Raw genomic sequence first — 144,179 nt, 5'->3', positions numbered from 1 at the left:
ACTTTGTAAGTAAATGCTTTCTGTCATTTTTGTAGCAATGGTGGGAAGTAATTGTGAAGCGAAATAATTCATCTCTTGCAAATTTTACCTCTTAAACTCGTTTCATGATCATTCCTCGTATGCTAAGTTCACAAATGTAAAACACATTTACTGTTTACAATAATTTAATATATACCTCTTCAAGTTTTAGTTTTCGCGTTCATTGTTTATGACTTTAATAATCATTTTGTCATTTTTTGTACAATTGCATCATCCAAGCTACGTTTAGATTCAAAAATCCTATTTTCTAATATCTTGTAGTTTATACAAATCAAAGCTATTATTTAAAAAATCTTAAAAAGCTTCTGATTCAATATAATGCTTGTTTGTTTGTTTTTTGAATTTCGCGCAAAGCTACTGGAGAGCTATCTGTGCTAGCCGTCCCTAATTTAGTAGTGTAAGACTAGAGGGAAGGCAGCTAGTCATCACCACCCACCGCCAACTCTAGGGCTACTCTTTTACCAACAAATAGTGGAATTGACCGTCACGTTATAACGTTCCTACGGCTGAAAGGGCGAGCATGTATGGCGCGACCGGGATGTGAACCCGCGACCCTCAGATTACGAGTCGCATGCCTTAACACGCTTGGCCATGCCAGGCCCAATATAATGCTATTATATGGTAAAAACTATAACACTCTCTCTTTCCTTTCCTATAATACCTAAATTTCTCTTTTGAAATAAACTTGATGGTAGTAAACAATTCAACGTTTTTATACCTGACGCAATTTCTTCTTTTTACGCTAAATTTTTGATTGATTGAACATCTACATATGCTCAAATAACCATATATATCTGGCATTTCTTCGCTTCTCATTATGCCATATTATATTAGGATTACGATATATACATTCTCAACTATAAATGTAACGAAGTTCTAGGAAATAAAGTGAATTAGCCCATACGCAACTTTTCTTGACCAAACCATCCTCAGACCGTTTACTTGCATGAGCAGTTGTGGTGGGTGTTGTTTCGTGATCAGAGGTCATCGAAAATGAGCTGTTATACGTTATTTTTCGCTTCCATGGGAGCTGTATTATTTGACATAGTTCCTTGTGACTCTAACCTTCAATAGTTAAGGTAAATATATGCCTGTTTAGTTCAAATCGCATATGTGGTGACACTTCCCAACAATAGCAATAATTGAACATTATTACAAAGTGTAATAAAACCCATGTACAATATATAAATGTCTAAATTTGATTAGGTAAGTATCATAAATTTCTTCTTTATTTAGCATTAAAAAAATTCTCTTAAAAATAATTGATGCTGGAAAGGCAATAATTTTGAGAATTAATTAAAGATATTCAAAATATATATTGATTGTTTCTGGCATTAAAAACAGTACATATAACCCCGAAGTATTGTTGCAAAATGTATTTAAAAACGAATAATAAATACACGTTTCACACTGGCAAGATCTAAAGTATGATAAAATAAATTCTCTATTATCTAGATTGTCATACGTATTACTGTTTTTCAACATTTGTTAAAACTATAAACTACTGCCATTATTCGTGGGGACATGTTTGTTGCTGTAATCACGCTATAGTTACGACTGTAGAGGTGAGAACAGTTGTTTTCAAAACATCTTATCACATAGAATTACTTACAAATGAGATAAATGATAGTCTGTCTTAAATATTTAATTTTATCTTACAATCTTTTATTGTTTAACTATTGAATTTCAACAGTTATAAACATCATTGACATATTTTAAAGTGTTTCTCTTTTGTATCTGATTGTGGAAAGTGTCGATAGTGAAATTCTTCTGATTGAGATGATTATGTACCAAGAATTACCAGGAGAGTCAAACTACGTCAGAAGAACTCAATTAAGAAAACGATTACAGATTATATTTTAGACTGCTAATTAAATTCATATCATACCATCTCAATAAGTATGAATTGTTTACTTGTACCACTTTTTGTTAAAGCGAGCAAGGTTTATGTTATTGTGAACACACGCTGAATCACTACCAAATATTAAAACTTTGGAGATATGCCTTCTTAATGTTGGCCTATTCTAAAAAACTGCATTATTTCATTGCTTAATCTTTTACCATCTTCTCGGTTGAACAATCAAGAAACACATAGATAATTGATAAACCCATAAATATGCCTAAAAAGAAAGATAATTAATTCATCATTATACCAACAGATGACAGTAAAGTTCATCCTATGTTTGGTTTTATCTTGTTTGAACATTTCACAATACCTGTCGATATTTTTGCGAATGAGCATAGGAATTCCGTTAAATAATGGTAAGTAACATGAAATACGTGTTTTAGATACGCTTTTTAATAATACGTATCATGCTGCTTCTTCTCCAAAATTACGAATACTTTTAGTAATTAGTGTTGCGTTACTTTACTGTTTGGAAGAAATCTTGACTTCTCAGGATACACTCTTACACATTGTGAGACACAGCTACGAAGACAGATATTTATAGAAACACTGACGAAATTATAAACATTTCATCCAATGAAGCTTATGAATGGTTTAATGTAAACTAGTTGCAGTGTTTTGTAAGAAAATAGCGTTGGTTGAATGACTGATTAGTCAGGTAATTGTCCCTCACTGGTACAGCGGTAAATCTATGGATTAACAACGCTAAAATCAGGAGTTCGATTCCCCTCAGTAAGCTCAGCAGATAGCCCTATGTGCTTTTGCTATAAGAAAAAATACACACACTTCTAACATAGGAAGAAATAAAATCCAACTACAATGTTTGAAACGTCAAGAGATTTTGTAACAAATAACTTAGTGGACGAATTTCGAAAGACCAAAGCTGTAGATTGTTTTGTTTTGTTTTTTAAAAAATCACTCAAAACTACACGACGACTATCAAAAATAGCCATCTCTAATTTAGCAGTGTAAGACTAGAGGGAAGGTAGCTAGTCATCACCACCCACCGCCAACTCCTGTGTTACTCTTTTACCAATGAATAGAGGAATTGACCGTCACATTGTAACGTCCCAACGGATGAAATGATGAGCAAGTTTGATGTGACGGGGATCCAAACAGACGACCTGTCGAGTGTCTTAACCACCTGGCCATGCCGGGCCTCAAAATCTAATACAGGATAAGAAGTATCAACACCGAGACCGTGTTGAGAATAAGAAAGTTCTTTTATGTCTGAGAAACACATTCTTATTGTTTTCCAGACTTTTATATACGTTTGTGTCAACGAATGATTGTGGGTTTAATTAAGGACAAAACATCTCACATGATAAGAATGTGTAAAGTGAAGCGACTGAACTTGTTATTAGTAATTAATAAATAATATTTATTTTTCAAATTTTAAACATTTTATGTGCAAATGTAAAAAAATAGCCTTCACTTTTAATAGTAACTTGACAATAAACTTTTCTCTACAAAGATGCATTAGTTAAAAATGTTTAAAATCAATTTATAAAGTGTTGGGAAATAGATGTCTTTATGGTTCAGTGGTAAATTAGAGGGCATACAGTGATGTATTTCGGGTCCTAATACCACTCGGTGGAATAAAATAGGCCACTCATTGTATTGCATATAAATCGAATATACAGTGGGTGAACAAAAGAGTGCCCCCTTGAAAATGTTGTTAATTTGTTATATCGTTTTTATTAGATAACAGAAAAATATATAAAACTATATGTTTTTGAACGTAATCGACGTGACCTGTTCAAACATGATCTCAAATCCTGGGTTATGTAAATACCTGAACCTTAAATGATTCTAGTTATATTTTCTCATAGAAAGTGTTGTGCACCTGCTGCAGTTTCTTAGATCTTCTTATTCCAAATGTCCTAACAATGATCAAACAACTTTCTCTCCAAAAATCAAACGTAAAAAGGAAACTCAAAGTGACATAAACCAGTTTTAGAAGTTTAATTTCAGTACTACTTGACATCAATGTGACATTCTTTCAATGAGTGTGTGCAGATATTCCTGAGTGACTGACTGCCATCCTTCTTAAAGTACTTCAAAAAAATTCATCTTTCGTGTTTAACTTGTGATCCTTAGCTAATCGATTTATCTCAGATCATTAATTTTCAATCAAATTGATATCAGGTGATTGACTTGACCCTTCCAAAACATTAATTCTCTTCTTTCTAAGATATATTTTAACGATTCCTCTGTGTGCACACTAAAGATTCTTCTGTATACCCGAGCAATATACATATTTTATATGTGACGTCAAGTTATACAACCGTAACAATAAAACCGACACATTATTTCAAAGCTGTTGTGTTAAGTCAGAGAAAATTATCTCATGATTTAATATATTTTTACTTTTAAAAAATTATATATATATATATTTATACATTTTGAAATAGGAAAATTCTTAGATTTTAACTTCTATTATTCTGAAGTTTCAATCATCAACAAAATGTAAATAAATGTCTTATTCACGACTCTACTGGAAAAACTTACTTTTATATGTATAAAACTGTTGAAATTTGAAACATTCAAAGCAAGAAAATGTTTTATATTACTTGCATTCCTGCTGAACTAATGACCTTTGGTATTGAGTGAAACACTTTGTCAGTGATGGAAATGCTTAACATAATATGAATACAATACTATTATACACGTTTCTTCTTTGATAAAACTCAAGAAAGAAAAGAAAAACAAAAGAAGTATTAAAGTTATACTAAGCTAATATTGTTGTACTGTGACAAATATAATTAAAATTTGATTGAATTACATAACGAATGTCAGTGTATATAAACAATAAGTTTTATTCAGCATGATATACATTAATTATATAGTATAAATTATGTAACAATTAATATAAATTTTGTTTTTTGTGAAGATAAAAACATTAAAATATTATTCTGATATATATATGTTTCTTTTTTTCCTGACGACACTTGTGACTATACTTTTACCTAAAATCCATTATACACAACCTTAAATATCAAGTACATATGATAGAGACAAGAAATGAACTCGTTAAAGAACTCTTGAACATTAGAATTGAATTTCTTCCGTTTATCTTTTCTCATCATGATCTGTCTAGAATGTAGATATTTTTTTTGTTGAGACTGGACTTAAAGTTTCTACTTTTTAGAAAAAGTAAACATTTGAGTTGTATGGTCAACATGCATATCGTATTAAATCTGTTGGCACAGAATACAAGTAAGGTATTATTTGTTTGAAGTGTTTACTCAAAATGGAACAAGAAAGAATAGTGAAAATCACTTAAAGTGAAATAAAATGTTCAGATTACATTCAGGATACATGATAATGATCATAGAATATTTGAATTTGATTTTTGTACTTCCTAGGATTTGTACAATCGTTCACTTCCGCATCCTTTAACAGTGTCTTTCTTTACAATTAAACTGCATAATGAGCTATCTATATTATACTTTCCACGGGTACCAAAACTCGGTTTTTAGCGTTATAAGCACTTACATGTGCTGCTCAGCCACTGAAGTGTCACCAAGTATGAAACAAAAGCATCTCGCAGTTCTTATTGGAAAAAGTTGGGTGTTTACATATCTGACACAGGCAAAATTTCTCTAAGATAATGGGTTGTACAGATAATGTGATCATAGTTTCTCGTACAGATTTTGTAAGCATAAAGTCTATGGTTGTTTCAGATTCCATTAAAAGAATGTTGATCTATGTGTTTCACTGTGGACAGTCTTGTTCATTTAATGTAGAATTCCATACAGTGACATAATTTAAAATCTGACACTGATCTCCCTTTAGTGATACCAATGAATACAAATAGTATTAAAAGTAAACATTCATGATCTAAAGAATGAAAAGTAAAAATTTCTTCGTTGAAACCAACATCCATGTATATAATATTATGTTAAAAATCTATCAAAACTTTAATGGAGGCTAAAATATATTTCAGTGCTAACAGTTTTTCACTTGTAATGTCACAACCAGTCAGGTTATTTTCGAGGGTAAAATTAGGCAAGTTCTACACTAAACTGTTCATTAAGTTTGTGAGCAGAAAATATATGTAACGGATCTTGAATTCTATGAAAGACAAATATTGAAAAGTTTTGGTAAGGGAAGCCTGTACATACTCTGACATGAGCATATGATGAGGGCTGATGTTAAAATGGTCCTTTCCTTCATTTCTTACTTGCTACAAAAACATAAAAAGCTTTCAGCTATTCTCAAGACAGCTGGTGTGGGTATTAAAACTTTTATTAAAATAAAGTACGGAACAACGTTTCGATCTTCTTAGGTCATCTTCTGGTTAGCAAAGAGAGTTTAAAACTGACCATTGCTAGGCCTATATCTTGTTTGTTTATTTCTTTTTGAAGTTCGTGCAAAGCTACACGAGGGCTGTTTGCGCTAGCCGTCCCTGATTTACAGTGTAAGACTAGAGGTAAGGCAGCTAGATATCACCACCCACTGCCAACTCTTGGGCTACTCTTTTACCAATGAATAATGTGAGTATCCATCAAATTACAATGTCCCTACGGTTGAAACGGTAAGCATGCTTGTTGCGACGGGTATTCGAATTCGCAACCTTCGGATTACGAGTAGAGTGCTTTAACCACCGGGCCATCCTTGGCCAAGGCACGTATCTTAGGAACGAAAGTGTAATCGAGTACGAGATCGTAAGGTTATTAATTCGTTTAAAGGTGTTCCTTTATATATGTTTACTTTTGGTTTGAGCTGTTGTATAAATAGGAATTCTTTGATATTAGGTTTGTTCATATTTGTTTTCCTACTTAGTATCTTGTTGTTTTCATGGTTATGTTGTGTATATTTGATATGCAGTGTTCAAAAAAGCGTAAAAGTGTTGTTGCGTTCTTCGAATCTGACTTTTCTTTTTATGCTTGTTTCACCAACATTGAAGTCATGACAGTTATTGCATTATATTTTTATAAATAATGGTGTTGCGTTTGTCAGTGTAGTTTTTACATAGTAAGGACTTTAGTTTTTTACCTGGTTTTTTGCAAAAAAAATTGTGTTTACTGGAATTTTGTGATTTGTTATAAGTTTTTATCCAATTCTTGGTCATTTTCTCACTGATATCGGAAATATATGATATACAGCAGTATAATGTTTTGTAGCTTGTTTTTTCTTGAATTTATTATTGTTTGTTTGTCGTTGATCTAAGTGTGTGCGTATAATTAGTTTAACAGTTTTTGGAGGAAATTTGTTGATGCTGATTAAGAGCTTTATTTTGTTCATTTCCTTGTTAATTTTATCGGTTGAACATAAGTTTGTTGCTTCGTTTATTTGGTTCCTTATTATGTTGAGTTTTTGTTTTATTCAATATTCTCAGTCTCAGTGAATGTATAGTCTAGTATGGATGATTTTTCTGTGAATTTTTGTTTTGAATTGTATAACGGTTCTTGTAATATCAAGTTAAGAAGTGCTATATAGTTAGTTTTCCTGTTCACAGGTAAACTTAATATTAGAGTATATAGACGTAAGGTGGTTAAAAAACTAAGTGTGGTTCTTTATTTGTGAATCCATCAATCGTATCGTCAGCATATTTGTACCAGTATAGTGTTGGGTGTAAGGCGGAATTGATCGCCTGGAATTCAATCTATGTCATGTAAGTGATGGCTGGAATTGGTAAGAAGGGATTGTCCATACTTGGGCCATTTATTTGTAGATAGTTATGGTCATTGTTCATAAAGTTAGTTTCAGTGGTACTGAATTCTATAACGGATGCTAATTGATTACTGTTAATGTGTATCAATTAGCTGAGGGTTTGGATATAAAGTCCAACGAAATGTTGCAGACTTCGGTAGTTGGGACTTCTGTGAAGAGAAAGATTGCATAAAAACTGACCATTAAACTTCTAGACGTTTACTTTTCAGCTTCAATACAGGCTTACTCTTACTATTTCTCGAATTCGATACGAACATGTTCTTTCTCAGTCTTGATACAGGCATTTTCAGGAGAGATTTTTTGAGTTTTAGCTGAATTTATAACTTTTGTTTATCACCCATCTCTGATTAGTAGCTGAAGACACTGTGGTGTTCCCTTAATGCTTCCCCACGTTACAAGTCATCATTGACTAGTATTTGAATGATACACTTTTAGTTCATTTTTTCTCATCGATTTCGTAATATCTAATTATAAAATTTTGCTGTTTCGAGCACTTCACTTTTGTTATACATTTCTAGTTATTCGAGTGAAGATGATTAAAAAGATCTTTATAATCATACATGTTCAAATGTTGTTGGCACTGATAAAAATAAATTGAGTTAAAATTTGTATTTCAATTTAGATCGAATGTTATTTCTGACTTTAGTGTAAGTATATTTAGTATATCCATTACACAATGTAGGGCACAACTTCAGTTGTATTGTATTGTAATGTGTTGACGTCAACATAGCTCATTGTTGTAGACTTAAGAAACACCACATTATAATTGGACTGCCTGAGGACACTATAGATCTGGAGTATCTTTCTTGAATTGATTCTTAGTATTTCAACAGACAAGGCAATCAACATTAAGAATACTATTCTATATGATTTTCTGTCTTGGTGCGACATTGTGAAAAATAGTCGAGTAAATATTCACAATATCAGCCGATGTCTGATGATGCCCTGAAAACTGTAAGCTAAAAGTTTCATATTGTTAAATGACGAAATATCCATGGTTACGGTTTAATGTATATACACCATCGCCTTAGCGTGCTTTTTCAAACTGAAGAAGTTGCAGATGAATGATATGGTTGAAGAAACTAATTATGTTTAGCTTTTACAGCTATCACTATATTTTGTTTGTTTGTTTTGGGATTTCGCACAAAGCTACTCGAGGGCTATCTGTGCTAGCCGTCCCTAATTTAGCAGTGTAAGACTAGAGGGAAGGCAGCTAGTCATCACCACCCACCGCCAACTCTTGGGCTACTCTTTTACCAACGAATAGTGGTATTGATCGTCACATTATAACGCCCCACGGCTGGGAGGGCGAGCATATTTGGCGCGACCCTCAGATTACGAGTCGCACGCCTTAACGCGCTTGGCCATGCCGGGCCACTATCACTAGAAGTTGAAGGTCTAACATATACTCCTCTCATACCAGAAGTGTAAGTACCGGTAACCTGTAGAAAATTTCATTCTCCTACGATGACTTGTTAATAAATGCACAACAAAAAATTCAAGTTTTTTTTTCATATGCTATCAAGAAATTGTCTTGTTCATGTCACTATTTATTATCTCTATTGTTATAAACAAATACAAAACAGGAATACTTCAGTTCATGATGCTCAAAAGGAGCATAACAATTTGCTATAGAGTAGAGAGAGCAAGATAGTATCTTATGTAACAATTGTAACACACTATTGAAAATGCACGGTTCACTGGGTTGTGTATGTTTGTTCGCTTGTTTTTTTTATATGTCGCGGAAAGCGACACGACAACTAGCGAAGATAGCCGTTCCTAAATTAGCAGCATAAGACTATATATAGGGAAGGCAGCTATACATCACCAACAATTGCCAACTCTTGCCTATTGCCACGAATTGTAGGATTGACCATCACATTATAACGCAACTACGGCTGAAAGGACGAGCGTGTTTGACGAGCCAAGAAATCAATCTCGCGACCCTCAGCTTAGGAGTTAAGCGCCCTAACCACCTGACCACGATTGGTAGTGTTGAATGGTAAATTCAGTTTGAGCTTGATGACAGGTAGTGTATGTTAGAGGAAAGAGTAGTATCACATCTGTGCGAAGTACAGTAAAACCTGTAAAATCGCACGGGACCGAGTGAAATTGCCAGCTTAAACAGTGAACATGCATTTTCTCAATTATATATGATTTTTGAGCGAAACGTTATATTTGCTTGACCTAAAGAAAGTAAAGCGTTTTTGAATAAAGTTATTATACTGTTTATGCAATATTTATTAGAATAAGAACAAAATTAGACATTTAAAATATACATAAGTACACAAAATCTTAATAAAATTTATTTGACGAAAGTGTCCAGTTTCAACTGTTTTGTTTTTTTTAATGGTCTGTCTCATGTGATTAATATACAACATCAATTCTACAGCCTTTTCATGAAGTTTTTCCCCCCCTTCATTTTTGCATACAATTTGATAGCGTTAATATAAATTTCATCAGTTTCTGTTAAAACACTCTTGTCAACATTCACAAAACATTCTGCGTTCACAGAATCATCTGCATCAATCTTCTCAATCAGAATTTGGATTTCACCAAAATTGTCATAACAAACAACTTCTCCAAAATCTCCACCATTATGAAGAATAAATCCACAGTTTCGAACGCACTTTATTACGCATTTTAAAATGTAATTGCATCTAACACGTCAATTTTCATGATCATTTTAGATGCTTTTTTACAGTCGTCCATGTTTGCAATAATATTCTAAAGCATCAATTTTCTGTATTTCAATTTTATACACTGTACAATTCCATTATCTAGTGGCTGTAGAACTAATGTTGTACATAAAGATAGAAACACTAAACGAACATTTGAAAATTGAACTTTTTGGTGACAAGTTGCATTATCTAAGAAAAGTAGAATATTCTTATTTTCTTGTTCCATTCTTTTGTTTAATTAGTTCAAAAATTCCTCGAATATAACACTTGTCATTCACGCTTTATTATTCGCTTTCTATTCCACAGGAAGTTGATTCTTCCTTACATTTTTCAAACAGGGCGATTTTCACTTTTACCTATTACCCATGGTTTCTCCAGATTTCATTCAGCAAATGCGACAAAGAGTACAGTCACTCATATCTTTCGAATAACGACCTCCGGAATAAAAACAGCAGAAAAAAGAATAGAATATATTTAACCAATATTTACTGTAACAAAATACCTGATAATTTATTTATAGTTAAACAAATTATTAATTAAACAAGAATTTATTAATATTTGAAGAGATTATTAATTAAATAAAAAATTAGTATTTAAACAAAAACATTTTTTCCGCCTTACTCAAGTTCTAAACCTACTTGTTGGTAGATAAGGTAGGTGAAAGATAGTTTTCCTCCGTATTACACAGATTCTGCCATATAGAGGACCTTTTATAAGAGAAATTTTAAGATTATGCTGCAAAATTTTGATATTTTTTACTTTAATAGGTTTCCGCTCCATGCAGTTTTCGACTTACACAGGTTTTACTGCAGTTGAATTAGGGTACGTAACACGCAATTTAAAATAAAATCATGTGTGTACTACAGACAAACTAAGAGAGCTGATGTTGATTATACAAGTTTCATTGCAGTGAATGTGAAAATGTATTTACTGTAATAATCAAACTTTAACAACTGTATCTTGGTCAAAAATATAAAAGACCTGTACACGGTATTTTCTGAAAGTATATCTAGCACTGGGAAGAACTCATTATCAGTGACCAGTGATGCTGTAATGTCGGTTAGTTGCAAAATAAAAAATGCAAATTGCAAAATTAAATGTGGAAAAGAAGGCACTCATAAAACGAATAGTTGCCAAAAGGATTTGTTAACCTTACTCAATGTATTAAGAAAGCATAAACTAAGATAATATCTGATGTTGTTACTTTTAAAGCAAAATACTCTTTGGATATGAAGTGTGAGGATAAATCTAAAGCAACTGAAACCACTACATTAAGTGCTACCAGTGCTATGGTCAGATTCACAGCTTAAGTCGATGCAACAAATGGCAGTTGATGGGATGAAGGACACTGATTTTGAGATGTCTCTATCAACGCATCTATTGAATAAAGTTGTGTACTCTTACAAGTGTAGAGAATAATGGATTACATATTTTTCTTGGAGCTCGCAAGACTCCTTCCCAATGGTGCAGCGATATGTCTGCAAACTTATGATGCTAGAAAGCGGGTTTCGATGCCCGTAGTAGGCAGGGCACAAACAGTCCAATGTGCAGCTTTGTGCTTAACTCCAAAAAACAAAATTTACAGGACTATTAGAGTAAATGTACATTCAAATCAAATGTTCATATATTACACAGTTGTAGTTACAAAACATGTTTTCTTTGTTTTTCTGCTGTTATGTTTTTACTGTATTTTATAGCATATATGACGAACTAATTTTACTGAAAAAAAATTAATTAGTTTCAAAGTTCATTTTTTGCTTCTATTTTTTGCATTGTTTCATGGATTGTCCATATTGTTTAGTGCTATTTTTTTCGTAATTTATCAACTTCCAAAGGTTTAAAATACATTGTGTGCCTGTTACCTACTTAATCTTATTATTTAAGAAATTTCTAGGTGTATGGTTATTATATTTATATTAGACACACAGTGTAATCTAAACTGTAGTTCTCTATCAAAAAGATATAATATTCAAACCAAAATCACCTTATCTGAAAAAAAAACTGCCAAGAATAAAATAAATTTATTGTACAAGCAGTGATTAAAAGAATTAGTTTCAGATTGTTTGATGTAACATTTACAGAAAACGACTTTCTTAAATCAAATTTATACGTTACTCCCACCTTTCCTTTAGTGTGAACCTGGCTTGCCAATTCCTTGGTAGGTATTTGGGTTAAATTATTGTTTCGTTCCCCCAAAGAGGGACGAAAAATAACCTGAGGCGGTCAGAAACTCTCGTTTCTCTTCACCCCACACGCGGCTGAAGTTAGTTTAGCACATAATTTGAAACTTATTACTTGAACAGGAGCGAAACTTAATAACTAAACTGAAGTGGTAGAAGTAAAAATTACCTTGGTTATCGTTGACAGGTTTATGTTCTTTTTCATACAAGTCGGTTGAAGCTGTGAAAAGAGCTCAGCGAGCCAGGTGAGAAGCTACAGTATCCATTCTCTCGACAACATCTGTTGGCGTATTTGTGGTCACGACGGAAAAAGGAGGGAGATACAAAACGAGTACGCCGGCACAGTTAACGAGCATGACTGTATTTTACGTGAAATTACATTCTTAAACACCGGCATCTTTTCAGGGCTGGGATCAATAGATCCAATGAAACTGAAATTTTGCTGTGGAGGGAAACGGGGGTACCCCGAGAAAACCCACTTTCACAGCGTGAGCGCCGAATAAAAATGTTCTTATCGTGCTCAGATTCAACTTGTAGAGAGAAGGATACAAGGATTAACAAATATTAGCATAAATCAACTGGGATGCATGTCAAACGCCAAAGACTAGTGTTAAAAGACACTGGACAGATGTAAATAGTCGGTGAGGCTAGCTTCAACAAGAATGGACTTGGCATGACCACGTGGGTTAAGGCGTTTGACTCGTAATCTGAGGGTCGCGAGTTTGAATCCCCGTTGCACCAAACATGCTCACCCTTTCAGCCATGGGAGCGTTATAATGTGACGGTCAATCCCACTATTCGTGGTAAAAGAGTAGCCCAAGAGTTGGCAATGGGTGGTGATGACTACCTTCCTTCTCTCTAGTCATGGGTGGTGATGACTAGCTTCCTTCTCTCTAGTCTTACACTGCTAAATTAGGGACGGCTAGTGCAGATAGCCTTTGAGTAGCTTTGCGCGAAATTAAAAAACAAACAAACAAATAACAGGAACGTCTCTAGTAGCGCTTTTTGGTGAGACCATTATCAACCTCTTGTTGGAGAATGGTCTAAAGTTTCTGGGAGAATGTGTGAATGTTGTAACTAGTAGAGTTAACTGGGTTTCTTGTGGAAGTTTACTAGAGGCACTGGTGAGTCACTTATTAACTCCTTCAGTCTGAATTGCTTGGTGATTGTTGGCGATATTGGCTTGCGTGTCTTCGCTTATTGTACGGAAATAGTGGGTAGAAGTTAAGGTGTTGTACGTATTGGTATCTAGCCTTGTAGTCTGAGTGCTCTGTGATATATTGCTGTAGGTGTCGGTTTGGGTACTTTTGCTAGTTGATTGTTTGTTGAGTGGAGAATCGGTGAATGACTATGGTGAGTTGTCAGTTGATGGAGTATTTTGTGGTTGACTGGGGGATTTGGGTGTCCTTGGCTTGTTTAAGCGACGGCGAGGGCTCTCAGTACTGACATGGAATATCTGATAATAGCATCCGTTGCGTAAAATGGTGTAGGCACTATGCTTGGTGGTTGTAACTATTTTGATGAAACTGGTGGCTTGATTGGTGTATTTCGAAAAATTTCGTTGAACGGCGTATATCTCGAATTTAGTTTGGTTTTCAATGGCATACTTGATTTCTTTCGGGTGATAGAAGGGTCGACGCCTCTAAGGAAAACAGAGAAATCGTTGGTAGGGATCTTGGTGAGAAAACAACTGACTTTCATTTCTGATTTCCAAGGCTTACATAAGTATGATAGGTCTAATGGTGTTGAAAGCTGAAGGAGAATTCCGCCTCGGCGTAGTATTCGCGTTCTAGAAGGGTCAATGGTTGCACTAGGCTTAGCCTGGGTGAAAACGTGGCGACTGTGACGGCGCGAGATGTGGCGATATTCCGTCGATAAAATTTTGATTTCAAATCTTTCCATAAGGAGAACTTTTCACCTCACTTAAAAGAGCCGAACAACCAGAGGAGGAGGAGCGTCAAAAGAACCATCCGAGACGGAATCTTCTCATTAAAGGCCGAAGTAATAGATGAGATAGGAGTATTTGTTGGACTATACTCTTAAGATTGTCGCTGTTTAAAACTACACACTGACATAGTTCATCGTCTAGATACATTATCGAAAACAAAATAAAACAAATACGTTATGTTCATTGCTGGTTGGGAACAGAGATTGATAAAGTGGAAAAATAAATAACACTATTTCTGAATGAACATACGCAATTCTTTGAAAGCTAAAAGTTACAGATTCAAATAACGGTTAAATTGTAGTGATAACACTTTTACCACAAGTACAGCATCAAAAATAGAATGTGATTGTCTACTATATCACTGTAATGAATGCCGCAGAAAGCTACTGTTTATGTTTGAAAGAGCTATTAATTCTTTTACGAGACACAAATCATTTAATTTATACGGAAAAATTCATATTACAGTCAGATCATGCAACATTGAATTGGTTTGCAAATTTTCTCATTTCACAAAACTGGATAGAAAGATTGTTCAATAACATAACTAGAGTTTAATTACCATTGCAAATCGATCTAGATAGGAGATTGGAAATTCAGGTGAATTATCTGGAAAAACGTTGGTGAATAAAGAATGCAATTACTGTAAAGAGAGTACAAGATCAAACAGATTTATTGTTGCGGGGAAACGTACATGACTGAATACCCTAAAACATCCCAATCAACGACTGAAGAAGTAACAACAGCTTCACTTAACAAGAAAAAAGGAAATAGTGCAAAAGAGAAATATCATATATATTGGTACTGAGTACAAAAAATTAAGCTCTGTGTTGCTGTAACTGGAGAAGAAACATGATTATACTGTATAAATAAAGAAACAACGAAAGTGATATAATTGAACAGTAGAGATGGGAATGTTGACTTTTCAGTTAATTTATTTTCTGATATATCAGCGACAGCTCTATACCTAATTTTGTGTTAATTTGTGTAATGTATTGTAACTTTCGTGTTTCTTCCTCAAAAGAGTGTGGCGTTTTATTCCAGTAATAATAAAAAAACAATATTTTTATCTATTAGCTTTGGAATAGTAGTGGCATACTAGAGTATACAACATAGCTGTATAACTATCATAATCACTTACGGAGTGGTTGATACTTTGGGTTTTGAATGTTGCTTTGGTCATCTGGTAGTCACTGCTATAGAGGTGGTACAATTGTTTTGAAAATTTGACATTACAGAAATATATTTACGAAAAATAAAGTCCCTTATAAATGTTTAATTTTCAATCCTGTAAAAATATCACTTAACAATTTTAAAACATCACATACATGGGACATATATCTGAGAATCTAGATACATATATCACTAGTGTTGTGACGCGGTTTCATTTTCTTTCCCTAATCTTTTGTATAATTTATGTATATCTATGACACACTAAATGTGGTTGCTGATACAAAATTTGACCTTTTTCAGTAATTACCACATACTGTATAGTTCATATAATTTTATTTCCAAGCTTATATTATGACATAGCATTTAAATTTTGTGCTCAAATATGTATTTCTTGTAATAACTACCGTACCATTTCACAGTGGTTTCCCACTAAGAAAGACTTCGTGACAGGAATAGTTGCATCTGGATTTGCTTTAACCCCCCTCTTTATGAATAGTGTACAGACATTCTTTGTGAATCCTCGTAATCTCAAACCTGCTGCTCATGGGTAAGTTACAAATTTTTGTAAACATTTGTGACACTTTTTGAAGTAAATCGCAAATTGTTAGTTTCAATTTTTTCGTACTTTATTTTGATTAAAAACTTTGCAATTTTTCTATTTTATGTAATATGTTTTCGTTGTGCTAGTCACAAATTTTGGAATATCTTAGGAAGAGTCTAGATTTTCTCATCATTTTTAATTCACAAGATACTGTACATTATTATTAAAAATTAGTGTTACTTATTTTTGGAGTACATGAAAAAGTATTTAACTTGCTTAAATTAAAGTCCCTAGAAAGCATCGTTAAGGTCTAAAGTCATGATTATGAATAATTAGTTCTTAGGTTTTAGTTTTTTCACACAAATATTTTATAGCTCTTAAGTGTGTAAAATAGCTTTACATTGGGGTTATACATAATACATTGTTTTTTATTAGATTCATAGAATTTGCAAATATTAAATGCTACTTGTTGAAAGTTGCTGAATGATATTTTGGCTACCAAACTGGAGGAAGGTATTATAAGTATCATATAACAGAGGAAATTAAAGCTGTTATTTACCAATTTCTCTTTGTTTTTTCTTTATTTCTTTATTTGAAGTTAACCACAAAGCTACACAATGAGCTGTCTATGTAGTGCCTACTATTGGTAGGAGAACCCAGTTTATGGCATTATACTAAGTCTGCGTACTTATAGTTGTGCCACTACAAGGCTTAATATCGTCATCTACATTGTATTTTAATTGTTCATAAACCAATTTCCTTTTTCAGTAACGAGAAAACTTTCAACATTACTCAGGTTATTCTACAACGATAGAAAAAAGTGGTTCCTTAAGTAACAACTTCTTTTATATAGAAAGACTATGCGTTTCGATGACAATGTGTTCCCACAATGGTTTTTATAGCATGTTCTTTAGCATTAAAAGTATAACCTGATACTGTTGCTGGTCTACGTGCTTAAAGTTTAAAAGGAAATGTATAAACTACAAAATTGAAAAAGAAAATATTTCTTGTTGTCTGAGTTAGTCTTTACCGATTAACAAAATTTGTTTTTATTTAAAGTGTCCGTAATATAACACAAAGTACCTTAATTCTTAAGCGATTTAAACTAAAATATATCGACATAATAACCCATGCGAAGCCCTGTACGCTTGCTGGTAGAAAATAAATGCCATGATTGCATTTAGACACTCTTACTAGAGCGGGTAAAGAAAATTGAATTTTTTTCTACTTAAAAATACTTTTTTATTGATTTTCAGACATATGGTCAGACGTTTATAGAAGACGACACGTATCTGGCCACCACTGGTTCTGTAGCTGCAGCTGTTCATGCCCTCCTCCAAGTGATTGTTGGCTTAATTCAGGACAAACTATCTTACAAGGTGGGTATGTGTAAAGTGGAGTGACTTGCGTTGTTATTATAATTATTAATATAATATTTGATGTGTAACGAGTATAAAATATTTATAGCTCAGCGATGAACTAGAGAACTTATAACAATAAAATTTAGGTCTTGATCCCTACTCTTGTGACAACATACTTATTTTTTTTTATGTATAAAGCGAAAGTAAATCTTTATAATAATAGTTTGTTTGTTTTGTAAATTAAAATCCAGTGTTTTTGGAGACTGTTTAAAATAATTCAGTGTAAGACATTGAAAACAATTTTCCAAACAATTTCATCAAGCATACGTATCCAGTTGATATGAAAAGTATTCAGTATAGTTATTCTTACAGAATTAAATGTAATTTAAACAACATAAAATCAGAACGAAATAATATGTGCATGTAGTGAAAACCTATTTTTCATTTATGCAGAATATAAACTATTAATATTTATCTACTTGCTGTTTCACCTTTCTTTTTTATGTTTTTTTGGCCTTAATCTCGTGTAAGTAATAATATATATATGAATAAATATTTAGTTGACGATTCTTCTCTTGCTGGGAAAAAGAGACAATATGCAGTTCACTCTGGTGGCGACACCTTATGGAGGACAAGTAATGTACTTCATCAGTATGTGTGGGCTCTTTGCTGCGCTTCCTCTCATCTTTACCTGTATTCCTGCTGCTGTTGCTGAGGTTTTTGGAACGAAATACACTTCTGAAAATTTTGGGATGGTGTTCTTTTTATCAGTAAGGGTCCACTGATTAATGTTTATCTATGTGTATGTGTTCTCTAACAAGGAATACCTAAAACTTGAAAAAACGTCATAATATCAATCTCTTACAACACAATCATGGCGAATATCTAGATGTTCCGCTGAAGAAATGATTGATTTATGTAGATACGTTTGTTTTTATACAAAAACTATTAGTGAACGCTTATCATACATTTGAAAAAATATCGTCTAGATTTGAAAATATGAAAAATAAAGCTGTTGTTGTTGTTTTGAACTAAGCACGAAGCTACACAATGGGCTATCTGTGCTCTGCCCACCACAGATATCGAAACCCGAAGTTTAGCGTTGTAAGTCCGCAGACATACCGCTGAGCCACTGGGGGCAAAATAAATAAAGCTGATAGCTTGCTAGAAAACGTAATATTCAGTCTTTGTATTTTTGCCAATTATTCATTGCTTTTTATTCCAGACATCTTATTCCTTCCTCTTTCCTATGGTTTTTTATCATATTATTCCTTTAGGGTGATGCGCTACATTTTATGTGACAGTGACTCTTTCATTAATAGGTAAAATGGATCAGAATCAGCTCATTTTATTCCAGTAATAAAGTGTGTTCTCATCTTATATCAGTATCTCCGTTATCTAACAATCCTAATTCACTACGCTAATCTCAATCATACTTTGTTAGGTGATAATTTTAAACAAAAGGCCCGTCTAAATTTGAAAATATAAAACATAAAGGCACTCAGTTTCCCCCCACAACAACATTCTCCCGGAAATTAAACCCAAAGGTCCCAGTCTCCATGAAAAGTGCTTATTTTTCGATTTATTTTTAATTAATTGATTAATAATAATCAAATTTGTCAAGGCAATCTTTAAATGTTAAACACACTGAAACTGAATATTGTGATCAGAGTCTGTGTCTCTCCATGTCGCTCAGCCATATTCTCTACTGGTAACAAACCACTAACCATCTTTTGGTGCTAAGATCCTTGTATCTTCTTCACACTTCTTCAGCACTTTCTACAAATAAGATTGAAACGCGGACTGAAAGCCAGGCCTTCTTGCTCGACAACAGTACCCTACCTCACTAATGCTCTAGTGATTGAATAGGAGCGAATCCCCGCAGCCATGTTCCAAAATCTAGTGAAAAGCCTTCCCAGAAGAGTGGACGCTATTACAGCAGCAAAGAGGGGACCAACTCCATAATAATGCTCACGGTTTTGGAATGAGATGCTCAACAAGCATATATGGGTATGATGGTCTGGTGTCCACATATAAGTAGTGTATATACTGTTATATCGGTAATATAATCGGTAATATAATAAGAGAAATATCGGTAATTTAAAATAAGAGTATGTTTGGCGAGAAACTTACTCAACTAAACAATTATTTAAAAATACAATAATAACAGCTTTTACAGTGAGAATTTTTTTATTTTAACAATAATAGCATTTGAACCCATAGCACTGAGTCATTATCAGGCATGAGTTACATTCCAAAACATGTTTTCAGTCCTAACATTTGCTATCTAAAATCAAATTTTGAGCTTTCCTACCCAATGGTGTTTTCACTCTCTTTTGTGCAATTGTGTTTAAATCTCTAAGTTAATGTAATACTGCATGATACAAAGAAACCATATGATCAGTTAACACCGGACACTTTATTCAGCGATGTTCGACTTGGAGAGGATTAGAGATACGCAGGCTTATTGCGCGAGATGGTGTTTGATTAGTTTCTCAAAAACATTGATTGATTTAAAGAAGAGAAAGTTTTTCTCACATTAAATTGATATTAAGAGTTGAGTGTCTTTTGGACTTTCACGATTGAGCCTTTTTAAGGGGGCTGGAATAAAATTATCCAATATACATTTGATGCAAGGAATAAAAGGAGGGTCAGGATAAAACTTGCTTTCACGAATCATGAGCTGAATAACCTATCTGATCCATACTGAAAATATTAGACTGGAAAAAAAGAAATCATTGAAATATAGTTTGAACAACTACACTACTGTATATTGGCTTTTGATTTTATGAAATTAATGGATAATATGTAAGTTAGTCGGAAATTGCTTCATCTCGATATTTACCTTCAACCTACACTTTGATCAAAATGTTTTATGGCGTTATACTAATTTGATATAATATGAAAGATTAGACAGTGGAATTTCAGTATGTTCAGAATCATTAGGTGGAAAGAAATGAGCGTAGAGGTTCAACAGATCTTACGTTGGAGTGGAGACGCATAGAGAATGGTAAAAAGGATTCTCAAGTGCAACAGCAAAGAGAAAATTTTCAGTATGAAATCAGTATTGGACACAACGAATCCGAAGATTCCTGAAGTGAACAAGAAATGGAGAAATAGTAATTCGAGCATAAAAGTCTCAAGTGGGACTTAGCACCTTGAAATGAAAGTCCAAACGTAGATCATGTCGTTGATAAACCTGCTAACAATCATAAAAGGAGAGAGACTCAGAACAACAAGCATTATGGTTATAAGTGAGACAAGGCCGTAAAAAGGTTTTGTAAGTGTAAAGAAAACGTGAATGGTTTAAACTCCAGAATGTACCAGACATGGAATGAAGAAGCTGCACCTGGGAATTGAAATTACTTCAGAGGGAATCAAATGTGCATTCCTGATAAGATACTTATAGAAAGGGATCCTAAGATATTTCACAGTGTTCAATAGTGTGAGTAGGACATTCTCCACTTGGACATTAAAAATAGATAGATAACAACGGAGACGAAGTTTGCAATGGGTAGGATCAAACAACAGCTGGGACTTTAAGTGCATTGACAAAAAGATTCCAACGATAAGTGCAATGAACTAATTTATTAAGAGTAGCCTGAAATAAATCTGTTAACAGTAACAGAAGACATGTTGGAAATAGAAAGACTCAGAGAAGTCAGAGATGAGAAAGAACTAGAAAGTTCACCCAGAACAGAGTGAATATGGTATAACTTTAAAAAACAGAACGGCTTTGGATATTAAGGTCGGCAGGAATGATATGGCCAGGTGATTAAAGCACTCAAATCGTAATCTGAGGTTCGCACCAAACATGCTCACCTTTTTAGCCGTGTGGGCGTTATAATGTAAAGGTCATTTCCACTATTCATTGGTAAAAAAGTAGCCAAAGAGTTGGCAGTGGATGGTGATGACCAGTCTCACACTGCTAACTTATGGACGGCTAGAGCAGATAGCTCTCTTGTAGCTTAGTGCTAAATGAAAAACAAACAAACATGAACGATATAACTGCATAAAAGGTTATCCAAAGTGCAAAAAATGTCAGAAGGCAAAGGATGACCGGGATGAATAAATAGGGTGACCAGTGTGAGAATTCTAGCTGTAAAGTACACTGTCACGAGAAGATTCTCAGAAAATTATCAGGAAAGGAAAGTAAATTCCATAACACACAGCAACATCACCTATGCCGATGCTGGAAGGATGATCACAGCAAAGAAAGGAGTAACAAAACTGCTTTGCCATTGGTGTGAACTTTAGAAAAGTTTCATTGAGAATAATGAATTGTTGTCTGTAGTAGAGCAAAAAGCTATAAAATGGGCTATCTGTGCTCTGCCAACGACGAGTATTAAAACCTGGTTTCTTGCGGATTAACAACGCAAGAAACTGGGGGGACGAGAATAATGCAGTAATAGGCCACATAATGTAGAAGCAACTCCAACAGAAGAAGATGCTGAATGAAAGAATAAATGTTAACAAATAGGAAGTTTAACTCACAGTCTCGATGTCAAATACGATTGGTTCCCAAATCAGGTTTTCTGGAGGCCATTGCAACATTTGAATGACTCCAGCAGCTTTGTTTCCTAGATAAATAATTTTCATCCGTTCATAACACCCTTTTCCAATCATCAACATTCTCAGGTTTTGTACATTTTATTAAATGTCAGTATTTTGACAATATTTGAAGATCGACATGAAATTTTTCTTAACTATTGATTTGGTTTATGTTTCGTTGTATAAGTCCGTAAATCTCTGGTTTAATGCAGCATGCCAGTTGATGGTCTAGGTTCATTTTTTGGTTTTTGTAAGTCATGTAGTTCTTTGTATTTTGTGTTCAACATGGCTTTAAGTAGTTTTTTCTGTAAATTTTGGATAATGTTTGTGTATGTATTAAAATTTTTTGAAAGTTTTACCTTTACAAAATTAGGGGTTAGTTGTTCCTTTCTACATTGTTGAATAAAATAAATGTCATTTCTTCTATTAATAATTCGTTGGTTTAAATTTCTTAGTTTCTTAACGATCGTGTGAGTGTGTGCTGTTAATAGTGGTGTGCGGTATGCTAGTTCAGACATAATGGTAACAGGTAAGTACAAATACACTGAAAAAAAAAACACAAAAACTTACACTTACAATCGCCGTGATGAAATAGTAATTAGTGATGTCGAGAAGCCCACTTGTTGAGAATTATTTAGAAACTGCTGTTTCTCTTCACCCCATACATGGCAAAACGGCTCGTTTGGGTTGATGACCGCGAGTAAATATTTTACATAGAAGAGCGAACAACGTTTCGACCTTCTTCTGTCATCGTCAGGTTCACAAAGAAAGAGGTAACTGACCGGAAGCTGACCACATGTTTGAAAGGGGTTGGTTAACTGAGTGTCGGAATGTAGAGGGCGTTATTAGATGTTTGAATATATAATTTTATTTATTTTATTATATTAATATAGGTATAAAGGCGTTCCTTTATATTGGTTTATTTTGGGTTTAAGTTGTTGTATAAGTAAGGCTTCTTTAAGTTTGCGTTTATTTATGTTTGTTTCTTTATTTAGTATTTGAGTGTTTTCTATGGTTATGTTGTGTTTATTTGACTTGCAGTGTTCGAAAACGTGTGAAGGTGACTTTTAATGTTCTTTGAATCTGGTTTTCATTTTTCTACTTGTTTCTCCAATATAGAAGTCGTGACAGTTATCACATTGTATTTGGTAAATAATGTTGGTGTGGTGTTTGTCAGTGTAGTTTTTACATAGTATAGACCTCAGTTTTGTGCCTGGTTTTTGAATAAATTTGGTATTAACTGGAATGTCATATTTTGTTACTAATTTTTGCCAAATGTTGGTTATTTGTTTGCTGATGTCAGGAATATATGGTATACAGCAGTATATGGTTTCGTGATTTTTTGATTCGTGAGATATATTTACTTTAGTTGGTTGATTTTGCTTTCTGTCTAGGTGTGTGCGTATAATGTTTTCTACGGTTTGTGGAGGAAACTTATTGATGTTGATGAAGTATTGTTTTATTTTGTCTAATTCATCGTTAATTTTATCTGGTGAGCATAGTTTTATGGCTGTGTTTATTTGGTTTCTTAGTATGTTGAGTTTTTGTTTTGTTTCATGTGCTGATTCCCAAGGAATGTATAGTCCAGTATAGGTGATTTTTCGGTGGACTTCTGTTTTGAATTGTGTGTCGGTTCTTGTAATTTTGAGGTTAAGAAATGATATTTGATTGCTTTTTTCCTCTTCACATGTGAAGTTAATGTTGGGATGTATAGAGTTAATGTGATTGAAAAAAATTAAGTATGTGTTCTGTAGATTTGAATCCCGCAAGCGTGTCATCTATATATCTGTACCAGTATAGTGGTGGATGTAATGCTGTGTTAACTGCTTGTGTTTCAACTTGTGCCATAAAAATATTGGCTAGAACTGGTGATACTGGTTTGCCCATGCTTAGGCTATTTGTTTGTATATAGTTTTGGTTGTTGAACATGAAGTTTGTCTTTATCGTGGTGAATTCTATTAGGGTTGCTAACTGGTTACTGGGAATTTCTATGGTTGGGTTAGGGTCTCGGATATAGAGTTCTAAGGCTATCTTGCAGGCTTCAGTGGTTGGAACTTCTGTAAAGAGGGATATAACATCGAAACTGGCCATTAAGGCTTTATGATTAAGTTGATTTAGATTAGACTTGAAATTAAAAGAGTCTTTGATGAATGAGCTGGCTGATGTTACATATTTGGAGAATGCCCATGCTATGTATTTACCAAGATTGTAATTAAACGATTCATATGTGGACATTATTGGTCGTAATGGACAATCTGGTTTATGAAGTTTGGGGATGCCGTATATTTGTGGTGTGCGTGAGTCGGTTTTACGTAGGTAGGAATAAAGTGTTTGTGAAATTGTGTTGGCTTTTTTCATTTGTAGTAGCAATTTGTTCAGTTGCGTCTCGTGTGTCTGTGTTGGATTTGTGTGTATTGGTTTAAATTTGTTCGTGTCTGATAGGATGTTATTCATTTTTTGAATATATTCATTCGTGTTCATTATGACTATTGCGTTACCTTTATCTGCTTTTAGAATTTTTATGTTTTTGTCTTGTTTTAGGTTTTTAATGGAATTAATGTCTCTTTTTGTAAGGTTGTTTTTTAGATTTCTGTTTTGTGAAATTATGTTGATGGTTTTGTGAAAAAATTCTTTGAAAAAATCGTTTATGATGTTGTTTTTAGGTGTTTCTGGAAAATATAAATTTGTAATTTTACCTGGGAATTTTGGCTGTTGGATGTCAATAAAATTATCTAAGTTGTCTTCTTTCTGTTGGTTGTTTTCGGTTGTTTCCTTGTTGTTGTTCTCTGTAGAAAGTATCACAAGTCTCCTGGCTAGGTCTTCTAAACATGTTTTGATTTCTATGGTTGGAATGTAACTAGGTGCTATTGCGAAGTTGAGTCCTTTGTTAAGTAGATGTATCTCGTCTGTGTTTAATTGTCGGTCGGATCTGTTAATTATGAGGTTAGTCAACGGTTTGTCGTTTTGGTGTCTTTTCTGTTGTTTGCATCTTAGTTTTTCTTGTTTTTTTGTTATGGCAGATCTTTTTGTCTCTGTCGTTCTTAGTATTGATTTGGTTTATGTTTCGTTGTATAAGTCCGTAAATCTCTGGTTTAATGCAGCATGCCAGTTGATGGTCTAGGTTCATTTTTTGTTTTTGTAAGTCATGTAGTTCTTTGTATTTTGTGTTCAACATGGCTTTAAGTAGTTTTTTCTGTAAATTTTGGATAATGTTTGTGTTTGTATTAAATTTTTTTGAAAGTTTTACCTTTACAAAATTAGGGGTTAGATGTTCCTTTCTACATTGTTGAATAAAATAAATGTCATTTCTTCTATTAATAATTCGTTGGTTTAAATTTCTTAGTTTCTTAACGATCGTGTGAGTGTGTACTGTTAATAGTGGTGTGCGGTATGTCGCATTGGGTTGCATTTTTTTTTTTTTTTTTGGTAGCATAATTAATAATAAGTGTTGGATTTATTCACAGCAAATGCATCACCCATGTGAAAACTCATTCTTATTCATAGTATAGGAAATCATAACCTTTAAACAAGTGGTACAGCTCTTTCTTCATCACACTGTAATGTCAATATTTCTTTCTAATAGATCACAAATATCTGTCAAGTTAGTGGCTATCTTTAGAAGTGTCTATTTTGTGAACTGGACTGTCAATAGTTCAGTTAACTGTATTGGAAGCTTCATCCCCAGTTCTCTCTCCATGCTTGGTTGTGGAATCTCTAGTTGCTGGTTCATTATACCACTGGTCTTGATTATCGTCAGTCCTTCCATCACCGCCAATGCCTTCTTGTTTACTAGATACATTTGTCATGGTGATGATGCCCGTAATTCACAATCAATCTGATGTGTCTGTATAACCATGATTACAATTTTAGACCAGCTGATTAGAACAGTTGGTATTGTCCAGAATCACATTCTGCATCAACATTCTCAAAAAATATTCAACCAATAATATTTTTTTCTGACAAAACTATGTCCAGATGGCTAACAAGTTGGATGATTGTGTGCCGTAAGTGTTTACTTTTTTCTGTCAGTTGACAATCGGAAATTTACTAATCATTGTTATGTTTATTAGTTTGTACAATCACCTAATTCTAGCAAAATATATTTTTATTATTAGTTCAAAATATAATATTTCTCCAAAATCAGATTGGTGTGTAAAAATACTTACTCTTTCAGTTTAGTTTCAAGTTCTGAACTGGCAGCTTTGAAGAATGATGCGTTTTCATTTTAGAGATGGAAAAGTAAGCATTATTTGGTTGAGCTTTAACGTTTATGCAATGTTTGTATCAGTGAACTATAGGTTTAGTTTTTACAATTTATAAGAATTAAATTTATTAAAATTATTCAGTTTTAATAGTTTTAATAAATACATTTCTTAGCTTGCATTATGAAATCTCTACAATATAAATTCTTTAATGGTGAACAATTTTTACAAAATCACCAAGTTCAGAAATTTTTTAAAATTATTTTAGATTCTCATAATATATTTTATGTAGATAATTTTTGAAGTGAATGACAGAATGGTTGCTATTTTAAGTTTTGCAAAAGTCCACATACACAAATAGAAGCTTAACTTACACAAATAAATTGTTTTCATACAATTGTGGAAAATGGCTTATTTACATTTATTCTGTATTAATTAACTTTTAGAATATAAATATTAATTTTCCAGGGTTTATTTTTTAGTGATTTTCTTTATTGTGGTTTTTATCAGGAGTGGGCACAAGAAGGACTTTTACTTTCAACTACTAGTGACCAAGCATGTAAACTGTTTGATTCAGCACTCACTCAGGTATATTCTGTTTTATTCAAATAATATAATATTTATTTTTCTGTTGCTTTGAGAGAAATTACTTTTATCACATAAAACTTGTAAATATCACATTTCTTTTCTTCGTTATTTTGTTTATGGTTCCTCTTATTTGTAAGTCCTGTATTCTTAATAACAGTCCATAAGTGTTTAATAAGGACTGCATTTTTTTTAAGAGATTACATATGTAGAGACATTAAGTATTGGCTAAAGAATGTGAGAGCCATTTGTGAAGAAACATGCTGTTTGATTCCACTAATTCATTTCTGTCTTGATTTTTTTAATAACATATTTGATAATGACTTATTGAAAAAGCATTATTTTCTTCTGCTTTTTCGTATTAAAGTTTCTCATGGGCATACCAAAAACCTTCAGAAAATTTCATTGTAATCAGGGTTTGGAAAATTGGTAAGTTGTGAAATTTTTAATGTTTTTCAAGGACAGATAGCCAGACACAAATCACTTGAGAATAGTTAAAGAACAATTTATCAATGTAGTATTGATGAAAAAATACTGTATGGTATAACTGTCTTATGATGGTGTTTAAGATATATAACAAATATAAAAAATCTTACAAAATGCTATAATAAATAAACTTAGTATTATAAAAATATTTAATTTTAAAGTGTAATTTAAAGAGAGGTTCAGTTCAATCTACATTTAAATCTACTTGTGTTATTAGGTTATTATATCTGCTATTGTGTGGCTATATAATGTGAAGAACTGAATAGTGGTCATTGAAACTTTTTGTCTTCATTTCACCTATCCAGTGTATAGACTTTTCTCATAATGATGACAATGCATATTTGCATCAACAGTATATTTGGCACTAAAGACTAGTCTGGCATAAATTTAATGTTAGTAGAAACACAGTAACTGGTTGTTATAGCCTAGTAGGGCAAGGCATTGTCGAAACTTATGTACCTCAGTTTGGGGACTTTTGAGCATTTGTAAACCATTTAAAATTGTTTCTTGTTTATTAAATTTGTAGCTCTCAAATTTATAATATTAATGTTGGTTGGCACTTCATATATAACAGATTTGTAGAACACCCAATGATTATTATAACAAGCTAAACAGAAACCACTTCTTGTGGCCAGTAATGGCTTGGAGATCATGGTTAATGCATGTCTTTTGGTTCTTTGAATCAAACAACCTCTTCTCACTGACCCAGTGTTAATTTTATTGAAATACTCCACATGGACTACCTGATCAGGGGAAGCCTTCCTGAAGAGAAAGCATCTTGCTTTTGTCTTATTTGATTTTGAGAAGGCTAATGACATACACATGGAGGTTGGGCATTTTGCAGGACCTTTACTCTTATGGGTTGCATGTCCATTTACACATTTTTGTTAATAATTTTTTTTACTTGATAGGTGTTGTTAACACAGACTTGATAAGTCTGTGTTGGTTCAACCCTTTCTAAATATTTAACACAAGAGCTTGGAATCCCTCATAGCTGTGTGTTTTGTGTCACTGTTCAGCATCAAGACCAATGCTATCACTAATCTACCTTGTTTTTGAACACTTCATGTTTCTTCCTTAATATAGGAAAATGATTATTAATTTTAAAATTGAGCATTGTTATGTAAATCGTGTATAAAATTTTTAAAAAATAATGTTTGAAAATGTTTCATTTTGAAATATTAATATTAGTCAAAGTTTTTTTTTTTTAAAAATAGAGAATTGCATACTATTTTTTATGCATAGGCCTGTACTACATATGTACTCTCTTTATTCTGGTGCATAATTGCATGTCTGTTTAAGGTTATTGAGATACACTTTCGAGAAATTACTAACCATGTATAACAACTGTGTATCCTCTTCTTGGGAAGGATCAACTGTAGTTTCAAATTGTTTAGGAAAACTTATTTATTTTACTGGATTGACATGTTTGTTAATAGAAAAAGAGCTTAAAGATCACTTTTATACCACTTTTATCTTAGTATATAATTGTTTTTCAAACACTTTCTGTAAGAATCATGTCCACACTGCCTCCTCCACCTTCTCAGTGTGGGATTTTGGCTATATTATCAGCGAATAGTATGTTTTGGAAGAGAACATTTTTGTCAACTGAAAATGTGTTTCAGATAATATTTACCACTTCTGACACTCTCCTGCTGTTACTACACACAGAGCCAGTGAGATGCAAAAAAGTGATTCCATTATCTAAGTGAGGCATGAGATGTTTTGTCCTTTGGAAGTGAACAGAATTGTGGCATTAGAGGTAACAGGAATGAACTACCATTGTCACTAGAAGCTTCAGTTCCAACTAGGATGGAGAAGGTCTATGTTCAAACCTACTTGATTTGGGAAATCAACTAAACAAAAATACTTCATACACATTAAACTCTTATTTAAAAAGAAAATATGTTTAGATGAGATGTACTGTGACTGATAAATTTTTAATAACTTCTGACAAATTCAATTCAAATACATCATTCTTCAGGAGACAAAAACAAGAAAGATGTTTCATGTGAGACTGTGACATAGTGAGGTGCAAGTGAGTTAGGGCAGAAAACAATCTTTCAGCCATTCTTAAACACAGGATTTTTATTTATTACTTCAGAAAAGTAATGTGTAGAAATCTTTGATAAATCTGAAAAATTTTTGATGAAGACACTGTCCATTTGTTCATTTTCATGTTTTACACAATCAATTGATTTCAAGAGCAACAGGTCATCATGATGAATGTCATACATATCATCAATATCAGTTGCAGATTATTTGCATAGAGATTTCTCTATCGCTGCAAGACAGCAGTAAGGTTTTGGATTTACAACACTAAAATTGGATTTGATTCCCTTTGGTGGACACAGCAGATAGCCTGATGTGGCTTTGATATAAGAAAACAAACACATAATCTTTCACTGCTATTTTATGCAAATCATCTGTAGGATATCTGATTCAACAGCAGCTGCAAACTATATGATATATACACTCAAATTCAGCTTCTACAGTTTGTACCTCTGTGCAGTGCAGGCTCTTCAATACCTATAGAATTAGAAGTAAATAAAATGAATTTGTAAAACCATGTTGCAGTGTTAGCATCATTAGCATGCATTCATTTTCTGAGAGAATAAACTACATTGAAATTTTACATATCTTAGACTATCAAGTCCAGTCCATGACAAGAACAGTAGCTGGAGGGTGCATTTTGGATGTTCATTTAAAATTTGTGTTGCTGCTTTACTTTTTCAAACTTTTTTTGTATTGACTCCATCACACCTCTGCACATGATCTTTACTAATATCTAATCCATATGATAATAAGTTTTATGTGATTATATTTGTAGCATTTTCAACTGTTGCATTAGTAGAAATAAAGAATGCTATCCATTTCTCAGATACATTTAAATCACCATCTTAAGCATAATTGGTCCTGATATTCAGTATCACAGACTTCATCACAAATGACAACAAAAAAATGGTTGTTAGCAGTTTCCACAACATTATAGATTACATTATGAGCTGTGAGATCTATTATTTCATTCTCTGAGACTCAGGTGCAGTATTTATTATAGACATGTGAAGAAAAATATGTATTATACATATATAAATTGGAAGTTGTGCTTTGATACAAGCTTCAACAATTCCATAAATCTACCTTCATGGGCCTCAGTGCCCCTGTATGCCAAATATAAGACAGCATCTAAAATCACCTCAAGTTCTTTCCTGTTTCTGTCTTTCAACTTCTTTACTACTAAGATACTTTACTTTTGCATCTTGTGTTTTAATATTGAATTTTTTTGTAATTCATTCTTTTTAACTCTGACTTCTTCTTTCATGCTTTTGTAGACTATCTTTGTCCCTTCTAAAATCATTCTGTCATATTACCCATGGAGATATGGAAACTGAGGAATGCTATGATGAAAGTAAGTGATTACTTTGTGTGGCCCACATGCATACAAAGCAAATTTCTTAACATACATAAAATACTGTTTTAAAAGAATTCTTTGACTGGAAAAGCACTTTTAAAAGTATTTAGGAGTATAAAATTACTATGTGTGGCCATGTTGTTGTTTAATAGGAAGTTAAATAAGTATGCTTACAACATCATACTATTTAACCAGTTGTATCTATTACCGAGTTGCTTTCCTTTATTGAGTTCATAGGCACAGCCTTGAAACATTACTGGTTTATTGTATATGCATGCGTGCCATTTCTCCGCTGAAACGCAGATTTCCGTGGTTTTCAAACAGCCAACGATCACCCACGAGATTCGTGTAAATTCGAGGAGAAAATATGAGCGATTTGGGGGCCGGGTAGGTGGTTTTTGAGGAGAAATCATATTTTTTCAATGTTTATTGCAGAAAAAAAAAATCTGACCGCCATCTTGGAGGCAGTCTTGTTTCATCTCGTTGCAGGTCTCGTGGTCTGGTATTGTGTGCATACCAGACGATAAAATATTCTCTACACTCCAAAGAAACAACAGCGATTGAAATGTTTAAAAGGAAAGATGTTCATTTTGATCCTGTAGACAAGAGAATGTGTAAGGACATTAGATCAGCAGCTTCAAAGTATACCTCAAAGCTGAGGGAGGATCAGCAGAAAAGGGCAGAAAGGCTTGAGGCCTATGGTTCTGTGTAATCTGGCGCAGCCACCTTGGCTAAAGAAAAGTCCAGAAAGCCACAGTGGCACAGAGAGCTGCCCATTCAGAGAAGGAGAGAAAAAAGCTCGGAAGAGAGCACTGGAAACCCTTGTCTCGAAAAAGAGGAAAGTAGCCAAGATTGATTAAAGGAAATTAAGTGATTTGAAATTTGACTGTAATTTATGCAGCAGAGCAGATGTTGATATCAGTGACTGAAAAACATTTTATTATTATCTGCAGCATAAAGTGCCAGTTGTTTATTTTAAAGCATATCATTAATTTTATTTTGAAGCAATGTCAAAGCTTTCCTTGATTTGCTGTTTCAGTTTGTATTGTGAAAGAATGAAAAATATACTGATATTGAGATACCAGTAATTTACTCACAAGATTGTATAAATGAACAAGTTTTACTGTAGGTAGTCATGTAGAGTAATTTTAAGTAATTTGAAATTTTAATGGAATACATGCAGCAGAATAGTAGTTGTTGATGTCAGTGACTGTACAAAATTTAATTTCTGAGGCATATCACTGATATCAGTAGTTTAATATTGAACCATATCAGTAGTTGAATTTTTTAAGCAATGTCATAGCTTTTCTTCATATGCTGTTTTAGTTTGTATTGTCAATTTGTGAAAGAATGGAAAATTCACTGACATTAAGGTACCAGTAGTATAATGACAAGATTGCACAGATGAACAATTTGAACTGTTGGTAGTCATGATTAGTCAAAAGAGTAATTTTATGTGATTTGAAAATTGTATGGAATATATGCAGCAGAGAAGTAGTTATTGGCAATGACTGTGAAACCTTTAATTGGCAGCATACCAGTAGTTGATGATGATGATGTTATTGATGAAAAGGATAATAATGAAATGATTTGTATTTGAAATATTTACTAAGTTATTTTGGCTTTATTAACTCATATTACTAATATATTTTGATTTAGAAAAAAATTAAACTGAATAAATAACAAATAAACAATCTTAAATTTCATTTATTTACTTTTTATTTTATTTGTTAATTTTAGATATTTTGATATATCTTCTAAAAAATGAATGCAAATTAAAAGAATAAATCTATCTGCTAAAAACTGTAAATGAGTGTTATAGTTTTTATTAGTTTGATTTAGTCTTTTAATTTCCTTTTTGTTATTTTATATGATATATATTGTGTACTTTTCCAACATTGCAATGTCAAAAAACATGAAGAAATTATGTCCCAGATTGCACCAAATCACACCAAATAGTATCCATTTTTTAAAAATTTCCCGGGGGGGCATACCCCGGACCCCTAGTCAGGGCTGCTGCTACTGCGCTATTGCCCTCGGCCAGGCTATATACTTTTCCTCTTTTTTTCATAAATGTCATTGACATGCCTGTATATGGTTAAAGTGTATATATATCAGTGAGGCTATCATGCCCTTTTTTTTTATTTATTTATTTATTTACTACTGTAATTGCCATACTTCCATTCCAAACAGTTTTCTTTATGAAATCCACATTATTCTGTTTATATAGTTTTTGGTTTGGTTTTTTTTTGTCATTTTGTCTGTTCTTCTGCTTTATGCAGGACTGCAACAGTTTGTCTATTTAAAAATAATATCTGCTAGTTCCTACATCGTATGCAACCTTGCAAATCTGTAATTTCAGTCAAGTGAGAGAAGTCTGTAGTTTTGAAAACACTAATATTGTCTACTTTTGTTTTCTTTGCAAGTCTTTTGTTCTAGTGATACATCTTTCTATTAACTATTGAAACTTGTATATGTCTTTCATAAAGAGTTTATACAAGTTTTATCAACTGACATTTTGATTAAGCTTGCTGTGTTAATTAACTGTTACTTAAACCAAGGCACTTCTGTATTTGATTATGATTTTATAACAGCTGTTTGGTCATTTTATTTAAGTGATGTCTTTTGGGGGGCTCATTTTCCATCCTGTAACTATCTTTTGGCTTATTGTGTTTTTAACTAACTTTGTTTATGTGAATATTGTTACTGTGTTATGTCTTGAAAGTTACAATATTTTAAAATAATTGTAATGGAAATTGAATGTAAATAATAGCTGAGCAGGTTCAGGTTTCAAATTTTATTGGTAAAGGTTATTTAATTCATTTTTTGTTTTGTTTTGAATAAGTATGATTGTTTTAAAATTCAGAAATCTCAACACAAAATCTTGAGACATTGAATAATTATCATTTAAGTGAAAAACTAATGGGAACCTTGTATCTAATATGTTTTGTTTTGAAAATATATACTTTTAGTACATAGGATGGTATGATGATGATGCATTTGGTGGTTTGGAGAAGACATTAAAAGATATAAAAGTGGCTGATCCAGAATTTGGTAAGATAATTACACCCAAATTATTGTAGCATAAAGATGCATACTTCTTTTTAAATCATATTTTTTCATTGAGTCTAATCTAATTACAGATACAGTTTATTTATTTGTTTTTAATTTAATAAGTATTGTAAATTTTAGAATATTCTGACCATTATTCATGTATTGACTGATTTTCTTGAAATTAGGGATAATTAATCTCTCTTTCATTCAAAGGTTTAAAACCAGTTCAGTTCCATCAAGAACTTCAGTTTCAACATTTTCTGCATACAAAAAAAAAGAAGATAAAAATTGATCTTATTTCTAAGATTCTATATGATAGTTCAAACACATTTATGAAGTGAATATGCTTTAGTTAATCTATGGTTTATTGTTCATAGTAATGTATTTTATCAGCCTTCATTGTATATAGTATACATATGTATTACAGTATCTGAAGATTTGACTAATATCACAGTTTGTTTCCATAGTCATGGGTCACGTGATGTCTATAGGCTTGGATCTGATTGGCACTGGAAGGACACCACGATTAGATAATACATTTAAACTAGAAATAGAAAATGTTGAATCATTATCCAAAAACCAAGCCAGTTTTTTAACTTCAAGGGAACAAAGTCATGTTAAGGCTGTCTTCTTGTGGGCTGATGGGTAAGAATGATCTTGTTAAGTAAGAAATTAGTATCTCCTATGTGCAAATAAATGTATAAAACTATTAAAGTCGTAAACTGTGCCTTTCATGTTTTTTATGATGACTGTAAGTAAAGAATGATTAATGAATTAGAAAATATAATACTGAAAACAAATCAAGTGTGATAATGAGGTAATAAATTGTGGGCTATTGATTAGTGCCTTTCATATGTTGGTTGGCTGTTGATTATAGTTACACATAAGCAGTATTTGGCTTATTGTTATGTTCGGGTATACTGTTTTCTTAGAACTATTATGTTCCACCCTAAAGAGTAGATTCACAGAATGGTAAGAAACTGCACATATATAAAAAAACAAATATAGACACAAATGAATGTGTAAATTCAAAATCTTTGTTCTCACACAAAGTCATGTTGTTATCTGTAAAACCTGACTGTCTAGCTCCTAAGCTCGTTACAGACCAATTGAAGTTAGTTGCAGATTCAGGTAGGAAGCATTTCTCAGCAAGACATGTACAAAAAGATAAATCATAATGCATCACATTGTATAACAACATATAATGCTCCAAGCAAGATATCCCATAATTCTTGGCTCTTTATGTCAGTGATCATTCCCATTGTATTTATAAGGAAGACAAAGATGTTACTTGTACTAAAATATATACGTCTCCCACCACCTATCAACTTCAGTATGATCCATACATCTGTGGAGTAGTGATCCACAAACGAGGGTCAAGCAACTAATAGGACTTATAAACTGACCATTGGCTGTTACATAGGAAATTAAAACATGTTTTTCATTTGACATCCTGTTTAGGAAGTAATTAACTAAATAGTACATCTGTATGAAATATTTTAAAAACTAACCATTATATACCTGAAAAAAGATGTACTTTTTTAGTTATATAAGAGTGAAACATAAAAGTTCTTTCTACTGTGATATAGCAAATATAAACTGATAAACGTATTGTGTTGAACTTTGTATTTTTGATGGGAACTGACTGATAGGATCTGATTTAGCCTGTGAACAGTTGCTTCTAATATCAACATATTAATCCTGCCATGACTGTTGAGCATCTTGAAGCAATTTAGGGCACATCCTGTATATCAGGTTCCAGTATTTCAGAAAAATAATAATTCTTTTTCTGTTTAAACAAGTTTTAAATTTTAAAGTATTTTAGAATAGTTATCTTGATATTTTATAAAGTTAACATTAATAATGATATCATCCTGAGAGTGGTAATGTTAGATAAGTAGGCTTACCTGAATGCGTGATTAGTAAGCATGTAAGGTTTAATGTCAATAATACAGCCTAACCCAGACTTCTTGGACTAGATCTGGCAGTATTTTAATATAAGTCTCCATCATAATTCTATTATTTCTGTAGTGTCAAGTGGTATTTATTACTGTTGTTAGCTAATTTTTACCTGTAAAATTTCAGCTTTCTTTATGGCTGAACAAACACAAAAATATGAAAGTAAGTTGATATCACTTCTAGAAAGACAGTATTAAAATAGTACAAGGATATTGTGGTAATTGTTCTTCATTTGGATTTAGAAAACAGAGCATTGAAAGTTGAGTTTCAGTTCTGTTTATTACACCTCACGAGCCAAAGTATTACTTTTTTCATGACCTATCTGATGTATATGATCTTTTAAGAACAAAAGTTTATTCTGAGTTCAGATAATGGTTCTTACTGCATTTCAGAGAATAAAAGTTGTTCACTGGGGCACATTTCCCTTTATTTCCTCCCTAGACATTTTCAATCAGTTGAGCTTCTCGCTTCTGCTATCCTTTAATCTAGCCTAATAAATAATGCATGTATTAATTTTCTGTCCATTTCATAGCTATAGTTTAGCTTTTGGCAAAATCCAAACAAATTTGTCTCAAAAGAGGAATATACTTGCTAAAAAAACTATCATCTCTTGAGAATATAATACACCTAAACTTTAATTTTTCGGTATCTCGTGGTACGTTGAATACAGCACTGGATGTATTAATTAGGAATTCAAATTACCAATACTAATAAGTTAGAATCTAAAATAAAAACCTTTTGTCTTTTCTATTTGCTGAACTGTTACTATATTTAGTGAATCAAACACAATGGTAACCAGTTATCTTGTTTGACATTTGGAAACAGTGCCTTATATACACTTACTTCTATATGTGACATAAATAACCAGTCAGAAACTCAGAATACCCCCTTAGTGAATTTATCAGCCATATCCAAATATAATGGCATCCATTCTTTCAAAACAAACCTTCGAGCTACTAAATCTAGTCTTTAGTCTGTCTGTGATTTGATATTTTTAAATACAAATATGGCATAGCTACTAAACTTCATAAATTATAATGGAATTCTATTTGTATTGATGAAGTAATTTATTGTTTTGTGGTTATTCAACTGTATGTGTAAAACCTAAAAGTAATTATTCCATTTCACATCTTCTTCATGCAAAATTTCTTAAGGCTCAGCAAGCTGAGACAAGTAACAGCTAAGTACAAAAGTCATAACTAGAAAAGATAATTGTATTTTTTATTTCTTTATTTACTGTTCTATGATTTGAGAAAAGTGAGTGTAAGAACTTGTTTGTAAATAGTAATAAGCTATATATGTATTCTTTTTGTAATAAATGAAAAATGTAACCATGTTTTATCAATTACTGGAACTCTAAAATATAGCCAAGAAGGTTACTTTGTAAAAAAAAACTATAGTTCACTTTTATATTGTTATATATGGTAACATGAGTGCATGTGCACCACATCATTGTGACTTTTGTACTGTTAGCCAGATATTCCTGAAAGATTAGTATAATAAAGCTACTAAATCTACGTAAATGTATAATGTTATGAGATATAACATATTTAGTCTAATCATTTATGTTTTTGTTTTATTGTTTGCTGTTATTCTAGAATGAAAAAGGCATAATTTATATTAATTTCCTAATTTTATATAGTGGTTACAAGATCAGTCAAATCGACTGAACCCATACAGAGATTTGCTAGTGAAAATAGTACAAAATGTAAAGTTTTTTCTTAAGAAACATTTGATAAAACTATTTGGACAATTTAAAAAAATTGCATGTGAAATTTAAAACATTCAGATGCATAAAATTATTTTTAATCATAAAATGAAAATTGCTTTCATGTTGATAGGCAACATGTGAAAATGAAAAAGGTATGAGAAAAACATTCCTTAACAAACCTTAACAGTTGATAAAACAAAAATCTGATACTTTGCATATGAAAGCCTTGTAATGTTTACTGATAATATGCCAAATTTGTGAACATATGCTTACTAATTTGAATGTAATAGCATAAAAACTAGAACAAGCATAAAATGGTTACAAGGTTGGTCCCAGGGACCAAGCCTGTACTGAAAGAGTTAAACAAGAATTGTATATGTTTTAAAAAGTTCATGCCAAGTTTCATGCAGTTTGTTAAAAGCATTTTTGTTGTGAGAAGGAAAAGATCAAGTGATATAAATGACACCTCACCAGTTCATAAAGGTTTTAATAAAGAAAATATTAGATGATGAATATTTGCATCCAAACATGGATTGATGGATAAGGTGGTTTTATCCAAGAAAATTCTGTTTTATAGGTATGGTAATTGATAAATGATATTTTGAATAGATTTAAATCATGTCTTATGTTGTGGTTTGTAAATATTTTTTGTATCTTTTACCACTTTAATCTAACTGCTTTAACTATTTTATTTTAAGGTTTTTGGATGAAGCTATTAATGTGTGGGAAGATATACTTGTGAATTATCCAACTGATATTTTTGCTCTTAAAATGGCTCATGACACTTACTTTTATCTGGGCTACCAATCCCAAATACGAGACTCAATTGCCAGAGTTCTACCACACTGGAAACCAACCATTCCACTTTACAGGTTTGTTAAGTAGTTGTAATATATCTTGTTAGATTTATTTGTCTACTCATACCTTTGGTTATATCAATGTTGGCCTACTTTCATAGACTTAAGAAGTAGAACAAATAAGGAGCATATTCTCCAGCTCTTACATTCTATGTAAGAAGTTTCAATTTACACCTTGAGTGTGTAGCAAACTATTTTTTCTATATATTACGGTTTAAAACCTTGAAGCAAAGCATAACTCTGTTATCATGCTTGACTGTGGATCTAAGGTCTATTGTTTATGCCCCTATTCTTGCAATAAAAAGTTTCATTCCACACATTGATGCCATAGGTGCACTTTCAGAGTAATGGCCCATTTAGGCTACTCAGTTAGAGTAGATCAGATGGTGGTGGGTAATGTTTTATCCAGTTTTATCACTTCAAAATTAGGGATAGCTATCATGAGTTTTGTAGTAGTTTTGCATGAAATTCAACAAATTCACAGAGAAGTTTTAAACAAATGGTTTATTTTGTGATCCAAGAGAAACATATTGAAATACGTGCTTACAACTAACCTACTTTTCTGGGATCATTAACTGTTAAAGCAGTATTTAACAATTAAGTGAAAAATGTGTGGTTGGAAGGGGGGTCATGAAAAATCTTAAGAACCTAAATTAGTGCTCAGAGAAACATAATGTGAAATGACTAGTTTGTAGTAATGTTGAGGATGTTAGAAGGTGCACTAAAGTAGAATTTTTAATATTTTTTTCCAAAAATTTTATTGAGAACATACATGCCTTTGTACTTTTTTTTACAGTTACCTTTATGGTATGTATGCCTTTGGATTGGAAGAAACCAACTTTTATTCTAAAGCTGAAGAGATTTCTCAAAAGGTCTTTTTTTAAGTTTCAGTAGCATTTTACAATTTTTAGTTATCTTGTGTCAAGTTATTTTTCAGCAAATGTATGAAAATATCAATTATCTTTTGGAATAACAGGTTGATCAAGAAAGTGTATTTAATAAAATGAAGTGTTTAACAAATAAACTGCCACTTGTGGCTAAAGTGTATTGAAAATGTGGCAAGAAATAGCTCTTTTTATCAAATGTCTTTCATGTACCTAACATTTTATATGCATTTGTCATATCCAAAAACTTCTTAAATGTATGATTTTGTGTTTCTAATAATTGCTTGTTTATGTATCTTATTCATGTTGCATTGATTTCTTAACATGTGTTTGTTATTTCATTCACTATTAAAGAAATATCAAAATTATATTCTTTTGTTTGTTTAAAATTTTTATTAAACTTGTCAACAAGGAAGGCTTATGATAATGGAGTATTAATTAATTTTAGTTACTGGACTTACACAATAGTTAGAAGTGCTGTTGTTAACGTCACAGTTAAAATAACCATAATTAAAGCACTTTTTAATTTTAAAATTATTTTAATACTACTATTAAATTAAAATCTAATATAACAACTAAAGCTTTCATTTAAAATGGCATCAGTGATGTAAAAATAGTAAAATGTTCAGGTACAGTTTGCTGATGATTACATATATATGTATTATAAGTCTAACTTCTGAAAATATTGTATTGGTTTCAGGGGTTGGAACTTAATCCCAGAGATGCTTGGGCCACTCATGCTCTTGCTCATGTGTTTGAAATGGAAGGTCGTGCCAATGAAGGAATTGCTTTCCTAAGTTCAACAGTGAAGAACTGGGAGGTTACATAAATACTTGAAATTGTCTTATATTTATCATGTTGTGTGAATATATATTTTTAAAATATCAAAAGTAAATTTGTGCTTGAAAGGATTTCGGAGGATGCTAATATTGTTTCTCTATGTTTGTTTTTATTCAGCAAAGTAAACACATTACTCAAAGATATAGATTATTCAGAGAACCAAAGTTCTTAGCAAGTTCTCCCAGAAATTAATACCAGCTATTCAAGAACTTTGTAGATCTCTTGTTTTGAATAATCATTTACATTGTTGTTTTTCAATTTCATGTAATCAATTCAAATTACCAAAAACTATTAAACTGAATGATCATTTGAATGTTATAACAAATTTTAAAGTAAAATATGTGTAGCAAACCTTGTGATCAATCCCCAAACTCTCTCAATTCACTGTTAAGGGGAATATTCCTTTGTGATCTCTCCAAGTAAATTTTCACTTAAACAAATTATTTTGGTATGATAGCTCTCAAAACATCTATGACTCTCTTAATCTGATATTATCAGGTAAAAACTCATGATAGTTCAACAAGTATCAGACAAATAAGTCCTCAGATAACAACATAATCATTCAGGAATTGGAAGTATTTCTGATCAGTTAACTGAATCTTCCTAGTGTGGGTGTGTAAAATAATGAGATTGAACAATAGTTGGTAAAAATTGTTATTCTGTGTTATTGAACAAAAGAAAAGAAAACAAGCCTATGCATGAAAAGACTATCACTTTTGTTAGGCTGTGCTTAATCCCAGATCTTTCTTTCTGTTGGAATAGACTTCCATCAAACTAAATATTATGATCTTAAAGTTAGGTCTTCACTCTGTAATGCCCTGGTTCAACAGCACAAAGCACAGAAAGTTCAATTTGATTTTTTTTTTATCAAGTTGCAGTATCCCTGTTGGCTTGTGTTCTCTCATAATAGTGGTCAACTATTACATTGAGTCAATCATGCTAGGCAAGAAAAGGATGCTACAGTGTCAGTCTTTTTAACACAGATGATGATCTTTGTCACTTCAGGATTTTTTGAGGAGATTAGATATTATCGTCACTGGAGAACAAAACCACGTATTCTTAAGTTTCTGAACCATACTATTGCCAGTAGTAAAGCACTAAAAGTAAATAACTAATAATTTTAAAGCACTTTTTTTTTTGCTAAAGCAGATAGAATACACATGGTGTACCCACATATCACACTTTTTCTCGCTTCTCCTTTACAGGCTTGTCTCAAGCTTACAATTAAGCTTAATTTTAAAACCAGTCATTCTTAAAGTAATGTTATAGGCAGTAGACATGGGCATTTGTATCCAAGTGCAGCTGAGTGAATTGGATCTGTCATTGAATGGTATTGCCATGTCTGATGATCAACCCATTCCACCTTGACTCATTATCATCTCCACCTGAGACCTTTCATCGTATTATTTGAGGAAAGCAAATATTCCCAGTTAAAAGTACCATCTTTTCTTTATCAAACGTCTTTTGAATCATTCTTCTGTTGCTATTTTCATTGATGGTTCAAAATCAGATGATTCTGCCATGATTTTTGTTTGGTTCAGTGATTGCTCACAGGATCCCCTCAATAGTTTTGTGTTCACTGCCATGTTGTATACTATTCTTTTTGCTTTGGATCATATAGAAGCTATGTGGTACACTAACTATATTATTTACATCAACTCTCTCAGCTCTCTGCTGACCTTGTAATCAATTAACATTAGTTCTAACCCTATTCTTTCAGATATTGTGAAATCACTGGCTCAGATACCTCTATCGTCCATTTCTATCCAGTGTTTCTGCATACCTGGTCATGTTAGTATTCTAGGTGACAATAATGCTGACCCTGCATCTATGTCTATCTGTCTGCTCTGTGATTAAGGACCAGCTTTTTGCCAGTTGGAAGTCAATTTGGAATGAGCAACTTTACAACAGTCTTTTTCAGATTAAACCTACAGTTTTTCTTTGGCTGTCTGGTTTCTGTATGGGTTGATGAGAAGAGTTGTTTTGGTTAAACTATGCATTGATTAGTCACAATTTTTAACCATCATTTTCTTTTATGTGGGACTGATTTATCAATGTATGGCCTTTGTGTCCCTGAGATCACAATTGCCTACATTTTGTTTTTGGTCCACCATTATGAATGTGTGAGGCAGCACCATTTTAGATGTATTTTTTAAGATTTTTTACCCATGACATGGGAGAATGTCATTGATGATGGTTACACTGTCCAACTTGATTGTATTTTTAATGTTTTAAGAGCCAGTGATCTTTTTCCAATATATTAAAGTATTTTATCTACCTTTTGGCATTGTCTCATTTTTATTTTATTTTATTTATTTTTATATTTTGTTGAATGTTACTTGGAGCATTCTTTGCTGATTGTTTGGCATATATAGACTAATTTCTTGCACCATAAACTTCCAAACAAACAATCAAACCAATTATTTTTTTCACTGTGTACATCAGTACAATCCACTCTTTCTGAGCTCAACTTGAGTAAAATTAGATAACTTTCTCATGGAACATAAGTTCACTTGTTGCACAATCAAATTGAATGATAAACTGCAGTTATCCATCCTACAGATACTGTTTCAAATTCAAGGTTGGAGACAAATACTATTATTCTGTAAATGAAACTTTTTAGAATTAGCTAGATATTTAAATTTCCTCTGTTCCCCGTTAGTACAGCGGTATGTCTCTGGATTTACAATGCTAAAATCAGGGGTTCAATTCCCCTCGATGGGCTCAGCAGATAGCCCAATGTGGCTTTGCTATAAGATAACACACAAACACACAGATTTCCTCTAATGCCTAATCAGTTGTTATTTGCAAGAACAAAAGCAGTATTAGCTAGTCACAATGGTGGTTTCAAACAAAGGGATTACAATATTGCAAAGTTCACTAGAGCCTTCACCACTCCTGTTTGGACTAGGAGAGTAGCATCTTGCCCAAGGATTTTTATCGTCACATACAAGCTCCACCCCACCTTGACAGACCTTGTATTGTTAGGGTAGAGAAAATAACAGACAAAATATAAAGTCTCACTGAAAACAAAATCTGAAATGTGTTTAGTATGATAAAGCACAATTTTTTTTTTACAGCAAGTTTGTGTTCATTCATACAGCATTTTACCTTACAAATTGTGTGATCTATATAGACACTGCTGCATTCACACATCATTTTATAAATTACATTTTGGTCAGAGGTTATCTTCCAATAAAGGAAGGTCACAAATTTTGTTATGAAGTCTGTAAGTAGTTTGTCAGTCCATATAGCTAGAAAAGATTTCCTGTTTGCATTCAGATCTTTTGAAAAGAACATAAGGAAATAACTTTTTGTGTAAATACTTGAAAATGACATGAGATCAGGCAATTTCATTTTATAGTTTATTTTGTTAAAAGAAGTATCAGTGACTATTGGAACACTTATGTATCTATGGTCACATTTAAAATAGTTGATTTCATTAAAAATGTGATCAACAATGTACAGAACTTGAAGTGCCTTGTAAGTTAAATTATTGAGCAACATTTTGAGAAGGGTGAAAGTAGCTGCAAAAGGTTTCCATAAAATTCAACTTTTTTAGGGAAAAGAATTTCTAGCTATTAAACGATCTTACAAAAGACTGCTGATTATTTATTTTCAGTTATAAATTTAGTGTTATCATGTGTATTGTTTAAGTGTTATAAACATTCTTGTAATTTTACCATGATTGAGAATAATGTGAATCTGTCATTCACATATCTCAACCAAATTTTTTGACAGTTGGGTATTTGTAATAGTTTGAAAACTATCCATGAAAATATTACAATGTAATGTGAAGAAAGGACATCTTTTAGACAATTCTTGAATTTCAAAATAGAAATTCTTCATAACTTGATAAAAGAAGGATTATAATACAGTTTTTGTCCAGTTTATTATATTGTTTATTTCAAATGAAATTTTATTCTGAATTTACCTGTCTTCAAAACAGCTAATGGGTTCATTTACATGGAAGTGAATATGGATTAAATATCTGAATAAATCATAATATCTTTATGAGATAGGTTTAAATACTGAATCTGCTTAATAAAGTTTGTTGAATTTTTCATGCAGTGTTTATGTGAATAATGAAAAAACGTATCAGCTGTATATTTGGCAGTAAATGAATGTGTTACTATCAGAAAGAGCTAGGCAATAAAGAACAATGTATTTATATGTTTTAGTTAGTGTATGAAACTTGAACAAAACTAGATAGTGGTAATTAAGAAGTTTGATTAGAGGTTAAGGTAATGCATTATTTCAATTTCTTTGTGATAAATGTTAGTAGAGTTTCTATTTAACAATTTATGTGGACTATCTACTGTTAGGGATTAGAGTAACACATTATTTCAAAAGCTTCTAACTTTTTCATGATAAGTGTTAGGGGAGTTTCTATTTAACAATTTATATGAACCATCTGTTATTAGTGATTGGGATAACACATTACTTGAAAAGTGTTCAAACTTTTTGTGTTAAGTGTTAGTGAAGTTCTTATTTAAAAACTTATATGGACCATCTATTGACAAGTTATTAATCCCTTTCTTTAGAATAACTCTTATTTATTATGGTGATTTAGCCACTTTTGTCAGCTTTGGTTATGGAAATGCCTTTCTTGTATCTGAAAGCCTTAAACTCAAGCATTTCATTTTTCATAAAATTATATTTCCCATTAGCATAATTGTCAATGATGAGGCTTTATTTTAGTTTTAGTTGTAGATTGTTATTAAGTAGAAATTTTCACAAATGGCTGTCTGTGATCTACCAAATACAGGTATTGAAACCCAGTTTTTTAGCAGTGTTAGCCTGCAGTTATACCACTGTGCTACTGGAGGTTCTAGTTTGAGATCAGAGGGAAAGTTTATTTTAGTTAAACTTAATAAACAGGATAACATTCTGTGTAATGTTAGGAACATGTTTATTTATATACAAATTGTATTCTCTCCTTAATATCTTTAAACTGGTCTTCAGTTATTTGATGATTGGATAAATGTATAACTTTTGGAGATAAAAATTATGTATTCATTATTTTTATTATATTTGTACCCAAAATTAACATGTGACTTATACAAGATATAAGGCTTCTTCTGTAGTTTTTATTTTATGTTCAAAGCAACCTTTTGTTTTCTGAGTAAGGCCATAATTATAAGGGAATAGATCCACTTCTTTAAGATGTAAGTTATAAATTTCATTTCTAATTTAGATATATAGTTTCATTTCTGTACTTTGTTTCTCAGAAGGCTCATTGAAGTGTAATAGATAATGCATTTGGTATATTTATTAATCATACTATTACTTTTTAAAGAAATACAGCTCAGAACTAAACTCTCTATAGTTTGCTAAGAAACTAAGACAATCTCTAATTTCTATCTTTGTTCACATAAATACTTTTAATTTTTCTAATTATAAACTTATTCTAAAGAGGGCCTTAATATTATCTCTAAGCATTTGAGTGTGTTAAATTTTTCTGTTGGTAGCCTTATATTTAAAACTAATGAACTAGCTATCAAAGGTACTATTTCAATTTTTTTTAATGAAAATTCCATCCTTCTTTCAGCCAAAATTGCTACCACCATCTTTGATTTTTACTAAATCCAATGTATTCGTAAACATTAGTTTTATATCTTAAGATATTTATTGCTCATTCTTCCTGTGATGAACAAGAAAATTGTTAAACTGAATTAACCTCAAGTCATTTTAATTAGAATCATTGATTGCATCTGGAATAGTGTTAGTATTGCTTTTCTCATCATTTTTATTTAATGTTCATGCTTCAACTGATGTGATGATGGAAAAAGAAGAAAAAAAACATTGACTATCTGCTGGTTACTGCAAAATAAATGTGCTTCTGGAAGAATAAAAATAAATGTTAGTAGAGCTGGATGCAAGTTCACAAGAAGTTACCTAAAACAAGTATAATGAATATTTGTTGTGGTTCTTTATTGCATATTAACCTATTAGAAATTGTGTTTCTGAACATCACATATCTGAAATTCAGTAGCATCAGGCCCTTGGCTCACCCTGTTGACACACTGTCTGCTCCTTTACTAGTTTATAGTGTTTCCTTCAGGGTTCATCTTGTGTTGTTTGCTTGTCTGTATGTGTGTAAAATTTAAACCCACATGTATTAGTGCTTCTACTCTTCAGTCAATTAATTATTTGATTTTGATTTTGGTTAATAAATTAATAACTCCTTTTATGTTAATTTTAGCCATTTTTAATATAGTCTTTTATAACCTGAATTATGGAATTGGCATTATGTTACATCAGTATTAAGTTTATTTATTCTGTCATTACATTAATACTTGTTTGATTTTTGAATTTAGCCAAGCAACTTATTGGCTTGTCACAATTTCTGGCATTGGGCACTCTATCACATTGAAAAGGTTTGTAGTAGCAAAGCATCAAAGTTTAAATTAGTACTAAATGTGAATGGGTTCTGTATAAAGATGTTAATTGTATAGAAAGTGCAGATTTATTTATAAGTTTAGACACTAAAGTTTTATATCTTTGTTCTGGTGTTTGACTACATTTTCAAAATTATAAAGAAATTGGCTAATTCACGTAAATTTTGTGTTTGAACAAATGCGGTTGTTTTGTTCAATAATTTCACTGTCTATTTAACAGATAAGATTTAAAGAAAAGTTGATGTATTAGCTCAAAATAACATTTACTTTAAAAACTATTTGTAATCATAAAAGCTTAGTGATTAACATGGGAACTGAAGAAAATGGCATAGGCATTGAAAAATTATAAAAGGTTGAGATGACAGTATACATTTCATATGGAACTGCCTTAGTGAGTACTTAAGGTATGTATCAGTATAACAATTAAAATTATTTTGTTTTGAAATTAATTGTGTTGAAAATGTCATCTATGAACCATGTAGAAGGCAGGAACAATCTACAGAAATCTACTTAATTACCATAAGAGTTAAAAAAAAGTGTGATTGCATTAAATAGTATGAAAAAAACAACTGAATTTGTTTTTATATTTCAAATTATTTATCTTCATCATTTGTAAAGCACATACATATGCTTAGGAGTATATAAGAAAAACTAGCCTTGTGTACATATTAATATTATGTTTGTGTATTGTTTACCATTAGGGAGAATTCGAAGCAGCATTGGATATCTTTGACACACAGGTTGGGAAGAGAGTGCATTCTGGATCATTACTGGACATTATTGATGCTAATTCTCTTTTGTATCGATTGGAATTAGAAGGTACATAGGTTATTTTATTCTCTATTTCTTTTTATTAAAGAATGTTGCTACAGCTTCAGTAGGGCTTTTTAAAATAGTTAATTTTTACTTTTTCTGCTTTTAATATAATTAAAACTTAATTATGGAGACTAAAAAGTTGATGGACCCTTTTGTTGAGGCCAAGACATTATATTCTGACTAAAATAGGTATAGATGTAGTATGTATATCAAATGCTAATCTTATTGAAACTTTCTTTTTAGTTTGTATTAACACTACAAATATAAATGGATGTTTGTTCAGTTTAATCTAACTACTGATGTGAATACTACTTGGATAATAAATTGAAAGTAAGTTTAACTTCCAAAATGATTCTACCTCTTTTTCACCCAAAGCTATCTTCACCTTGAGATGTACCCTAAACATTACTAAAAATGTTATCACTAACAGGGTACTTGTCTTTTACAATTCTGTTTTTGTGCCATTTCAGAAGGTGTTGAACATGTGACTACCCTCCACCAATCATACTTTTCCATTTACACTAGAGCAGGTAACTTTCTTTAGGACAGTCATCACTTTCCCAATTGGAAATTTAGTGTATCGACATTTCAACTCTATTCGTGTGACTACAAAAATTTGATTATGGTTGATCACTAACTTGTATCAGTTTCAATGATTTGTGTTCGACTTCCATTGTTTCTACTCATTTGTTTTATATATATATATATCACATATATATATATATATGTTTTCCAAATTCTGATTTAGTCATAGGAATTCAATATTTAATATAGTGAGATTCCTGCAAAAGTGGATAGTGGTTCTAAGATGAGTCACAAAGTTTTAGGGTCAACAGTATCCACTGGGGAAACACAGTCAAAGCAGTTTCTCTCCATTTTATTAAATACAATCATGCCTTCACTGGTCCCTCCATCTTTGCAGTGTGAAATTTTAGCTTTGAGTGAATAAAAGTAGCCATTTCAGAACTTAACATTTCTTTTACACTGAAAACAATTACCTCTTTCCACCTTTCTTTCCCACAGATGTGTCAGTGTTTCTAGTTTGTACCTGCCAATTCTTGAAAGTGAGGATTTTGCTAGAATAGTATAAATGGTGCAGTATGATTGGTGGAAGGTAGTCACATGATCAGCACGTTTTGAAATTATGCAATGCAAAATGAAGGAGTATAAACAATGCTTAGAGAGCAAACCAAAGTTGAGATAGGTACTTACTACAAGATAGTTGTAGTCAGTACCTATCAGAAATACATATTCAAAGTAAGAAAATGTTAAATTTCACCTTCGATATTCATTTTACCCAATGCACAAAACATTTGTTTAAAAATATGGCATAGGTGTATCTTATGGATTAAAAATTAATTTATTTGTTACTTACAGGAGCTCAAGTAAAAGACAAATGGCAAGAAGTTTTTGAAATATGTTGCACACACATTGAGGACCATGTTTTAGCTTTCAATGATGCTCATATTTTTATGTCTTGTCTGAGAGCCAAAAATGAAAATGCAAAAATGCAGCTGATGAATTCTCTTGATGAATTTGTAAGGTAAATCAGATTTTACAATTTACTGTTATGAATTAAATTCTCAAAGATTTATCATAAATATAATTTGTAAGCAAAGGTTGCTGCTTTATGTGTGAAATAATAAGTAACAGGTCATAGATAAATATTTTGTGTCACATGGTTGTATAAAAATTAATTTTCATCTTCCAATATTAATAAGTAGTATTCACATTGCAGTGTTTCATCCTTAGGCCCATAATAAGCACTTAACAGTTAATTTGGTCTCTGTAATTGACAAATGTACTCTTAACTCTGAAAGATAGTGAACTGAAATCCTATTAGTTATGGTAATGAGAGCTGTCTTTTATACTTGAAGTTACATTTAGAAGTCTTTGAAATTGCTCAGTCTACCATGGCATGCTCATATTACAAACAACACTTTGATCTGTCCCTCTTGTGTGTAGAATCTGTCCCAAGTTTGTGGCCACAGGCATTTATATTTTTCTAGTATTGCACTATATGTAACTACATGAAACTGACACTATTTTACAAACAACTAGCTATGCTACTTGTGTTATTCACAGGCAGCTCAAAAACTGTTATATTTAATTATATAATAATGCAATGCATGATTCTTTCAGCTTCTTGATTATCTGTTTTCCCTCTTCACAGTTTGTGCCACTTCTATTCCAACATATTAGTTTGTCATTTAATTCCTTTATATCTTGAGAACTTAATATTTCCTGCTTAAGCCTTGTTCTTTTCCATCAGCTCTGAGGTAAGTTCTGTTTAAAAAGAAGTTTAATAATAAAAAAACTAAAATGGTAAAATAACATTTTGAAATGATAAAAGTAACTCATCCTTTAGTATTTATCATCACATTCTAGGTTTCTAGTCTTTTGGAGCCATTAACAGGCTAATGAAAAACTAAATAGGAAAGTCAAAATGTTGTAGTCTGCTTATCAATAAAAGTGTTAATACCCATACCAGCTGTTCCGAGATACATTTTTATTTCAGGTGTGTTTCTCGTCATCAAGAAATTCACAAACTGTTGTAGTGCAAGGTTCTTAAACTTTTCAGGTATATATGTGCTAAAATCTCTTCCATTACACCACTACTTTTTTTGATTACATGTATCTACAAATTTAAACTTCATAAAAGTTGTTTTCAGTTTAATAACAGGTCTTCCATAACTCAGCTGTGCAAATTTTTTTTTACAAACCAAGAAGAAGAACACTTGTTTAGATTAAATTATTATTTCATTTACCACAATCCATATTTTTAATATTATGGTCTTTTTAATAAAAATACAAACTAAAAAATGAGAAGAGCACTGATGTCAAACGAATGTGCATCCTTTTTCATCCTAATTTTTTTTTGTGTGACATATGCATGTTTTAGTCCCAAAACTATGTGTTGTGGTCTTTCTTTTATGTACGACAACTGAAGCATTACATTTCAATTACTAGCAGTAAGTAGCCATCATGATACCTCCTCTCCATTTTTCTAATGACTGGATAAAACCTTTTCCTTTGTTCTTTATTGATTACACCAAGATTTTCTGGAAAATACTCAGTGCATGAATATAAGGAATAAACTTTTTCGCTAATGTTATAACCCAACTCTTTGAATTTGTGGAGCATGTTCTTGACAATATTTTCATAACTTGGGTCAGTATTGTTCCTTAAACATTGTCACTGACATCATTAAATGCAATCTGTGTTGTTATTTGATTGTTTTTAACTTTACTCACGGTCCTTTCCAACTGTTCATCTAAGAGTCAGTTACCTAATATGAGGCCCAATAAAAATTACCTATCTGTGTTTTGTTTGTTAAAAGCTGGGAATTGCCCATATAGATACTTAACACAATTGTCATACTTGTCTAAGGTTTTCACAGACTGCTTCATCCAGCCTAGTTTTAAGTGAAGTGGAGGTCATAGAACTTTCTTTGTATGAACAAAATTGTTGCATTAAATATGCTTCAATCCTGATACGAGACTGACTCTGCATGGCCATTGCTTCTTTATCCAGTGCTAATTTTGTGGTCTTTTGTTCCAAAACACGTGGAAACTTTATAACCAGATTTTGACCCAACAATATGTAAATGACTTTTAAGTCCTCACAAAGCAGCCAATCTTGTTCTTTGTATTTTATATTATTGAGAAGTTGCTCATTATTTTTGTATGTTTCTTTTAGTTTATTACAGGTGAAGTGAATGAGCAGTATATTAATGCATATATATGTTGCAATTGTGAAGGAGAGCACTTTTTAAACTTTTTTGGAGTAATCAATGAACAACTTCCATTCACGTGGTTCACAAACTGCAGCTCCTAGCATGGTATTAATTCAGCATTATTGTTGCAATAAACCAGTGAACTTTCTTGTAAAAAAAGTGCAGTATTAACTCTTTCTCACAATTTCCGTACCAATAAAATGATGTCCCTGGAGTTCTTATCCCAGAAACTCTGAAGATTTCTTTAAAAGGCCCATGTCTCTCACCAAATCATTAAGTTCACCTTGTGTGAACAGTTGTGGTTCACCAGACATTTCAGGTTGAAAACAGTTCCTGTCATCATTTTTATAGACATCTGATTTGTAATTTGACTTTCTGGTGGCATAGGTACAGATACACGAGCAACAGGTTTTATAGCAGATCAAATATTTGGATAAGAAATTTCCTTTTTATTTTAATTGCTGTAAGCTTTTCACATTTCGCAAGCAAAAATAACAACATCTCTGTGGTTTCTTGCTCACACCAGAACATTGGAATTCTAAAACACAGTAACTTTTACTTTTAGTCCATTGCCTCAACTATTTGATACAGTCTTTGTGCAGAGCCCTTAATTTGTCTTGTTTGCCATGTTTTATATGTATAATACCCTTTTTAACAAATTTTATGATGTTTTGCCTTTGTTTTTTTACAGCAAATTTACCACAAATATAACATCATATGTTTGGGTCATTACACAATCTATTGTTGCCATAGGGATAAATAACTGTTATTGAAAAGAAAATTATGATGTCAAAGTACATACAGAAGCAAATACTATCTAGAAATGACATGTCTGTTTATGTACTAGTGATGTGTTTCTCACAAGTTATAGAATGGTCAATGAGATTCTCACGTTGCAACTGGTTTAAAGAAATTTATAGCTAGTGGTTGTCAACATTTTAAGCATAGCATAATGTGACCTAATTTTAGTGAAAATGATTCACATTTGTAAAAGTACATATGATGTTTTGTGAAAAATCTTAGCGTGGTGGAGAAAAATGGATATCATTTTTTAATTCAGTGTACAGGAATTATTTCTAGAACATGTAAAAGTTTCAAGACAGTAAAAGTATTTGCAGACCCATGTTAGGTTTATGTAACCCACCTACTGTTTAACTTGCTTGGTAATTATTGAAAACAGTCCATATTATCAAGTTACCTCAATATATGTACAGTTTCTATAATAATTTTAATCATCTTCATGATAGTTGCTTATATAGAATAACCAGAAGTAGAAAACTGAAAAGACTGGATATTTGTCTACAAATGAAGTAAAAGATATAGTTCAAAAGAACCATTGATCGATATCTTTTCCAAGATGGCTTTCTTAGATTTTTTAAAAATTTCACTATAGCTACTACATGCAGTATTATTTATTTAAGTTTATTAAGAAAAAATATCATGGCAAACTTTTACATGTGAATAAAATAGGTTATAGAATTCTCTGAGTGTCAATTATAATTTATCAATACAGTGGTGGCCACACTGTTTTTTGTTTTTTTAATTTAGTAGGTGTTTTTTTATTGCTACATTAACTGTTTTTATAAATGTGACATAATCAGTGATTGTTTTGAGAAGAAGTAGATTTTGTATGAAATAAAAGGCACTGTTTTATTTGTTTGTTTAAAACATTTATTTTATATAGAAAATGTAAGGGAATCAATTCCAGAGTTTCTGCTAAAGTAGGAAATAAAATCATCCAAGCTCTGCTCGCTTATGATGAAGAAAGATATGAAGATGTAGTTTCACTGCTTCATCCTATACGATATGAGATTGTTGAGATTGGTGGAAGTAATGCTCAGGTAGGTTCATCTTTTACAGCAGAGTTTAAGATTATTCTTGTATTAGAGATTAGTTGATATGATGTTAGTATTATTTACTGTAGTAATGGTGTAATTTCAGCATACTGTAGTCCGACTAACTGTAGTTGTAAGTTATCATAGAGATAAGAAAATATTTTACAGGTAACTTGATATAGGCACCAATGTGTAAAACAAGTATTAATTTTCATTAAATTCCTAGGTATCAAAACATAGCAAAACATTTGACTGAAGATATTAAATTTTGGAATATAAAACATTAAAGTAATATTTACCTATCATTTATTTTTTGAAACTGTTTTAGTAATATTAGATTATTTTCAAACTAAGTGTTTAGAACCTATTATCTGTTCTTATGGTCATAAGAAAAAATTTTATAGGTAACTTGATGATACCAAATGTAAGAAGTTTAAAAATTTTGCATTAGTTATTCTTTGATAGATTGTTTAGGCAGGGTATTCATGGTGAAACTTTATAGAACAAACATCAACTGCCTGTTGTGGAGAAACAAGTGTAGAGGACAATGTTTCGAAAGTCATCCTTTACACTTGTGTCTTCACAACAGGCAGTTACTGTCCATTCTACAAAGTTTGCATTATTTGTTTCAATGTAAACAATCAAGTTATTTTCTTAAAATGATCATATTTTTAATATATTCATATTCGCAGCTCAAAGTAATGTCCTAGATACAGCCTTACTACATTATTATATGAAATATCTTAGTAATGTAAAAATTACAATAATAACTTATTAGTTCTGTTACTGTGATTTGATGTAAGTATTTTAGATTTGTTGTTTCAGAAATATATTTATAAACTATACTGTAACAATTTAAGTAGGTTCATGAATGTTGTTTATTTTATCACAATCTATCCCTTTGGTGTGGATTCCTGTACGGAGTGAGGGGACCTCCCAGGGAAGGTTTTATTCTTTTAGTTTACCTCCTCTGGGATCTAAACATCCACCCACATGTTTGCTGTGCATTGTGACCCAGGAAGGGAAGGAGAAGATCCTAGTGGTTGAGGGGTCCAACCCTAACATATCACTTTGGCCTTGGTTTTCTATTGACAGGCAGCCTTGGGGTGGCCCCCTTGTGTCAATCAGCTGATCCGCTTGTTCTAGGGTTAATACCTGTCTTGTATGTTCTAAACAGGTGTTGTGGACATTGTACCTGATGCTGGTGTTTGGATATAATGCTCACGAAATCCTGGTGTTGCTGCAGTGTCTTTGTTTGATATTGCAGTGAGTCCCCTTGTAGGGCTTCATGGTGGGTGGGGTCAGTGGGCACTGAAATATTCCTTTTTTTATTATGGATTCTCCAAATAAAATAATGAAAAAACAGTCCATAGGTAAACAACCATGTCTTGAAGATTCTAAGCAGCAATCTTCAACATCTGCAACAACTGTTGTACCTCATTTACTTATTCTACATTCTCTTTCAGACAAACCTTTAGGGCAAATGTCTTTTTCATTCAGAAGGGACTAGGGGACTTGCTGGCTCTCCAAAGTCAGTAAAGAAGCTTCAGTCTATTGAGATATTGATGGAAACATTCACATCTGAACACAGTGAACTCCTCTTGCATTCAAAGAAAATTGGGGAAAAAGCTACTGAGGTTATGCCTCGTGCTACTTTGAATTCATCACGAGTTATTGTTGAGAGGTATTTGAAGAATATCCCCGAGTCAGAGATTCTCACTGGTTTCTCCACCCAAGTAGTTTCTGCAGTTTAGTGTATCTTTATTCACAAAGATGGAGCTACGATGCTGACCAATGTCCTCATTCTGACATTTACATCACCATGTCCACCTGCCACCATCAAGGCAGGTTATCTTAATTGCAGGGTATAGCCATACATTCCAAATCCTCTCAGATGTTTCCAGTGTCAGTAGTTTGATCATTCAAAGATGTCATGTTGTGGTTTTTTAACATGTGCTCATTGCAGTGGCAAGGACCACAATGCCTATTAGTGTGAAACAGACCCTCAATGCTTCAGTTGCAATGGCTCTCACCCATCCTACTTTCATTCTTGCCCTAAATGGTTGGAAGAAAAGGAGGTGCAGTGTTTGAAAATGATTCATAACATTACTTATCTGAGCCTCAAAAGTTGCTGTCCACCACTTCATCTCAGATATATGCTGCTGCACTTCGTTCCACTGCTATAGTGGGAGTGCAGATGGATTTCTCTGTCCCTCCAGTAGAATTGCTCTCAAACCAAATGAAAAGTCTTTTGACCTCCATGGTTAAAATATTAATGAACAACTTCAACACCCATCTCTGTCCCTTACGTACATTCCAGCAAACCCCAAGATCCACTTTCTTTGGTTCCTGGTACAGGCACTACCTCAGATACATCTTCTGCTCTAACCCCAAGATGCAAAACAATCATTTGTTCATGTCCTCAATTGCTAGAATCCTTTTCCAACAGCAAAGACTTGCCAAATCGACCCAGGGCAGGATCTATGGAGGTCGATAACCTTAATTAAAAAGAGGCGTGGTTGTAAACAGAAGGATTCTACACCCAATTCATGTACACATAAATAAAAATGGCCATCTTGATACAATGGAACTGTCAAGGTTTATGTTCTAATCTGGATGACATGAAAACACTGGTTGCTTCCTACCATCCTGTATGTCTTTTCTTGCATGAAACATTTTTGAAACCTGCTAATACAGTCACATGTTGGCAGTTTTCTTTGTCCAGAAATGACAGGCTGTGTGATAGATACGTGCATAGAGGGGTGGCACTCTTGGTTGATCAGCATGTGCCCACCTTGTATTTGCCACTCGACACATCCTTGGAGGCTGTAGACATCTGTGTTCCTTTGGGTCACACCATCACTGTTTGTTCTCTCTGCCTGTTGGAGAGACCTATGATCAATCAAACCTTGATGCTCACATTGAACAGTTTCTATCTGCCTTTTTAATCCTAGGGGACCTTAATGGACATCATTCCCTCTGGGGAAGTGCTGATATTGATAGAAGTGGTCACTCCATAGAGCATATGCTCTCTGATCACAGCCTTTTCTTTTAATACTGGTTCTTTTATTCATTTTCATGCATCTAATCAGTCTTTTACTGCTATTGATCTCTCAATGTGCTCCCCTTCACTATTCTCCCATTTTTCTTGGAGGGTTGACAATAATCTACAAGGCAATGATCATTTTCCTATAATTTTGAGAGAGACTGGCCGTGATCGTTGCCACACGACCCGCATACCCTGGTGGAAGCTGGATGAAGCAAACTGGTCCTCTTTCACTGTTCTTGCAGAACTTGATCCTGCCATTATCTGTAAGCCATCAGTAAATGACTTTGTGGCAGTAGTAACTGACTATTATACAAGCAGCTGCTCAGTGTAATCCTCAAACCTTGGCACGTTTTCCATGATATCCTTGTCCGTGGTGTAATCCTGCTTACCATGTGACATAGAAGGCTCAAAAACTGGCGTAGGATACCTTTTGTAGGTGTTCCACAGTCTCAAACTGCATCACTTTCCAACACACCCATGCACATGCTTGGTTGGTAAGACATCAAAGCCAGAAGGAATCTTGGATAAAGTTCACAAAAAGCATATCTTCCACCACCAGTTCCAAATCTGACACCTGGAGCATTACTGATACTCTAGCTGAAAGCTTTTGCCAGGTATCTAGCACTTCCTTCTTAGCCATCAAGATTCAGGCAAAGGGATCACCTCTTTCGTTTTGAGCTGATTGTCTCTATGACTGTAATCATCCCTCTACACTGGTGGAGCTCAAACTGGCTCTTCATTGGTCAGGCAGTACATCAGCTGGACCTGATGATATACACTACAACATGCTGCACCATCTATTTCCTGTTTATCTTGCTATTTTTATGATTATTTTTAACTGGATTTGGCAGGAAAATGTTTTTCCTGGTGCATGGTACCAGACTATTGTCCTACCTTCCTCTAAGCCTGAAAAGGATACCAAGATTCCTTCAAACTGCTGTTTAGTTGTTTTGATGAGCTGTCTCTGTAAGACCTTAGAGAGGATGGTTAATGCTCGTCTTGTTTGGTTCCTTAAATCAAACCCACCCAGTGTGGGTTTCGATGACAGCGCTCCACCGTAAACCATCTGATTTGACTTTAAAACATCACTCAGAGAAGCCTTTCTCAAATGACAATTTTTTTTTTTTTTTCTTATAGCAAAGCCACATAGGGCTATCTGCTCAGCCCACCGAAGGGAATCGAACCCCTGATTTTAGCGTTGTAAATCCAGAGACATACCGCTGTACTAGCTGGGGGCCAATATTTTGTATCAGTATTCTTTGACATTATGATACAACATGGAGGTATGGCATTTTGCAATACCTCCATATACATGGGTTACATGGCCATTTTCCCATTTTTATTAAAAAAATTTTAATAGACAGGAGATTCCAAGTTTGTGTGGGTTCAACACTTTCCTGTTCTTTTCTACAGGAACTTGGAGTACCTCAGGACTGTGTTTTGAATGTTACTCTTTTCAGTATAAAGATTAATGCCATCACTGAACAACTCCTCTTACTGTTGCACATGGGCTCTATGTCGTTGACTTTCACATCTCATGTCAATCATCAAACATGAGGTATATTGAGTGGCAGCTACAGACTGCCCTCCATCGTTTACTGAAGTGGACCACAGCAAACGTCTTTAACTTTCCTGTCTCTAAAACTGTTTGCATGCATTTTTGCCACCAGTGGGGTATTCACCCTGATCCAGAACTCTGTATCAGTGAAGTTGTGCTACCTGTGATCCCTGAGACAAAGTTCTTGGTGTTATTTTTTACCGTAAGCTGACCTTTATATCACACATCATGCAACTACGGGTAAAATATACAAGAGCATTGAACATCTTCCATGTTCTCTCTTCCACCACTTGGGGAGTGAATTAAAGATATATTGTGCTTTTATTTGGTTGAAACTTGACTATGGATCACTGGTCTATGGCTCGGCCAGGACCTTATCCTTAAAGATACTGGACCTCATTCATCATCAAAAACTTTGGCTCTGCACTGGGGCTTTCCACACTTTCCCAGTTCAGAGCTTATACATATACATAGTCTCATGAACCTTCTTTGCACCTCTGCCGTTTGTAACTGTCTTTACTATATGCTTCGAAACTTCATTCCTTACCAAAACATCCCACCTGGAGTTGTGTTTTCCTTCCTTGGTGGGTCATACTTTTTCAGAACAGATGATCTGCCATTGCTCCTCTTAGCCTTCGTATTCAGGTGCAGTTGAATGAATTGGGTCTGTCCTTGGATAACACTGCTGTATACACTGGTCAGCCTATTTCACTATGACTTATTACAGTCCCAAAATATGACCTATCTTTAAATTGTCTGAGAAAAGTAGACACTTCCAATTGGAAATATTGTGTTATTTGCTGAACATCTTTCAAACCATCCTTCCTTTCCTATTTATACATATGGTTTGAAATCAGGTGACTGTGTGTGCGCTGACATGGTTTGTTATGGTTCAGTGGTTGTATGCAGAATCTCCTCCACAGTTTCTGTGTTCACTGCTGAACTATACACCATTTCTCTTTCCCTGAATCATGTAGAAGCTAAGCAGTACTCAAACTGCACTATTTATACTGACTTGCTTGGGTTTCTACTGGCCCTGGAATTGCTTCACATTAGTTCACACTCTGTTCTCACTGATGTGTTGTTTGTGTAACACTCAGGTCACAGTAAGCCACATTTCACTGTCTTATCATCGTTATGACTCTCAAGATGGCACCATTTCAAACGTGCTGTTTGAACTACCCATTAGTCATCCTAGCGAATTATAATTAAAATTTTGCTGCAAGTCTTTTAAAAGTTTTATTACTTTCTAAAAATGGCCGTAATGTCAAATAATTTGGAACCAGGACTGGAAAGGCCAACTTCAGGTGACTGGCAGTAGTTTTTGAACTTACCTGTTAGTCTTCCTGGAGAGCTATGATAATTACAATTATGCTACAGAAAGTCCTTTACAAATTGTATTTCTGTAGTTTTCCTCTTACCATTGTAGACTAGATGTAAACATTGGTTTTAATGTTATTTATGGTTTTTTCAAAACTTTGTTTGTTATTCCTTAATTTCCTTTTATGAATTTTACTAAATTTACTTTAGTTTTTACTTTGTACTGGATGTTTGGCACAGATAGCCGAGCTGCTTTGTGCCATAAAACAGCAAACCAACCAACCAAACAGTCAGAATCTATGGTATGTTTCAAGAGAACTTGTTTAACAAAAACTATTAGGTTTGTAAAAAAGCTAAAGATTAAGTTAGTTTTACTTTTTTGGCAGAATATTTCAGTTCTCTTTACCAAAACCTTTGAGCAGTTTGGAGTTTTCTATTTTTTTTATTTCTATATATATTGCATAGTAATTGACTTTCATATATCAGTTAACTATGAAAGGTAAATAACTTTTTATGTATATAAACAAATGTTTTATGCTTTTCATCAATTATATTTCATTTTGTAATAGCGTGATGTGTTTAACTTACTTCTCATACATGCTGCTCTGAAGTCTGCCAACAGGTACCATCACTCTCTTGCCCGGTAAGTGAATCACCAGTTTTTAATATACACTGTAACATTAGCTTAGCATTCAGTTGGATCCATTCTGTCAGTGTCTGGTTACTTAATTTAAATATTAAATAATTTAATAAGTTGTTGAGCATATTTTATTATTATTATTTAAGCTTAGCATTTATGTGTGTGACAAAAATGCATGATTTTACATTACTTTGAAAGTTTTGTTACTAAATTTACTCAATCTGAAGTGGAGTTATTGAGTATTTTATCCTAAATCTAACTTGTGTACATTTATTACTTTATGGATAGGGAAGTAATTGGTAAAACTACTTTTTGTCAATTGATGTTCCAAGTCTAATTAATTAAAAAATTTCATTGTAAAAGTGAATTAAAAACTTGTCAGTTATACAACAGTCTGTAAGTATAGAAAGTTTAATATCCAGATAACATATATTTTGTTACTACAGTTTGAGGGTCAGTCTGAAGCCACTTCATCACTTGATACTAGAGAATACTTATCTATATTAAGAATATGAAAAATGATGACCATTAAAATTTTAAAAAACATAGAATTATTTACTTGGAGCTATTAGCCTTGTTTAGGATAATAACAGTGTAGTTCTTGTCTTTGAATGTTGTTTTAATTAAATAAGAAAAATGTGTTGATACTTTTAGCCTACCTCTAATTATATTTGTAGTGATATAATGTTGAAAACAAGTAAACAATTTTTGTTCTATAGTGTTGAAAACAAGTACATAATATTTTTAATATTTAGTTGATATTCATTTCAGGAGTCTTTTGTATGAGCGAAAATCTTTGAAAGAAGTTTCTGGATTGACAGATCGTCTCATGGCAAGAGCTTTGGCCTCCCATAATACATGACTTCCTTTTATAAACAGCATGTATTGATCTACTGTTTACAACTTTTGAGTTTGTTCATTTGTTTTCATGAACTTATGTCGTTTTTTTTTTTAATAATGGTTTTATGGTATTTTTAAAATAGAACCTTTTTTCATAATTACCTTTGTAATTTTCTGAATCTGAAGTTATAAGTAATATAAGTAAATTTTATCCTTCAAGCATAACTAAAATATTTACTTGGTGAACTCATTATATTTCTCTAGTTTATATAATATCTTAGAATATGTAGTGCATACTCAAGTGATTTATATATTTTCATAATAAAGATAGAAAAAGCAGTTGTGGAGCTGTAGGTGTGTTTTTTTATTATCAGTAAGATTTTTCTACTAATTTCTGATAGTTTATTTTTTCAAAAATTTGATTCTATGATACCTTAAATGTTATTTTTTGGTACTGCTGTAGAAAGCCTGTTTATTTTTCTGTCCTTACTATTTTTTTTCGTATGGGACATACTACTATAGAACTTTGATGTTTTTAGTTGATTGCTGTAAATTTTTTCTTGGCTTTCAAAATTTGTGGTGCCTACTGGAGGGATTTACATATATTGATAATAAAGTTGATACAAATCTGATTCTACACCCAAGATAACTAAAAGAGAACTTTTATTTTCATTATCATGTGTTTATATAGCTATATAGTTAGTAAATAGTAACATAATAATAATATTGTTTCAATACTATTCTTAAGAGGCACATTATAGCAGACTTGAGGAATAGAACACACACTAGCCCTGATGAAACTGCAAAGGTGAAACAAAGATTAAAATGAAAGCTTTCTTATAAGTGTTTGTAGTATAAAGGGTATTGTGTTCTAACTTTAATATCAAAGTGACATTGTGAAATATGTTTTAAAAATTTGATACACATAGATAACTACTGTTTGTAAAAAACATTCACTTTAGCTTAAAAAATTTTGTCATGAAGTCAAAAATTCTACTTTTTGTAAGTTTACACTATTGAAACTTATATGTTTGAAATAATTATTTAAAATTATGGCAAACATGTAAAAGTTGTCAGTCTGAGTTATAAACTGTACATGGACTCAGTCAATTGACCAGGCTTGTAACCACCTCTCAGTGTAAAACTATACAAAACTTTGAATGTACTAATGCACCTCTATGAAATTTTGCAACTTTTTCATAAACATTACAGATCTGTTGTACATTTTTTAATAAACTGCTCACTTAAGATTTGTCTAAATTTATAAAGCATTTACAGAATTAGTTTGAATAAATGGTGATTTTTATGCTAAATATAAAAGTACTTTCATCTTAAATATTTCATATTTAACATGCAACACACTATTTCACATTAGCTTAGGGAAGATGGAATTCTGAAAGCTGAAACATTTGATAAATACTTTATGTAATCACATTTATGTTTTACTTTATTATTAAATTAAATTTTCTTAAAAATGAATCAATTATTAACTAAAGTAATTTCTTACCTTAATATTTTAGTTACTTTCGTTAAAAAAAAAAAAAAAAAACATAGAAAACAAGACATTTCTCACTTACATCTTGGTTGAGGTCTTTTACACTTTCCAGCTACTGTTAACAAACAATAATCAGATTTCTTTAACTTAGAATATATTCCTTCTATTAGTTATAAATGTTAGTAAATATCTTGAAGTGCATGAAGAAGATTGGAGAAGCTAATTTGATGGGTTTAGTAACTTTATCAATATCTCAACAAATCAAGAACACAGGAGGTACAAAGTTTACATTTTTACTGGACATTATTCTTAGTTTACCTGATCTTTTATGCACTATAGAAGCTCTATTATTAAAATCAATGAATTTAAAGGGGAGAAGTCAGAAGTGTGAAGATTGAGAAAGTTTTTAATACTTCCCTTACAAATTATAAAGTTAAAAAATATTTAGTTTTGAAGTATAAACTGTGTTTTGATGCTGAGTGTATTAACATACATTGATAATTAAATTTTGAAGTTACCTGTGTAAAAAAGCAAGGACACATACAATTTAATCTTCCTCTGTGCACTGGGTTAATCAAGAATCTCATAAGGCTGATACTTTTTTTCTTTGTTTTATTCTGTATAACTGAAGATGCAAGAAGCATCATAGAATGTTATTTAGTTTCATATTTCATTTGTTCATTCAAAGAGTTTATATTTCTGAACAAGTTAGTAAAAGTCACTGAATCCTTTGTCTTCATCACAGAAATTTTGGGCTTTTTTTTTTTTTCTTCACCTTTTAAATTGCTCGGTTCTTGTACAACATATATACTGGTTTCCATAAGGACAATAGTAAACTTGGATGAATTTTTACAGCCACTACCTGAAAAAAAGTAAATCATAAGTTCAATATGCAACTGTAGGAAGATAGAATGTTTTTATTTAATGCAAAGCTTTTAATTATTACTAGTAGATGTTTAATGAAGACTTCTCAGTGAAAAATACTAATTGACCAAATTTTATAATATTACGTAAGATATTTATAGGGTTTGCTATTGACTTTTTTCAAGTAAGTCACTTTGAGATGAGAGATAAAGATAATTCATGTGTGTATTTTCCAATTATTCTAGAATATTTTAGGTTTCTTTACACTATACGTTGCATCAGAATAAAAAAATGTTAAATTGTCCTGTGCTACATTTTGTTTTAGTACTATATTTACAATTACTCGGTTTAGTTCCCAGACATAAAGAATGTAGTCTTTACACTGTGCTTTATTACAGGAATTGCCAGTGACATGCATATGAATTAGCTGTGGTACTCAGGCCCTTGTCCCTACATGCTACATTGCCTTTTCTCTTAATCATAAAAATTGTTAACACCTGCTTGTCGCAAGTTGATAAGAAACAGTACTTTTAAACTTAATGGAACACAAAGAATTGGAGAAATTTAATAGTATGTTGTTATATGTTTATACACAAGTATTCCCTGCCTTGTTTGAGATTTTAAAAATGTCCATTAAACGAGTTGAATAGGAATAAAAGAAGATCTGTTTGCTTCTTAGGGCCTTTAAATATATATACATGAGACAACCCACAGTCTCCTCTAACACCTTTCCATCTACCCAAAAATGGCTTGCCTGTCGATCTTGAAAAGTGCCTTTTCCTTTTTGTCATTATTCCTCTGTCCCTTTTATAATTCTCTGCATGTAACTGTCATTCTTACTTTATAGAGATGTAATTCGTTATTCTAAGATTTGTCTAAGGTAAACATATTTCTATAAAACAATAATTCACTATTTAGTAGTTTCAATTCAAATATGTTTTATTCATTTTTAAAATATATTAAACTGTAATTTTGTAATTTATACATATCTCAGAATAATGTACTGTTTTTGATGTTTGTCTTTTCCAAGACATAACAATAACCCCACCATTAAAGAATAGTCCTCCATCTGTGAGTCAACGTTTAATTAACAGTTGAGCAAATCTGTGGTTCGATTTTTGTGATGGGCAAAGTGAAATGTGTGGTTTTACAAAGAAGGAAACAAACATTATAAAGCTGTCCATAAATTATACTTTGTCGCCATTGTTTCGAGCAAAGCATCAGAATTGGCAATCTGCACTCTGTCCATTACAGATAAGCAAACCTGTATTGTCTTCTTGTAAGTCGGTAAACCTACCATTCAACTATCGAGAAATTTTTAATGTAGCATCAAAAATTACTAAAATGTGGAAACTACAGACTTGAATATCATACTATTCCAAATGATGCGTTCACATTAATGATGTATGTTGAATTATAGGTTCCTTTGTTGTTTTCTTCAGTTTAAGTTTCTGAATGGATGTTTTTGCTTTTTTTGACACAAGATCTTAATTTGAATATGCAAAATCCATTCTCAAATTGAGATTGTGTTAAACAACATTAACGATGAATTATGATAATAAAATTTTACAGTATACATGATATTGTATTAGAATAAGTTTGAGAGTAATTAATGTTTTTCAGATTGATCACATTAATGTATGATTTTTTAAATTCTGTATTTGATGATTCAACAGAACATCTTAATTTACGATTTAGTTTATTATTACCTTATCATAAAACTTAGAGACTGAGATTGCTGCATGATTTATTCTATAATATTACAAGATACCTAAAGTCTAACCCCAGAAATAAATTGATAAAATGGTGTGTGACTCATTTTGTTATTGACCTAAAATAAGATCCCTAAAACCATAGAGTACTACTTATTACACTAGTACACCATTTGATCCTCAGCTGAAATTTGACTGCTCTATTATTACTCATCATATTGTATTGTATGTCCTTTTCTTTTACCGCTTTGTTACGAGATCTAGAGTCTCTACTGGTTAATAACTTGGTGTAATATGTGATCTGTTACCACCCTTTATAAGACTCGTCGAGTTTGGTTTCGGCAATAAGTTGGTGTACAAAAGCCTATTTTTTCTCCGTTATGAAACTCATGAGCCTGAAACTGGCGTAAGAATTAGACTAATATCATGCCACTGTAAGTGTCATAGACTTTAATTTGGAAATATATTGGTATATGAACTGGTTATCTATTATCATATTGTGAGACTCCGAAAGTGAAAAATTTGAGTTTGAGGTTATTTATTACTACTGCATTATTAGTTCCTTAAGCCCTGAACCAGATGTATCACTTTTATATTATTACCCCATTTAAAATCCCTAGACGTTGAACATGGTATTAATATAATCTACATCTTGTTCTGATGTTAAGCAACTATAAAGAACTTTGCAACCTACACAAGGTATACGAGTTGCTATGTTACTACCCCATTCTAAGTCCTCTACAGCCACAACTAGGTCTAGTATTGGCATGTTATATTATCCCTAGATCCTGATTTTGACAGTAAATTGGCATAAGTATTGATCTAATATTAACCCTTTGTAAGACCCGTAAAGCCTAAACTCGGAAACGATTTAGTTTATTATTATTATTATTATTATTATTACACTTTAAATATTTTAGCACTTGAACTAATTGTACGTTTAGGTTTATTACCAAACTATAAGATTCTGTAGTGTTAACTTAGTATACTCTTTGATCTATTACTACCTCTTGACCCTAAATTCCAGGTACGAATAGGTCTATTATTACCATATTATCTCTCTTAAAGCTGAGCACAGTATACGACTTGATCCATTACGAAATTAGTAAAAGATTGCTAGGTTTTAATCTTAATGACAATAATATGGCTTCCAACTTTATCTTTTGTTACTCTTTCAAAAGACCTTTAGTACATTGACTTCTTGTATAAGTTGACCTACTATTATTCCACTGTAAAACACTTGTATTTCGATCTTGTTAATAATTTTGTGTACTTATCCCATTATTACCCTACTATAAGGCTTTTAGAGCCAAAACATTGTAAGGCTTTATGTGCGAATTGTTCTGTTATGACACTATTACAATTCTAGAGTCTGAAGCTGGTAATACAGGACTAGACATTACATTTCAAAAGGTCTCTCTTTATGATGACAGGTAGGTGTGGAGATGTAAAATGTAAAATAAGTCCCATAAATTTGCTTTTCTCTAGTGAAGATTTGCTCAATAGTTGATACTCCGTAATTGAAGAGACATACTAGAATCATTGACTCTTCGATATGAAGAAGATCTCTTGTGGCTATACTTCTTTATAATTATTTCGAAATAATAAAAAGAATAATTTCAAAACAGCAGAATAGAAATAATGTTTCGTATTTCATATATTAATGAATCTTAATAGAAACTTTTGTGAGGTTGGGAATGTTCATCAAGCAGGTCTCCAGGTTATACTTGCTTTAAAAACATTCGAGAAACAAGGGAAGATATTTTACAAAATGAAATTTATAACAGAATCAGAAATTGAGCTACAGGAACTTCTGAAGATCTTGAAATAAGTACAGGACCAATACTTTATGAGAGTAATGCTTGTTTTATCCATGTGATAAAAGGTAATTTAGTGGACTGGCTCCACCCGTTATGAGGTGTTACAATATCAAAACCTTATGTTTAGACATAAACATAAACACTATATCAAGTAAAAGCAACAGGCAACCTCACTTAAGACAACCCTTACTGTAATATATCAATCAATTGGTCGAGATTTATTCTACAGAAATACATTCTGTAGTAGAGTGTTCAAGTGACTAAGGTGTTACTCAAACACCAGGATCTTTTCATTCTCTTCATAGAACAGGGAAGCACGTCAATAAGTAGTCTATGGATGCCAAGAAAGAAATTAGTACATTAAAATTTTCCCCGAAGATAATATACAAGTATTTACATCAAGACACCCTGATTATTTAGTCCAAGAGTGTTTTAAGTGATATTCATCTTGTAAATACAATTTACATGGTTAAAAATATTATTAATATTAATTATTCAGGAAAGGGCCACATTTTCACAGTAAGAACTCCTTACACTTGGTAGCTTTGTACATGAAATTGTATTTTATTAGAATATACTTAAGTAAAGATTAGTTGAATTCCTGGAATGTTAACTCGTAATTACTCCGAAAGTAATTGTAACTAAAACATATCGAGAGTAATTTATTTTATATTATTCAGAATCTGATGAAACTGTATCAAGAGTTTCCAGTGTAGTAGGTACAGGTGCATGAGAGACAAGTCTTATAGCAAGTTGATGATATGGATAAAAAAATCCTTTTTTGTTTGTTTCAAGTGTTGTGTCTTTGCGTATTACATAAGCAAAAATAGCAGTCATCTTCAGTTATACCAAAATAAAGTACAGAACTTTCATAAGTTATCTCCATTGTTTCTTGGCTCACGCTAGACCATTATAATTTCAAAAGGCAAATACTTTTTCTTACTTTTAGTCCATTATCTGAACTTCTCGACAGAAATGGTGCAAACTTTGGGTAATTTATACTACCTCTTATTGCCATAACGACAAATATATGATATCGAAACGAAAAAATAATTTCAAAGTGCACGCACTATCAAATACTATCCAACGGTAGAGACTAATGAAGTCATCATTAGATAGTGATTTCGTTAATGTACCAGAAATCTTGTTCCACCTAGCATCAGCATAATCAAGAAGCTTAAAAACAAATCAAGATAGTTCGTAGTAAATAATAGACCAACGTTTACGAAATATGCAAGAGAACGGGGTGGGAAACTAACGTTAAGCAACAACAAGAGAAAACTACACTGACGTGACTTCCAGATAAGATTCATGTAAGATCCTAGCATCATAAATAAAACTGGAAGTATACTGAACCAACCAATATATGTGTATTGATAACCAGTTATTCACTAAAATACCTCCTTACGTACATGTCTAGCTGGGAGAGGACATTATAATTTGACTATGACAGTCAATCCCACTTTTCGTTATTTTGTATAATATGTAGTTAGTACACATAAGAATGTACTTCTTATATCAAATTTATTTTGAAAAATTCGAATTAATGTGGAAGAAATAAGGCATTGATTTAAAAACCTGCATTAATCCACGTGGATAAGTAATACCCAAGTGCACATCCTCAAAATTCACTAAGTTTGGGGGTAAAATTCAGATTTGTTGTTTGGATGGTTAAAACTATGAAATGTTTGTTTTGTAAATTACTGATGTCTTTCTATGATTGGTGCTCATAATAATTTTGTTTCTTTTGTAGGTTGTTTTTATAAGATACATCATAGGCGAGAATAAACTATACACGTGTAGTATGTGTTAATTGATAAAATTTTAATATCATCTTCTAAGAACAGCAGAATTTGGATCAATGCCAATTTTATACAAAAATACTTGATTGGTATATGATGTTATTTCATATGCTGAGCATATAACTTTTGAAGATATTAATACTATGATTTCAGAAATTTCGTACAATCGTTAGTAGTAGGAACTACTATAACATTGTTCAGATGAAAAAATAAAATAAAATTAAACATAAGAGTGGGCAAGTGAACTTTTAGAAAAAGGTTTTTATATGTTTATACAACTTTTCTCTTTGTGTATACAATGTTTCAGTATAAATGGATTTCTAAACTTCCTTTTAAATCAATGATTAATTAAAATTAAATAAGCTTGGTAACTGCATCATGTTCGATAGCTAGACCTTCGCCTTCTTCAAACCCTTAAATAAGATTTTTTTTCTTAAATTTGTTATTAATATTTTGATTTAATAAAAAGTGTAACGTATTTCATACCATTGTTTGTCAGAAAGACACACATTTGGTTTTTATATTCATTGGAATTATTTCAATATTCATTACAAAAAAACCAAAAATACGTAAATCATCAAGAATCTCTTTGAAATCTTTAAGCTAAAGTATTTGGTATTCCTGCATTTTAAATAGTGATAAATATGTTAAAATCACAACTTAAATTGCAAAAATAACTATTTTTCACACTTATAAATAAATTTTTTTGGATAAAAAGACAATAAAGTGTGAATTCACATGTCTAAATAAAAATAATTTTTTAGTTTTATTTTGTGCAAAGTTCGTGAAAATTTCCTTTAACATGAGTAAAGACAATCTTAGATTGAATTTAAACTAAAAAGTATCGTTGAAGGGTTATAATATAAAAAGACAAATTACACTCATTCAATGTGAATCACAGTTAAAACATACTATGTGACCAAAAACAAAATTGATTTCCGTAAAATATTAAATTAAAATTAAAATTAGAGCAATTTGTATGGAATTTGGAAAACAGCTATGCGATTAAAACAAAAAAGTCCCAAAATGATAGAATAGTAAAATAAAATAATAAATAAAGTGATTAAATAACAATCCTGAGAAATATTTCTGAAAGGGAAACTTACATTGAGGTATGTTGAAAAAACAGTGTTAACATGTAAAAAATACACGACTACAGAAAAGGTTCGTGGAAAATAACATAGGTACCATGTTGATGAAAGTATATTTAATTATTTGAAGATAAATCTTTCTTTAAAACTTCTGCACATGACCTTTACATCTAACGATTTATCCTAACTAAAGGAGATGAAACTGGATGTAAAAATGAGATAATTATCCCCATCACGTTTGGTTTGTTTTTGGAATTTCGCACAAAGCTACTCGAGGGCTATCTGTGCTAGCCGTCCCTAATTTAGCAGTGTAGAGGGAAGGCAGCTAGTCAGTGTAGAGGGAAGGTAGCTAGTCATCACCACCCACCGCCAACTCTTGGGCTTTTCTTTTACCAACGAATAGTGGGATTGACCGTCACATTATAACGCCCCCACGGCTGGGAGGGCGAGCATGTTGGCGCGACTCGGGCGCGAACCCGCGACCCTCAGATTACGAAGCGCACGCCTTAACGCGCTAGGCCCATCCTCATCACAAATTTAAGAGTAATTGAACAAGGTCTAATTTGATAATATGCACTTCCACTGATTTCCAAGTTACTTTTGAACTTTAAATTTGGTTATTTGTTAACTTTGTGTCAAGTCAGCATATGCTAGGATAATGAAAAAATGATTTTGTGGCCTTTGTTATTTAAGTATCAATTTAAAAATAATCATTTTTTATTTTTTTGTAGGGTATTATCTGTTAAATTATTTTATTTCTTGTAAACTGGTAAATCTACACATACGTTTTTGTTGGTAAATTTCACTATTACCAGTCACTACAATTATCTTTTAGATAAATCTTATTACTGCCCAATAATTGTTTTGAAAAGTTTTGCTTCCTGAAAAGTTTTTGCTTATTGTGACAGGTACCTGGTGGGTATGCACAAATATAGTTTTGGTTTTGATTCATCACGTAGGAACTCTGAGAAATGGACAGTTAACTGTTTACCGGCAATAACGTATTTAATTGAGTTTATGTTTTTAATACACCATTAAGTTCATCATAATTAAAAGTGTTTTGCTCCTGATTTTCGTTTGTATTTAATGTCCGGTGCATTACGTTGCAGTGTCCAACAGTAGTCAGCAAGCATTGACGGATTCCAGTTGCCCTGATATCGTTTTTTCATTGTAGCAATGTCCTGGTGAAACGGTACGTGATGAGCAAATACGGATGTGATTTTCGTTATCAGCAGCTATAAATCTGTAAGGAACACCCAACAGTGTTCAAGAAGCAAAAACTTTGTTGTGCAGTGTTATCGTTTTTATTGATTCAAGTTTTGTTATTTTTGTTAAATTGTTTATTGCAATATATTATATGCAAAATTTATACGTTAATGTATATTTGCTTTAAAGGCTATAAAACGTTGCTTGAAGATGATGATGAGACTTCCTGGTTCAGTAATACTGCTAGTGACGGTCTTTCTCCTTCCAGCATCCGTAGCTTTTCCTGCATAAGCTTTGGAAGCATACATAAAGATCTTATAACAGCTTAATTTCTTGCTATGGATGGACAACCTCTGTCGGAATTCATAACTAGATAAAGTACAAAAACTAAAAGGGGTGCAAGAGATTTCAGATTTTTATGATGCCAACATAGCAAAGATATTTATTAACGTTGTTGTAGAATCTATTAGTGACAAAGTAGCATTAATTTCATGTAAAAAATAGAATGTTAAATCCATTATATGCTTGAAAGATACTGTTAATTATGCTTACGTAGACTATGACTTTTACTTATTTACGAAACCAAGGTTGCCATTTCTAAAAGGCAGTTCATAAAACTGAGACACGTATGTTTTGAAGACCAAAACCGCCAATAAAGACCATTCAGATGGCAGAAATTTTCGAAAAACTTACCTAATCGGCTGACGGCATCAAAAGAGCCCACAACGACATATACACTGTATCAAATCCTAAAGCCATCCAACTTAAAAACAAAAATCAAAAGAATAAAATATCTTTACTATTAACATATTATCTTATCAAGAAGTTACAAACAAATATCATAAAGAAAAATGTTTAATGGCTCATTACTGACGTTATCATCAAAATAGTCACTACACCTCTTTTAATCTCTTATAAACGTAATACACTTTTAAAGACCACTTGGTGCATTCGAAGCTGCAAGACGACAATTTACCCGTTAGTATAACTCATCAAAGTGTCAAAGAAAGTTCTTATACCTGTCCATACATTTCAAACAATGCTACAGTAACTAGTTCTATAATCAACTATAAGAGAATTTATAATCGTACATCATGTGTTGTATTCTCAATGCGGTAGGTGTCATAAATTACATATTGGAGAAGCAGCTCCCTACCACTTAATTGTTTTCGTGGAGACTTCAGACCTATAAGAAAAGACGCAACTATTCTTACAGTTCCTAAATAAATCATATCTCCTGATCACAATTATACTTCCAACATGAAAGTCCTAGTTAAAGAAAAGCACAAAACAGCAATTAACAAGTTAAGGGGAGAAAGTGTAAAACAATGTATCATTTTCCACCTTAACGCTAAGTTTCCTAATATAATTAATAAAAGCTTTAATTTCACATAAATTTAAAGATATTTTACATCAGTCACTTCCATACATAAATTTTCCATTAACCTGCTACCCCAATAGCTCAGCGACACGTTTGATAAGAACAGAGAAATATTCTGTATAAAGCGTTTATTTGTTTCTACAAAGTTTATACCAAAACACACTCTTGATGACGAGAAACCCACTTGAAATAAAAATGTATCTCAGAACGGCTGGTATGAGTATTGACACTGTTATTGATAAGCAAAGAACAACGTTTCGACCTTCCTAAGTCATCTTCAGGTTAAGAAAGAGAGAATTTGAATGTGACCGTTGATGGATACGTCTTAGGGAAGAAAGTATAAACGGATATGGGTTTGTAGGGGGCGTTGCAGGTGGTTGTTAGATTATTAATTAGTATAAGTATAAAGGTGTTCCTATATATTGGTTTAAATTTGGTTTCAGTTGTTGTACAAGTAGGCTTCTTTGATTTTGCGTTTGTTTGTATTTGTTTCCCTACTTAGCATTTGGGTGTTTTTTATAGTTATGTCGTGTTTATTTGATTTGCAGTGTTCAAAAACGTGTACAAGGTGTTTTTTCTTTGAATCTAATTTCCATTTTTCTGCCTGTTTCTACAATGTAGAAGTCGTGGCAGTTGTTACATTGTATTTTATAAATAATGTTGGCGTTGTGTTTGTCAGTGTAGTTTTTACATAGTATGGACTTTATTTTTTTACCTAGTTTTTGCATAAATTTGATGTTTACTGGAATGTTGTGTTTTGTTATAAGTTTCTCTGAATGTTGGTTATTTTTTGCTGATGTAGGGAACATATGGTATGCGGAAGTATAAGGTTTTGTAGTTTGTTGTATCTTGGGATTTATTGTTGTTTGTTGGTTGTTGGTCAAGGTGTGCACGTATAATTTTTTCCACGGTTTTTTGAGGAAATTTGTTGATGTTGATGAAGTATTGTTTTATTTTATTGATTTCACCGTTAATTTTATCGGGTGAGCATAGTTTTGTGGCTGTGTGTATTTGGTTTCTTAATGTGTTGCATTTTTGTTTTATTTCATGTGCTGAGTCCCATGGAATGTATAATCTAGTGTGGTGATTTTTCTGTGGATTTCGGTTTTAAATTGTGTATCAGTTCAAGTGATTTTGAGGTTAAAAAATGCTATTTGATTAGTTTTTTCCTGTTCACAGGTGAACTTAATGTTAGGGTGTATCGAGTTAACGTGACTGAAAAAACTAAGTGTGTGGTCTGTAGATGTGAATCCAGCAATTGTATCGTCAAGATATCTGTACCAGTATAGTGGTGGGTGTAAGGCTGAATTGATCGTATGTGATTCAATCTGTGTCATAGAAATGTTGGCTAGAACTCGTTACACGGGATTACCCATACTTAGGCCATTTATTTGCAGGTAGTTTTGATTATTGAACATAAAGTTAGTTTCGGTGGTAGTGAATTCTATAAGGGTTGCTAATTGGTTATTAGGGTTGTGTATCAATGGGTTGGGGTCTTAGATATAAAGTTCTAAAGCTATTTTGCAGACTTTAGTTGTTGACATTTCTGTGAAGAGGGAGATTACATCAAAACTGGCCATTAAGGCTTTATGAGTTAGTTGATTAAGAATATATTTAAAGTTGAAAGAATCTTTGAAAAAGAAACCGGCTGATTTTACATATTTAGAAAAATGTGTAACATGGAAATTGTCTCTTTTTTAACCTGAAGATGACCTAGGAAGGTCGAAACGTTGTTCTTTCCTAATCAATAAAAGTGTTAACACCCATAAAAGTACACTATTTTATACAAAATGGATTCGTGTATTTTGAGAGACGAATGTTCAAAACTACTTTTACAGACTAGAATAACAGCTTTTACATGTTTCTCCGATCATACGATACTTTAATTGTAACTACTTATGTATTTACTTCATAACTACTCCATGAAGATAGACTGTATCTCAGACGCCCTGAAAAGCTGTGGATTGAGCGAAACGCGTCGTCAGCAATGGATATGGTAAATATGGTGGGGTTCGAATATTATTATTATACACCTCTAATTCTTGGAAATGTCTAAGGGACAAGTGTAGAACGTTTTATAGTGTACTTGTTCTAATACTATTGTTTTATGATAAATATCTTCCTCAACTTGTAAAATTGCGTAGACACCATGATTAAATTTGTAATTAGAACCAATTTATATTCGAAACTTTTCAACGTTTTTTTTGTCTTAAATTAATTTCAAGGTAATACGGTCTTTATCATTTGACAAGGGAGTTTTCTCAAAACGTTTTACATTATAAAACTAAAATTAACTTCTTATTTAGACGTGTTAATTTATTTATCTTTTATCCTTTATCCTTATTTTCTGCTCACGTTTTAAGGAACAATAGTTGCTGATAAGTAAAACATTGTCGTTTCTAGAAAATGAATCATGGCCTGAAGATATGAATAATGATTTAAGAAAAGAAACAGCTATTTCATGTGTTAAGTCATATACCCCAGATTCTGACATACTAACGAAAAATAGTTTTAAATAACTTAATAATTAATATGGATTTTGATGTGAAATTTTCTATCATAACTACAAGAACACTAGCCAAGTCGTATATCACAAATTTGTTACACCAATCTGCACTTAAAGATTTGACAAACCAGTCAAAAAGTATGTACAAGATGGTTCGAAATACGAGATCTGTTCAAAAAATACGCGGACTGTTTGAATTGCGCGCTCCAGTTGGTTCCAAGGGAATCCGCTTGGTGTCGCTAGGTTCGCACAGACCAGCTGATTACGACGCCTTTTCCCGATTGCAGATATCTTCATTTATGTATTAGCTACGCGGTTTTAACTTAAGTGCGATTTTTTCGTTTGGCGGATTTCAGAATGAATGACCTGAAGGAGCAACGACTTGCTGTGAAATTTTGTGTTAAACTTGGAAAATCTGCGACTGAAACTTTTGCTATGCTTAACACGGCTTACCGTGATGTTGCTATGAAGCGTACGGCATGTTTCAAGTGGCATGAACGTTTTAAGGATGGTCGACAGTCCATTGAAGATGAAGAGCGTCCTGGACGTCCTTCCACGTCAACTGACGACCCACACGTCGACAAAATCAACACCCTGGTGCGGGCAGATCGACGTCTGACTGTCAGGGAGTTTGCTGAAGTGTGTGGGATATCAGTTGGATCTTGTTACGAGATTTTGACCGAAAAATTGAAGATGCACCGCGTTGCTGCGAAATTTGTGCCTCAGAACTCGTGAGTTTTTGGCCAAACACTCAATCACTGTTCTTCCCCATCCCCCCTACTCACCTGACCTTGCTCCTTGCGATTTTTTCTTGTTCCCCAAACTCAAAAGATCCTTGAAAGGAAGAAGATTTGAGACGATTCCCGAGATTAAGGCAAATGCGACGAAGGAGCTGGAGGACATTACAAAAGAAGCGTACCAGGACTGTTTCAACAAGCGGAAACACCGTTGGGATAAGTGTGTGCGTTGGGGAGGAGAGTACTTTGAAGGGGTCCCAGACCTGTATCTTCTAAATAAAGTACATTTTGTTTTATGACGTCAGTCCGCGTATTTTTTAAACAGCCCTCGTAGTCTTTTTAATTTTTGTGGTATTAATATCATAGTTCGACAAAAATAACATAGAGAACACAAATCGAAGAAATACTCTTAATTAAAAACAAATCCGTAGATTTATCCAGTATTCAGTCGTAAAATTACATTTATTTTAATTTCTATTGTTTAACAGTTGTGTTTGGTTGTTTTTTATTTTTTTTACTTTATTGTCTACTAAAGTAGCATCACTTTTGACACTGTATCTCAGAACGACTGGTATGGGTATTTACACTTTTATTAATAAGGAGAGAACAACGTTTCGACTTTCCTAGGACATCTCCAAGTTAAGAAACTGTTCTGAGATACATTTTTATTTCAAGTGGGTTTCTCGTCATCAAGAATCTCTTTTGACACTGCAACACCTAACGGTTTCATTTCACATTTAACTGTATCTACCTGATGATGTCAGGTAAAGCTAGTGGAACGGTGTTTTGTAGAAATAAAATAAGTTTTAAAATGTATTATTTTAACCGTAAACAAAACTTTATTTAAGCAATTGTTGTTTTGTGTAACATGAAGGTAAAACTAATAAAAAATATCCAAAGTATAAAATAAAATTCACAACTGAAATAAAAAATATTGAACTTAAATTACTGCTAATCCTAGTACCAACTCCAGAAAGTTCTCGAAATTTGTTTTTATTATGGCAAACCTGCTTTATATTTAAAAGAAGCATCTAGTATAAACCAAAAACAGTTCTGTTCAGGTTTCCACTTTATACATGCTGCGTACATGTCCCCTATTGAAATAAAGTAAACTAATCAATTTACAATGCTAAAATCCTGGGTTCGATTCTCGCGGTGGACAAAGCAGGTAGTTTAATGTGGCTTTGCTCTAAACAAACAAAGAAGCAACGCCCTTCAAAAGATAGCTACAGCCCTTGTCCATTGTCTGACTCAACCGCCCCCCAATGGCACAGTGGTATTTCTGCAGACTCATACTGCTAGAAACCATGGTGGAAAGAAGAAAGATAGTCCTTTTTGTAGGTTTATGTATAATAATAACACATACAAACAAACAACCCAACAAAATTATCTATTATATTTCCTGTAAGAAACAGAACATTTTCTGTTAGTGAAACACTCATGTTGTATACGATAGAGAAAAATAAAGCTATGTGACTTCAAAAATTTTCTGTATGCATATTGAAACGGCCCGGCATGGCCAGGTGGATAAGGCCGCGGGTTCGAATCCCCGTCGCACCAAACATGCTCGCCTTTTCAGCCTTGGGGGCTTTATAATGTAATGGTCAATCCCACTATTCATTGGTAAAAGTGTAACCCAAGAGTTGGAGGTGGGTAGTGATGACTAGTTGCCTTCCCTCTAGTCTTACACTGCTAAATTACGGACGGCTAATGCAGATAACCCTCGAGTAGCTTTGGGCGAAATTAAAGAAACAAAAAAACAAGAATATTGAACTGTAAGAAAATTCCATAAATAATAAAAAACAAATCACATAACGACAAAGGGGATGGTTATTTAACACGTGGTAAAGTCCTGTACTAAACTATTTTAGAAACATAGGTCAGTAATCTGAAATAAACATATATTAATATAGAAATTACAATAAACAAAATTTAAATTCAATAAAGTAACACACAGAGTAATTACGATTACCCTAAATGTAAAGTTAAAATAAATTAAATCTAACCAAAGTAGGGTTACAATATAAAATTTTTCTAAAAATATTCTCGTTCACACTTTCAGTTATTGTGTGAGTAGTAGTTTAAATCTTGAAAACTATTTCAATGTTAAGCAATACATTGGCTTATTTTCTTCATATTATAAAAGTAGTGAAATGAAGAAGAATTGCTTGATAGAAACCAATCACAAATTATCTTCTGCTTATAAAATATTTTTACAGTACATTCTATTACTCGACTTTCTTGAGTATAATCAAATATTACCTTAGTTAATTTTTTTAGTTTCGCTCAAAGTCACCCGTCACTAATTTATCATAAATATACTACACGGAAGGAAGCTAGTCAACACCACCCCTACCAACTTTCAAGCAATTCTTGTACTAAAAAATGAAAAAAAAAATGTCTATCACGTTATAACTCCCTTACCGTTGAAAGGTTAAGTATTGACAGTAATAAGGTTTGGAATTTACAATTTGCAGAACACGAGCTGAGCGCCCCTAACCACCAGAACACCATATATTAAGAACACATTGTTATCTAACTTTGATATTTCTAATGATTTTATTCAGTTCCCTTGATACTTTTTTTTAGGACAGAAATAAAATGAAACTACTTTACACAGTTTTAAAATATTGAGCGTACCTAAATATTACTAGATTATTAAACATAAAATTTCTTCCAACTTTACGGAAAAGATCCAACTGCTTACCTCTTAAACAAAAATATCCTAAAAGAAAAAAAAAACTGTTTGACAAAGCAAAATATTTAAATCAACTCGTAGTCAGTTGCAGGAAATTATGGAAATCTAGTGTGTTTCCTTGAATTTCCATATTAACAATCATCCACGTATAAATGTTGTTAAATTCTTTAATATATGATAAATTCCAAATCTGTAAAACGGGCACTCATTATTGAAAACTTCCTTATTGTGATTACAGAAACGTGTGTATATATGTATGAGAAGACTAAATCCATATATGAATTATGGACTTCAAGGAAGATATATGCAAGATACTCTTATGGTCTGGATGTCTCTTTCTGGCGAAACATGATTATAATCAATTATATTTGTCAAAAAAACAGTAGTGTTAGGTTTAAAAATATTTTACAATTACATTCTTTATTCGGCAGTTTGATGAAATTTATCTGGAAATTTACTCTATTTCCTATCACATGTTAAGTTTTCTTTTATTTATGCATGTTTCATAGATAATTAAAAACTTGCTGCAGACAACACAAATATTTTGGTAGAAATGAGGAAACCAGTAATTACATATGATTAATTGGCGGTTACAGTTTGTCAAATAAATATTCTCATTTCTGCTAGAGGTTTTATAAGCATGTGAAATTACAGTTACAAAGTGAAAACTTTCAAAATAATTATTCTAGACTTATTGCCTTGGTTACGGAGCCGAGCAGTGAAGTTAGGACTGCTAAAAACAGAAGGTTCTCCGATCTTGGGCTTAGGCGTGTATTACCCTAGGAATTTTATAAGATTAGTCACAAAAAACACAAGTTTACACAAAGGTTAAATACAAATATAAGTTATAATATACTAAACAATAATATAATTAACAACTGAACCTATGATCTTGTATTTGTGTCTGAGTGACTGATGAGAACTGAAGAATACTTTAATAGATAAAGGAAATCTTCCCAGTGTGGGTAGGTTCACTTGTAGGTCAAACTATGAAAAGAAAAAGTGTTGAAAAGCAATGAATTAACATATACCCTTAGTTAAGCTGGAAACTGCGTTAACTTATTGAAAAAAAAACAACAAAATGAAGTACCTGTCCTTTATCCGAGTTACGAACTTAAAAAATGTGAGCGTGGATGCTAAGATAAATGATACAAAAGTCCTAACTTTCATACAGTTTATTGATAACATATTATTACCTCACCCAAAGTTATGTATAAAATACAAAGGTGTGTGTTTTCTCATAGTAAAGCCACATCAAGCTATCTACTGAGACCACCGAGAGGTATTGAACTCCTGATTGTAGAGTTGTAGACTTATCGCTGTACCAGTGGAGTACAAGACGCAAGAAATCACTATTAGTATACGTAAAACAATGTGTACATTGTATGATGGTCAGCACTATCTGCATTTTCTCCTTTCACAATATGTTCATGTTATGTTATAGAAGTTTTAATGTTTATGTATGTTTGTATTTTCTTATTGCAAAGTCACATTGAGCTATCTGTTGTGTCCATCGAGAAAAATCAAACCTCTGGTTTTGTGTAAATCCAAATACTTTCTGTTATCCCACCGAGCGGAGGTGGGAAAATGTAATAACGTCTTTCTTGTTTGATATATGAATGTAGTTAACGTTGATTTGCCTCAAATATGATAAATGTTTAATAATATTAATGGTGAGGGTGGAAGGGTTGTAAACCCTTATCCCCATTAACATGCCCCTTGTTCCAAACTATACTCTACAATGTTCAGTTGAGGTTGGCTCAGTGACCTAGGTATACTTAGAAAATGAACAAGATAGGCAGACATGGATTTTTGCGCTTTATATGCATAGATAGTCTATGCGGCATCCAAGATTTTACTTGGATTTAACAAAAGCACAATAACATTAAGATTTAAATAGTGAAACGAATGATACATGACTCACAAAATTTGTGCTCCTCCCATTGTTACAGCGATATGTCTTAAGATTTACAATGCTAGAAACCGGGTAGAGTCCATTGTGCAGTTTTGTGCATAACGGCAAATCAGCCAACAAGTTATAAACAGCCTGACATGGACGGGGGGTTAGGGTGCTCGACTTGTAATCTGATGATCACGGGTTCGAATCCCCGTAACATACTCGTCATTGTAAGTATGGGTCGTTGTAATGTGACGGTGGGTGGTAATGACTAGCAGCCTTCCCTTAGTCTTACACTACTAAATTACGGACGGCTAACGCAGATAGCTCTCTTATAGTTTTGTGCGAAATTCTGGTACAAATAAACATATAATTAACTAAATATTTCTGCTAAATAATCACTGCCTAAAAGCTACAAAAATAGAGAAAACTAAAGTGAGCTAAAACTACGTAAGTCTGTTTAATGATTAAACAGTTGGTCAGTTGCATAATGTAGAATAATGAATTAGTCGAAATATCATAACAATACTTAGATTACTAAGGTAATTTAGATTATTGTATAGTGAATAAATATAACTCAAACCTCCATAGAAATCGTAGAGATCTGTGCTATAAATGCGTTAAATCTGGTAAAGATTTCTTTGATCCTCTTCCAAGCTCAAATACTGCCTTAAATATATCACTAAACTTTTCAATTCTGATACAAGAAAGAAGCAGTAATTGGTTCTTGTTAGATCATATTTTTTTTATCTTCACGTAGCTGGGTTCAACGCTTAAATAAACTGGAGTTAGCAATTCTCTTAAGTGCATCTTATACATCTAATCAAGAGCTATTAGTAACATATACACATAATTATGTTATCGTACTGTATTGCTAAATAAAACAGCTAAACAATGCATATCTGAAAATAATTGGTCAAGTAATCATCATTTCAAAAAATATAACTCTTTTGAAAGTGCAAGTTCGAGATAGATAAAAGTAACTTTTCATACAATCAAAACTTGTTTCTTTGTTTGTTGTCAAACGTAAAGCTACACAATGGGCTATCTGTGCTCTACCCACCACAATTGTCAAAACCCAGTTTTTGCTTTTAAGCCAGTAAAAATACTAAAGAGTAACTGAAGAACACATACAACCACACATAAGCAACTAGTGATTCAGAGGTAAATTAGCAATTTTCTAGCTTCCACTCGTTTAGTAACAAAATTTTGACAGTGACTGTGGAATACAGGAGCATAGTAAAAATTACATATCATATTGCTTAATTGACGTTATTTTATTGTGATACTTCAAAAAGTACCATGTTTGCTTCCTATGTAACTTAGTCTCTTTTAAAATATCAAGTTTTTCAATTAATACTTTTATAAATATACAGTCATGTGAAAAAGTTAGGACGCCTTATTAAAGCCTATGTATTTTTGTAACATTTTTGGATATATAGATATTTAATCTCAATTTTAACTATAATGAGAGATTATAGGAATATAACTAAACAATTAGAACTGAAGAAAAGACTTTTCAAGATCTTCTGTAAATATAATTCTACAAAAATGCATATTCTAACTGAGGAAAAAGTTAGGACACCCCCACATTTATTCCCACTTAAAATGGCTCAACTCACACACAGGTGTATCATACCAAGTGCACATGATTAGAAGATCGTTATTCAGCATTTTGAATGAGGCTTGCTCTATTTAACTCTCAGACATTTAGCTTGGTGTGCTCCTGACTGTTGAAGTGAGAGTGAGCACCATGGTGAGAGCAAAAGAGCTGTCTGAGGCTGTCTGAAAATACACAGGCTTTCATAGGGTGTCCTAACTTTTTTACGACTGTATATTATTTCCCAATTTATATAAAACTAACCTTATTTTGTATGCTAGCTACACACGGCCAAGGAGTGAGTCCTAATTAGTTACGGTTGGAGCTTTTCGCAAAATATATTGTTGAAGACGTAGTCGCGGTATTTATCTACTTTTTATAGTGATATTGCTTTGTTTAAGATTAGAAATGCCTGGAGCTATAAAACCTTCACCAAGGAAATTACCAGTGACGTTAGAATGGTGATATTATTATTTGTATATTATGTTGTGTTCTTTCAATCTTTCCATCTACAGTTCTCATCGGGCCAAAGAGAGTAACATTGTCTGATTCACTCGTTTCTTTGGACTTGTTGTCTTGAAAATCAATTGATTTTACTTTGCTTAACATTGTATTATACTTTTGTCTTTCAAATCATTAAAACTAAAGCCTCAAATACATTTGTTGATATTTCTTTCGTTTTCTGTGGTTACTATACTTTTCTGTCAAGTAATTCATGAAACTGAGAATACCACAAAATAAAGTGGAATATTAAAGTTTGGTGTCATGATTACCGGATTTGTTTTCTGGGACTTACAACGCTAAAAATCAATGGTAAGTTGTGAGTTGATGGTCTTAATCCTAAGTGAGTAGGTTCCTACAAGACAAACAGAACAATCAGGAGGGCCCACTAGTTGAAGTTGTTTTGCTTCCAGAAAAAGGAGCGAGCTTTCAACAATAAAATTTGTGCCTCGTGGAGCAGACAAAAAGAGTGTGGCTGAAATATGATTTTTAAGTTACCTTGTTACCCAGAAACAGGCACCAAGCATTCTTCTAAATATTGGGTTTCGTAGGTTTCAACCATACTCATTGCTTTTGATACTATGTTTTTCTCAGCCTGGTATTGGCTGATATTCCACTAGACTTCTCTAAGAGTCACAGTGAAAAAAATAAACTGGTTTCTCTTCCAGACTTTAATGTGGAGCTAGGGTAAACTTTACTATTTTCTTAAGTACTTCTAGTAGCATAATGCTTGGAATAGTTGGAGTTAAGAGAAAGTTGTAAAACGCTAAATATTAAGTCTTGATAGACCAACACTTGACTCAATTGAATTCTTAAGGGAGGAGAAGAAACAATTCAATAAATATGACACAATTGTAACTGAGTTGTGCCACCATTCTGATCTTGTAGAATACAGTTACCTATTGTAAAAGGGATTTGTCAGAGAAGGTTACCACTTATGTGAATTCTTTGCAATTCTTATGCGGAAAAGCATACTTACTATAACATCAGCATTTGCAAAGATTCATCAGAAATAATTTGTTTTAGTGACTGACAAGTAAAATGATGCATCATTATCTAGATATACCTTTGAATGTAGACAGTACCTGTCACGACTAGTTACAAGTAATAGGTCTGAGCAGGTCACAATAGAAGAACAAGTGACAGCAATGCTGAAGTGGCTTCACCTCAAACAGACAATACTCTGAGATGGAACGCGGTAAGGAAAGCTTATGTTATACCAAGTGCTACACGGACAAGGACATGTCTGAGAACCTTGATAAAATCAAACATGGCAACAATTCACACCATAAGTCTTTGTAAAGCAGTTTACTATTGTAAATAACATTTCAACCACTACGGTGTCTACTACATTCCAACCAACCTTAATAGCCATGTATCGGGCAAAGGGTCTTATTGGTAATGGTTGTATCAGACAGAGTTTTGTTGATATATTATTATACATTGTTCTCTATTTTCAACTTAGAAATTTTTATTAATAATCCCTAGAATCTTCCATAATGGTTTTTCGTTTTACTACTTCCACTTAAAAATAAACCTAGAAAACACATAAATACTCTTTAGTTGTGGAGAAGCAGCTTACTATAAAGTGAACTGCATTATCTTCTCCTGCGGCAAATTAGGCAAAACTGCTTTTCCTTTTACCCAGATGATCCTAGAGGATCGAAATCATGCTACTGCTGCAACCATTCTGCTTACATAAAATTAACAGAGCCCTGTTTGGGTTTTGGATTATACAGCCTTTGAAAAGTATTTTTCATCTCCAGTGATACTTTTCAGAAAGAATGAAATCAAACTAAGCTCCTGTTTTTATTTTAGATGTTACAACACGATAACGTAAAATGATGTCGTCCCACTTCTATGGACACACTAGAATATATCTATTTGTTTAGCACTTTAGAACTGACTTTTGATTACTAGCAAGGTAAGATGGATAATTAAAGTAGGTTTCAGTATAAAATGACCTGTGTAAAATTTCAATCGTGAAATTTAAACTGTGCAAGGTATCTGATGGAACTTATACTTCTTGTTTCAGTCTACTGCTTAACATATAGAAATATTTCTTTAGCAGGTAAGAAAAAGATGCTTGACAATGAAACCAGGTGTAATTTCACAGTTTGTGACTTGCAAGGTCTCGATCAGCGCAGTGAAGGTTGTAATATTCAGTAATAGCCTTAACTCTGAAAAAGAAAATAAACGCAATTCCTAGGTTTCACTTCGTATTACTAATGGATGTTGGTCGATTTCTAAGATCGATGCACTGCTATGATTTTGGTATACATTTTAGATTAATGAAGACTATGGACTATGGACACACTTAGGTGTGCTTTACTAGCAGCTTTAGTGATACTATTTTCAGTGTAGGATTATTCATTCCTGCTGAATACTGACACTCACGACGTTGAAAGTGGAGTAGTATTTTTATGGGTACCGATGGGGTTTCTGTTTTGTTTGAATAACGACTTAATTTAAACTTTTTTCGAGATTTTAACTATTCCCATCTCTTCAAATCAGTCAACTCAAACTTTCTGTTTAACTCAGCAACAACTGTTATTCTAGTTTAATGCATGCACTATTCTCATCTGTAAGATTACAACCGAACCTGAGAATAATATGTTATCATTATTTATTATTACACAATCAATATTCTTAATTGGAATAAAGATTCAGAGCAATGTGCAAAGTATGTTTTCTAAAAGGTTTTTGAATGTGTTTAATGAATCATTATATAACCAAACAGATAAAGTGACTATTGGCTACAATGAACCGAAAAACATAATAAGTCTTTTTTTTTGTGATGAACATGAAATCCTTTTATAGTAATACTGATGAAATGAGCTTTAATTCATAGTTTATAAACAAATATGGATTATTTTTATTTTTCTTGGAAATTATCGCTATGTAAAACAGTTTCTTTTAAAACTCAGTAAAAACATTCAATATGTCATTACTTCCCTTTTTCTTATATACATAAAAATGTATCATAAAATATGAAATACACTAAGCTAATTAAACATTTACAAATTTAATAGAAAACGAACTGATTAACTTCTGAATATATAAAGGAGTCTCATAAAAAGTGATTATATCTTTATATCCGGCTATTTTCAGTTCTAATCTTATACGGGGTAATTCGAGTAGTGATAAAATAAAACTTCTTAATTATAAATATTAAACTTACGAAATAATAGTATCCGAACCCTAAAACAGCAAGTCTGTTTTTACACAGTTTTAGTCAATAAATGATTATTGTTGCGCATTATAGCTTTAGTGGCCAAGTATCTGTTTGTTTTTGTTAGAACTTATATATTTAGATTAATTTCGAACCCCTGGTGGCGCAAAGATAAGTCCGTGGTCTAATAGATTTAAAATAACGAGTTTTTTCTTATCCGCAGTGAGCACAGTTCAAGTATTGAAAAATATGTTATTTCTTTAAATCTTTTATATTTAGACTTTTTTCAGTACCCGTGCTGGCTCAGCGAGAAGTCTGTGGGCTTATGACGATAAAATAAAGGTTATTAATACCTCGGATGGGCATAACTCTAATGTAGTTTTGTTCTTAATAACAAACAAAGAATACCAAATGCAACGGTAATTTTGCATTATACCTATCACTTTCTCTCCTTACTCATAAAGGTCAATGTCAAATAAAATAATAAATTATTAATTGAAATTCGATCAAATACACAAAATTTTGTTATCCGACGAGCAGATTAGTTAATCACTTTACTGCTCGTCCCCAGTTGGGACGGTCTACATATTTACAAAAATCAGGAGTTTGATTTTCCTTGATGGACACAGCAGATAACCTGATGTGGATTTGCTATAAGAAAAACACATACACACACAACCCTTTACCGCTTCTCACTCATTTCAGACAGCTGTCATTTGTTGAGCAACAACTTACTGCGTATCTATGATCATCATTTTAAAAAAATAAAATGAACTTCTACTCAAAATTTCAAGCTTTGTCCTTGAACTGCACGTTTAAGCCTTAAAGAGTGTCTGTATACCCAAAACACTTGTGATTTCGCTCAAAACATCAGATGTTAGGACATCTGACGTCACCAGGTGACGTCAAATCATAACAGCATTAGTATATCAAATTTTAAATATTATATCCGAAGCTGATTTCTTCCAGTAGGGTAAAGATCCATGTTTGTGGATGAGCCACCTTAATCCTTGAAGAATTAAATCCATACATTTCAAAGGTATGAAAACATGATATCAGTAATAATAACTGTTCACGTAGTTTGTAGGTTTACTCTTTGATTATTTTTAGATAAATATCCAATCTTTGCATAAAACATTATATTAATTATTTTACGTTTATGTGTGAATACTACCATTGACCATGAAATTACATACATGCACCAATTTATAATGCTATTACAAAATAGGACATTTCAGTTTTTCTTACAAGGTTGCCAATTAATAATACTTTAGATAGAGTTTTGCCAAAGTAAGACTTGCAAAGTCGTTTGGCAAAATATAAAGCCACGTATATTGTTTTGGAAGAGATATGTTTATTTTCGTCATTGCTGAATAGCTCAAAACTGCATTTCTCACACATACGATCTACTTGAAATATTTTCAGTATGATTTTAAAGTATAAGTTTACAGTTTACTAAAATATGTTACGTACTTGCTCAACACTATCTGCGTAAATGTGTACAATTATTATTAATTGCCATATTATCTTTGTTTTCACTCCTCTAGAGATTGAAATATTATGAAATATCAGTTTGAAATATGTATGTACATATCCTTTTCAGTCATGATTTTTTCAGATGAAATAAAAACTACACTTTATGTTTATACTTGCAAAACTGATTAATAAGGGTAATCTTATTCTTTTATCTCACACAAAATTATTCTATGTAATGGTTGCTACTCTGCCCACGCTGGCATATTTTGATCCACCTACAAATGTGATCAGTTAAAAGTAAAACACTTTATTAACACAATATGTACCATTGTGGTTAACTTCTCAATAAGTATTAAATATTGCGTACATTTCAAGTATATATTCATGATCATATAAATATATATATATTTGTATAGTTCAATAAGAAATGAACAATATGTCTAAAAATAAAACGTTTCTCAAGCCTAATGTCTTTCATACTGAGATGCAAAAATGAATATCTCTATGACAAGGAAAATTATTTAACTTTATCATAATAACTAAAATTATATAGTTATAATTTTTGTTTAATATATTTTTGCACACATTCTTAAAATATTATCGATAGTTCTTTCCACTTTACTAAGTTTCAAATGTTTAGTTATTATTTTAAGTTACCTAGAAAACCATATAGTAAATGTAATGCTGTAAACATCGGTATAATAAATTAGCATCAAATATGACAATATGTATTTGGTAAAGCAAGAAACATTTGAGGAAGATAAAAGTAAGAAAAATTAATTAAAAATACTGAATATTAGAATTGATTTTTATCCATTCTTTTATAGTGAAAGAAAGCTTTGAAGAATGATTCGCTCAAACTTTAGAGATGCAAAGGTAAGAACATTGTTACATTAACATCAAAAATAAACTACACTTTTGGAACAAAGTATTAGAGAGATGAAGAAACAACTTTCGACTCCAGACAAAATTGAAGATAAAAATGGTAGAAAATTCAAATTCTTTCATAGGTATTAATGTTAGATAGATTGAAATTAACAGGAGAACAATTATCCTTATGTCTTGGGAGGACTGTACATTTGTGATAGTAAATAACTGATACATATGAAGCTCTTTAAAAGATTCAGATAGTGTGCAAGATTGGTTATTTGAATAGTTGTTTTCTTTGGACCATAATTGTTTGCTCTTCAAGTTTAACGTGCAGATTTACGAAAAGTATGTAACATGAAATTATCGACACTAGATTTTTGGTTATGGCCAGTATTGGGATTGAAAAGTGTGGTTAATTTAGTTAGAGTACCGATATTGTTCACTTTATCATAAAATGTTGGTTTACTTGTTTATGTTTGTAGAGTTGGCTTGAATATAGTTTGTTGAAAATGTGTAACATAAACCGATCAGTTAATCATGTCAAAGTAAATTAATTTATTTCTTTTGATAACTATTTTTATGATTGTTTGACAGAATCGCTCTGAGGTTTCAAAGTAGATATAGCTTGGTTCACTTGAATTACTTTCAAACACTCCATTGTTTATATTCCGCGAAACAGTTCAAGCAATAGACTGACCGTACTGACCAATAGATATTGCCTATATATATATCTGTCTCTTTCCTTCTTTTTTTTTCACAAAACTAGTGGTATGTAATATATATAATGTAATTAGTGTGATATATAAAGCATTTATACATATTTAGTGTATATTTTACAATATCAGCATCGTTTTAACTGTAAATTAATGCTTTAATAAAAGTACCTTACATATACTTACTTTGCTCGTGAATTAAGTGGCTCATCACCTCCTTGAAGTGTATATTGTTTGATACTAGCGACTCACAGAACTAGGTCTACAAGTTTTCAGCTTTGTTTTGAAAAGCAGGAATGTGAACCAGTAAAGCTAAATCAACATGCTCAACGTCCCACTTAAACGTCCAAATACACTGGATCCGAAATATTAAATCAATATCTAGGCCATGGAAATTATTCTAAAAAACGTAGAGTTACTCTGTTTGAAATGAAATAAATTTCGAGTTACTACTTGTAGTTGTTCTTTTTTAATTACGTAGTATTCTTAAGTCGTGGATTTTATTTTTATTTTCCTTCATGTTGTGAAGAAAACAGATAGCTTCGTAATCATGTAAGCGTTACAGATCATCTGTATAATGTTAAATCATCCGATTGTCCACTACGACCTATAATACCGACCTATGAATCATTCAATCAGAAACAGATAAATGCATAACGTGGGCATTTTCCAAAAATATAGCATCAGCTGGCTCATTTTTCAAAGACTCTTTTAACTTCAAGTCTATTCTTGATCAACTAAACTATAATGCTTTAATGGCTACTTTGATGTAATCTTCCCTTCATTGAAGTCCCAACTACCGAAGCTTGTAAGATAGCTTTAGAATTTTATATCCAAAACCCCAATCCATTAATGCACATCCCAAGCAACCAATTAGCAACTCATATATAATTTACTACCACCAAAACTAACTTTATGCTCAATGACCAAAGCTACATACAAATAAATGGCTTAAGTGTGGGGAATCCCGTATCACTAATTCTAGTCAACATTTTCATAATACAGATTAGATCTCAAGCTATCAGTTCGGCCTTACATTCACCACTAACCTCGTACAGATATGTTGACGATAAAGTTGCTGGATTTACATCTACAGAACACACTCAATTATTTCAACCAAATTAACTACATTCCCCCTAACTTAAATTCACCTGTAAACAGGAAAAAGCAAACTAATTTCATATCATTTCTTTACCTCAATATCACAAGATTGTTTTGTTTTTGAATTTCGCGCAAAGCTACACGAGGGCTATCTGCACTAGCCGTCCCTAATTCAGCAGTGTAAGGCAGCTAGTTATCACCACCCACCTTCAACTCTTGGGCTACTCTTTTACTAACGGGGATTGACCGTCATATTATAACGCCCCCACGGCTGAAAGGGCGAACATGTTTGGTGTGATGGGGATTCGAGCCCGTGACCCTCAGATTACGAGTCGAACGCCTTAACACACTTGGCCATGTCGGGCCCAATATCATAAGAACCGAGATACAACTCAAAACAGAAATTCACAGAAAAATCACTCATACTGGACTACACATTTCCTGGGACTCAGCACATTAAACCAAACAAAAACTCACCATATTAAGAAACCAAATAAACACAGCTGCAAAATTATGCTCAACCGATAAATTGATTACGAAATCAAGAAACTAAAACAACACTTCATCAACATCAACAAATTTCCTTAAAAACCGTTGAGAGAATTATATACACATGCACCTAGACCACCAACACAGTCAACTACAAATAAACAATTATAACTTTAATGAGCCAACTACAAAAAATCCTTACACTACTGCATACCATATATTTTCCATATCAGCAAAAAAAATAACCAACTTGTAACAAAATACAACATTCGAGTAAACAAAGAATATATTCAAAAATCAGGTACACACTAAAGTCCATATTATGTAAAACGTACCACGACAACATAACACCAACATTAATTATAAAATACAATACAAAAACTGACATTATTTCTATATTGGAGAAACAAGCAGAAAACTGGAAACCGGATTTAAAGAACATAAAAAAACACAAATCGAATAAACACAACATAAGCATAGAAAACACTCAGATACTAAGTAGAGAAACAAATATAAATAAATGCAAAATCAAAAAAGCTCTACTTATACAACAACTCAAACCAAAGTAGAATCAATATAAAGGAACACTTTTTATATATACTAATTCATAACGTAACATCTAATTGCAACGCACCTTATAATCTTGTACCTATTTACACTCTCGTCCATGAGACATGTGCCGGCAACGATTAGATCCGAACTCTCTCTTTGTTAACCTGAAGATGACCTGAGAAGGTCGAAGCTTCTTCTGCACTTTATTTTAATTAAAGTTTTAATGTCCATACCAGTCGTATTGAGAATACATTTTTATTTCAAGTGGGTTTCTAGTCATTGCATAATTATATTAATATTCATATTTAGTACAACAGAAAGTCAGTGGAAGTGCTTGCCTTCAGTATACTCTTAATATTTTGTGTATCCCTCTTTTACTTTAACAACTTTAGACAGTCATTCAGGCATTGTTGCAATCAAAGTGTCCAATGGGATTTTACTCTAAATGTATCTAATATACTCCCATAAAGTTTCTTAAATTTTTGATCTATAAAATCCCAGATCTGTTTAATTGAAATGAGATCAAGGCATTGTGGTGGCCATTATTGTACTTCAATAACTCCAGCTGCTTCTTTCTTTGTTAAGTAATTTCTGCATAGGTTGAGTGAGTGTATGGTGTCATTATCTTTTTTATAGTAGAATCTCTCACCAATGATATACAAACTATTGGGTATACCATGACGGATCAGTATTTTATGGCATTTGCACTGGTTCATTATTACTTCTATTTGGCAAATATCTCCTTTCGCCTCAGCAGAAAAAACACTCCCAAACTATTACAATGCGTCCCACGTGCTTCACAAAAAGTGCTATGATTGAGGTAAGCATCTTTACCAGTTATTTTGCCGGTCGCACAACCTACGCTTTGAACCAAGTATTTCAGACCTGGATTCATTTGTCCACAACATCCTTTTTTCAATTATCAACAGTCAAGCTTTTGTACTTTTAAAAAATATAAATCTCTTGACAATCTTTAGAGATCGAAGTAAAGGTTTTTACCTGCTACAGAAACAAATATTCCATTCTTATTGAGTCTTTTTGATACTGTAGATCTGGACACTTTTCGGTCATTTGATATATGGTAATATATCTCATGATTAACAAACAGTGACAGTCTTCCTTCTGTCCCGAAGGCTGCATAAATGAAGATACTTAACATCAGTATTATCGGGTTTTACCTGTATCTGTATTGCGACCTATGATGTACTTGATAGTGTTTATGGAGCATTTTGAGTCCGCAGTCACCTTCCAACCACTAAAGGTCGCTGCTCTCTACATCCATACACACGGTCAAATTGAAGGATATTCTGCATGGACGATAACAGGTTTTACCACATTCGAGATATAACAATGTAAAAAAATTGAACTTGAACCAAGTATTACAGGATCATTATTATATTAAAAAAATTCAAACATATAGAACAATAAGTTAATTAAGAATAAGTATTATAACACTTCAATAAGATAGAAACACATTTAAGTCGAATGTTATTTTAATCATTCCATAAAGCGAGTTTATAGTTTCGAATTTTATTGCTTTCAGACTTTTGTTTATTTGTTTTTTAATTTCGTGCAAAGCTACACGAAGGCTATCTGCACTATCCGTCCCTAATTTATCACTGTAAAGCTAGAAAGAAGACAGCTAGTGATCATCAACCACCACCAACTCTTTGGCTACTCTTTTACCTGTAAACAGAGAGATTGATCGAAAGATTATAACGCCCATACGGCTGAAGGGGTACGCATATTTGGAGTAATTGAGATTAGAACCCGCAACCCTCTTATTCCTAGTCGAGAGCCCTAACAACGTTTATTTCTGTGTAAAGTAAATTAAATACATGAACATAAACTAACATTCCAAAAGTTTGGAGCGTTACTGTTTGCCAAGTATACAATTATGCTTTTAGTTTAGATCCTAGGCATTTCCATTCTCATTCGACTAAATTAGTCTTGAAGAAAATCCTGAATAAGTTATTATTCTTTCTGCTAAATTAATCGGTCTTTATTAAAGGCCGTACAGCTGTTCCAACGATGACTTCTATTGATGTATTCACTGTTCAAGAGGACTAAAAGAAATCTTAGATTAAGTTAATTTAAAGGCTCATATTTTCAAAATAAACCTCTTCTATAAACACATTTAGAAAATACGCATGTTCTGTGTATGAGAAACCACATGATGTTGATTAACAATCTCACTTACATCAAGTAACCATTTGTGAAAATGATGACGAGCCTTTGATTTCCATCATAATGGTTTTTTTTTCTTATCAGGATCAGTATTAATAATAATTGTGTAATATATTTACACCTAATCTATAATATTCATTTGGGATAACTTTTATTTTTAAATGGAATAATTAATGAACGTATTACTGCTGTTGTGTTTTACAGAAGATCCATTTTTGGCAAATGAGTGTTTTCTTATAGCAAAGCCACATCGGGATATTTGATGAGCTCACCGAGGCGAATCAAACCCCTGATTTTAACGTTGTAAATCCTTAGACTTACCGCTGTTCTAGCGGGGACTTTTCGCAAATAAAGAAGCAAAGCAGTGACCGCAACAAACGCAGCTGTTTTGATCTGTTAATATATCTGGAACACTACAATTGGAATTGTATAATTTTGAATGAAACTATCTTAATAGTGTTAAGGAAGAAAAGGATCTTGGTTTTGTGGTTATCGGTGTGTTAAGCCGCCCAAGCAAAGTATTGTTGCCAGTGACTGGAAAAATACAATTTTAGGTTGTATCTGGAGAAATATTGGATATATGTTTGAAAAAGCTATAATATCATTTCCTAGGTCATTTGTTATGTCCCGTTTGGTGTATCGTGACCAATCTTGGACTTCTCACCTTACTAATAACATTAAATTATTGAACATGGTTCAGAAGAAGACAACTGAGATGATACCTGGGATGGAAATTTTATCCTATGATAATAGGTTCAGACCTACGAACTTTATTTCTCTGTTTTTTAAAGAATATTTACAGGAGATTTGATTAAGATGTTTAAGAATGTTAAAAAATTGATTGTGTTAACGTATCTTGTTTTCGTATTTAATGGTGAGAATCGTGAGTCTAAATAACACAAATATAAGTTTTGTTAGAGCAGGAGATATCTTCAGCTTAGACACTTCTGTTTTTTAGCAAGGTGGATGGCCTTTAAAACAAATTACCTTCAAATTTGGTAGATGCAGTTAATATCAGAAAGTTTAATGGGAATCTTAATAAGTATTTGTGCAATAAAGACTAGCTATGAATATTTTAGTTTTGTTTGATTTGGTGCATAATACGGAGTAGAGTAGATGACAACGTCAGGCCCTTTGTTTTCTTTAATGCGATGCTTTATTGACAAAGCGTCAAAGATAATATATATATCATAAGCCCGTAATCAAAACTATAGAAGATATGGTAAAGAGAGTATCCCACCACCCACCTCTATTGGCTTAGATTTGACCAAGGCTTAAAGATGATGCATTATTCTGGACTATGACAAAATAATTATTCAGTTATAAACCCACATATCTAATTTATTCTGAGCTGAAATACGTATTTACAAATAAATTTAAAAACATAGATGTCTTGACTGGCACCAGCCATTTATCATCAGGATGATATATTGTTATAGTGTCCATCGTTCTGTCGATATTGACAAAACAGAAAAAGAATGACATTACCTTTACTTACGACAAAGCAATGGAATCAATACATACGTCATGAACATGCATAGGACTTCCATTAATTGTCGTCAACTAATGACGTATAAAAAAGAAAACAGTCTCCAGATACTACGTTAACCTGGTACGTTTTTATTATTCATGCCTCATTGTTTAGCGTCAGGCATGGCCAGGTGGTTAGGGCACTCGATACTACACTGGTATCATCAAAAACTGCTCAAAGCTATTGAATAACAACGTACAAGAAAGGAAACCATGAAGAAGCATCCTGGAGCTGTGGGAAGCTCTAATCCATGAGTGCCATCATGAACCTGCCTACATTTATGCTTCATAAGCTCCAGGTCCTGCCTGGCCAGATAGTTAGGGCACATGACTCGCAATATGAGAGTTGCAGTATCGAATCCCTGTCCCACCAGGCATGCTTGTGCTTTCAGCGTGGTTGAGGCTTTAATATGACGATCAACCTTACTATTCGTTGGTAAAAGTCCTTCTAGTCTTACACTGCTAAATTAGAGACGACTAGCGTAGATAGTCCTTTGTGTAGCTTTGTGCTTATCTAAAAATAAACTATGATATTTTTTCTAAGGATTTATTTGAAGCCTACTAAAGTTATCTGCTCTAGCAGTCCTTAATTTTGAAATAACAAATGGAAGGCAGTTAGTTAAACAACACACTCCCAACTCTCTGGCTGTTCTTTACTTATGTTCAGTGGCAGTAAAATAAAACTCAACTTAAATTACAGATGAAAGCTAAATGATGCTATCACAAATTAAAATAAAAGATAGACAAAAGCTGTTTAATCTTCACTTTACTCAATTAACTCTTACGGAAAGTTATATGATAGTTAAAAATTCGCTTAAGCAATGTTATATTTAAGCCTTGGAATCTTTAAAGAAAAATAAACATTTGAGGAATTAATTGCTAAATTTAAATAAGTGCAATAGATGTAGTACAACCTAGTAATATATTTCTTTTGATTTTTAAAGTACGAATCTATTTTCATAGGAAAAGGTTAAGCATTACAGTTGCTATTCCACAGAAATTTGAACCTCCCTATGGGGCAGGATGGACCTCACGCATTTTAAAGGAATACACAGGTACCTGTGGAATTTAGTATATGGGTTGTGAATTCTCTTCCAGGAGTATCACACTAGTACCCTATAAGACTTATAAGTGTGGCATTGTATTATATTTGGTTCACTTTTTGTTCTGAACAAACATCTTAACATTTCATTTTTGCCCGAAAAACTAGTAGCAATCGTAATAGGAATCAGAAACTGTCCATTCGGTCCAAGTATTTTAGTGAGTGACGATTTTTCTGTTCGTTCACTTTTTTATTTAGTCTTCCCTTGATGTTAGTTATGATCTTAAAAAACCTGATTTTTAACACTGCTTTATCCGAAGGTTGTGCTTGAGATTACTGCATCTGGAGCAACATTGTCAGATATGCTTGAATTGATGTACTTTTATGCTGATTTTCTCTTTTTTGGCACACTAGAAACCATAACCTACAGTTAAATCAAAACCTCAGTTAAGTCATTTATATGTTTCCCTTTTTCTCAAATAAGAATGTCATTACATATATAACCTGCTTTATTGCAAGTATATTGTAATTATTATCACGTTTCTTATTAAATATATCACCTTCTACAGAAATATTAGTATCACTCAAAATAAAAAATGGTAATCTGTCGATATATCAACGAGCAGCATTTTTTAGATTTACATATAGGAAAGAACCTTCTTAACACAGCAGCGCTGTCATAATTTCTTAGTAACATGTTATATTCTTGATCAGATGCCAGATATATTACTATGAGTACTTAATTTCAAGTATGCTTACAATTTTCTTTGATTAGTTTATAGACAAAACTATAGACTTATTTAATTTTGTTATATAAACGTTAACTAGAAAAAATCCTTCAACAACAACAACAGTGTATATATATATATATATAACGAATTGGAACAAACTAAACAGCTAGCCATCAAGAGAAGTTACTCATAATATATATATACATAACCAAATTTTCAATAGTAAAAAGTAATATTTGGATAATTAGGGGTCAGAAGAGCCTACCCCTAAGTCATAATGCTAATATACCTTTTATAGGTGTTCATGAAGTGAAAAATATGTTCGTCAAAGCATTATTTCAAATGAAAGTGTTGACTTGTTTTCTCAAAACATTATTTGTCAAGATATCACTTGTTTTTCGAACATTTAAATTAAAATCCTGTTTTTGAACTTTTCTGAAAAGCTTTATGAAATTTGAAAATGCATGAGGCCAACTATTATAATAAAAGTTTATTTGTAGTTAAGCACAAAGCTATAAAAAGAGCTATCTGTGCTCTGTTTATCACGGGTGTCGAAACCACGTTTTTAGCATTGTAAATCCGCAGACATACCGCTATGCCACTAAGTTGCTAAAAGAAGAAAGACCGGGCTGAAGACTAAAGTTTTATCTGCTGATTAACAAAGTTCATCTAACTTGAGTAATGCTACTGCCATTAGATCTTATGTCACTATATCTAACAGTGCTGTAGTATGTTGGTACTGGCTAATCAAATCATATTAATTTATCTACTGATAAAGAACAGGGAGAATTAACTTACTAATGAAACAGTACAAGACCAATTTTTGGTGTGCAGTTACAATTCAGTCAACATAAATCGACATTTTTACATTAAGACGCAGGTTTAAAAAGATCAGTTGAAAACTACATTCATTCTTACAACTTAAAATATAACCAAAAACACAGTAACATGGCCAGCTTATAACTTTTGATGATTTTATGTGTAAATTCCAGTTCAATATAGAGAACAGTGTATGATCGACTTTTAATTAAAACACAAATTTAGCGCATTAAGGCGTTATAAAGTAAACAAATTTTTACAAATGTAACTTTAGGTAGGTTAATTTGATTTCTACAATTGTAAGTATTGTAAGAATTGTAAATAATAGAAATACACATAGAAGAGTTGAAATAATCTAATTACGACAAATATAAAGCTGGGCTGGAACATTAAAAATTCTCCATGGAGCAATACGCAGTGTAATGTAAAACAAAATTAATTCTGTGTTGCGACATAACTCGAGTTTAGATATTTCTCGACAGAGTAAACGATTACAGCTTTGATTGAAAATATTTATTAACTTAAATATTTATAATGATTGGTTAATAAAGTATGGTTTTTAACATATTTCAGCTGAGTTAGCTAAGTATAACAAAATGTATGTTAAATTTTACAAATGCACAGCAGGAATAATGACAAGTTGTGTTGTATCTCTGTTCTTGGTAATTCATTAACATTGTGTTTAAAATTAATTCAGATTATTACATAATATACAACTAGGATACAAATCAAACATTTTCTAAAACGTTAGTAATTTATGATATGCAGATGTAACATCACACCTTTATCTCCAGAACATATGTAGTCCTGAAATTTTCTTTAGTGGTTTTCTATCGTATATAGCTTCTGGGAACTCATATTGCGAACCCTACAAGTACTATATATGTTTCGAATGCTGTTAAATTGTTATGGGAAACTGTGCGATATCTTCAAATCTTTATGTATTTTGACATATATGCCCACGTAAAATGTACAGGCAATTTTCAGTTTCAAAAGATGTAATGCATTTGTTTATATTTTCTAAGATATTTTTTTTATAAATTTTAACTATGTTAAATTTACGACATATGTATGTATATATATTTATTCCTCACTATTTTGTCAGGCGTGGGCAGAGGAAGGTCTTGTTTTATCAACCAGCAGTGACCAAGCATGTAAGCTGTTTGATGCAGCTCTTACTCAGGTACATTACAACATTCTTTCTGTAGAAACAAGTTCGATACAGTTTTTTTCTTAGAAACTGAACTGCAGTTCATTTTGTTACTGGTAATTCTAAATAGAAAAACCAAGACCAAAAAATGATAATTTTAAAATGAAAGAGTGATAAAATGACCAAATATTTTAATAATTTTGTTACAAATACATTTCTATGATACTGAGGACTTGAATAAACTCTAATAGTTTTAATAGCAATAATATATCAAACTCACAAAAGCAAAAACAAAAATATTTTTAGAACAACAACATTATTACTTATATACGACAAAGTCTGCAAATTTTATTGACCTAGCTTGTAAATTGATTAACAACTTGTGTCCCTACTTATCTGTCTCAAAACGATTATTGCAGTGAAGGTGAAAGACTGGTCTATCGACTTTGAATAGACAATCAGCACATTTTGAATGAGTTTTTCAGTTTGTCACTTTTATATTCTAAAGAAATACTGATGATAATATTCATAAGTTGATCAGTGATGTTTGTGTCCATGGTTTTTAGCCAATCACTTTTTTATTTTTCACATTACGCACTAAAGTGGATAGAGTGTTAAATGTGTCATAGATACGTTAATTTTAGAACGTTCTTAAAATCTCATTCAACAGCAGAATCCTAGCTTATAAGCTATAAAATAGACAATATGTAACTGCCAGCAAACAAATATTCAGTCTTCCTTATGTATATCTTCATTTCTTCCTATTCACGTTGTTATATATTATAATATATCCGGGATGAGTCTCTTATTTATTATGTTACTTATTATGATTTCAAATAGCCTGAAATTATAATTTTAATTTATAAATTAATTGTATGTCGATATGTATCAAATGAATGATATTTACCAATAAGACTGACATACACAGTTTTCTTTCTTAACACAAATATATTTTCATATATACAAACACTAATACATTTTTATAATGACTATTACAAATAATGATACATATTCAAATATTTTACAAACTTAAAAAAATACTCACCCTTTCACCTGACCTGGAACTGCAAATTTTATCGATCATTCAAAATAAGCGAATTAGTTTCAAGTTAATAATATTACAATTCAATTAACAGGTAACTAGTTAGCTCTCTGTCCTAGGCTGGTCTCATGCCGTTTACAAGCTGAATTTTCACCGACAAATATATGTAATATCTTCCAAGTAACATTAATGTCCGAAGTTAATTCTTTGAAGATAAATGATTTAAAATGTTTGAAATATATAAAGTTTTTTGGTCAAATATCTGTACTTTCTTGATTGATAAGATTTTAACACAGTTATAACTTCCCAGATTTATAGTATACTAACTGTAGTAATTCAACAATGGAAAACTGTCTCCTCGATGTTTCGGTTCAAAACGTTTAGGCGAGTTTCTACAAATTTCAGTTGGCAACAATACGCTATTGCTTTCGTAAAAAAAATGTTGATTCTTAAACTCGAAAATGTTCTTCAAATGTAGAAAATAGGCAGAAATTTCGCAGTACAATAAAAATGTTTTCTTATGACGTTCACAATACAAACACATTTAACAAAGCTCTATTCCTACTTTATTTTCTTCATGTATTATTCTACAGCATCCAGACTATTACGCAATGCAAGAAATTACCATTCTTCTTTTACAATATGTCCATATGAAAATAAAATGTTCCAAAGTAACATCAAAAGGTTTTATTCAACTAACTGTTGATACTTCTGACACATCAATCGTACTCGAAAAACCAAAGTTGTCGATTTCTAGTTTCAAAAACTTCTATAAGAGTACTAATACAAAAGAACAGTAAATATATTCATCTTTATCCTATTCACAATCAGATTTTGATCAATACTTTCCAAAACAATATATTTTCGAGAGTCACTAATTTTATTTAAATGTAGTTTATATATTCCCAAGTGAAGTCATTTGAATGCTTCCTGAAAATATACAAGTAAATCTGTGTTGGGTATAAAATAAAATTAAAAATTTTGCTCTTTCATTGCTGCAGTTTATTGGATGGTATGACGATAAAATATTTGGTGGTTTGAAGAAAACTCTAGAGAATATGAAAGCAGCAGACCCAAGTTTTGGTAAGATAAAAATTAATAGACGATTGTTTTACAATAATCAGCCAAACATCTTTATTCTTGTTTTTCCCAGTGAATAAACAAAATGATATTTACCATTACACTGTAAAACATTTACAAAAGGTAAGCTTAAATTAATTTTCACCGTGTTAAAATTCTTTAAAAAGTTTAAAATGTAATTATAATAAGAGTATTTTTTCGATATTTATTTATAAAACCTTGCAATAGCTTTGTAACTAAAATTAATTCTACTTCACATTTTTCCAAACATGGATGAAATTCCAACATAGTTTGAGAATTTTGTTATACATTTCTATTTCAACATGCAGGTATAATAAACAGAATATCCTCAAATTTGCTATACAGGCATGTGCAAATATGGTTTACCGAAATTCATAACATAAATATAGCACTTTATTAAGCTTATATATTTATTCGTACTTACTCTGGATGCACCTAGATTTTTTTAAAATGTTTTATCAGTTTTTACGTCTCTTGAGTATACGCATATATGTATTTTCCTTGTGTTTTTTATAAGTGTATGTACTCACATATACAAAATAACACTTTCTAAAGACTATAGATAGCATCACTAATGAATATTGTTACAATATTCTTCAGTGTCGTCATGAATTTGTTTTTGTCGATTCTCTGAAATATTAAGTATTAGTGTTTCATTCCTAGTGATGGGTCAGGTGATGTGTCTAGGCCTGGATCTGGTTAGTCTTGGAAGAACACTACAAGCAGATACTGCACTTAAATCGGAAATAGAGAAGTTGGAAGTTCTGTCCAAACAACAAGCTAGTGTTTTAACTCCACGGGAACTAAGTCATGTTAAGGCTATCCAGTTGTATGCTGATGGGTAAAAATGATTTTGCTATGCTAACAAAAAGTAACTTCTTGTTTTAAAGAAATGTATTAAAAACTTATTCATTTATAGTGAGATTGGTTTATCTTGTGTCTTAACAGCGTAAGTTAAAAAGTACGATCATGGTCACTGAAATGTGTTTTAGGTTATAGCATGTTACATAAAATATGGTTTTAGTTAGTGAACAGTCTCTTTCAAGTTCATATTATTTATTAATAATCTTTTAAAATATAGTGATTAGTTACTAGGATTTTAATATAACAAATCATTTTGGAACAACATGGAGCCTATTGGTCCATCTCGTCTCTTCCATCCTCTAAATTAAATTAAAATAATTAAAGAAGAACAGAAAATTAAAGTCAGCCCTTATCGTTCATATACTTATCAAGGTTTTCTTAAACTCACTTAAATTTACCCTTTCTACAATACAGAAGACAACCAATTCAAGAGACAAACTACCATGTTAGAAAAATGAAACTATCATAGCTGAAGATGGTTTATATCTTGCTAAAAATTATACTTAGTCTTACTATTCTCACTGTTAAATATGCCATAACTATTTTCAACGGACATAATAAAATTTGTATCAGCAATTAAATGCCTATTGATTTTACAAAAGTTGTGAGAAACATTTTGGGAAGTCTGATAAAAGATGCTTTGCAAAGTCATTTAAGAAAGTTTAGAATTTTATTGAATAGTCAACATGGTTTCACTGAAGGAAAATCTTGTAATATAAATCTTTTGACATTCTATGAAAAGGTTAGAACTTATAAAGATGACGATAGAGTGTAGATTTGATGTAAAATAATTTTTACAAAGCATTTCACAAAGTAACACATAAAAATCGTCCAAAAACTCATTTCTATATGTTTCGCGGATGAGTTGGTTAACTGGATAAAAAGAGTAGCTGGATGAAAGAAAGCAGCTGGTTGTTATACATTGAGTTCAGCCAAACTGAATTAACGTTGTAAGTAGTGTACTTCAGTCTCAGTATTAAAATATTTGCTATTTATGTAATTAACATCACTGACATAGATGAAGGAATAGTCAATAAACTACTTAAATTTACTGATGATATTAAAGTATTGGGTATTGCTGGCTGTGAAGAGGATGCTGCTGCTTTACAAAAGAATTTAGATTCTTTAGTGAGTTAGGCAAATGAATAAAAATGTTTTAACTTTAACAAATGCAAGATAATGTATGCAGATTATCATAATTTGAATTGTAAGTATAAAGTATATGAGAATTACATCAACAGTGTTATGATAAAAATGAATCTTGGTGAAATGACAGATTAGTCTTTTAAGCCATCGAAGTACTGTGCTGTTGCTAGTTTTAGAAGGGAAAGGATTTTAGGTTGTATTTACAAAAATACTGAATACAAGTCTAAAAAAGTTCTAATTTCACTGCTTATGTCACTGACTAGGCCACATTTACAATATTGTGTTTAATTCTAGAATACTTAGACATTGAATTGTTGGAAAGGGTTCAGGTGTGAATTACCATAATGGTGCCTTGGATGAAAGGGTTGTCATATGAAAATAGATTAAGATATCTGAGCTTGAATGATATTTTAAAAAGTTAAAGAAGAAGTGATTGAAATGTTTAAGATTGTCAAAGGAATTGGCAATGCAGGTGTCATCTTAACCTGAAACAGATTTACATATTTTGGAATAGGGTGACCAGCCTATGGAGTGAGTTGTCTTCAGATGTTATGGAGGCAGCAAATTTAAGAGTGTTCAAGAGAAAATGTGATTACTACATGAATGATAAGGGCAGGTTTTAATATAGTTAATTTATTTATTTGATAGCTTTAGTTTAGTTTATAGGATGGGACATCTTAAATGAATCAATAGGTCTCTTTTTATCCCTGAATACTATGTTACATTAGAGGTCTCGAAAATGTCTAGCAAATGTTGTATAATGTGTTCTACACAAATTTCACAACTACTACGACAGACAGAATGAGTAAATTTTTCAAAGTGTTGGATAAATACCTCACCTTAGAAAGTAACTTGAAAGTTTGGAAAATAAAGATGACGATGCCCTTTTATCTGAGTTTTTAAACTTCTAGAAATCCTTCTAAGTCACGCAAACTATTAATGTATAGAGTTGTATCTACAAACACCAGCCATCAAACTGTGTAATAATTCAACTCTATTACCTATTATCATGTAGATATTTCTCAGTACAACTCCTTTTGATAGTTTAAAGAGTAAATTTTGCAAAGCTCTTTTAGTTCTATCAATGTTTTAATCGAGACACCATTTTAATTTTACTAATCAAATCATGAAGGTATAATTTAATACATACATTTAACGTGAAAGATCACTTGATCTCTTGGACGACTATCATTGATATTATTAAACCTTGATTGTCTTAGCTCCTGGTCTGACAGTTATTTTGTCCATATCAGAATTGGTTCCTCGACTGACATCGGAGATGTCTTGTACCTTTTCCTCAGGATCATTTTATATTGCTTAGAGGAGCAGAGACGTTGATGCGGATCAAATCCCTCATAAGTCTCAACATCTGATTTATGTTCATCACTAATCTATGGTTTCAGTTTTTCTACATACTTATGAAAAACATGACCACTATAAGTCGTAAATCTACAGATTGCCCTCTATGACGACAAGAAAAGAACCTATTTGGCTATAGCTGAGTTACTTTTGTGTCATGTTTATGTAAAAAAGATCTGGACATTATCATCACCCATTTTTCCCATGATTTACCTTCTTTTCCAGAGAATTTTCTCCTTCCACTTTAACTGGTTGATTTATAATTTTGCCCATCTGGTATGCTCCTTTCTGTTAATTCTTACCAACTGCTTTTTAAATGTCAACTACTATTAGATTAGTCATATCACAACCTCTCTTTACTCTTTTTCATACTGATATTTGACATAAATCTTTTAGGCTGGTACGTGGAATTGTACTCAGAAGCTTTAGTGTGTTTAGATTGTTAGTATTCTTTTCCAACTTCTCTTTTGATCCAATTTTATCTGTATGTCTTCATACATTTCTTGCCACCGTTTGCATATAACATTCTTCTTTACACATTCAGCAAAAGAAAAAATAAGGAGGGAAAACTCTCACACAAAACACCATGTGGAACTAATCACTAGATTTACTATGTTCTACGTCATAATATTCTATCAAGCTGGTAGTTTTGTCTCTTAAAGAATACTTACCTGAAATATGCATTGCATGAGAGAGTAGGAAAAGTGCTAAATGTATCTGCTCAGACTTAGTCTACCAATGAGATGGGGTATTCTGAAAAACGGCTTTGTTTTATATCTAAGAAAACTGAAATTGCCATTTCAGTATCTTTCACTAAACAACAGACAGCGCCAGCTGTAGTTCTGCCTTACTCCTTGTTCACGATTGCTCTTTATAGTTGTAGTACCTGACTAGGGACCTAATTTCAAATAATTTTGCCTATGTACTCTCTCCACATATGTGTTTATACCCCTGTTTTCCCACTTGAGCAAGCTACTGAAGATGCCGATATTGAGGTTTTCTTCTGTGAATGGTGATTTCCTGCCTGTAAGAGACCAACTGCACTCCCCTATTGTTCGAAATGTGGGGCTGGGGTGTTAACTGAAAGTGTAATGTAGGATGCCCCATTACAATATTACTCCTGGCTTATGCTTGCTATTTTTAGCTGTAATAATCCATTGCACTATCTGTTGGTTGGAACCTAATTCCAGATTGTTGCGACTGATAACGGTAGTACATGAACACATTCTGGTATTATCCTCTAAATGCATTATTTTCTCGTATCCTTACAAAGAAGCATTGGAGAGCCCTAACTTCCACAATCCCAAACTGCTGGAGATATTTGTATGGAGATTTTCCTCTGTGAATGGTACTTTCTTCCCTGTAAGAGACTAAATAAACGTCTTGTTTCAGATGCAGAGGTGGAGAGTTACCCAAAAGTAAAATAAATTCTTTGCAATATCTCTCAGTCAGTTCCTGACATATACATCTAATTGGATGGTATTTTGATTTGGCATGTGAGTGGTCTTCTCCCCTCTGCCTGTCATTGTAGTATTTATCTTACGTAAACATTTAGCCTCCAAACCTAGCCATATCACACATTTTAATGTTCTGTCTCTCTTGGTAACACACTGCTACTAACATTGGATTTTTCTCATATCTTTTGATCTACAATCTCATTAAAAACTATGGGGCTTGTTGCTGAAACTTTTGAGGTTATCACAAACAAGACAATCAAACTTACATGGAATTTCCCCATTAAAAAGGGGTTAATTTAGATCAGTGATGTAGTTCTATGCATATTGACAACAGTTTCAGCAAGCCAAGACAATTATGTCTAATTGACAAAAATTAAATACTGTACAAGTGACGACTTCAAAACTCACTTCAATGAAATGAAAATTGAAACACAACATGATTTCTGATGATAATACTTTAACGCATAAAAACCACTTTTCATAAAATAAATTCCTGCTATCTTAGCAAAAACCTGTATCTGGTCAATCCACTAAAAACCCTGTTTTTTTTTTTTAAAACCCTGTTATATTATGATCGACTGTTGGTGTTTTAAAAGTAAAAAGAAAAGTAGGCAACACACAATGTGTTCGTGACTGAATATGGACGTAGTTTTACCAGATCACTCAGTGTTGTTGATCTGTCCACTGATATAAAGACAGAAATATTTAGGGAGGAATTTAGACCCTTTGTGTCTGTTTGTTCTGCGTCTTTGACAAATGACACTGCTATTCCCATACCAAAATATAATCGACTTGATACTGGGACGACTAAATCATTATTTTTAGAAAGTATATTGTCAACAGGTTCAAGTTCTGTTACTAGTGAGTCTATTTTTGCTTAGGGTATTGTGGATGGCTTTGTTAATGGTTTTTTTCAAAACACTGATTAGCATCATACCTAATTTGGGACCAGTTGTGGTTGGAGTAAAACCTATTCTGCCAATTAACGATGTATCATTATTGTTGGGAAATGATTGGATGATGTTATTGTTGAAAATAATTTGGATGTTTCCCTCGTGTGCTATGAATTAAGCACAGCCTAAGAAGTCCCGCTAAGAACAAATGATTGACACGCATTCAAAGCTCGATATTATAGATTGGTCTCAGACATTTTTTGCATCCGACAGGGATATGGTGAATAATTGTCCTACTCCTACTGACAATTAATTGGTAAGTGACTATGATGGACGTGTAGGTTGTGGTTGAGCTGGTGAAGTTCCATTTATTATAAGGAAAATTATCACTAAGCAAGAAAATGATCTACATACCTCTTCACCATTTAAATATGCACTTCAAAAGAGGAATTGGAGAAAGCTTCACATGGTTACTTTTTTAAGAAAGGTTCTCATGAGAAAATGGTGACCACCAAATGTACCAGTTACAGAAGACTGCTCTGTAGTTTATCAAATCGTTGTTCCAAAGGGATACTGTTCTGAAATAGTAATACCTATAAACTCCCCATGAGAGGTCATCTGGACGTTAACAAGACATGTGACAAAATTATGAGACATTTCTTTCGACTAAAAATTAGGCAAGATGTTTCTCAATTTTGTAAAACTTGTTATAGCTGTCAATTAGTTGAAATACCTGACCAGAAAATTTCTGTTTTTCCTTTAAAGCGTATTCCAGCTTCAAAGAACTCCTCAATCGTGTGATTATTAGTCGTTTTAAGCCAAAAAGATAACATCTGTGATTAAGCGCTTTCACGCGCTATGCAGTTTTATAATCAAAAGGTTATTTGTGTTGATTGTATTGTATACTGTCATGATTAATGAAGTTGTAAAATTCTTTGGCAATGTATTATATTTAATGTATTGTTTGCAAGGTATATGATAAGATTTGTATATAATATCGTAGTTAACTACTGTAAAGGGCAATTTTTTAATTATTTTTAATTCTCTAATTAGGAAGGTGTAATGGATTTACACCTGTTTATTACTTATTTTAATATTGATGTTTGTCTCAGTTAAATATGTATTTTAAAATGTGTACTGCAAAAGTCCCGCCTATTCTCCAAATTTGTAAAAAAATCTCGAGTGTAAGTATTAACAATGTACGATATGGTTATGTAAATATCAGTACTGTTGCCAACTGAAATTTCGAGAACCTCGCTCAATGAATATAAAAGGTAACCATTGCAACACGCGGAGGGACATTTTATACTATTGATTTGTTATGGTCAGAAGAGTATAAGCCTGTAGTATAACTGCGATAGACGCTTATTAATTGGAAAATTACAGTTATATGACCAGAAACATTTATATATTTCGAGCATTATAAATCTTTTAACTTCTACGAAGACATCGTATACGTAAGTTTGGCAGAAAAAACTCATGAGTGAAGTGTACCTATGTATCAACACAGAATTAATTTACTTATCGCGAACAGTCGATAAAATATTAAGTTACAGACCAGATATAAGACTCGGTATTGTCTGTATGGTTGTAAAACTTTTGTATATGAATCATTATTCGTGAATAACTATTATAAACTGTATTGCTATTTGCATATTAAAATATATTTGTGTTAAGAAAGAAAATTACATGTATCAATTTGTTGTTGTTTTGTTGTTTTGAATTAAGCACAAAGCTACACAATGGGCTATCTGTGCTCTGCCCACCACGGGTATCGAAACCCGGATTTTAGCGTGTAAGTCCGCAGACATACCGCTGAGCCACTGGGGGGCGCATGTATCAATCATTTCAGGCCCGGCATGGCTAGGTGATTAGTGCGATCGACTCGAAATTTGATGGTCTCAGATTCGAATCCCCGTCACATCAAACATGATCGCCATTTCAGCCGTGGGGGCTTTATAATGTGACAGTCAATCCGACTATTCGTTCGTAAAAGAGTAGATCAAGAGTTGATGGTGGGTGGTGATGACTAGTTACCTTCTCTCTGGTCTTACACTGCTAAATTAGGGACGACTAGTACAAGCAGCTCTTGTGTAGCTTTACGTGAAAATCAAAACAAACAAACAATATTGTTGGCAAGTATCATAAATTTGATAAATATCAACATTCAATTAATTTAAAATTTAAAATTACGGCTATTTTAAATTGTAATACATAACATTACATTCTCGAAATATTGAAAGCGGTTAGTGAGCATTTAAAATTTTGTTAAATATGTAAAGACTGAATTGGTAATAAAATATTTCTATTAAAGATTTACCAGAGAAATTTTGAAGCCTTTCCCGGACAAATGTAGGTGAAAAATAATGTTCATGATAAAAAAACAACAACAACAATATTTTTTGTCATACGATGTTTCACTTTTTTTTAGTATGGCCTATTGAACACTCAATGAATATCACGAGTTTCTCCAATAAAAGTCTATTTTATTCATCTCTTGTTTAATTTAGGATTATTTCTTCATAATTTTATTTAATAAGAACATTTCTGAAAGTACATAGTTTCAGATATATAAGACATTTAGCTTTATTTTTTTAAATAATTATTTAATTTAGTTATTTACCTTCTTACTCTGAATTGTTCACCCATAAACTACTTCTTATATGAAATATAAAAGTACTATTTTTCATGTTACAGTTCACATTTTATTGGTATAACCTCGTAAATAAATTTTAGAAGCTTTTTTAGGGTAAACGTTCATACCTTATTTACCATTTTCTCCTCCACATCACTTATTCTATCTTAGATCTATTATATACATTATCTGTTATCAACAACATACAGTACCATGAAATACTTAAAATTAACAAGTAGAAATATGGATATACCTTTCAACTTTTCGAAGAAATTCATTAGAATAGTCGTATTTTTTTTATGTGCAAAACTTCACTTTTTATCTTTACACTTATGCATTACGTTTAATTTTCCTTTCAAATTATTAGTCCATTGTCATTTGTGCTTACATGTAAACTGATACCTACGGCACTTATGCAGGTATTTCAAATTATTAGTCCATTGTCATTTGTGCTTACATGTAAACTGATACCTACGGCACTTATGCAGGTATTTCGGCAGACTCACCCCAAATACATGTTGCTTAAACAAGATGGCGAGAATACGTTTTCACAATTTAGGCGATTGTAAAAATCATTATCTGTTCATGTACAAGTTTTAAAATGCATACAATATACAGATAATTAGAATATCAAAGTAACACGTAAGTACAATTTAGCTGTCGCTGTAACAGCAGTAACGTATATACTGCAGTAACGGATACAGAGATTCGAATTCCACCCACTTAGATGCAAATTGCTCTTAATATGCAACGCATTTTTCATCGATTTTAGATTTACTAAGACATGAAAACACAAGTAATATTAAATAAATACATTTGGTTTCAATATTTTTGTTATAATTATTTTAAACACAAAGTATTTTAAATGTGTTTTATTAACTCTCTGTATGTAGGCCCAGTCATTTCTACGGACATTGTAACCAGCACAAAACTATGAAATAAATCTAAATTACTCAATTTCGTTTTTAAAAATGATGCAGATTATACCAGCAAAATACAATTATTCATGATAATATGGACTCAAAAAAGTTTTATTGATTTTTCAATACGAAATATTTCCGCGCACATATAACATAGGATGTCCTAAACTGTATTTAGCTTATCTAGTTTTCTTGTAACAAAAAATGGTTTAAAATCATTCCCACACCTGAACAGAACCCCAACAGCGAGATTCGAAGAGAATGAAGCTTAAATGTCCAAAATATTTTTCCACTCTGCCGTACATTTAGACCTTATATATAACTATTAGTTCAGTGAAATCTTCCCTGTTTATTGGTTACAAATATTACAATTGCAAACGTCAGAAAGAATTTATAAAACGTATTTAAAACAGTGTACGTAGTGGAAGTCATGCCATTGTATTACCGACTTTTCTTGTAATAAAGCCACATCATGCTAAGCCCACCGAGGGGAATCGAACCTCTCATTTTAGTGTTGTAAATCCGTAAACTTACCGCCCTACCAACGGGGAACGTATTATTAATATATCCATAAAACAAAAGCTGTTTCAGCAGTATATTATCACTATAAATTGATAGTTTAGATCCAGGACATGTATAATGTAAGAGCAAAATTCATCGGAAAGCTACAGTGTCTTAAAGAGTAGCAGAAAATGTTGGAAGTTAATAGTCTGGACTAAAGAAGTGTCATGTGATATACAGAAGGTGTAGTTTAATGTTTATATTCATATGTATATATATTTTTAGAAATACGGAATTAAAATTTTTATGTTATTAAAATCTGATTTGTAAATTATGTTTTAATGCTAACTTTTTGATATACAGTGATAATACATTTTGAATGTAATTATAGAAGGTTATGACATACGCACTTTGACTTATTCGTAACAAAATAGTTAATATTATAACTATAAGAACATGTCGCTTACTTCTAACAGGTAAACCTGTAATTTTACACAGTAAGTCATAGTATACTAACACGTTACATATAAGGATACAGCCATGGAAGAGGTTAAATGTTCTACTCATGCTCTGGGTACGAACCACAGTCCTCATGTATTTTACGTGACTAAGGCTTGGTTTGATTTGAATTTCACGCAAAGCTACACAAAGGTTATCTGCGTCAACTGTCCCTAATTTAGCAATGAAAAATAAAGAAAAGGCAGATAGTCATTACTACCCAACGTCAACTCTTGGGAATACATTTTTGCTAACGAATAGTGAGATTAAATGTAACATTATAACGCCCCCACGACTGAAAGGACGAGCATGTATGGTAGGATGGTGATTTGAACCCACGACCCTCAGATTTCGAAACAAGCACTTTAATCACCCGAAATGCTGCTAAAGATGATATTTTTCAAGTTTATATATCACGTGACACGAGTTATTAAAACGTAAATAACATAAGAATTCAGATGAAAGCGTGTATTATAATGCTAATTTCAGTGAAATATATTCGTAGTAAAGTGGATTAATTAAATTTTGAATGTAACGCTGTGCCATACGTAGAAAGGAATTAAAAGTGGAGCGAAGGGCAATAAGATTAAACATCTCATACCATGCTTAAACCATTTATAACAGTGTAAGCAGCTTTTTATAAACAAATACTCATAACATGGTATATACATTTGTCTCATGTATCACGTGAAATTTTATTTAATTTTGAAACTTGTCTTATCTAATCTAACACATTTCTAGTTTTTTATTTTGTTTATTTTCATAAGAATGAATTAAGAATATACATAAATAGCAAGACATTAAAGACTTATCTTTCAACTCATTCATTCGGCTGCTGATGAACAATTGTTTTCTAAGGTTGTTCACTGTTCACAAAATACTTCATCGCTTCTTCAAATAAGCATTTTAGAATGCAAACTATTTATAAGGCGTTAATATATAATGTTACTATATATTATATATAATATTATATATATATATATTATTGAAAGATTTGAGTTAATTTTGAGTTTCTATTGAGTTAATTTCAGAAGATCTGTAACGAAATGGTATCAATCTTGGCACAAAAAGTTCACAAAAGAAACACCACTGAAAGTTAGCTATATTGTGATATCAACCTTGGCACAAAAAGTTCACAAAAGAAACACCACTGAAAGTTAGCTATATTGTGATATGAGGGAGTTGCTGGTATCGTGATTAGTTTTCTCCAACAGAGCATAATATGGAGTAAGTTCATCAATGTTTTGATGGACTATTTTACGAAATGTTCAAAAGCACATGCTATTTCTAATCAAAAAGCGGAAATTATAAAGATGAAGTTTGTCAATCAAGTTTTCTTAAGATTTGGGGTACTTATGCAACTTTGCTCAGATCAGGGATGAAATTTGAATAAGCCCTATTTGTGTATGTAAAATGGTTAGTAAAAATATATGTTTAAAATAAAACCAATAAACCTTTTTGTTTTATAATATATTTTTATAGTACTTTAAAATGTTATCATTTAAAAGTGCTGTTCATTAATGTTGAGATCGAAAATAACTGATTCTCAGTTAGATATAAATGTTGATTACCACTAGTTTACAAAAACCATAATGAAAGACAGTTAAAGTTAGAGACCACGCACATTTATTGTTTTCTAATTATGATGATAACAGGACAGCTATTTGGATGACTTCAGAGAATAACCAGCAGAAAGTCAATATACGGAAGAGACAAACTCAAATAGAGATGACTTCCAGATGCTTGTCAAGTACAGAGTAAACAATAAAGTCATTCGACCAACTATATAGCGATAACTTCACGAACGACGACTGGACAGCATATGAAATAAGGAACAAATTTTAACATCTCACACGTATACTATAATCTTTAGAGAAGAAAATCACCAAAAATACTTCATGAGTGGACAGTTTATTATCCTATTATATTTGTGTATGAGGATTGTTCACAGAATTAACAATCCAGGAAGGAAGGAATGATTTAATCTATATTGGTGACATATTAATTTATATGTTTAATTGCTAAAATATTTTTAAATTTATATTTTGGCATTTCATGTAGTAAAGAAAAAAGCAGTATGAAATATATATATTAGAATAAGTGAAGCAGTGAGGTATTTATTGATTTAGTTCAGTGCCTGTTAGACAGTTGGAGTTACAGAAATTGTGATACAGTAAGAGTTAAGCAATGAAGATTGGTACATTTATTTGTGTACAAGTAAATTGTATAACCGAGTAAAATGGCATTAGAAGCACTGTATTTAAAATTAGACCGAAATATAAGGATAAACGGTAATAAGTGTTATTAATTTATTAAGGAAATAATTCCTTATTGCTACGTTGACTAGACCTCACATAACTTTTACCAAATAATCTATATTCTATAAGAACCTGCTCAATGATAGAAGCTGTTACAACAGTATTAACATGTGAGAAATACTAAATAAAGTGGCTCAACACCTTTACATCTAAGTATTTCATGCTCTCAGTACACAGATCACGCTACCATACGCAAGATAACTGTCTTGAAATAGGTAGAGTTTATCATTACTTTCAAATCGTTATGTTTTTATACTTGTTTTTAGATAGAAAAAATATTTTGCATATATGTGTTGATTCTAAAATACAAATGGTCATTTTTCGTTTATAAATTTATACGTCATTTTTGTACAAAGAGTCATATAAAATTCCTTCACTAGGTGTTTTTTATATAAAAATACATTCCAGTTAAACATAGGAATGGCTGTTGAATTGCTAATAATTTTATGACAGAAATCGATTTCAGGACGTGAACATTTTGTTTAAAGTTTGTGTTGACTAGTAAAACTGATCATATAAAAGGAAAGTTCAAATGTATACTGATTAGTAAAGATTGTTTTATAAGTGAACCCCTTGTAGTTCTGGGTGACTCATGTGGATAGTTTTAGTAAGTGAATTAGTGTTTTTAGAATGTATCCTTATTAGTAAAAATGATTTGAGGAAAATAACAGTCCACTACAAGTTTAAGCTTATTATATGGAATAGTTAAAATCAATTTTTATTATGAATGATTTTACACCTTTGTGCAAATTAATTGAAACAAATGGTCATTTTACAATATTTTCAACATGGCGGCCGGTGTAGGCTCGCTGGACCCGCTGATTTCCTATAATAGTCATTTTCTCACACAGACGGCGTCATTAGCTGTGTTTTGCAGTACGGTCGATCTATTTTTGGGATATATGACGAAATTTTGAGGAATATTACGTCATTCGAAATTGCGTTAGAAGGGCAAGGAGACCAATCAAAAAACAACTTTTTAACCAACTCAATGAAGGAAAAACGGTATCAGTGGGGTTTGAAATACAAAAACTGGATGCAAGAACAATAGCGGAAGGTGTTATTTAGTGACGAGACTCATTTCTTCGTACAGGGTCAACGAAGTCTGCATGTTCGTAGATCTCCAGGTGAGAAACTTCGAGAATCTCACATCAATCAGTTCGTAAAACATTCCTTGAAGAAGATGTTTTGGAGCTTTTTCAGCTACTATGGCGTCGGAGGCTTACATATCATAGAAGGTATGATGCGACGACCACAGTACATCGAAGTTTTGCAGAGAAGAGTTGTTCCAGAATTGAAAAAGAGATTTCCAGATGGATCTGGCATTTTTCAGCAAGATCTGGCTCCATGCCACACATCGAAACTTGTGAAGTATTTTATGACTACAACGTGAATAAAGGTGCTGAACTGGCCTGGAAACTTTCCGGACTTACATCCTATTGAAAATCTTTGGGCGATTTGTAAAGAAAGACTTTGGGGTAAAGACTGTACTACCTAAGATAAGCTAATTGAGGCCATAATTGAGGTGTGGTACCGCGATTCGAAAATTAGTAAATATTGCAGGCAACTCGTGAACTCGATGCCTAAGCGGATTAATGATCTTCTAAAAAATAAAGGCGGTCATGTTATGTATTAATTTGTGAGTAATTTTTGGATTCTCAGAAATAAAACGCAAAAATTTGAAAAAAATCGTAATTTTCCATCTTGTTTCAATTAATTTGCACAAGGGTGTAGTAACTAAATAGTTTTCTTCAAGTGTGGACTTTAAGCCCAGATTAGGATATAGGTGATGCATACCACTCTCAACACCCGAAAGAGCTGACTATGTGTTGGAGCCTTATTTACATAATTAATTGCTATTTAAAGCAAGATCTTATATTAAAAACCTCCAGTGTTGCTTACCATTTTCTTAAGTTAATCTTTATACCTTATATTACTTTTAACAGTTACCTACGTGAAGCCACTAGTATGTGGGATGATATTCTTGTTGATCATCCATCTGATATGTTTGCCATACGAATGGCTTATGACAGCAACTTCTCTCAAGGCCGTCTACCACAAATGAGAGACGTGATTGCTAGAATTTTTCCTCTTTGGAAACCAACTACTCCTCTCTATAGGTTGGTTACTGAATACTTATATTTATAATTAAAACATTGTGACTTATTGTTAGCATATAAAATGCCGATTCTAATCTAATTTAACAGGAGTAGGAATTTCAGTTAAAGTACTTAAAAGAGACAAGTTGTTTGCATTAATTTTGTCAAGTAAATATGATGAAGAAATGTTTTCTTTAAAACCTAGTTATAGGTTATTTTTGACACACATACACAATAGTTTTAATGCTGTCAGATACATTAACTGTAAACTATATAACAATAATGAAATTAATACACAATGAAACAAGCATATCAAAATTATTTTTTCACTACCAGTCCTTGTTTTCATCATCAATGCATAGCAACAAATGTCTGTGGTCATGTCTTACAAAAAAGATTGAAAATATTCCACTTATCAGATAAGATACGAATGAAAGTGTGAATATATTCAGCAACTAAGAAGAATAAGTTAAATTTTAGGAATTAAGAATTTAAACTCACAACACCTCAACTCCTAATGCCTTTCACTTTAAGCAGCCACTTGGGAGAAGACAGTGACCCTTAGTATTTAGATATAAAAATAATCTTATAGAACAAATAAAATAATCTAAATAAATTACTATTAACCCTTTACCTGAAAGAGCTCTATTAGTTTTTTGTTTTAATTTTGCATCACTTGACGGAATCAAAACTGCAATTACTGTATTGTTCATTATTGAGCAACTTCTGGGATGATTATAGATATGCAGTTCAGAATTACTTTCTTATGTGCTATGATTTCATTAGAAGCTGATTTATATAAAGGTGTCTTCACTGATTGTAAATCTTTTATGGAAAACAATAGATTTTTCAATACAGCAATATAAAGACATAATGTAGTAAAGCAACTAGTTCTGACAAACATAATTTTATTATGTTTGTTTCTTTCAGGTGAACTTTGGCTGTATTATTAAATATTTATTCTTGTCTTTTCTGCAGCTACTTGTTTGGACAGTACGCATTTGCATTGGAAGAAACCAATTTTTACCATAAAGCAGAAAATTTTTCCAGGAAGGTAGTATTATGAGCTTTATTTTCAATGTTTTAATTTAGATGATAACTAGAAAGTGCACATAACGTTGAGACCATGCAAGTTTATAAAAAAGTACTTCTAGAAAGTTTATAATGATGTCAAAAAATTTAGAAATTTGGGGTAGTTTCTAGAAACAAGGATACGTTCTTTATAAATTATATCATAATTAGAGTAATTAGAGAATGACAGATGATTAAAGATTGTTTAAGTAAAATTAATCAGGAAATTACTCAAGTTTGTTATTAAATGATAAAGTTTCTGTTAGGATGCTATTAATGTATTAGGTTTAAAGCTTATTTTGAGGATAGCGTGTAGCAAATATTATTGAAGATGTAATATAAATTCATTCATTATTATTATGTGGAGTGGACTTAGCATTTTTGTTTTACCATATAGAACACATTACAATGGAAGTACGGTTTTTGTGTTGTTGTCAAGATATTGTTATGGCCACTTTATGGGGTACATAAATGTTTGATGGTTTTTACTGTGTATAAAATACTCAAAATGATTTTTCTCATCACATTTCTAATAATGAATGTATGTATACGTATACAGATTCTCTAACAAAACGATTCTATGTATGAAATATTTCAGCTAAATACAAGAAGTCTCTTTAAAAAATCAATGCACAAAACAAATGTACTTCTTTGAGACCTTCTACTTTGAGAACCACTATATAAGTTGTGGTATTTTTTAACATCATAGTCTTGCCCTCATTTATAAGGTCTTCACCAAAAAAATTGCCACTTTGAAGGCATTGTCTACTGCACATTATAAACATTTTTATACAATAAAAACTTTTTTAAACTTATAAAAAGCTTAATAACAAGTTTCGTAGTTTGAACAATGTTTTCAACTATTTTTATGTTTATATGTTTTTAAAATTTTACTCTATATTAAATTTAGTTTTTTTCCAATAATACAATAATTTTAGTTTAATTTAATTTAAACATAAAGCATGTAAACATATGAAAAGTGTATTTGATATTTTGGAATAATTACTCCACTGAATATTTTAAAAACATTTTAACTGTATATGCAACAATTTTGTGGATTTGTTTTATTGGCTCCCAGTGACAGGAGTATGTCTACGGACGTAAAACGCTAAAATCAGGGTTTTGTAGAGTACAGACAAACATTTGTATAATTTTGTACTTAACTTTAAACATATAAACAAACCAATTTTACAGCAATGCTGATGTTTTCCATTTGTTGTATAAATCACTAATGTTGATTAATTGAAGAAAATTTAACTGAAACATGATTTTTGTTATATGTGTTATCAATCTCATTTCTGGAAATACTGTATTGATTTCAGGGATTGGAACTTAATCCAAGAGATGCTTGGGCCACTCATGCTCTTGCTCATGTGTTTGAAATGGAAGGTCGTACAAATGAAGGAATTGCTTTTATGAGTTCAACAGTGAAGAACTGGGAGGTTATTTAAATACATAACGTTTTTATGTTTACCTTGGGTACCAATATATATAGTATTTTCAAGAAATATACGTTTATTGTTACAGCTGTGTTTGAATTTCTGCAAAAGCTGACACCAAATTTTGGCCGCATTATTAAAGTCTGTTTTTCATACACAAAAAAGCATTAAAAATGCGACAAAAATTTATTTACTACAGGAATATTCCAAAGGCCATTGATGATGTAAGGTCATGCCTTCTACATTAACTACATTACTGAATATCTTAAATAAGAATTTTCTTTTTATAACAATTGCTGTACAACATGTATTATTTTTTTATTTGTTGATATAAATTGTATATAAATTTTAACCCGTTTTTAACTTGCAGCAGTGTTTCTTAAAATTCACACTTTAGTTAATACACAAAGTGTTTAGTGCTTATTTTTCAATTCTACTATCAAAATATTATTGTATTTATTATAAATTATTTCAACTTATTGTTGTTCCCCAGTGACACAGCTTTATGGCTGTGGACTTAAACGCTAGAAAAGGGTTTGAAAAACCATTGTGAGCAAAGTACAGATAATCCATCGTGTAGCTTTGTGCTTAACTTCAAAGAAATAAAAGCTTTTTGATTTATTTCTTGTATGATATTTATTTAAGCTTGAACTTCTGTTTCTTATTGATTTTAAAATAATGTTATTTATTTTTATATTTACCATTTTTGTTCTGGTTTCGTAGTTGAGCAGCTTGTTGGTTTGTCACAATTTCTGGCACTGGGCAGTGTACCATATTGAACAGGTCAGTGAAAAAACAATATTATATAAAGCTGAATATAGACGGTTGGTGTAATGAATTATCAATGCCACTAAAATATTAACTTTACATAAAGTATAGGTCAGTAAGAAATAAATTGTTTTCTTCCTCTGTGATCTGCTTTAAATGGTAAATCATCATCATATGACACAAAATTCAGGATTATTGAAAACAGTATGAAAAATTATAAAAATACTAACACCAAGTCAAATAACAGTGAACATGCCCTACTTAGTTTATAACATAATGAGTACAATAAACTTAAATTAGACCATTTTAAATGTACCTAACGTAGAATTTTGTAAATATTGAATCTAAGTAACCATTTTATACATAGCTTAGACGATTGGAAATATAATTAGTTTAGACAATAGTAGATTTACTTAACCTAATTGAGGTGATGATAGGTGATATTAATTTAAATTAGTATAGAAAATTAACTTAGCTCAGTTAGTAACAGAAACAGGATAGTTTTAGTCTAATTCATGACCTACAGAATAGTTTAGATTTATTTAGATTTCACAGGACCAGTTTAGACAATTAAATTATATTATGGTGGACATTGCTTTCATTGTTTGTTCTTGTTACTTTATTACTTTATTATTTCAAAGTGTTTAATACTTGCCTTGTTTGGAAGGCTACTGCTGCAGTATTGCATGTTATAAAAGGATGTCATGAGCAGTGTACTTCAATGGTCAACCAGGTGATATTTAAAGGTTACGACCTCACCTTCGTAGGAATGAGGCTGACTAGTTATTTGCACAATCTCTTTGTGTAACTGCAAAGTTTGGTGTAAACTGAGAATCATTTGAGTTAGTTAGCTCACAACAGGGTCTTGAAGGAGAAGGAAGTAGTAAGGGTTTTGAACTTCATATTCCATTTTATGTCCAGTATCACTATTTCACTCAAAATCATAGCTTATTTATTCAAATATTTAACATTACTTGGTAATCAAGATCTTAATATAATCTCCTACTACTGAAGAGAGTTTTTAAATTGTCCAAATGTTAACTCAATAACTCATTTTTACCATAATAGTAACTTAAATAATATTGAATGACTGTAATTTACACTAATTGTTATATTAATAATTATATGGTTCCAACAGTTATTCTTTATTACTGTTAGCCAGCATTTATGTTTTCTATATTAATTTGTTTTCGTTTTCTACACACCAGGGTGAGCTAGAAACAGCAGTGGATATCTTTGACACACAGGTTGGAAAGAAAATACATTCTAGATCGTTCCTGAACATTTCTGATGCTACAGCTCTTTTATATCGTTTGGAACTCGAAGGTAATGAGATTAAAGTAAAAGAAATTTTAAATATGTCGTTTTCTACGGGTATTTGTACATAATAACATCTTCCCCTTTAATATGTACAGTGAGCAATTTGGTTTCGTTGAACTATATTTCAAGTAGTTTTTAATTTTTAACTGTACTGTTAATGAGTTTTATCTTCCTTTGGTGATTTGGAAATAATGCTATACACTAGTGATGCAAAATACGTTTCATTAGAACATTGTATGTAAGCTATAGCTCGAGGATTATACAATGAAATAATGATGCAGCTGAAGGAAAGATCTATGAATTGTAGAATCTTGGAATTGTAAAACCATATTATATATTTAAAAACGACTGGTATAGATAGAGAAGGCACTAATAGAGGAGCAAACAACGTTTCGACCTTTTTGGTTATCGTCAGGTTCAATGTTGTTTGTTCCTCTATTAGTGCCTTCTCTACCCATACCAGCCGTTTTTAAATATATAATTTTCTCTACAAGTAGGTTTTTTCGTCATCACGGATTGTAGAATCATATGTTCAAACAAAAAAGCTACTGAAACATTATTGATAGCAGTCTTATCAGAGCTGTACCACACAAAAATGTATACTTTTCTGTAAGTGTTAGCAGAATAGTAGTATCAAACGTTTGCTTCAGCTTTCAGTTTTAAACATTGTACGATACAGACTAAATTACAGCTCTTATAGCTGCAATAATCATCATACTATGTAACTCTTTTTACAATGAACTAAAGAAGATGTACATAATTGGTTTCAATTTGTGGTTAAGTTTACAAACTTATTTGTGGTATAGAGAATAAAAGCTTATTATCATTAAAAGATGGAAGAACGAATGAAATCTGAGAGCACTTAGGACTAATTGTTCCTCCAAAAATCATTCTAAAATTAAGCCTCGAGTTACGTTACTATTTTAATGGGTTAAACATCACATATTTTTTTGGTTTTTGTAAGATATAAAAATTAAATATATATTCAAATTTTAATTGATATATATTTAAGTTACCAATGAGAGGCTTCTAAAGTCTAATTAATTCCAAATAAAATAATAGTTTTCCAACTTAAGAAAATATCTTTTGAAGGTGAGTTTTGATTATTAATGAACTGAGAGAATGCAAAATGAATCATTAGTTGTAAGTTGTTTAAGGTTAAAATATATGATTTTGAAACACTTTTAGGAGCCCAAGTGAAGGACAGATGGCGGGAGGTTTTTGAAGTATGTTGCACGTACATTGAAGATCATACTTCAGCTTTCAATGACATCCATGGTTTTATGTCATGCCTTGGAGCAAAAGATAAAGATGCAACAAATCTGTTAATGAATTACTTTGATAAATATATCAGGTAAATTAATTTATATGCTATCATTTGGAAACTGAAGTTCCAAAAATTCATTTTACACATAATTATCCATGACACCTTCCTAACCTTTTTAAAAAAAAATATTTCTAATTATGTATCATATTGCTTATGACTAAAACCTTTTGGTTGCTCATCTTAAATGAAATACAAGTAACACAAAAATTATAATGACTAATTAAAATCATACATCGACATTTTGGGAAAGCTGTTCACACCATAGCAATTGTTCTTCTAACAATTAGCATATATAAATGGTGGTGTAACCGCTAGTACATCTATTCTGTCACAAACGGTCTGATGAGCCCTTAATTGAAGGAAATGTGCTGTCAGTAATGGATATGAAGATCCATTGTGATTGAAATATTGTTATTAAACGCTCTTCTAACACTTGTAAATCTCTTAGGGTTTAGATAAAGAATGGAGTGTTAAAACATAATAATATACCTTGTAGTAATGTCTTATTAAATGTTTAGTTAATTCTGGTTATGCTTTGTCAGCTTCAAAAATGCGTTAATATTAGTTTAAAAAATAATTTATATTTGTGGTGTTTCAATTACTACTTTGTTTTTTCTGTCCCAGCTGGCCTGATGGGCTATAGATTGAGTGATTTGCATCATAAATAGCTATGGAAAACATAGTGTGGTACTGTAGTTATTTCTCTATGCTCTTCTAGTTATTGAAATTTCATACAACACGATACAATGAATGTGTTTTAAAAATGAAATACGTTTAATATTTACAGGGTGGACAAACATTGTTCCTTCTTTGAAAATGTTGTTAATTTGTTATATCTTTTATTAGATAAGAAAAAAATTATATAAAACTGTATGGTTTTTGAATGCACTTGATGAGATCTGTTCAAATGTGATCTCAAATCATAATTTTAACACAGGCTTTCGTAAATATCTGAACTTTTCATGATTTTAATTATATATTCTCGTAAAAAGTATTGTGTATCTGCTTTAGTTGCTCAGATCTTATTAATCCAATTACCTTACAAAATGATAACATAATAGTATTCCAGATAGAAAACGTATTTAAATTGACTTAACAAAAAAGCATAATTAGCTAAAGTACGACACTTGAGAAGCATTCAGTTTTTCAAAACAGGTAGACTTGATTCTGAAATATTAAAGTATTTTCTTGTTGCTATTCCCTCTTGTTGTCAACAATCACGTAACTAAAGTTTTGGATGATTTGTTATATATATATATATGTATTGTGATTTTGTTTCATTACCTTTATTGGTATTAAGTTTCTCTAAAATATGTACATACTTAGAAGGTTGGTACTCAACAGTAAAGTAAAACAAAATCATTATGAAGGACTGTGTTAAAAACATCAAATCCAAACATCTTACTAATGATATTTTCTAACAAGCAAAAGCAAGCCCCAAACAAAAATAAAACGCTGCACAAATCAAAAGGATTCACAGGATACAAGCAAAAGTGTGGAATATAAAACATACCCTAGGTTTTGAAGATTACTGTGGAAGTAGGACCCACAATGCGGTGGGCATACACCGTCTATTAGTCTTAACCTCCATATGCTAGTCTCACATAAAGAAATTCATAAAAATAAATACTAGTAATGAAATAATCAAAGAGGTAGAAATTATAAGAGCGAGACGTGGTTTCTAAACACCACAACATCCCACATTTATATCACCCTTTACTGTGGAAAGACGATTTGACTGCTCTCCAAAGTAAAGACAAAATATAAGATACTACCACTTAGTTAGGTGTAAATAAGATAAGTTTACCTCCTGAAGTTGCCGTTCCAGCTCCCATGGCGGTGAAGCATTAATTCGTAGTCCAGTAGACAAATTATACTAGTATGGAGAGTCACAACTAGTTATCTGAACTAACTATTATAATTCTCAACCACCACCCATTAATTCCATTCTAACTACCAATTTTCAGACTTTAAACAAACCTTTGTATGCGATAAACCATCCATCCACGTAAACGTTGTGCCAAGTTATTTAAATTATTTTATTAACAACAAAATATATCTATCAGAAATTTTCAGTAAAATTTCCTTACTTTTAACTTCCTTATATTTATTTAATATAAATTTTGCACCATGTCCTTTAGTCTTGTTTTGACACCACATGGCTTTTATTAGGTGACCAAGGCATTTGTCTAATATTTACATACTCAACGACTGTGCTTTCATCATTACATTAAGCTGTTTTTTCAGTGAGCTCTGCAGGGCCAATGCAATCTCATACACAGGATCCACAGAAGGATCCTATTTCCCTTACTCATATTTTGTAGAAGATCTCCATTGGTTACTGAACAAGGCTTACGAGTTAGTAGGTATTCCACTTCCCTTCAGGGCTGGGGCATAGATTGACCAGCAGGAAACTTCAGGTTAATAATCTTTAGCCAAAAGATCTTGTTATATTAACATCATGGAGCTTCTGGTTATACATCGTACTTTAGATAATTTTCTTCATCTTGACAGGAATTGTCTAGTGATAATTCACTTCAACAATCCTATGATAGTAGTTGATCTCAATCACCAAGGTGACACCTGTTTTTATTCCCTTCATGGTCCGATTTTGGATATTTTATTTTGCCCACACTATTCATATCATTGCATGTCATGTTTAGGGTACATTCAGTCGTGTTGTAGTTTGGGTTTTTGTGCAAACATAATTGTTTTGACACAGCGTTCTCTCAATTCTCTTGTTTTCTGGTGGCTATGCCTTCAGTGGGATATTTCTCACCAGGATACATTTGTTACATCTCTTGAAACTAAATTGCCTACGGTTCCTCATCTACTTACTCTGGCTGTAGTTTTTTCAGTCAAGATTGGACCAACAAATATCTGCATAGTTATCTTTCTATTACAGTTCTTCAAAGAACGATCTCGATTGTACATGTCATTTATTGCCAAATTCTTGAAGCTGCTGTGTGTGTTTTCTATTATTGGCACGATGATGGTTCCTGTAGCTACTCCAGCTTCAATTTGCCCCTTCATTACCTCTTCCTCTATCCCTTTAATGTCAGCCTTTTTCTGGGATTTCTTTCAGCCCTTTTTATCCTTTATCTTTTCGTCTAGTTTTTATCTAGTCCTTGACAAGGATATCTGGTCTGTATTGAAGGTTAGCTTCTTTTTAGTTCATTCCATTTTCCCTTCACCATTGGTCTTTCGGTTAGGGATTTTCATCTTCTAGACGTATAGTTCCTCATATTATGAATTTTCTCAACTGGCTTTTTTATTTTCTCTCTCCTCAATTTCGGCCTCTCGAGCTATCATATCACCCACCTTTGTTTCCCCATACCATAAGGTATTTATTTACCTTTCCTATCCTTTCTCTCTTGTTGTATTCCTTCCAAATTAGTTATGCACCTCAACATGATGTTCTTTCAGATATGTTAATATGGTTCTTTACTGCTTCACCTCTTCTATATTTGAGCTGCATTCGTCGTGCTCAATTTTCTACTTACACGTAAGTCTTATTTTGTTTTTTTAGCCTATGGAGATTATAGGTCAGGTTTATTTCTTAATTTAATTCTTCATTCCTTAGCAGACATCCCCTATTCGCGACCTTTCTTCGTCGACCCTGACTATTTAGCATTTGGTTTTTCTCACACTTTGTTCCAGGAGTCTTCAGATCAGATCAGGCACTTTACGTTTTCCTTAACATTTCATCTCTCTCTCTTCCCTAAGAAGAACTTCTTCATTCAAGCATATAAGCTACTCCACATACATTTCATATCTCATTTTCTGCATCAGATCACTTTATATTCATCTTTAGATTATCACATTCTACATGTAGCTATTCTACAGACTTCAGTTATATTCTCGCTCAGAAGATTATCTTTTATATCAAGGGCTTCCAACTTTTGTACACTGTCTGAATCCCGTCCTGTGTGAGTGGTGTCTGACCAGAATATTTAAAAATAGTCAAACCTGCATTGTAAGGTGAAAATGATTTAATAGTTATGATTTCCATGGCCATTAAATTCATTGCTGAGATAGGGAGTTCCACAAGTTTTTTTTCTTCCGATATATTTGCTTCATCAAACTATACTCATTCATGGACTTCATAGATAAAACAAACGGGGATAGATGCTCATCCCTGCCATGTCTCAACTTGAATAAATCAGGTTTTGTCTCGTTTTGAAAATAGTGTTTACATGCACTTGTTGCACTGTCTCAGGTGTTGTCATTTCTCTGAACTCTCCATCACAATTTCTCTCCCATTATTCTTCCAGTGGAGTATGGAAATCATTACCACTTTCCATTTCCAAATTACTCAGGTAGTGAATCACTGGAGCGTTCTCCTAAATGTGGTAACGATAAAATTTACAAATATTGATAAAAAATCATTTGAGAGTTGGACAGTGGTGTCCTACTTGTATGAATAACGAGATGTCCCATACTATTTATAATTAAAGTGAGCATTATGTACTATAGGTGTCTCTGTTTCTTCCCTCGGCTATATTCTTGTTCCTCCAGCTGTGTTGTGGGTTATGATGAAGGCATTTGCAGATTAATAGTGTTCGTCCTCTCATGCTACCCCTCGATTACTGTATTATATTAAAGATGTTGTTGCGCTGATGGTGGTTCCTGTTAGCTTGGGTTTGAGTAAGATGATTTACATTACAAAAACATCTTTATAATTCCAGAAGTCAGGTCCCCAAATTGTTCAATTAAGTTTGCACATTGCTATCGTGTATGATGTTAATAAATTGGGGTGTGTGAGATTCCCTGTAATGAACTTAATAATAATAAAGATAATATGATCCTCTTTCCTATATTAGCTCGGAGGAATGGGTTTCGGATTATAGTTGACTTACCGATCAGAGGATCCTCATCCTACCTCCCATGTAGATGTCGGTTCCCAGCGGTTTGATTTGGACATAGTTTACTTGTTATGGCTGGTCCGTCTCGCCCTAGCCACTCTACACATGAAATTACATCCTCTTACTCTCATCCATATATATTGAAATTCTAGCATTGTGTAGTTTTATGACATATCTTTTCACACTGGATAGATAAAAAACCTTGTAGCGAAGTGATGTAGTCTACCACGTGTGATTTTTTGCTGCAGAGATCTACTCTTTCAGGGTGTCTTTTGGATGCTTTTGTAGGATGATACTCTCATCCACACGTACTGGCCCCTCTACCTATTCAGTGTAGGATTATAGCTACTTATGTGAGCGTATGGAAAGTTATAATTTTCTTACACTGAAAATATACTCTTCAAAAAAAGAAACGCAAAAGGCAAAATATGAGACAAATTGTTAACAAGTTTATTCCGGGTAGTTCTGTATGACATGTGTGACACTTTGCACATTCACTGCTGAACATCCAAAGTCTGCAAAGGCGAAGTCCACGCTAACTAGGTGAAGTTTAACGTCACTCAACGTCAATAACGAGTATGCCCAGTGGGCATCAATAACTGCTTGGCATCTTCTGCCCATGGAAGCGATGAGATGACGAATCACATCCTGTGGAATAGTTGTCCACTCAGCCGGCAAAGCTGCTGCAAGCTGAGATAGAGTCTGCGGTTGAGGTTGTCGCCGTCGCAGACGTCGGTCCAACTCGTCCCAAAGATGTTCGATGGGGTTTAAATCTGGTGATCTGGAGGGCCAGGGAAGAACGTTGATGTTGTGGTGTCTCAAGAAGACAGTGGTGAGTCGGGCTCTGTGAGGACGGGCGTTGTCATGTTGATAAACGTCGTTGACGTTCACCATGATGGGTTGCACATGGGGCCTAAGAATCTCGTCGACGTATCATTGAGCCGTAAGATTCCCTCAAATGTGCAAAAGGTCTGTTCTGGCATTGTAGGCGATGGCAGCCCACATCATGACGCTGCCACCACCAAATCTGTCAACTTCCTGCACACAGTTTGCTGCAAAACGTTCACCTCGGCGACGGTAAACACGGGTCCTTCCATCCTGCCTACGAAGCATAAAACGTGATTCATCGCTGAACCAAACATGCCTCCATCTTCGATGAGGCCATACCCGATGTGCCCGAATCCACTGCAGCCGTGCTTGACGATGTTGCTGGGTGAGGATGACGCCTCTGACTGGACGTCGAGGTCGGATTCCTGCATCTCGTAGACGGTTGCATACGGTCTGATCGGAAATCCTACACAGCCCTGGTATGGTTGAAGCAGTAGACGTCGCAGTGGTGGTCCTATCTCGAAGGTGACGTAACCGGATGTAGCGATCTTGTGCGGGCGTGGTCACACGAGGTCTGCCAGATCGTGGACGGTCACGAGTTAATCCATGTTGTTGGTGACGATTCCATAGCCTTGTGATGGTGCTTGGGTGGATATTCACAGCTCCGGCAACATCTGATCGAGATTTGCCTGCTTCCAAGCGACCAATTGCGTTGTTGCGTTGTGCTTCAGTCAGTCTTGGCGTAACTGTATTGCGTGTCGGTGACTTAACAGAGAACCCGTCACTTTTATAGGGATTTTGCACATGTTGCACTTGTAGAACATGCAGGTCTCTCAAACAAATTTATTGGACACGCATGCATTTTGGCGAAAAATCCGATGTTTTCCTCCGTTTTCAAAGTGCACAACTTTTATTGTCATTTTGGTCTGACAATCAGTGCCTTAACACGTGTAACATCACATACTCTGAGCTTGTAACGTTATTACATATATTTTTCTTTAAAATAAAAAAGAATATCCCTTTTGCGTTTCTTGTTTTGAAGAGCATATATTTCCGATAAGTACTTACTTACCTCATATCAAACTTCTCACCCTTCATTCTCAATAAAAATCGATGCTTATATTTTCTGTTAAAGCTCAAAGTGATGGTTCGGTTGAATCAAACAGAGTCATATGCATCAGAAGAGTGTGCCACAATCTTATTGATGGAAAGTTGTTTCATGGTGACTTGCATGCAAAACAGATGGGAATCAGACGATTTCAAGGTACGTGAAAGCTTGAGGCTTGAGACATGAGAAAAAATTTGTTTTCGCAAATAGAAGGCAGTACTGAACAAAAATAGCTATTTATGTGAGAGGTGGTAAATGCTTATCGGAAATATATTTTCAGTGTAGGAAAATTATAATTTCCATTATAAATTACTACGAAATCTGGATTACGTTGGGTAAGTAAAGTTTATATACATCCTTCTTATGTGAGCGCAATATGTCATATGGATTTAGAACAGTTTAAAGTCTGGATAAGTTAAGAATGCTCTACATGTTGTCAAAGATGCTCAAAACGTTAGTCAAATGAGCTGTTAACAGTATGAGAAACCTAAACAAGAAAACGAAACGTTTATCATATGTTTAAGGTAAGTACCTGTTTGAAATTCAATCCAATTATTAACATGTAAAATTCAGAGACCGAAATTATGAGAATGGAACAACAAATAACTTACTTTTTGTGTTCTTTTTGAATCAATGAACAGCATAACATAAAACATAAATTGTAAGCAAAATATTAGCGTATTTTGACCGTGATCATTACCAGTGAAATCAAGCACGACTTTATTGTTTAAAATCTTGAAACCAAATTTGGCTATTCAAGGCTCTAGGTAAATATGGCAAGTTCTTAATTTGTAAATCGTAAAAATGTACATGCGCATATGATCTAATAAAATTAAAATGTGACTGTATTTTGCAAAATAGTACTACACTAAAACATAATCAACACAGGTCACCAATTTAAAAAAAAAAGAGAAGAGAAACTGAAATTTAACATATGTTTGCCTGCTCTTCCCAACTAAAGTGTTCCGAAGCTGTTGGTCACCTACAGCTCCGCAGATGTAATGTTAGACAGGCACTGATAAAAATTATATACTAAAACAATAAATATATATATAAACATTTAATGTTACGAAATTTAAACATTTTAGAGTAAACATATGAACTTTACAAAAGGTTATTAGTATATACTGTAGAATAATAAAATTAATACAGACAGCAAAGAAAATGTTATTTCTCACACGTAAAAACACAAGATACGTTTACTGTATCGTTGTGCCTGACCAGATTCTGTAGTGCTAAGAAAATAAGTTATTCACTCAGTGATAACAGAAAGGAATATGTATTTATGTTAAACAAACAAGATTTTCTGTGTCGGTAATAATCATAATATACAACGTTAAGAAGAAATGAATTCCAATTTCATTCTAACTTAAACATAACCTCTGCATCAGTCTTTCATATGAGTTTGACCCACATTTCAAATAAGTAATGATACAGAAGTTTGACCAAGTGAGTATATGTTGTCTTAAATCACCTCTATGGAATGTAGCCTTAGCTCAAGACAAGGAAAAAACAACTTTATAAGTACTTACATACTGTTTGTAAGGAAGTTATACAAGCAATGTTTGACTTACTCAGTGTGGAGCTCTAAACAAGATACAGCACCTAGCTGTATTTGGTAATAAAAGCGTAACACAAAATTATTAATGAGCTTATCAAACAAATTTTTGAACCTTAGCCACACCTTTAAGAATCACACATAAAAATATCTATACAGGGGTTCATTAGCTAGATACTTTAGGTCTGGTTTTCTATCTGAGTGAATAAAAAAGCAAAAAGAAAATTTACGAATAGGGATAAATTATTTTCTATACTTTCCTACAATTGCTGAACGTTTTAAATTATTTTCTATTGGTGTTGAATTTACTTAAACATTCGGTTATCAAAAAATTGACTTTGTTTGGAAATATAATGTTTTACTTAAAACAAAAACTTTCATGCAAGTATGTTTAAATACTAATTGATTTTGTTAGAGAAACTAAGGGAGTGAGTTCTAAAGTTTCTGCTAAAGTAGGAAGTAGAATCATCCAAGCTATGCTGGCTTATGATGAAGAGAGATATGAAGATGTAGTTTCACTGCTTTATCCTCTTCGGTATGAGATTGCTGAGATTGGTGGAAGTAATGCTCAGGTGAATTTTTTAATATCTTTTGTTAGTACTGTATTGAGGTAAACGTTTGTTATTTTAAATAATTTATGTAGTCTATTGGATGTTTCATTTTGTAGCCAGAATTTATTGCAGAATTTTTTGCCAGTTGTTGTTGGTATAGGTTTGATAAGATTTTAAGTATTAGTTAAAATAGACGTAATGTATCAAATACGATACCAAATAAATAAGCATTAATTCTTTAAAATACTATGGAAATAAAAAAGTCAAAACATAGTATCATGACTATCTACATTACACCCTATCTGTATTTTGTTTGCCATACACAGATGAGTGAACTTTGTAGTTCTATAAACTATAAAAAGAACAATTGAAAAATTTAGATAATGACCCAAAGCCACACTGGAATGGTTTCATAAGAAGAAAGTGAATACCCTGAAGTGGCCCATTCAATTTTCTGATGTACAATAAATGAAAATTGTAGTCCATCAATAATCCTCAATGAACTTGATAAAATTGAAGCAATTTGCTAGGAGAAAATGGCAAAAATAACACCATCTCATTGGGCAAACTTCCAGAGATCTATTCAAAACGACTTGCAGCAGTAATTGCTGCCAAAGGTGCTTCTACTAAGTACTGACTCAAGAAGCTGAATACTTATGCAATCAGAAGAATTAAATTTATGTATTTTATTTGCAAGTTTTGCTGACATTCACCCATCTTCACACATTACATTGTTAAATTTTATAATTAGATATTTGAATACAAAAAAATTCATCGATGAAATTGTTTACAATATTTGTATTTTAGGAAAATGTTACATTATTTCTAGGGGATGTATACTTGTGAAAAGCATTGTTTTTTTGTTTTTTTTTGCCATAGATGGATGAATGAACTTTGTAGTTCTCTGAACTATAAAAAGAACAATTGAAAAATTAGTTTGTAATTTTGATAAGAGGTTTTTGTAGTGAAGAATGGTGTAAAAATGTATATTGTGGATTGATCTTACATTTTATTTTTCAACAATACATATTGAAGACGTATAATGTTTTTTATAACAGCGTGATGTGTTTAACCTACTTCTCATACATGCTGCCTTGAAGTCTTCCAATAATTATCATCATAGACTAGCTCAGTAAGTGATTAACTTTCTATTTTTTCTCAAATATTAGGAACATTTTACATAAATATATTGATGTTAATTTAAAATCAAAGTTGGAAATTTACACGGCAGAGGTCTCTTGATGTTTGTAGAGCTATCACTGGACATACATTTGAGCTAAAGAAACTGACTGAAATTGTTTTATTGTATAAAAAATTGCTAATTAGTTTATGTGCACAGAGCTGATTTAAACATTGGCATATATTAAGTATCATTTACTGAGATGTATGCTAATATTTATGCTGATTATCTTTATGAACTGGCTTTCATCGTAAAGAAAAAAGATATCAGTAATTTGTGTTAAATTTAAATCGAACCACTGTATTTAAGTATTGTATTTTTACATTACTTATTGGTTTACTATACACTTTAACACTTTTCATAAAAATATATATACACTTAAATTTAAAATGCTTTTGTATTCAAACAAATATTGTAACAAAATTAAATTTAGAGTTTTACATATTTTGATACAGTTATCCTGTTTGTTTTTGATAAAATTATAACGTGATTGATTTTAGGCTTAAACCTTAGCTAGTAGTATTTTTATTACACTATTACAAGAAAATAATAACCTAAAGCAAGCATGAAATCGCGCGAGAGAAAGTGCTTTATTTATTGGTTTTATATCTAATGTACAAAACTTTTATATCTGACGTATAAAACTCTTATGACAGTCGTAATAAGGAGCTGTTAGCCTAAAGTTAATATATTTAGTTAGGTATATTTTAATCTAATTAAAATAAAGTAACAATCCTCTTGATCTAATTTTATCTTTCTGATTTCAGTGAATTGGAAGATTCGTTGAATATGTCTAACAATAAAATAATTTAAACATTGATTTCTTCTATTTTAGGAGTCTTTTGTATGAACGGAAAGCTTTAAAAGAAGTTTCACCCATGACAGATCGTCTTATGGCAAGAGCTTTGGCTTTGCATTAGTCATGAGAATTTTGATATTATAATTAGTTCTATCAGCAACCAACTTCTATTAAATAAATAGTCAGGAAATAGGAATATATATTAGGCATAGTTATTCAAATATGTTAATACATAAATACAATGTAATATTAACATATATATATATACAAACTTAAGTTTAAAAGATTTTTACACTTGAAACATAGTTTAATCAAACTAAATAAAATGTTTTATGTTTTAAACAATTATCTTGTTTGTTGCATTTATCATTTATACTCATAATTCATTTATTGCCTGGTCAATATTTAACTTTCCTCTAACATCTTTACCACACCATTTAAATATAGCATACCTTCTGCATATTAAAATAAAGCCACATTTTTCTTCCCATCTAATTCAGTCTTATATTGAAGCCAAGTAGTGTGTGCAACTTTAAAACCAATAAACTTGTGCATGTACTGTGATCAAAGAATAGAGTAATTCATTTGCTCCTGTAAACAATTATACAAAACACTGAATATACAATTATTTAAGAAAGAAATTCTGTAAAACTTTCACAGGATTTAAGTAATATTTAACAAGCATGCCGCCCACACACTAAGATTATGTTTAAGAATATAAATAAGTAAATAATTAATAACAAAACCTTTAAGACTAATGCGCAATGAATTCAACATTTACAGCAACAGAGAAAACATGATAAACTTATCAGCATTGACCTACAATTCATATTCTGTGTTATATTATCAAAGTATTGTTTAACAGTATGTGCATGTATGAAAATTAAAATGTTTGTGCCATGACCATTTCAACACCCTTTAAAGAGTACCTTTCACCGAAATGTTATGTATTTGATCTCAGAGTTGTGAAATATTTATCGTATCCTAAACGTTTGGTTAGCGAAAGTTTGTTGTTGTGGTAGAGAAAAGTATGAGCCAGATATCATATATATATGATATATAATAATGATAATAAAATACTGGAGATATGGATTTTAAAGACTCTAGAGATTATTCCATTTGAACACTGGATGATGAAGAAAAGTGTGTTTATTTTTCGCATGAAAATCACAATGCACTCCAACTGGTCGGAATATGAACCAAACTTGGGTTGACCACACATAGAGGTATGTATGTTGAGTACAAATGATTTTGTCACAGGTCTGATTTTTTTCCACAACAGCCTTAAGATTTTTTTGCTAAAATTTGCCACATTTTGTAAAGACATTTGTAATAACTATTGAATTTATAATCAACATTACTTTTCCAATCATAATGAAGTACTGTATTTTTGGAACTTACTATATATTTTGAAAGAACATTTAGCTGTTTACTTCAGGTAGAATCTATGTCCTAACAAACTGGGCTTACATAGAAGTAGAGAAAAAAAAAGCAAACATTTAATGTTAAGGAATATGTCACCTAGGCAACAAGATTATAGCTACAGACAAGCTGAAGGCTGGCCAAATGTGTGAGCGAAACTTAATCAAATTTGTTTGATATTCTTATGGTATAGTAAAATATCGGCTGCTTTAATGAGTTGTTATTTATAAACAATCTTTTTCTTTGTTGGATTCTGTCCCAAAGTATGATACAAGTTGATAAACTTCTTAAAGAAGCTATCTTGAACTAACCTCTTCTCCTGAAAGCTTTTTGTCCTTCGAGTCTTATTTTGAAGGAACCTGACATTTGTTTTATATATGTTTTACCAGAAACTATTTCAAGGCTAGTGGCATTTACAAAAGCTCAAAGACAGATGAACAGTTACTGTATATAGAGAGGTATGTATTTATCAGAAGTACATTGTCAGATAAGCGTTGTTTTAATCTTTATCCTTCTTAGCCCTAAAACTTACTACTGAACCATCAAATAATATGACTAATTGTAAATTAGTCTTAAACTACTGAACCTTGAACCTTAAATGTCAAGCATTTCGAAAAATTAACATAAACTATGTTAATCAACTCAGATTTAATCTGTAAATTAGACAATTCAGTGTAAAAAATGTACATATAAAAATATATTGACAAGGTATGTTCGGCAAAAAAAATATTGCATAAGTCAACGCCTTTTAGTTTGAGGACCCAGCTTGTAAAATTTTAAAATACTGGACAATAACTACAATGTGTTATAAATATCTTGTCACCAAAAAAAAAGAAAGAAAAGAGTGCCCATCGCTCATGACGAACACGGTAAAAACTGTATTTATCACAATACATCAGTATTAGGTTTAGCGTCGTTGTTAATAATGAAAACAAATTTGATTGAAACTTCAAAATAAAATCTGTTAAACAGATTTTTAAAAGTAAACAAGTTATTTTACGGTGCTTTATCAGCAAAGTACCTAAATAAGGTGTTGATTTATTTTCATGGTTTGTTTGTTTGAATTTCGCGCAAATCTACACGAGAGCTATCTGCGTTAGCTGTCCCTAATTTAGCAGTGTAAGACTAAAGGGAAGGCAGCTAGTCATTACCCCCCACTGCTAACTCTTAGACTACTCTTTTACCAAAGAATAGTGGTATTGACCATAACATTATAACGCTCCCACTGTTGAAAGGGCGAGCATGTATATTTCGATGGAGATTTGAACCCGAGTCCCTCAGATTACGAGTCGAACGCTTTAACCCACCTGGCCAATTTTTCACGGTTATATAATTTGATAATATATATAATATATATATATAAGATATGTACTAGTAAAACAAATTATGCAAAATAAGCGAAAACAAGACACTGAAATACAGCAAATGAGAACTATTTCAACTTATCTTACCTGTGAAGGAAACAGCTGCTGTTACACAAAACGAAGCAAACCATCCCAAAGAAGGAACAATACGATAAAGAACAAGGGGCCAGAGAAAGAAAGAAGCTATCTGGAATAAGAAAAATAATTATCAGTTACACCACGAACGATTTATTTTATGCATTGTAGCAAAATGGAATAGAACATAAAATTTGTTTCATGTAAGTAAACTGCTACTAAGAGGTAGCTTGTTAAATTTATCTATTCAGATGAATTATTTCGTTATTAAAAAATTTACTTGAATATCTGACAATTTACGATTCGGTAATAAAAAGACTAATATTGTGGTGTTTTCATCAACTTGTTAGTAATCCTTGCTGTTGTATACTTACTGTATACCATTCCAAAAATTTCAGCAGTGCATTTTGTTCCAAAACTTTCAGCAACAGCAACTGGAATGCAAACAAATATGAGAGGAAATGTAGTAGAGTTCACTAATCCAGATCATGTACATTATTTCTCTTCCGTAAGGTGTTACCACCAGTGTAACGAGCAATACTGTCTTTATTTTCAGCAATACAAGACTCGCCGACTGAATACATATATATATGTATGAATATTATAATTCAATGAGAATAAAATTAAATATTACAATTTCATTTTTTTAAACTGAGTTATAATGTAATTTAAATTTAGAAGTTAAATAAATGTCGACATGTATCCATTATATGACACCTGACAACAAAACTGATATACACAATTTCTTTTTTACTAATAGAAATATATTTTGATATACAAACAATAATAAAATTTACAATAACAGTTATTACAAATAAGAACACATATACAAAAGATTTATAAACTTTCAAAAATATGGAACATTCTTTCTTGTCTGAAGCTTTCTTGGTATCGAAGGTTCAAGATGAGTAAATTAATTTCGAGTTAATGTAGACTTAACAAGAAGCTAGCTAGCTCTGTATTGTTCTTTCTTTGCTGGCTGTATGGTGAAGTTATATAGCATCGTAAAATACTATTGTCCGATGTGAATCAGCTGAAGTTAAATTGTTCGTAATGTTCGAAATCTATAAGCGTCCTTGGTCAAATATATGTAATTTAGGCGTTAATTATAGTTATTGCTTCCGAAGTTTATAGTACACCAAGTATAATCTCTACTGTCACTTGGCGAGTAGGGCTCGTTACATTTGTCGGCATCAGGAGAGTTTCTAGAAATTGCAGCCTCCACAACAATACTGACGATACGCTATTGTTTACATACACTGCTGATTCTTACCCTCGAAAATTTTTTTACAACTGTAGTTAATAGGTGGGAATTTCGCAAAACAGATTTAACAAGGTAAGTTTGGTATATTCAGAGATAAAACGGGGCCTGGCATGGCCTAGCGCGTAAGGCGTACGACTCGTAATCCGAGGGTTGCGGGTTAGTGCCCGCGTTGCGCTAAACATGCTCGCCCTCCCAGCCATGGGGGCGTTATAATGTTACGGTCAATCCCACTATTCGTTAGTAAAAGAGTAGCCCAAGAGTTGGCGGTGGGTGGTGATGACTAGCTGCCTTCCCTCTAGTCTTACACTGCTAAATTAGGGACGGCTAGCACAGATAGCCCTCGAGTAGATTTGTGCGAAATTCCAAAACAAGAAATAAAAAATATATTAAAATAGATATATAATAGTAAATCAGACACGCTTCTCTTCTTATAGAATTAGAAAATTAGCATTAAATTTTTTTTAATTAAAATATTATATATATAAATATATACATTGTAAACAATACATTAAATTTAACACGTTCTCACGTAATTACAAAATTCAATAACTACTTCAGTACATAACACAATCAATACAAATATTCTTATGATTATAAAATAAAATAATACGTGAAAGTGCATCAGCATAAATATTAACAACTACCCTCATATTCACAATCTTTAGATCATACTCTTGTAACGATAAACTCCAATTTAACGGTTTCTGCTTTAGTTCAAAAACGTCAAAGAGTTATGATCTGTGTAAATGACAATAGGCTGTTGTGACACAGATACATATATATTGAAATGTTTTAAAGCTAACACTGAAGCTAATGTTTCTTTTTCTACATTAAAATATATCTTTCGATGACAGTTATACTATTTTAAACAAATAAGAAACCATGTGTTCAATACCTCTGTTGTCCGATTGTAATGGAATGGCACCAGCACGACAATCGTTGGAACTAATGGCTAATGCAAAAGGCTTATCAAAATCAGGTGTCATCAATACAGGATAAATGAACAATAAAAATTTGAACTTTTGAAAAAGAGATTGGCATGTTTCAAACCACTTGAAATTTTGATTTTTTGTTAATATATTTCTTAATGGAACAGTGATGTTATCAAAATGTTTACTCAACTTCCTTTCATAGCCTTTCCCAAAAATCTCATTAAACTTTTCTTGTTCGCAAGATTCGGATAACTTACAATACAATAAATTTAGCCATGGACGACTACGTGACTTAAATAAATAAATAACTTAAAATTATCACGTTATACATATAAATGTTCTTCCATGTGTCAGTGCAGATTACAATATTATCAATATAAATTCCAACGTTTGAGAAATTGTTGAGATATTGATTCATCATTCTCTGAAATGTGCTTGAGAATTTTTCATTCTAAAAGGTATTACATTGTACTGGTATAATCCATCAGGTGTGACAAAAGTAGAGATTTATTTTACCCTGTCAGTTACAGGAACATCCCAGTATCCTTTTAGTACGTTATACTTTGTGATATACCTGTATTTTCCGATTTTATCAATACGATCCTTTATTCTTGGAATGGGATAGGAATCTGTCTTTGCCAAAGTATTTAATTTGCGAATATCTGTAAATAATTTAACTAACCCATCATATTTAGTAACTAGTACACAAGATGAAGACCAATCACTTTTACTGCTTTTTATAATGCCGTTTTCCAGCATATAAGACATTACTTTACGCATTTTATCGGCCTTAATTTGATTCACATGATAGTGATATTCCATAGGAGAAGCATCACCTATATCTACATGATGAAAAGCGGTGTTAACTTGATTAGAAAAGTCCGAAAATACACATTTCTATTCAGTCAATAAACTAACATGTTGATTTTTCTCTTAAGGAGATAAGTGACTCCGCGTTGAATAGAGATTGACCAGAATGTCGGAATTACTCAGTTTTATGTTGCATTCATCTCCGACATTTGCAACTTTACGGGTATCCAAGCCAAACCGACTGTCTTTGGTATTAGAATAACACACAATGGCTAAACATTTTCAGATGCACCTTGGATGTGATAGAACTTCAACATCTTGGTATGACACAAGTAGGCAGAATACCAAAAACATGTCACAGAGACAGAACTGTCGCTCTTCAGCTTTGCCAACATAAACGATTTTTATTATTTTACTTTGGGATGACTTCAGAGTTTCTCGAGCCAATCTACAAGCGAGGAAAAGCCTGGACCAAAACATGGACCCATGGTCCAGTAATTGCATTCCTTTGGGGCATCTTTCAACCATTGCTCCTTCAGGAACTTCAAAGAACCACGCATTTCATGGCCAAACACCAACTGAAACAGGACAAATCCATAATGGCTCCTGGACTAACTCACGAACAACAAAAAATAATTAATTAACTCCTTCATTTCAAACCTTCTCATTATTGAGACATGAGTTTGCATTATATTTCTCAAGGTACAAGGTACCATTCTGGACGGTATGCACTAGATTTGATTTGTTTAGCCGTAAGCTGGTAACAACCTGTTCAAACAACCCAGATATAAAATTTGATCCCTGGTTAGACTGAATTTCTTTTGACAAGCCAGAAAAAGTAAAGAAATTAATCAAAGCCTCAGAATTTTTCGGGGTGAAATATTTCTTAAAAGGATATCTTCAGGGAATCGAGTGGATGTACACATGATAGTCAAAAATACTTGTTCCCTGATTGACTTTTGGGTATTGGGTAAAAGCCCAACACAATCCACAATCACGTCATTGTAAGGTTCTACAAAAGCTTGAATAGGTTTCAAAGGAGCACTACAAATTTTCTGGAAAGGTTTTCCGACCAACTGACAGATATGGCAAGTTTTATAAAATTGAGAAGCATCTTGCCTAATTTTTGGCCAAAAGAAATTTATTTGGAAATTAAATAAGCGTCGATAAATTTATGTTACTTGCTAGCAAGACTGTTACATACAATAAAACAATTTACAATAATGTTATTACAAATATTGATCTATTATAAAAGTTTTACAAACTTATAAACAATACTGAGTCTTCTCTCAGATATGGAGCTTTCTTGATATTTTATCGAGGGTTCACCGTGAGTGAAGTAATTTCCAGTTTATGTAGATACAATTCAGCTCTGTATTATTCTTTCTTTTCTGGTCGTACGTGAGTTTTCTACTGTTGCAGTCATATAATGTTTTCGCAAAACTATTGTGTGTGTGTGTTTTTCTTATAGCAAAGCCACTTCACACTATCTGCTGTGTCCACCAAGGAAAATCGAATCCCTGATTTTAGTGTTGTAAATCGGTATGCTTCTTGCTGTCCCAATGGGGGACCATAAATGTACTATTAATGTCCAGTTTATAAACGTTCATGGTCAAATCTCTGAAAATCCCAATTAAAAAGCGTTAATTACAGTTATAGCTTCCCAGGCTCATAGAATACCAAGCATAGCAAATCATTAATGTATACTTTCTTTCGGCGCGTCGCGTTGGTTACATTTATTAGTGTGGGGAGAATGTCTAGAAATTTCAGCGTGCACAACAATATAAACGATATACTAGTGTTTACGCATGCACATATATATATATTTGATTCTTACACTCGCGAATCTTCTACAATTTTAGTGAAATGGCGAAAACTTTTGTAATACAGATTTAATAATGTAAATCACATGCATTTCTAAACATATATTAAATTCAACAAACATTTCTGAATATAAATTTAGCTTAATCGACCATCGATATTAAAATAGATGTATGCAATAGTAAGTTCGTCACAAATCGTGTAAAAATAGAAGAAAGATTAAATAAAGGTTAGCTAAATGCTAAAAATATATATAATGTTTATTCCCGAGAACATTTTAGAACATGTACGTATCATTCTGTCCTTATTTTGGGTTATGCTACATTACTTTCTGTATCTTATTATCTCAATGACGAACATTACACTGAGCAGTTATCAAATCTACTGCTAAGGTTTATAAGCTGAAATTGTTTGGATAATTCTTTCTATGCTTAATATTGGATTATTTCAAAAATTCCTTCAAAACAACGTTGTTTTCACAATTATTTTCACTGTTTTTGTATTTCTGAGATGCTCTCCAGTAGCACAGTGGTACTTCTGAGGGCTCACACTGCTATAAACCGTGTTTTGATACCCGTGGTGGGCAGAGCACAGATAACCCATTGTGTAGCTTTGTGTTTAATCCTAAATAAACCAACAAACCTTTGAATTTTATTACAGATATCTACTTTTGATTTATATGCAAAACAAACAATGGGCTCTGTTGTTAATACGACAGGGATGGAAACCCTAATTTTATTATTATAAGCTCTGAGTCACAAAAGTAGTATATAATTTACATATCATATGTTATTCTAATAATTATTCATAACTGCATAATTCTTTTCACCTTACATTTTGTGCATTACATTCAATTATTTCATTTAAAACTAATAAATTTCATCTACTATTTAGTATGTCTTGGTAATACATTTAATTATATATATTTCTGATTAATGTTACTGATTGTAAATCAAACTGAAAATTTAACATTTTCGCTTCTGATTACGTTGATTGGTTGTTTGGCATTTATTGACCAAACAGCCTGTGCAAAAGTAAAAATATCAGTAAAGTTATTAAAATATATAAAAACAAATCACGTTAAAACAAAACAAAAGCCAATGGCCCATAAAAAATTTGAAAACACAACTGAAATGAACAGTGTTGTCATTGCCATTGACACTGTCAAACTTCAGGGGTGAACCCATAGTAAGAACATGTCTAAAATCGCCGTCATTCACGGTTGTAAAGACGGCACGACAGTAAAATGTGTCCTATTGTTACTTGAGCGTCACAAAGACCACACATTAGTGCATCAGTCCCAGATAAAATAAAACGATGAGTTAAAAACTGTGACCAATGTGTAACCTAGCCAGAACAACTTCCTTATTCTGATCCTCATGGAATAAAGACGGTCAAAGAGCAGCAGAGGGTTTGATCTGGAAAAGCTTGCTGTCACGTTGCTCACTCAAATTCGGCTGTCAACTAGCTCGGAGCCGATCCTTGAATACGGGACAGGTACGGCCGTGATAGCACCAGAGCAAACGGGCTTAGCTGTGTTCTCATCGAGTTTGCTCCCGCAAATTCCGAGGTAGCCCAGTATCCAGAAGAACTGGATGGAAATAGATGATAAAGATACATATGGACCATTTGGTTTTGAATATCAAACTGGTTTACTGCATAACCTCTACACGATCCAAGGCAAAAAAAATAGCGTACACTTCGGCAGCGAACACAGAAACCATAGAGGGGATCCTGTGTGCAATCAACAAACCACAGCACACCATGGCAGAACCCAAAGAGGCATCTTATTTAGGACCATAGATATAAATGGGAATAAAAGAATGGTTCGAAAAGTGTTTGGCAAATAAAAGATGGTACTTCTAATGGGGAGTATCTGTCTTCCTAAGATGACTTAAAAATATCACAGTTGGGAGTGGTAATAAGCAATGGGTGGATGGATTGACCAGTGGAGACAGCAACATCATCCAAGGTTAGATCCAATTCAATCAGCTGCACCTGGATACGAAAGCCAAATGGAACAATGGTAGACTGTCTATTCTGATAAAGCATGGCCCACTGAAGAAGGAAAACACAATCACAGGCGGGATGATGTGGTAAGGACTGAAATTTTGCCTCATATAGTAAAGACAGTTGCAAATGACAGAGGTGTAAAGGAGGTTCATGAGACTCAGTGTACAGACTCTGGACTAGAGAAGCGCAGAGAGCCTCTGTGCAGATGGTGAATGTGGTCCAACATCTTCAAAGCCAAAGTCCCGTCAGAGCCATAGACAAGAAACCCATCGTCAAGTTTTGACCGAATAAGGGCACGAGAAATCTCTAGTATAGAGCATCGATCCACTCCTTAATAGGTGCAAGAGAGTACACGGAGGCTATTCAGTGACCTTGTACACTTGCCATACATGTAGAGTTGCTTCATGCATAAAGTGAAAGTCAGCTTACAGTAAAATATAAGCCCCAAGAACTTGGCTTCAGGGACCACAGAAAGCGCAACTTGTCGAAATCGAGCTCGGAATCATGATGAATATCCCGTTAATAGCAGAAGCGCATGCAAATAGTTTTATAGAGAGAAAATGTAAAACCGTTTGCTGTAGTACACCTCTGTAACCAATTGAGGACAGTTTGTAGCTGCTGCTCAATAAACCTCATCCTCAAAGGTTGGTAGTAGAAGAGATGCTAATTATGAACTTAATCCAACATTTCTGCTGGTGTTGACGTCTTGCCTGCCGAGCGTATGTACGGGTCTACTGAAAAAGTGATGCGGTTTGAAGTATGGGATACCTACAATAGCTGTCCCAGGCCAGTTTTTGAGCCTTTCCTGCCATGTAGCAGGAAGAATTTTACCACTGATGAGGATACTGTGATAAACGTGTCGAAATTTTAGAAACACATTGAGCAATAATACAGTCAGCCACTGCTGCTACATAATCGTCTATCGATGGCTTACAGACGTCGGCAGGATCAAGTTCCAAGAGAGCAGTAAAAGAGGTCCAGTTGGCCTGGTCTAGCTTTCACCAAGGCACACGTGTCGGGTGGCATCGACCACGACCAGTCTCCCTAAAAATGATAAGAAATTATCCCTGCTCACGTGAGTCACTTTCAACCCTCATGAGAAACGAGATAAAAGTAAAAGGAAGCAGACAGAGAGATCAATAGCAGTAAAAGACTGACTATGAACATGAAAATAAGTATAAGAACCAGTACTGAAGAAAGAAACGTTGTGATCCAAAAGCATACACTCTATAGAACGACCCCTCCCATAAATGTCAGCACCATCCCAGAGAAGATTGTGTCCATTAAGTTCTTCCAGGGTTAAAATGGGAGACAGCATCTGTTCAATAAGAGCATCAAGGTCTGATTGATCCTAGATCTTTTTAGGAGACAGGGAGAGAAAACAAACAATGATGGTACAAACCAACGAAATATGGATGGTTGCGGTTTACAAGGATATATCGAGTACCAAAGACAGGGCAGGCACATGCTAATCGACCAGAAGTGTCACCCCTCCAGGTGCTCATCTGCCACACAACACGTGATTTCTGTACAAAGAAAGTTGCCAAAAGGTGACTATATCGTCAGGTTTCAGTAACGTTTCCTGTAAGGAGGGACACACAGCATGATAAAAATAAATCAAATTCTTAATGTCATCTATATTCGAATAGAAACCTCGAAATTAATGTGGCCATTTTTATTATGTGGAGAACTGGGTAGAGAATCTTATGGTTTACGACAGCGTCGTTTTTTCTTTATTAGAAAGAGGTCTTTCGACCTTTATAGATTCTGTCCTGGATAAAGTGAGCTATTATCTGCTAGTAGGTGTAGAGTCCAGTGACTGAGGTCAAGAACAAATAAGCGTTCAGCATCTTTGGGCTCAAGAAGGAAATGGGCCCGAGAAAATGCCACAACTGGAAACAAAAGGAAGTAGATCAGGTAACGAATCATAGGGACAGAGAGAAATGTTGACTCGTCAACTCTCTCAACCACGCAGGGCAAAATACTCTTCACACATGGTTTAAAAATGGAGGCATGGAGAGATCTGTCTGCATTCCAAGCAGCATATATCTGAAAAGGAGTGGTGGACAGTAACTTTCGAACATCAGAGTAAGAAATGTTGTGAACCGTTTACAAATGCTGTAGCTCTGTTTCCTCCATCCACCTAAGGCAAAAATAAAATTAAAAAGAGTGAGAGGAAATCCACTGCAATTAACATAATGAGGGTCCATTTTGTAACTGTAGGCATCATATTCCTTTCCACCATAACGAACACACGTCAAAAAACCATGACATGATGTTTTCGAGTGACCGAATCTCTGACATTTGAAACATCTGAGAGGGCTGGGAATATATGGTCGTATCTTACAATTCAGATAACCTTCCTTGATGATCGTAGGTAGATATGGTGATGTAAAAGTAAAAAATAGTACATTTCTAGGTAGTATTATTCCGTCCTTCTGAGCAAAAATACGACGCACCACAAAAACGCCTTGCATGGAAAAACCAGGTAGGATCTCCGACTCGGGAATGTTCTTTAAATTTCTCTCAACAATAACTCCTCGTAACGAACTCAAAGTAACAAGGGGAGTAACTTCAATGGCCTTTGGATGCAAGAGTAGCTCATTGTGTGTTTGAATGGATGCTTCCACCAAGATATCCCCAGAACATAGTTTTCTAATTGACTTAGAAGAGCCAGCACACTACTTCCTTCTGAATAAAAAGGGAGATATCTGCCCAAACGATTTGTCTGATAAATAATTTAATATAAGAAAATGAGGTGCAGGTGTTGAAGAAGTTAAAGACTGCTGTTCAGAATCTTCAAGATGTAGTTGTTAACCTATGACCTGTTTTTTGTTATTTTATTTTTATGTGGAGTTGGTGGATCCATGATAAATAAAGAACATTTCAGTGCCCACTGTCCTCATTCACCATATAGCTTTACGAGAGGACGAACTACAATGTCAAACAATGACATTGCAGCAACTCCATGGTTTCGTGAGCATTATACCCAAACACCAACATCAGACACAGTGTTCATAATACCTGTTGAGAACATGCAACACGGCAAACACGTGGGTGGATGTTTAGATCCCAAAGGAGGTAAACTGAGAGTACAGAGCCTTCTCTGGAAGGCCCAGTCACCATGTATAGAGACCCACCTCGAGGAATAATCGGATTAACAGATTATTAAAAGTAACTTATAAAATTCTAAATCTCGACTTTTAAAGTTTAATTTCATCTAATTCTATACAATTTATAAGATAATTTAAAACGATTTTAATTTCATTGTTGACATTTTTTGCATCGTATAGATACAAAACTTTACTTCAATTTACAGCTAAAATGAAAGTTATTTTTTATATTTGTACAAGAAATATTAAAACTTTGATGAACAATAAAGTGTGCTAAGTTCTTATCTAACTGAATTTGAGTGAAACAAGTAATTTTCTTATACTGTTGTTTTTTA

The 144,179-nt window shown here is 32.5% G+C and overlaps 2 protein-coding genes across 4 annotated transcripts; both read left to right on the top strand.

The window, feature by feature from the left end:
• Window positions 1-25,656: 25,656 nt before the first annotated feature.
• LOC143256989 (tetratricopeptide repeat protein 38-like) lies at window positions 25,657-60,575 on the top strand. 2 transcript variants are annotated; one of them, XM_076515014.1, is made up of 14 exons: window positions 25,657-26,060; window positions 26,231-26,295; window positions 26,769-26,846; window positions 33,714-33,795; window positions 34,263-34,440; window positions 38,164-38,337; window positions 39,119-39,194; window positions 39,907-40,026; window positions 46,367-46,426; window positions 47,149-47,266; window positions 48,641-48,806; window positions 52,684-52,840; window positions 59,373-59,404; window positions 60,173-60,575. In XM_076515014.1, exons 2-14 carry the CDS (start codon window positions 26,266-26,268, stop codon window positions 60,261-60,263), a joined length of 1,362 nt encoding a protein of 453 aa, XP_076371129.1. In that variant the 5' UTR covers window positions 25,657-26,060; window positions 26,231-26,265; the 3' UTR covers window positions 60,264-60,575. The 2 variants fall into 2 exon arrangements, with proteins under 2 accessions (XP_076371129.1, XP_076371128.1); XM_076515013.1 differs by having other exon boundaries at window positions 25,666-26,060; window positions 59,331-59,404; window positions 60,173-60,569.
• A 25,057-nt stretch (window positions 60,576-85,632) lies between these two features.
• LOC143256988 (tetratricopeptide repeat protein 38-like) lies at window positions 85,633-132,122 on the top strand. 2 transcript variants are annotated; one of them, XM_076515010.1, is made up of 14 exons: window positions 85,633-85,762; window positions 87,027-87,075; window positions 97,339-97,416; window positions 99,427-99,508; window positions 100,190-100,367; window positions 114,064-114,237; window positions 115,195-115,270; window positions 116,610-116,729; window positions 117,450-117,509; window positions 118,703-118,820; window positions 120,003-120,168; window positions 128,916-129,072; window positions 130,110-130,183; window positions 131,067-132,122. In XM_076515010.1, exons 2-14 carry the CDS (start codon window positions 87,046-87,048, stop codon window positions 131,149-131,151), a joined length of 1,398 nt encoding a protein of 465 aa, XP_076371125.1. In that variant the 5' UTR covers window positions 85,633-85,762; window positions 87,027-87,045; the 3' UTR covers window positions 131,152-132,122. The 2 variants fall into 2 exon arrangements, with proteins under 2 accessions (XP_076371125.1, XP_076371126.1); XM_076515011.1 differs by lacking the exon at window positions 116,610-116,729.
• The last annotated feature ends 12,057 nt before the right edge of the window (window positions 132,123-144,179 follow it).

This window comes from Tachypleus tridentatus, chromosome 7 (genome assembly GCF_004210375.1).
Source record: "Tachypleus tridentatus isolate NWPU-2018 chromosome 7, ASM421037v1, whole genome shotgun sequence".
Lineage (NCBI taxonomy): Eukaryota > Metazoa > Arthropoda > Merostomata > Xiphosura > Limulidae > Tachypleus > Tachypleus tridentatus.
This window is presented reverse-complemented; position numbering and strand designations above follow the sequence as displayed.

Excerpts from the sequence above, each read along its gene's own strand:
- LOC143256989 (XM_076515013.1), top strand. The coding sequence starts at position 26,266 with ATGATGCGTTTTCATTTTAGAGATGGAAAA. Across the intron at positions 34,441-38,163 it reads GTCTTCTTGTGGGCTGATGG|GTTTTTGGATGAAGCTATTA; the intron begins GTAAGAATGATC and ends TTTTATTTTAAG. Across the intron at positions 39,195-39,906 it reads CTGAAGAGATTTCTCAAAAG|GGGTTGGAACTTAATCCCAG; the intron begins GTCTTTTTTTAA and ends TATTGGTTTCAG.
- LOC143256988 (XM_076515010.1), top strand. The coding sequence starts at position 87,046 with ATGATTCGCTCAAACTTTAGAGATGCAAAG. Across the intron at positions 118,821-120,002 it reads ATATCGTTTGGAACTCGAAG|GAGCCCAAGTGAAGGACAGA; the intron begins GTAATGAGATTA and ends AAACACTTTTAG. Across the intron at positions 130,184-131,066 it reads TATCATCATAGACTAGCTCA|GAGTCTTTTGTATGAACGGA; the intron begins GTAAGTGATTAA and ends CTTCTATTTTAG.